At 38.3% G+C, this 144,179-nt stretch overlaps 1 pseudogene; it reads right to left on the bottom strand.

The window, feature by feature from the left end:
• Positions 1-32,835: 32,835 nt before the first annotated feature.
• LOC128661292 (zinc finger protein 850-like) lies at positions 32,836-98,603 on the bottom strand (annotated as a pseudogene).
• Positions 98,604-144,179: the final 45,576 nt, after the last annotated feature.

Here is a 144,179-nt window from a genome sequence, read left to right as displayed (position 1 = left end):
GCTGCACAGTGTGTATTAACCCTTCACTAGCACAGAGAGCTGCACAGTGTGTATTAACCCTTCACTAACACAGAGAGCAGCACAGTGTGTATTAACCCTTCACTAGCACAGAGAGCAGCACAGTGTCTATTAACCCTTCACTAGCACAGAGAGCAGCACAGTGTGTCTTAACCCTTCACTAGCACAGAGAGCAGTACAGTGTGTATTAACCCTTCACTGGCACAGAGAGCTGTACATTGTGTATTAACCCTTCACTAGCACAGAGAGCAGCACAGTGTGTATTAACCCTTCAATAGCACAGAGAGCAGCACAGTTTGTCTAAACCCTTCACTAGCATAGAGAGCAGCACAGTGTGTATTAACCCTTCACTAGCACAGAGAGCTGCAAAGTATGTATTAACCCTTCACTAGCACAGAATTGAACAGCACTTACTATCCCATTGCCTGTGTATTATTTTTAACAAGAGATAAATGTGTGCAGGCACCAATCAGCAGCTAGCTCTCACTAGTGTAGGATATGTGCGTATTCTTTTTAACAAGAGATAAATGTGTGCAGGCACCAATCAGCTGCTAGCTCTCACTAGTGTAGGATATGTGCATATTCTTTTTAACAAGAGATAAATGTGTGCAGGCACCAATCAGCTGCTAGCTCTCACTAGTGTAGGATATGTGCGTATTCTTCTTAACAAGAGATAAATGTGTGCAGGCACCAATCAGTAGCTAGCTCTCACTAGTGTAGGATATGTGCGAATTCTTTTTAACAAGAGATAAATGTGCGCAGGCACCAATCAGCAGCAGCTCTCACTAGTGTAGGATATGTGCGTATTCTTTTTAACAAGAGATAAATGTGTGCAGGCACCAATCAGCAGCTAGCTCTCACTAGTGTAGGATATGTGCGTATTCTTTTTAACAAGAGATAAATGTGTGCAGGCACCAATCAGCAGCTAGCTCTCACTAGTGTAGGATATGTGCGTATTCTTTTTAACAAGAGATAAATGAGTGCAGGCACCAATCAGCAGTAGCTCTCACTAGTGTAGGATATGTGCATATTCTTTTTAACAAGAGATAAATGTGTGCAGGCACCAATCAGCAGCTAGCTCTCACTAGTGTAGGATATGTGCGTATTCTTTTTAACAAGAGATAAATGTGCGCAGGCACCAATCAGCAGCTAGCTCTCACTAGTGTAGGATATGTGCGTATTCTTTTTAACAAGAGATAAATATGTGCAGGCACCAATCAGCAGCAGCTCTCACTAGTGTAGGATATGTGCGTATTCTTTTTAACAAGAGATAAATGTGCGCAGGCACCAATCAGCAGCTAGCTCTCACTAGTGTAGGATATGTGCGTATTCTTTTTAACAAGAGATAAATGTGTGCAGGCACCAATCAGCAGCTAGCGCTCACTAGTGTAGGATATGTGCGTATTCTTTTTAACAAGAGATAAATGTGTGCAGGCACCAATCAGCAGCTAGCGCTCACTAGTGTAGGATATGTGCGTATTCTTTTTAACAAGAGATAAATGTGTGCAGCACCAATCAGCAGCAGCTCTCACTAGCGTAGGATATGTGCGTATTCTTTTTAACAAGAGATAAATGTGCGCAGGCACCAATCAGCAGCTAGCTCTCACTAGTGTAGGATATGTGCGTATTCTTTTTAACAAGAGATAAATGTGTGCAGGCACCAATCAGCAGCTAGCTCTCACTAGTGTAGGATATGTGCGTATTCTTTTTAACAAGAGATAAATGTGTGCAGCACCAATCAGCAGCAGCTCTCACTAGCGTAGGATATGTGCGTATTCTTTTTAACAAGAGATAAATGTGCGCAGGCACCAATCAGCAGCTAGCTCTCACTAGTGTAGGATATGTGCGTATTCTTTTTAACAAGAGATAAATGTGTGCAGGCACCAATCAGCAGCTAGCGCTCACTAGTGTAGGATATGTGCGTATTCTTTTTAACAAGAGATAAATGTGTGCAGGCACCAATCAGCTGCTAGCTCTCACTAGTGTAGGATATGTGCGTATTCTTTTTAACAAGAGATAAATGTGTGCAGGCACCAATCAGCAGCTAGCTCTCACTTGTGTAGGTTATGTGCGTATTCTTTTTAACAAGAGATAAATGTGTGCAGGCACCAATCAGCTGCTAGCTCTCACTAGCAAATACAGCAGCACAGTGTGTATTAACCCTTCACTAGCACAGAGCAGCACAGTGTGTATTAACCCTTCACTAGCACAGAGAGCAGCACAGTGTGTATTAACCCTTCACTAGCACAGGGAGCAGCACAGTGTGTATTAACCCTTCACTAAGACAAAGAGCAGGACACTGTATTAACCCCTCACTAGCACAGAGAGCAGCACAGTGTGTATTAACCCTTCACTAGCACAGAGAGCTACACAGTGTGTATTAACCCTTCACTAGCACAGAGAGCTGCACAGGGTGTATTAACCCTTCACTAGCACAGAGAGCAGCACAGTGTCTATTAACCCTTCACTAGCACAGAGAGCAGCACAGTGTGTATTAACCCTTCACTAGCACAGAGAGCAGCACAGTGTGTATTAACCCTTCACTAGCACAGAGAGCTGCACAGTGTGTATTAACCCTTCACTAGCACAGAGAGCTGCACAGTGTGTATTAACCCTTCACTAACACAGAGAGCAGCACAGTGTGTATTAACCCTTCACTAGCACAGAGAGCAGCACAGTGTCTATTAACCCTTCACTAGCACAGAGAGCAGCACAGTGTGTCTTAACCCTTCACTAGCACAGAGAGCAGTACAGTGTGTATTAACCCTTCACTGGCACAGAGAGCTGTACATTGTGTATTAACCCTTCACTAGCACAGAGAGCAGCACAGTGTGTATTAACCCTTCAATAGCACAGAGAGCAGCACAGTTTGTCTAAACCCTTCACTAGCATAGAGAGCAGCACAGTGTGTATTAACCCTTCACTAGCACAGAGAGCTGCAAAGTATGTATTAACCCTTCACTAGCACAGAATTGAACAGCACTTACTATCCCATTGCCTGTGTATTATTTTTAACAAGAGATAAATGTGTGCAGGCACCAATCAGCAGCTAGCTCTCACTAGTGTAGGATATGTGCGTATTCTTTTTAACAAGAGATAAATGTGTGCAGGCACCAATCAGCTGCTAGCTCTCACTAGTGTAGGATATGTGCATATTCTTTTTAACAAGAGATAAATGTGTGCAGGCACCAATCAGCTGCTAGCTCTCACTAGTGTAGGATATGTGCGTATTCTTCTTAACAAGAGATAAATGTGTGCAGGCACCAATCAGTAGCTAGCTCTCACTAGTGTAGGATATGTGCGAATTCTTTTTAACAAGAGATAAATGTGCGCAGGCACCAATCAGCAGCAGCTATCACTAGTGTAGGATATGTGCGTATTCTTTTTAACAAGAGATAAATGTGTGCAGGCACCAATCAGCAGCTAGCTCTCACTAGTGTAGGATATGTGCGTATTCTTTTTAACAAGAGATAAATGTGTGCAGGCACCAATCAGCAGCTAGCTCTCACTAGTGTAGGATATGTGCGTATTCTTTTTAACAAGAGATAAATGTGTGCAGGCACCAATCAGCAGCTAGCTCTCACTAGTGTAGGATATGTGCGTATTCTTTTTAACAAGAGATAAATGTGCGCAGGCACCAATCAGCAGCTAGCTCTCACTAGTGTAGGATATGTGCGTATTCTTTTTAACAAGAGATAAATGTGCGCAGGCACCAATCAGCAGCTAGCTCTCACTAGTGTAGGATATGTGCGTATTCTTTTTAACAAGAGATAAATATGTGCAGGCACCAATCAGCAGCAGCTCTCACTAGTGTAGGATATGTGCGTATTCTTTTTAACAAGAGATAAATGTGCGCAGGCACCAATCAGCAGCTAGCTCTCACTAGTGTAGGATATGTGCGTATTCTTTTTAACAAGAGATAAATGTGTGCAGGCACCAATCAGCAGCTAGCGCTCACTAGTGTAGGATATGTGCGTATTCTTTTTAACAAGAGATAAATGTGTGCAGGCACCAATCAGCAGCTAGCGCTCACTAGTGTAGGATATGTGCGTATTCTTTTTAACAAGAGATAAATGTGTGCAGCACCAATCAGCAGCAGCTCTCACTAGCGTAGGATATGTGCGTATTCTTTTTAACAAGAGATAAATGTGCGCAGGCACCAATCAGCAGCTAGCTCTCACTAGTGTAGGATATGTGCGTATTCTTTTTAACAAGAGATAAATGTGTGCAGGCACCAATCAGCAGCTAGCGCTCACTAGTGTAGGATATGTGCGTATTCTTTTTAACAAGAGATAAATGTGTGCAGCACCAATCAGCAGCAGCTCTCACTAGCGTAGGATATGTGCGTATTCTTTTTAACAAGAGATAAATGTGTGCAGGCACCAATCAGCAGCTAGCTCTCACTAGTGTAGGATATGTGCGTATTCTTTTTAACAAGAGATAAATGTGTGCAGGCACCAATCAGCTGCTAGCTCTCACTAGTGTAGGATATGTGCGTATTCTTTTTAACAAGAGATAAATGTGTGCAGGCACCAATCAGCTGCTAGCTCTCACTAGTGTAGGATATGTGCGTATTCTTTTTAACAAGAGATAAATGTGTGCAGGCACCAATCAGCTGCTAGCTCTCACTAGTGTAGGATATGTGCGTATTCTTTTTAACAAGAGATAAATGTGTGCAGGCACCAATCAGCTGCTAGCTCTCACTAGTGTAGGATATGTGCGTATTCTTTTTAACAAGAGATAAATGTGTGCAGGCTCTCACTAGCAAATACAGCAGCACAGTGTGTATTAACCCTTCACTAGCACAGAGAGCAGCACAGTGTGTATTAACCCTTCACTGGCACAGAGAGCAGCACAGTGTGTATTAACCCTTCACTAGCACAGAGAGCAGCACAGTGTGTATTAACCCTTCACTAGCACAGAGAGCAGCACAGTGTGTATTAACCCTTCACTAGCACAGAGAGCAGCACAGTGTATATTAACCCTTCACTAGCACAGAGAGCAGCACAGTGTGTATTAATCCTTCACTAGCACAGACAGCAGCACAGTGTGTATTACTCTTTCACTAGCACAGAGAACAGCACAGTGTGTATTAACCCTTCACTAGCACAGAGAGTTGCACAGTGTGTATTAACCCTTCACTAGCACAGTGAGCAGGACAGTGTGTATTAACCCTTCACTAAGACAAAGAGCAGGACACTGTATTAACCCCTCACTAGCACAGAGAGCAGCACAGTGTGTATTAACCCTTCACTAGCACAGAGAGCTACACAGTGTGTATTAACCCTTCACTAGCACAGAGAGCTGCACAGGGTGTATTAACCCTTCACTAGCACAGAGAGCAGCACAGTGTGTATTAACCTTTCACTAGCACAGAGAGCAGCACAGTGTGTATTAACCCTTCACTAGCACAGAGAGCAGCACAGTGTGTATTAACCCTTCACTGGCACAGAGAGCAGCACAGTGTGTATTAACCCTTCACTAGCACAGGGAGCTGCACAGTGTGTATTAACCCTTCACTAGCACAGGGAGCTGCACAGTGTGTATTAACCCTTCACTAACACAGAGAGCAGCACAGTGTGTATTAACCCTTCACTAACACAGAGAGCAGGACACAGTGTATTAACCCTTCACTAAGACAAAGAGCAGGACACAGTATTAACCCCTCACTAGCACAGAGAGCAGCACAGTGTGTATTAACCCTTCACTAGCACAGAGAGCAGCACAGTGTGTATTAACCCCTTCACTAGCACAGAGAGCTACACAGTGTGTATTAACCCCTTCACTAGCACAGAGAGCTACACAGTGTGTATTAACCCTTCACTAGCACACAGAGCAGCACAGTGTGTATTAACCCTTCACTAGCACACAGAGCAGCACAGTGTGTATTAACCCTTCACTAGCACACAGAGCAGCACAGTGTGTATTAACCCTTCACTAGCACAGAGAGCAGCACAGTGTGTATTAACCCTTCACTAGCACAGAGAGCAGCACAGTGTGTATTAACCCTTCACTAGCACAGAGAGCAGCACAGGGTGTATTAACCCTTCACTAGCACAGAGAGCAGCACAGTGTGTATTAACCCTTCACTAGCACAGAGAGCAGCACAGTGTGTATTAACCCTTCACTAGCACAGAGAGCAGCACAGTTTGTATTAACCCTTCACTAGCACAGAGAGCAGCACAGTGTATATTAACCCTTCACTAGCACAGAGAGCAGCACAGTATGTATTAACCCTTCACTAGCACAGAGAGCAGCACAGTGTGTATTAAGCCTTCACTAGCACAGAGAGCAGCACAGTGTGTATTAAGCCTTCACTAGCACAGAGCAGCACAGTGTGTATTAACCCTTCACTAGCACAGAGAGCAGCACAGTGTGTATTAACCCTTCACTAGCACACAGAGCAGCACAGTGTGTATTAACCCTTCACTAGCACAGAGAGCAGCACAGTGTGTATTAACCCTTCACTAGCACAGAGAGCAGCACAGTGTGTATTAACCCTTCACTAGCACACAGAGCAGCACAGTGTGTATTAACCCTTCACTAGCACACAGAGCAGCACAGTGTGTATTAACCCTTCACTAGCACACAGAGCAGCACAGTGTGTATTAACCCTTCACTAGCACAGAGAGCAGCACAGTGTGTATTAACCCTTCACTAGCACAGAGAGCAGCACAGGGTGTATTAACCCTTCACTAGCACAGAGAGCAGCACAGTGTGTATTAACCCTTCACTAGCACAGAGAGCAGCACAGTGTGTATTAACCCTTCACTAGCACAGAGAGCAGCACAGTTTGTATTAACCCTTCACTAGCACAGAGAGCAGCACAGTGTATATTAACCCTTCACTAGCACAGAGAGCAGCACAGTGTATATTAGCCCTTCACTAGCACAGGGAGCAGCACAGTGTATATTAACCCTTCACTAGCACAGAGAGCAGCACAGTGTATATTAGCCCTTCACTAGCACAGAGAGCAGCACAGTGTGTATTAAGCCTTCACTAGCACAGAGAGCAGCACAGTGTGTATTAAGCCTTCACTAGCACAGAGCAGCACAGTGTGTATTAACCCTTCACTGGCACAGAGAGCAGCACAGTGTGTATTAACCCTTCACTAGCACAGAGAGCAGCACAGTGTGTATTAACCCTTCACTAGCACAGAGAGCAGAACAGTGTGTATTAACCCTTCACTAGCACAGAGAGCAGAACAGTGTGTATTAACCCTTCACTAGCACAGTGAGCTGCACAGTGTGTATTAACCCTTCACTAGCACAGAGAACAGCACAGTGTGTATTAACCCTTCACTAGCACACAGAGCAGCACAGTGTGTATTAACCCTTCACTAGCACAGAGAGCAGCACAGTGTGTATTAACCCTTCACTAGCACAGAGAGCAGCACAGTGTGTATTAACCCTTCACTAGCACAGAGAGCAGCACAGTATGTATTAACCCTTCACTAGCACAGAATTGAACAGCACTTAGTATCCCATTGCCTGGCACAAGCAGATGAATAACAAGCATTAACAGAACAACATTTATAACAATTATAAACTTCTTATGAAGACTAGAAAGTGACTAAAACGTTTTATCACACAATACACACAGCCTGACTCACTCACCCAGCAGCAGCTGCACAGGAAGTAAATGGGAGGGGAACAACAAAATAGAAAGTAGTTTAGCTGCAGACTGGAGCTCCACTCTAGACAGGAAACATGTGACCTCCACTCAAAGGTTTTTTTTTTTTGTTTGCTTTTTTTTTTTTTTTAAATCAACTTTAATGTAACAAACAACCTATAGACAATAATTCTGAAAACAAAACATTTTGCAGCTTTCTTGTTCTTAACCATTCACAGTGTTTTATGCTGATTGTCATTTATAAGGTAACCACTGTGACTGTCATTTATAAGGTAACCACTGTGACTGTCATTTATAAAGTAACCACTGTGACTGTCATTTATAAAGTAACCACTGTGACTGTCATTTATAAAGTAACCACTGTGACTGTCATTTATAAAGTAACCACTGTGACATACCTCCCAACATTTCAAAATTCAAAAGAGGGACATCCCCCCCCCTGCGGAAAAAAATTGACATGTGGTGGGCGGGGCTTTAAAAATCATAAGACCAAAGTAATATAAATAAAATTCTAAATAAAGTCATAGATTTTAATACACTTAGGCAGCAAATCAAACACAAGCTCAAACCACTGGTATGACTATGTGAGCGCTGTATTTAATCAGCCTTTGCAAAGACAGTGCTAAATATTTTTATCTTAATTGGACATTTAATAATCAATTCTTTAAAACTGCTCTCTGCATTCCCCATTTATATTCTAAATTCTGGCCTTTAAAGTCAGCAAATCTGCACAGTAACACACTACATAGCATACACTTACACATGCAGATACACACACTACATAGCATACACTTATACAGGCAGATACACACACATACTACATAGCATACACTTACACATACAGATACACACACACTACATAGCATACACTTACACATGCAGATACACACACACTACATAGCATACACTTATACAGGCAGATACACACACACTACATAGCATACACACACTACATAGCATACACTTATACATGCAGATACACACACACTACATAGCATACACTTATACATGCAGATACACACACACTACATAGCATACACTTATACATGCAGATACACACACACTACATAGCATACACTTATACATGCAGATACACACACACTACATAGCATACACTTACACATACAGATACACACACATACTACATAGCATACACTTATACATGCAGATATACACACACACTACATAGCATACATTTATACATGCAGATACACACACTACATAGCATACACTTATACAGGCATATACACACACACTACATAGCATACACTTACACATGCAGATGCACACACACTACATAGCATACACTTACACATGCAGATACACACACACACTACATAGCATACACTTATACATGCAGATACACATACACACTACATAGCATACACTTACACATGCAGATACACACACACACTACATAGCATACACTTACACATGCAGATACACACACACTACATAGTATACACTTATACATGCAGATACACACACACTACATAGCATACACTTACACATGCAGATACACACACACACACACACACTACATAGCATACACTTATACATGCAGATACACACACACTACATAGCATACACTTATACATGCAGATACACACACACTACATAGCATACACTTATACATGCAGATACACACACACTACATAGCATACACTTACACATGCAGATACACACACACACTACATAGCATACACTTATACATGCAGATACACACACACTACATAGCTTACACCTATACAGGCAGATACACACACACTACATAGCATACACTTATACATGCAGATACACACACACACACTACATAGCATACACTTACACATGCAGATACACACACACTACATAGCATACACTTATACATGCAGATACACACACACTACATAGCATACACTTATACATGCAGATACACACACACTACATAGCATACACTTACACATGCAGATACACACACACTACATAGCATACACTTATACATGCAGATACACACACACACACTACATAGCATACACTTACACATGCAGATACACACACACTACATAGCATACACTTATACATGCAGATACACACACACTACATAGCATACACTTATACATGCAGATACACACACACTACATAGTATACACTTATACATGCAGATACACACACACTACATAGCATACACTTACACATGCAGATACACACACACTACATAGCATACACTTATACATGCAGATGCACACACACATTACATAGCATACACTTATACGGGCAGCATACACTTATACATGCAGATACACACACACTACATAGCATACACTTACACATGCAGATACACACACACTACATAGCATACACTTACACATGCAGATACACACACTACATGGCATACACTTATACATGCAGATACACACACATTACATAGCATACACTTATACATGCAGATACACACACACTACATAGCATACACTTACACATGCAGATACACACACACTACATAGCATATACTTATACATGCAGATGCACACACACATTACATAGCATACACTTATACGGGCAGCATACACTTATACATGCAGATACACAGACACTACATTGTATACACTTACACATGCAGATACACAGACACTACATTGTATACACTTATACATGCAGATACACACACACTACATAGCATAAACTTATACATACAGATACACACACACAGTTATGGATACAGATAGACACACGCACTACATTCATTGTATGGGTCCTGGGTTGGCAAGCACATTAGCTGGCAGTCTGCGGCTTCCACTGTTCGTTACCCTGGTATTAGCACTGCTCATTGTATAAAACTGAAGGCATGCTAGTATTATCCCCAGGGGTTAGACATCATCACTACCAGAGGTAGGTTAGAGAGGTCACCTTTACCCGTGGTCAGAGTGTATACAGCCTTCTTACTCCTGCTTAACCCACACACCATTCATTTTCCACAGGGAAACAGGTATCTAACCCTGTGAAAGCAAAGCCAGCTGCTTCTTAGTATGGGCCCAACAGAATTTAAAAAAAAAAAAAAAAAAAAAAAATTTTTTTTTTTTTTTTTTTAATGCCTGGGGCAAATCGGGACAGATGGCTAGCAACTCGGGACAGAGGGACAGACCCCTAAAATCGGGACTGTCCCGCGAAAATCGGGACATTTGGGGGGTATGCTGTGACTGTCATTTATAAAGTAACCACTGTGACTGTCATTTATAAAGTAACCACTGTGACTGACATTTATAAGGTAACCACTGTGACTGTCATTTATAAGGTAATCACTGTGACTGTCATTTATAAAGTAACCACTGTGACTGACATTTATAACGTAACCACTGTGACTGTCATTTATAAAGTAATCACTGTGACTGTCATTTATAAGGTAACCACTGTGACTGTCATTTATAAGGTAATCACTGTGATTGTCATTTATAAGGTAACCACTGTGACTGTCATTTATAAGGTAATCACTGTGATTGTCATTTATAAGGTAATCACTGTGACTGTAATTTATAAGGTAACCACTGTGAGTGTCATTTATAAGGTAACCACTGTGACTGTCATTTATAAGGTAACCACTGTGACTGTCATTTATAAGGTAATCACTGTGATTGTCATTTATAAGGTAATCACTGTGACTGTAATTTATAAGGTAACCACTGTGAGTGTCATTTATAAGGTAACCACTGTGACTGTCATTTATAAGGTAACCACTGTGACTGTCATTTATAAAGTAACCACTGTGACTGACATTTATAAGGTAACCACTGTGACTGTCATTTATAAGGTAATCACTGTGACTGTCATTTATAAAGTAACCACTGTGACTGACATTTATAAGGTAACCACTGTGACTGACATTTATAAGGTAACCACTGTGACTGTTATTTATAAAGTAATCACTGTGACTGTCATTTATAAGGTAACCACTGTGACTGTCATTTATAAAGTAATCACTGTGACTGACATTTATAAGGTAATCACTGTGACTGTCATTTATAAGGTAACCACTGTGACTGTCATTTATAAGGTAATCACTGTGATTGTCATTTATAAGGTAATCACTGTGACTGTCATTTATAAGGTAATCACTGTGACTGTAATTTATAAGGTAACCACTGTGAGTGTCATTTATAAGGTAACCACTGTGACTGACATTTATAACGTAATCACTGTGACTGACATTTATAAAGTAATCTCTGTGACTGACATTTATAAAGTAACCACTGTGACTGTCATTTATAAGGTAACTACTGTGACTGTCATTTATAAAGTAATCTCTGTGACTGTTATTTATAAAGTAATCACTGTGACTGTCATTTATAAAGTAACCACTGTGATTGTCATTTATAAGGTAACCACTGTGACTGTCATTTATAAGGTAATCACTGTGATTGTTATTTATAAGGTAATCACTGTGATTGTCATTTATAAGGTAACCACTGTGACTGTCATTTATAAGGTAATCACTGTGACTGTCATTTATAAGGTAACTACTGTGAATGAGCATTAAAGGGACATTAAACACTTTGAGATGGTAATATAAAATGATAAAATGTATATAATAAAACAACTCTGCAATATACTTTCATTATTTATTTTGTCCTCTTTGCCTGTAATTCCATTCTGAAATTGTGAGCTTTTCAGTTCCTGTTAGAAATGGAAGTGCAGAACACTGTTAAATCCAGCACAACCATTGGCTGCACACTCTAATGACCTATATATAACTGTCCCTAATTGGCCACAGCAGAGAAGGTAACACAAGTTACAACATGGCAGCTCCCAGTGTTTTATAGACACTAAAACTTTACACTTATTTTGTCAGTTTTTAAACAACTAATGAAACTTTAAAAAATACATCTACATGTTAGTCATGGACTAATCTTTTCTTTGAATGCATCATTCTATCTAGCATTTATTTAGTGTTTAATGTCCCTTTAAGTACAAGAAAGCTGCAAAATGTACAAGGCTGAAGTTGTCTTCTTTATCAGTCAGCTTCTTATTCTGCAATTTGTAAAATACAATGGACGTACCTGGTACGTCAGTTGTCTAAGAGAGTGCTGGAAGCAATCGCAATTGCTTTCAGCAGCTCTCAGGGTATTGCAGTGATGCTCGATATTGAGGCATCCTGCAATACCCTTTAAAAAGCATCCGATGCAGAGAGAGCCGCTCTGTGGCCCTCTCTGCACCGGTAGCGATGGTGCCGTTCGTTGGTGGGTGGGAGCTTACAAGGGAGGAGGGTGGGCGGCCTATCGCTACCTGGCATCTGGTTCCTGCAAGTGCATTGTGCACGCCGGATGCTGGGAGCGTGCGGAGGGGGGGCCTGCGTGTGCATGCGTGCGCAGCAACCACTGCCACCAATGATTACTGTTAAGAGGGAGGGGGGGGCAGAAAACTTTTTAAAAAAAAATAAATTAATAGGATCTGGTAGGGTTAGGGGGGTGGGGGTATTGGGGGGGGGCAGCTACACTACAGAAAAAAACGGTAATATTTTTCAGGGTAAACTGGGTACTGGCAGACATCCCATAGAATCATTTACAACCATTTGTGCCATAATTGCACAAGCTGTTTGTAAAAAATTTCAGTGAGAAACCTAAAATTGTGAAAAATTTAACTTTTATTTTATTTGATCGCATTTGGCGGTGAAATGGTGGCATGAAATATACCAAAATGGGCCTAGATCAATACTTTGGGTTGTCTACTACACTAAAGCTAAAATTAACCCTTCAAGGTCCCTACAAGCTCCCTAATTAACCCCTTCACTGCTGGGCATAATACACGTGTGGTGCACAGCGGCATTTAGTGGCCTTCTAATTACTAAAAAGCAACGCCAAAGCCATATATGTCTGCTATTTCTGAACAAAGGGGATCCCAGAGAAGTTTTTACAACCATTTGTGCCATAATTGCACAAACTGTTTGTAATTAATTTCAGTGATAAACCTAAAGTTTGTGACAAAATTTGTGAAAAAGTGAACGATTTTTTTTATTTGCTCGCATTTGGCGGTGAAATGGTGGCATGAAATATACCAAAATGGGCATAAATCAATACTTTGGGTTGTCTTCTAAAAAAAAATATATACATGTCAAGGGATATTCAGGTATTCCTGACAGATATCAGTGTTCCAATGTAACTAGCGCTCATTTTGAAAAAAAGTGGTTTGGAAATAGCAAAGTGCTACTTGTACTTATTGCCCTATAACTTGCAAAAAAGCAAAGAACATGTAAACATTGGGTATTTCTAAACTCAGGACCAAATTTAGAAACTATTTAGCATAAGTGTTTTTTGGTGGTTGTAGATGTGTAACAGATTTTGGAGGTCAAAGTTAGAAAAAGTGTGTTTTTTCCATTTGTTTTATAGTAAATTAGAAGATATGATGACAATAATGGTATCTTTAGAAAGTCCATTTAATGGCGAGAAAAACGGTATATAATATGTGTGGGTACAGTAAATGAGTAAGAGGAAAATTACAGCTAAACACAAACACAGCGGAAATGTAAAAATAGCCCTTGTCCTTAAAGGGACAGTCTACCATAGAATTGTTGTTGTTTTAAAAAATAGATAATCCCTTTATTACCCATTACCCAGTTTTGCATAACCAACACTGTTATATTAATGTACTTTTTACCTCTGTGATTACCTTGTATCTAGGAATTATGACTGTGACTGTTTATTATCTATTGTCTTGCATTTAGCATTGTTTTGTGCTAAATCTTAAATAACTCCATGTGCCTGAACACAGTGTTATCTATATGGCCCACGTGTACTTTTTGTCTCTTTGTGTTGAAAAGAGATTTAAAAAGCCTGTGATAAGAGGCAGCCCTCAAAGGCTTAGAAATTAGCATATGAGTCTGCCTAGGTTTAGTTTAAACTAAGAATACCAAGAGAAAAAAGCAAATTTGATGATAAAAGTAAATTGGAAAGTTTATTAAAATTAAAAGTCCTAGCTCAATAATGAAAGTTTAATTTATACTAGACTGTCCCTTTAAGGGTAAGAAAATTGAAAAATGGTCCGTCATTAAGGGGTTAAATAAAATAATACACTTTCAAAAAACCTAAACAAAATTACATTTTGTACAAAAAAATCATCTTATATTGCAATAAACAGATGACAAACATGGAACAATTTTGAGTAACTGATATTTTAAATGGGTTAAAATCCACTCATTTATAAGTGGATATGTACAGGGTGTGAACCCCATCATACAACAGACGTTATCAGCCTGGCCCAAGGCTCTTTATGGCAAACAAGTTGGTGACAACCTTGTCACTTCATATATTTTGTAATCGCCCCAAAAAAGAAACAAGAAAACCCCTATTTGGCACACACTTAAACACATAGGTAGATATGCAGAAAGGGAGCAAATAAATAAATAAAAATTAACTTTTACTATCAAATCGTTGAGGCTCTAAAAAAGCCCAGGTGAAACGTGCATTAGGCGTTCGCCTGTCTGTGAGTAATCTGGACATGGTTATACTTTATTTGTGTGCTCTCTGTGATTGATATACAGGTAATTCTGGCCATTCCTTAGTCACTGCAAGCCGTACCTTTATCACAATAATTGTAAGCAGCTGCCTACCAAGAGATCGTCTGATAAGCCCCACCCTTCACCCACCTATGTAGGTAGCACCAAATCATAGTCAGTAGTTTTTTAGGGATCTTTTTCTATCTCTGGGGACATCTTACAATGGGCTCTGACAGTGTTGGAATCTGCTTAACTTTGCAAACTTAGAGCCTCAACGATTATTGTCTTATTTTGAAATAGACAACTGTAGTGTGTTTAATCCAGATGCTCCAAGATTTGTAGTTTAATATTTGACAGTAAAAGTTGGTTTATTTTTTTGGTTCCCTTTCTGCGGATCTACCTATGTGTTTAAGTGTGTGCCAAATAGTGTTTTTCTTTTTCTTTGGGATTACACTGTATACCAACCACTAGGGCACACCCTGCACTCTCCTAAGGAATATGAGTGTATGGGTTATAGATGGAACCATCATTTTGATGAATAAGGCAGTTCTATACCTAACTCATTGAAATACACTTCATATATTTTACCTTTTCTGAATAAGTAACTGGTATTTTAAAAGGATTAAAATCCTTTGCACCATTAATTTCTGTGTGGATATATAGACAACGTGAAGCCCTACATAGGATAAATATGTTTTCAGCCTGGCCCAATGGTTTCTATCTTGTGTGTGGCTACAGAAGTGGGCGTCTCTCACTCTTAATTATCTTACCAATCAGGTACTGTGTTACCTGTTTTAAACTTTTTCAGAGTATGGTATAGCATGCTATGACTACGGCCACCATGGCCGAAACATGTTAGCAGCTTCACGTTGCTCATTTCTGTCTTGGGATGCCTCCCATTTTTAATCTTTTGGAATAAAGTTTTTTGGATTTTACCTTACAGCGGCTCACTCCTTCATTCACCAAAAAAAAAACTATTGCCAAACTTGCCACTTCATTTGACCTTTTCTAAATAAATAACTGGTATTTCAAATGGCTTAAAATCCTTTGTGCCACTCTTTACTGTGTGGATATATACCAGGAGTGAGCCCCTTCATAGGATAATATGTTCTTAGCCTGGCCCAATGCTTTTTGTAGCAAACAAACTGGTGTCAACATTGCCAACTCATATATTTTTACATTTCTGAATAAGTAACTAGTATTTTAAAAGGGTTAAAATCCTTTGGACCACTCACTTTTTTGTGGATATATACAGGGCGTGAACCTCTCCATACAATAAACATGTTCTCACCCTGGCCCAATGCTTTTTGAAGCAAACAAACTGGTGACAACCTTGTCACCCCATATATTTTACCTTTTTCTAAAAAGGAATCAGATATTTTAAAAGGGTTAAAATCCTTTGGGCCCTCATTACTGTGTGGATATATACAAGGAGTGAGCCCCTTCATATACAAGGAGTGAGCCCCTTCATAGAATAAACATGTTTTCAGCCTGGGCCAAAGCTTTTTGTAGCAAACAAACTTGTGCCAATTTGGTCATCTCATACATTTACCATTTCTGAATAAGTAACTGGTATTTTGAAAGGATAAAATACTTTTGGCCACTAATTTCTGTGTGGATATATACAGAATGTGAGCCCCATCATAGGAGAGACATGTTCTCAGCCTGGCCCAATGCTATTTATGGCAAATAAACTGGTGCCAACCTGGCCACTTTATATATTTTACCTTTCCTAAGTAAGTAAATAGTATTTTAAAATGGTTAAAATCCTTTGGGCCGGGGGGCGGAGCCTGACCATGTAGGGAAATGGTGGCATGCTAGAGTGGCTCCGTTGCTAGAAAGCCTGCAGGTTCATAATATGAGCACTCATTCTATAATTTATGTAGTATAAACTTGTACAAACAGCCTTGAATATCTAAAGACCAATTTGGAAGCACTGCAGTTCCGTATCAGAGCACACCAGATGGGGAATACGACGCTCTTATTGCCTGAGGCCTTTCACTGGGCGCAACACTGATACCGAGCCCGCTCTGCAGCTGCACCGTCTTGCCCCCCGGGTGAATCCCACATATTATTACAAAGCTGCCAGAGAGGAACTACTGTACCGCTTACCTTCGGTCAGCCTCTACAACCTAACCGGATGACTGCTGGTGTGTGCGGAGAACCCAGTGAGTGACAAGAGGAGCTGGAGCACATGGCGGACTGATACAGAGCCCATACGCCATCTTGTTACGCCATGCGGTGGTGGGATTGCCGCTTCTGAAGCATTCCCCGGCACTTTGAGAGAGATCTGCACATGGGTGAGTTGGCTGACAGGGTCTTGCTGTGTGATCCGCATTGACACCATTTACTTAATCGCTCCAGGAGCACTATCACAGGCACAGCTTTAAGACCCATTTCATACAACTGCTGCATAGTTGGGGGAGCCTGACATTGCAATCTGGCTGGCTACATACCAATTTATTAAATGAAGTGCAACAGAGGTTTTTCTATCATATAACTTCTACAAACACTGAAAGCATAACATCTAGCCTGCTCGACAGTTGTTTTTTTTTACACTGGGCCTCATCACAGGCATTTGGGAGATACCCCTATAAAGCAAACACGGTAATCCCTTGGAAATACAGCCTCCTTATTTTTTGTTTGTGCACCGCCATGGCCCTAAAAAAGCCTGCTAAATCTGATAAATTACATAGATCTGCAACTATGACACATTATCTTAAAGTGCAGGGCGCTGCCCTGGAGGATCACACAGGCAATATTGATAAGGACACTTCTGCACATTCTACTGATGCCCAAATTAATCAGGACTCTAATATCACCAAAGAGGACCTGCTTACACTCTCATCTAAGGAGGATATTAAAGAAGTAATAAAAGAAGTGAAAAATATTTTTGGGGAACTGCATAAGGACATTAATAAAGTTACTAATCACGTGACCTCTTTGGAGGAGGCTCACGGCACGTTATATAATGATGTACAGGACATTAATAAACAGGTCAATCAACAGGATGATTTGATATACCACTTATCTGAAAAAGTTGAGGACTTAGACAACCGCAACAGGCGGAATAACCTGAGAATTAGGGGGGTGCCTGAGACAGTAGGTCCAGCAGCACTAAACGGATACTTGCAGGATCTTTTTCGTACCATAAAAAGCGCGCCTGCCTCCTCAGATGTCATCTTGGAAAGAGCGCACAGGGCCCTTAGGCCGAAGCCCACGGGTAAGGCACCTCCAAGGGACATAATAGCAAAGGTCCTCAATTTTGCTGAGAAGGATGAAATAATGCGTCATGCCAGGGCAAAGGCCCTCCTTACACATGCAGGGATTAACATCTCCATCTTTTCGGACATTAGCCCTGCCACCCTACAGAAACGCAGGGACCTTAAATTTATTACAGATGTGCTGAGGTCCAAACAAATAGCTTACAGGTGTGGATTCCCCGTGAGCATTATAGTCCCGAAAAATGGCGGACAGATTATTTTGCGCCACATGGATGACCTCCCCAGCTTCTGTGAATCACTGGGAGTGGAGGTTACTGAACCTACACCTCAACCCAGTCGTAGAAACACAATGGAGAACACTGGTCCTAGTGAACAGAAGGACTAAATAAAACAGGTGGCTTGGCACCCTAGTATACTTTGAATGTTATAGACTAGAGACTATCACTGGGACACTCTTCCTGATTGGCGATCATACCCTGGTGGATGAGTATCAATATTAGCTGAAATATGTTACACAATGTTATATAAATGTTTATTATTACTATTATTAGGCTGTTGTTTCCCCCATTCCTGATGTTGTGCCCCCGGCGGCACTGCCGTGTTTAGGTTTGCCAGTTTATTCAGGTCACACAACAAGTTTGTTCCACAGGTTACATATGACAAGTACATCTAGCCCCTGAACACACTACTCTGAGCGGGCTTAGCTGCCTCTGAACTCATCTACTACACACTGACAGCGAGTTGTGTCCGGTAGCATAGGGAACGCATACGTCAATTAATTCACTGGTTAGATGCTCATCAAGTGCCATGGGGCTTTGATTTCCCTTTTACACATGTAGGAGTGGTTAATAAATATACGCCCCATAGGTAATATATTATTAGGATATTAATAGGTAGCACTCTGGAGATACCAGATGGACGCTTGTTTCCTATCTAGAGAAGATTGTTCAAAGATTAATTATAAAAAAGGCAACCTAGTCATAGGACGGACTGTTCCGTAATATATGTTTGTACTTTTTACAACTGCAAATGTTTATTTTGTATTGTATGATTGCTCTAAGAGATGTTTAATATTAAGACTGATTACCTTTTCTATCTCCCCTGCAGGCTTTTAGCTCGACCCCCTTTTCTTTACCTCTTGCTCCTTAACTTCTTACCTCCCATTACGTAACTCCCTTCTCACTGATCTTGGTTTCCTTCCCCCTTCCTTCTCTCCCCCCTTTCTATTCATAGCTCTCATCAAAGATAAGGGCAGAGCATCTTAGTAGACTGGAAATCTCATTGTGCTATCTTCCCTTGTATCCCACCTAATACTTGCCCCCACCCTTTCCTTTTCTCCACCCCCCCTTTTTTCCCTCTCTCTATCTTCTTTTCTTCCTTTCTATCTCATCCCGGTGCGTGACCTTGAAACAGCATGCCTTCTCTAACACGGTCCATCAATTTTTTAACTTTAAACGCCAAAGGCCTTAACCAACCAGAAAAGAGAACAATAGCACTTAGGGAGTTTTCTAGACTTAAGGGGGAGATTGTATTAGTACAAGAAACCCATTTTAAGAGGGGAAAAGAACCCAAATTGTATTCTCAAACCTACACAACAATGTTTTTCTCTTCAGGGCCCCAAAAGAAGTGTGGAGTAGGCATACTCATACATAAGAATATTCCGTTCCAATTGTTACAAATTGAAAAAGACCAGGAGGGCAGGCAGTTGATAGTCATTGGCCTGACTATCACTATAGTTAACTTATACGTACCTAATCAGACACAACACGCATTTATTAGGGGCATAGCAAACACTATACTTGACTGTAGAAAAGGCTCTCTTATTTTGGGGGGCGACCTTAATGTTCCCTTAGACCCTGCCATGGATACGTCAGGAGGCACCTCCTCCCTATCTGGTAAGCATATCAAAATTATAGGTAATAGTCTTCGGAGCATTGCTGTCCACGATGTATGGCGTACTTTCCACCCTGGGACTAGGGATTTTACCTTTTTTTCACATCCTCACCAAACGTACTCCCGTCTGGATTACTTTTTGTCTGACTCCCTTAGCCTTTCATTTGTACGATCAATAGATATTTTACCTATCACATGGTCAGACCACTCTCCGGTATTTTGTAGACTGGACTGGCCTGAAACACCAATGGCTCCATTTCAATGGAGGCTAGATGACTCCCTTCTAAATGACCCACTAATTAAAACCGAGATTGATAAATCACTGACTGAATATTTTCAGTTAAACAATGGTGACAATTTACCACATACAACATTTTGGGAAGCACATACGTGCGTATTGAGGGGCAGCTTCATTAAACACAGGGCAGACATGCAAAAGAAACTTAGAATTAGATATCAGCAGTTACTAGAAGAGGTCAGCTCGGAGGAACACTTACATAAGCGGGACCCAACAAATACCCTCCTCACAGAACACCTAACACAAAAGAGAGCGGCTTTAATGCTTTATCTACAACAAGAACAGCAACACAATGCTTTTTCTTTAAAACAACATTACCAAAAACATGGTAATAAGGCGGGGCGCCTGCTGGCGAGAGCACTCCGCCGCAAGCAATTTAAGTCCTTTGTACATTCACTACAGGACCGTTCAGGCCACACACGAGGACAGCATACAAATAGCGGATACATTTAAAGATTATTACTCCACATTATACAATTTGCAGACAGAGCAAAATCCCACATCAAATGTGGAAGCTACCGCACATGATATAGACATGGAGAGCTATCTCTCGATCCCTGAGCTCCCCAAACTTGATGACAGTGATTCTACCGCACTGGATAGCCCTTTCACGGTGGAAGAGATAGTAACCGCCATTAAGGATCTACCCATAGGTAAAAGCCCAGGCCCGATGGGTTTGGTAACAAATATTATAAGACATATACCCATATACTAGCACCCCAACTCACCAACTTATTTAATTCATTACAAGGTGATGCCGGCTTTACTCAGAACATGCTGGATGCCCATATTGCAGTGCTCCCCAAGCCAGGGAAACCACCCACCAGACCGGAAAACTATCGTCCCATTTCACTCCTGAATTCTGACGTGAAAATATACGCTAAGGTCTTGGCCAATAGATTAAACCCTTTACTTACACAGCTGGTACATACGGACCAAGTTGACTTTATCCCAGGGAGGGAGGCTAGGGATAATACCCTTAAAGTCACCCAATTGATTTCATATTCCCGAAACAACCAAATACCATTAGGTATAATATCCACTGATGCCAAGAAGGCGTTTGATAGGGTGGACTGGAGATTTCTCAGACCACCCTATCCACCATGAACTTCGGAGACAAATTTATTAAGAGTTTTTGCCCTAGATTCATCCCCTATAGCCAGAGTTAAGGTCAATGGCTATCTTTCTGACCCACTGAAGATAAGCAACGGAACACGTCAGGGCTGCCCCTTATCCCCACTATTATTTGCCCTCTCTATCGAAATATTAGCACACAAAATTAGACACAACCATCAGATTAGAGGCATCACTATAAACAACACAGAATATAAAGCGGTGCTTTATGCCGATGATGTTCTGCTGACGTTGACCGATGTAGGCACATCGATCCCAGCGTTACTTAAAGAATTTCAGACATATGGCAGATTTTTAAATTTTCACCTTAATCTCACTAAGTCTGAAATGCTCAACGTTAATATATCTAGCGGCGACATGGAGAAGATCGCTACGTGTTGCCCTCTTAAAATCCAGCGCCAAAAATGAAAGTACTTAGGTATTTACCTTACAGCTGATCCCGCAGATATGATAGAGCCTAACTACATCCTTATTCAAAATGAAATTGTAAATGATCTTTCCAGATGGGGTGGTAAACCTTTCTCCTGGTTTGGTAGGATACAAATTCTAAAGATGAATGTCCTACCCCGTATACTTTACCTCCTTCAGACGGTACCCTTACCACTGCCCAACCATTTTCTTGCCAAGCTTCAAACAAAATTGGAGAGTTTTATATGGAATAAAAATAAGCCTAGAGTACAGAAAAAGACCCTATATCTAGCCAGGGACAGGGGGGGATTGAGTGTACCGGATCTGGTAAATTACAGAACAGCTACCTTATTACAGAGAATACCGGAATGGTGCTCTCGGTCGGTTCAAAAACAGTGGATCCGTTTGGATTCCGATATCTTGAATGTGGGTAATGTGGGAGCACTGGCGTGGCTCACCCCACAAAATAGACCACCACTGATCAGACAATATCCTCTCTTGGCTGAACTGTTCGCCCAATGGGATAAATTGATGAACATTTCATCACATATCTCTTCTAGTCCCTCTCCCCTAACACCTTTTCGGGGGAATCCAGAAATTCCTTTATCCCACAACTCCAATCCAGAAGGAGCGGCTCTGCACATTCGTGCTAGAGCCATCGGATCTCTGATCCGAGACGGCACTTTGATACCGCAAAACGAGCTGGTAGGAATGGAGGACTCCGTGTTCTCCTCCTGGTTCTCATATGCCCAAGTTGCCCAATTCTTACATAGGCACCCTAAGAAATTTTCATTAACTAGAGGACTCACTCACTTTGAGAGCCTCTGTATGCTGGAGAACACAGCGTGACACATGCTTTCCAAAATATATAAATTATTAACACCACCTGATTTACTACCTGCCTATGTTCACAGATGGCATTCAGACCTAAATAAGGATATAGCCCTGGAGGACTGGGGAAAAATCTTTCTTATGCACAAAAAGTGCTCAATCTCCACTAATACGCAAGAGATGAACTTTAAATTTCTTTCTCGCTGGTATTTGACCCCCACCAGATTGAAACAAATCTATAAAAGCGTTGACAATAAATGTTGGAGGGGATGTGGTGAGGAAGCCGACCTCTTGCACATTTGGTGGAGGTGCGATAGAATCGCCCCCTTCTGGACCGAGGTTATCACATACATCAGGGATACATTTTCAGTGAAGTTGCCTCTCAGACCAGACATATTATTATTTCATTCTCTACCTAGGGTGGAGGATACTGCCACACAATTGCTCCTAATGACATTCTTGAATAGTGCTAAGTCTCTCATCCCCCAGAGGTGGAAATCAACTTTAATACCCACGCTAGATCATTTGAAGTCCCAGGTGACCTTTTCTTTAAAACTAGATAGAAGACATTATTGGGAATCGGGCAGAGTAGTGACACATGAACTAATGATGATTAGATGGAAGGAGGCCATGGGGGGAGACGGTGTGTAGACTTTGTAGCTCTCACTTACCGCGCCTCTCAGATTGTGGGCTACCGTCAGTCTGCATCGGGATATGTTCTCAACTTCTCACCTTTTTCGCCCTTCTTTCAATACTGATTACCTGTTTTAGTTTACTTACTGCTATCTCCTCTCTTCTCCCCTTCTATATCCCCCCTCTCCACCCCTTTTTTTTCTCCTTTCCTCTTTCCTCCCCCTTTTCTCCCTTTATTTACCCATCCAATACTTATTTGAATATCAGACTATTATAGAGGACCCTAGAAAATACCATAAGATAACACCTTGAATTCTAAGTCATTGATTTCCTTTCTGATTTTAATTTTCGTTACCACATGACATTATTTTATGTGGTTTGGTTTTCTTTATGTTCCAAGACATTGTTATAAACAAAAGAAAGAGAAAAGAGAAAGAAAAAAAAGAGAAAGAATACAGAGAAAGAGAAAGAGAGAAAAGAAGATACTGATTGATATCTGGTGCAAATAATACATATATGTTTTGTTTATTGTAAAATTAGCCGAGATGTAACTATGTAACATCTATTTGTTTTTGCTTTGTTGTATCTTTCTCTCTTCAGTTTTATTTTAATAAAGCTCTTTTGAAATAAAAAAAAATAAAAAAAATCATTTGGGCCACTGATTTCTGTGTGGTTATATAGGGCGTGAGTCCCTTTGTACAATCCAAGTGTTTTCAGACTGTGCCAAAGATTTATATGGCAAAGAAACCCTTTAAATAGCAGTAACTTATTTAGAAAAGGTAAAATATGTGATTTGACAAGGTCGGCACCAGTTTGTTTGTCATAAAAAGCGTTGGGCCAGGCTAAGAACATGTCTGTGCTATAAAGGGGCTCATGCCCTGTATATATCCACACAGAAATGAGTGGCCCACAGGATGTTAACCCTTTTAAAATACCACTTATTCATAAAAGGTAAAATATATGAAGTGGTAAGGTTGTCACCAATTTGTTTGCCATAAAGAGCGTTGGGCCGGGCTGACAACATGTCTGTCCTATGAAGGGTTCTTGCCTTGTATATTCCACACATAAAGGAGTGGCCCAAAATATTTTAACCTTTTCAAATGACCAGTTATTCAGAAAAGGTAAAATATATAAAGTGGCAAGGTTGGCACCAATTTGTTTGCCATAAAGAGCGTTGGACAAGGCTGATAACGTCTGTCCCATGAAGAGGCTCACGTATTGTATATTCCACACATGAAGAGTTAAGTGATGAGGGAAATATTATAAGTATCCCAAAAGACCCTTTATATCTAGTCTCTATTGATATATTATCTAATATACTGTTGTGTGCAAGCACACAAATACATTACAATAAATATAAAGACCATTGAAGTAAAAAAAGGGGGGTGCTGACTGTCAGGAATAAATATGAGCAAACAGGAAAAACGGTTGACAGTCAGCACTCAAAAGAAGTACCTATAATAATGCAAATACTATGTGAGGACAAGGGAGATCACCTGTAATCAGGGATCCAATTAAAACTTTACTATGAATAAATTAAAATATAATATGAGACAAACAGTGTGTGTATTAAAACTTGGATTAAAATGATATATACATAGGGTGATAGTCTCCACCAATTGTATATTATGCACCAAAGGATCAATTAATACATATCAGGCACACAGCCCAGTGCAAACCAATATAGTAGGCTGGGCTCACAGATTGCAAAAGATTTTAGCTAAAAAAGAGGATTGACCTCATCACAAATTACTCTGATTAATGCAATACTGGAGCCAAGGTAAGCACTGTTCTGTGGGACTAAGAATAAACTATGAGGACATTGCCTCCATCGAATTTAATAGTAAGGGCTAATATAAAGCGAATATAGTGGTGGAAAACTAACACCCAATACGCCTGATGCGCATTTCGCCGTTAACACGGCTTTCTCAAAGGCTAACCCGATTTGGGCTAGCCCCCCTGTCTTTATATTTCATGTAGCCAATTGTCAGGGAGTGTGATTACACACCCACCAATCTCATCCTATCACTGATAACTTATTCTTATTGGACCTGAGACCATCACATGTATCCACATGACTGGCTGACGTCATGTTCGTAAACAAGCCAGGCACGTCTAATGCATTACTGTACTCAGCAGCTAAGGATAGAAAAAGAGATCAATATGTTTGTTTTTGTCTGGTTAAGCTTTAAAGGAGTTTACAAATGTAGCTACAAGAACTGCATAGCCTGTGAATATGCCAGAGTAGGCAGTGGCTTTAAAAGCACACATACAGGAGAGACCTTTGAACACAAAGCCTGCTTCAATTGCAGGTCCACTTATGCGGTATACCTGTTAAACTGTGATTTAGGTGACATTCAGTACATAGGCTTAACTACACACAGGTAAGGTCCAGGATTCAAGAGCAAGTCAATAATATCAAACAGGGAGAGCTCACTACACCCCAAGTGAGCCATTTCAGAGAACAACACGCTAAAGATCCAAAATCTCTTACCTGGACCATTATTGAAGTGGTTAAGACAGACAGGAGGGGAGGCGATAGAGAAGTGATTCTTTCAAAAAGGGAGGTATTCTGGATACACAGACTTAATACCAGGGTCCCCAATGGTTTCAATTCCGAATTTGACGTTATAAGTCATTGGTATTAGCCTGTGTATCCGGAATATTTAAAAGCAATAAAATATAATATACAGTACAGGATAAGTAACAAAAAAGACACAATTTTGAATCACCTGCAAAAGTATGATATAATATATTATACTGTAACCCAGATATATTTTGTGACCAATTTAACAGTTATAATACACACAATAAACAGGAGATAATAGAAGGGGTTAAAAAGGACATCGCTGTATAAGGGAAGAGAGGACCTCCCCCTATTTATCTTCCTATGACAATATCAGGGCACTAATAATGTATCAGTGACTAGCAACATATTTATCATAGCAGGTTTATTCAAGTTTCTCATATTATTTTCAGGCAAAAATCACGATCCATAACTCCCAATAAATACATGAAGCCATTAGGCAGGAGTGATATTAGAATAATGGAGAAAGCAGAATTTCCATTAGGGAGGTCATGTGTGCAGGCTATCTGATAAAGAGTTAATAATTTAGAGCCCTCCTTATGGGCATATTTTTAATACATAGGTGTAGGTGTGTGTTTATTCACATGTTTTTGTTTTAACCAATAAGAAAGTGTTTTAGCATTTAAAAAGGTGTAAGCACAAGTACCCGATAGCTACGACTATGGCATAAGCCGAAACGCGCCAGCCACAGGGTACGTGGATACCCGAACCTACCACTTTGCTCCGAGGTTATCAGCTATAACCTGTTTTTCATGTGTGTTTTTAAGAAATAAAGAGTATCTGTTTTTTCCTATCTGGTGCTCTCTCTTTGATGGTTATTAGAGTACAACTTTACTCACCTTTCTCTAATTCACTCTCCCAATCTGCAGGCAGCAGAGCAGGATGTCACATGATCACATAGGAATGTGGGTGTGTAGCTGCCCCATAGAGAGGGGATCGCTTCAAGAGGTCCTTTAATTTGTTTAAGTAGTGGCAGCTCATTCCTTTCCTAGCTAAGTTCCATATAGTAAAGCAGCTTTAGTGACACCTTGCTCCCCAAAACCTCCACTCCAAACACAATATGCTTACGCAAGTAGGCAGGGCTATTATTTGTCCAGCTCCCTGCATGATATGGCTGTCAGCACAAGAAGACACTTGTGACTTACAGCTGCTCTAATTCTGCTTCTCTGCAATCCCTATGCAGTTCACTGAATGGCTAGTTGTTCCAGCCTAGCAGCACACGCTATCCTTCCTGCCTACTGCCGCCTCACAGTTTAGTATCTGTGCACCGTGCCTTGGTGGGTGGAGCTAAAGCCTGTGTGGAGCTGGAGTGAAAAATATGTGGACCGGACTCATCCACACCTGGTCCACATATTGCAGGAGCTGGGCTGTATGCTGCCCGTCAGCCAAGCCAGGACTTACCTCCTTCCACTTCACCACAATCTGACTAAAGTCACTTCACTGACTCTGCATGAGCCGACAGAGCGTTCTCAACCCCCAGACCTCCACTGCACAAATGTGAGCGCCCCTCCCCAGAAAATTCCTTCCAGTTCCAGGCAAATATAAACAGTATAAATCTAAATGTTAAAATGATAAATTAAAAACAATTAAAAAAAAATCCTTAATTAGTGTTTGCAAGGTGTACAGCCAAGGTGAGGTAAAAATACATTTTTGAAAAGGCACATGAAGCACTATAGCGGAGTAATATAAAAACCTTTATTAAAGTCATTTAAAAACACAGCAGTTGAGTACAATGTAGTGACCAGGAGATGTAGGTGCCACGGGTCAAATGATGTCATCCTCTGTTAACGCCTACATCTCCTGGTCACTGCATTGTACTCAACTGCTGTGTTTTTAAACGACTTTAATAAAGGTTTTTATCTTACTCCGCTATAGTGCTTCATGTGGCTTTTCAAAGATTTATTTTTACCTCACCTTGGCTGTACACCTAAAGGGGACTTTATCTTCTTTATATAAAGACTGCAAACACTTAGTTTGGCTAGTCGATCCTCGCTCCAGGAGAGGCGCAGAAGCAGCCCCTGGTTAAAGCAAGATTTTCCGCTTTTTTCATCTGTGCACTCACTTCTTGCATATTAAATATATAAATTTATATATGTGTTACTATTTGCTCTTTAGGAAACGCTTATAGAAACACACACTGCCATTAGCAGCAGCTCAGCCCTACACAATAACCATAAGATTACAAATAGCTCACATTAGTTTCTGTTAGCCCAATAGTATCTGAGTATATAGCAGTTTCAGTACCCCCCCCCCTCCCAGCGCGCGGGTAGGGGGTGATACTGAAACTGCTATATACTAAGGAACTATTGTGCTCTGCAAAGCAAAGGCACCAGTCAACTAAATTTATATTTTTGTTGTTTCTGGTGCTGTCTCGGCACTGGCTGAGTTTGTGCTCTCTTCCTGGGCCTTGCCTTAATGAAAGCTCTGGCAGTGCTCTTTACCTGCCTGAACGCTGCTCCCAAAGATGCTGCATTTTTTCTCTTGAGTTGTCACGCATAGCAGGGGGGAGGCAACCCGGGGGTCCAAGGAATAATCTAGGGGTGTCAATTGCCGCCCTATAGCAACGCCTATGACCCTTTCAAAATACCAGTTACTTGTTCAGAAAAGGTAAAATATATTAAGTGGCAGTACATCTAAAGAACATCATATTAGATGCACACACAACATTACTTCATAAAATACTTTGTATAATATCACTTTAAATATCACACCTGCCCAAGAATACAATTTACCTTTCATACACCTAGATTATGAGTTTTGCATTATAGAGGGTGCAAAACGAACGCAACAAAAGTTGCGTTATTTCACCCTCCATATCGCTGCCTTTACGAGTTTCTGAAAAGCCTCCTTGTGCGTGCGATATGGTTGCGTTTAGCTCCATACCGCACAAAATCCAAGGGCTGCTTTGACGTGCTCATGCATGCTTTCCCCATAGACATCAATGGGAAGAGAGTGTTAGAAAAAACCTAACACCTGAAATGCAAAATGGCGATCGCCGTAACGCAACCACATTGATGTCTGTAGGGAAAAAAAGCTACGTTTAAACGTAATACCCTAACATAAACCCCTAGTTTAAACACCCCTAATCTGCCGCCCCGACATCGCCAACAACTAACTAAAGTTATTAACCCCTAATCTGCCGCCCCTGACATCGCCGCCACTAATAAAATATAATAACCCCTTTTCTGCCACTCCCTGACATCGCCGCCACTATAATAAAATTTGTAACCCCTATTCCGTTGCTCCCCGACATTGCCGACACTATAATAAATTTATTAACCCCTAAACCTTTAACCTCCCACATCACCGCCACTAAATAAACCTATTAACCCCTAAACCGCAAGTCCCCCACATAACAAAAAACTAAATTAAACCATTAACCCATAAACCTAACAACCCCCTAACTTTATATTAAAATTACAATAAACCTATCTTAAAATAAACAAAAACTTACCTGTAAAATTAAAAAAAACTAAGTTTAAACTATAAATTAACCTAACATAACTATTATACTAAACTATTATACTAAAATTAAAATAACTACCAATTAAAACAACTAAATTACACATTAAAAAAAATAATAACTCTACTAAAATAATTTAAGTCTAAAATTACAAAAAACAAAAAATAATAAATTACGAAAAATAACAAACAAAATTATCAAAAATAAAAACCATTACACCTAATCTAATAGCCCTATCAAAATAAAAAACCTCTATCCTACAATAAACTACCAATAGCCCTTAAAAGGGTCTTTTGTAGGGCATTGCCCTGAAAAAAAATCAGCTCTTTTACCTGGCAAAAAATACAGACCCATCCAATAGGATGAGAGCTACTGAAATCCTTTTGGCTGATTTGAATAGCCAATAGAATTTCATTAGCCCTCATCCTACTGGCTTTTTTGAACAGCCAACAGGATTTTATTAGCTCTCATCCTATTGGCTGATTTGAATTTCAAGAATTAAATCAGCCAATAAGAATGCAAGGGATGCCATTTTGAAAAGGCTCCCTTGCATTGAAGATCCAGTGTACGGCGATGACCGTATGAAAAGGACGCTCCGCGTCAGATGTCTTCAAGGATGGATCTGCTCCACGCCACCTGGATGAGGATGGATGTCCAGACTTCAGAAACTGTGAGTGGATCTTCGGGGGTTAGTGTTAGGTATTTTTAAAAACATTTTGGGTGGGATTTTTTTTAGATTAGGGTTTTGGGCTTTAGGTAAAGGAGCTGGATGCCCTTTTCAGGGCAATATAAAAGAGTTGGATGCCCTTTAAGGTCAATGCCCATACAAATGCCCTTTTCAGGGCAATGGGGAGCTTAGGTTTAGGTTAGAATTAGTTTTTTTTATTTGGGTGGTTGGTTGGGTGGTGGGTTTTTGTATTTTGGGGGGGTCTTTGTATTTTTTGCTAGGTAAAAGAGATGATTTTTTCAGAGCAATGCCCTACAAATGGCCCTTTTAAGGGCATTGGTAGCTTATTGTAGGCTAGGTTTTTTTTTTAATTTGAGAGGGGCTTTTTTATTTTGATAGGGCTATTAGATTAGGTGTAATGGTTTTTATTTTTGATAATTTTGTTTATTATTTTTGTAAGCTTAGTGTTTTTATTTTTCGTAAGACTTTTAAAAATTATTCGCAGTTAGGTTTTTTTAGATGTGTAATTTAGTTTTTTTAATTGGTAGTTTGTTTAATTTTAGTATAATAGTTAGGTTAATATATAGTTTAAACTTAGTTTTTATTATTTCACAGGTAAGTTTTTATTTATTTTAAGATAGTTATTTTGTAATTTTAATTTAAAGTTAGGGGGTGTTAGGTTTAGGGGTAAATAGTTTGATTTAATGTTTTGCGATGTGGGGGGTGGCGGTTTAGGGGTTAATAACTTTAGTTGCGGCAAGGTCGGGGAGCGGCGGAATATGGGTTAATATATTTAAATAGTGATTTAAATAGTGATGGCGATGTGGGTGGGAGGCAGATTAGGGGTTAATAACTTTATTGAATAGTTGAGATACGGGTGGGCGGCAGATTAGGGGTTAATAGGTTTATTGAATTGAAAACCTGCTGTCCATGTTTCAGCGTTGTCAGTGTCTTCTTTCAGTTGTTCTGGGATTGCAGGTGTATTTGTGGTTGTGCTGTGGTTCTCAAGGGTTGACTCATGTTGCGGTTCTTTAGTTTCCATTAGGTGTCGTCGGTTGCGACAGAGAACTTGATCATCACTGGGGCGGATAAGGTAAGATCTTTGTGTGTCTGCAGGCTGCAGAATAGTGGCAGGCATCCATTGACCACTCTTCAATTCAATGTGATATGTGGAATTATCTCTAAACATTTGCCGATTGTTACGGCAGAGGACAACCTTAAAGATTATGCAGGCAAAGGGTGTAACTTTATCTCTAGGAGAGTTTGTACAATCGGTAATATGGTATCTCCTTGTGCACTCAGACAGCCTAAGGGAAGGTTGAGCAGTTGGCTAACAGTCAAGGGACACTTCAAGTGTCATTTTTCAAACTGTATAGCTTGTTCATATACCAAAATTGGTTCTCAATTTCAAAACTGTATAGCTTGTTCATATACCAAAATTGGTTCTCAATTTCAATCAAAACATACACAGAAGGTGTACAACCTGGACTGTTGTTATAACTGCCAAACCTCATACGTGGTCTATCTAATAGAGTGCACGTGTTGAGAACTACAATATACAGGCTGTTCCACCCACAAAGTGAGGGTGAGAATAAGAAAACACCTCAATGACATTAGCAATGGCAGAGAGGTTTCTGACCTGGCAAGACATTTTATATATAGTCATGCACGAAATGTATCCACCTTTAGTTGGCAGGTCATTGATTTTATTCACCCTAAATTGAGAGGGGGGAACAGAATTAACAGACTCCTCCACAGGGAGGCTTTCTGGATTTTCCTCCTGCAAACTAGAAGACCTAAGGGACTAAATATAGATGGGGATATCATTAATCTGTGGCAACACTCCAACTAATATCATAGTGGTCGCTCACATTTAAATTTAAATTAATTTAAATTTTACAAAGTGTACATAACATGATTTATTGGTCTGTTTCCATTGCTATAATTCATATCCAACAATATATTACCTGTACCTTTGTGTATATATTTATAATTACCAAGTACAAACACACAGGGTCTTGAACATAAATATAAATGTACTTCATATACAATAATGGGTTTTTCAAATTAATGCCTTTCTGATGCACTACTGTAATTAATTTTGGATTCCCTGCCTGTTTTCTAAATGTCACAGCCATTTTGGGGTTAATTACAAGTTCAGAAATTACACTCAGTATATGTTCTCCTCTTTCTTTTCCCTTGTTCATATTTCCCTATTTATGATATTTAATTAAAGGGATTTGTAGTGTTAGTTGGTGATATACATGCTATGTATTAATTGGTGACATACGCTATGTAGTACTTGTCCCTTTAAAAATTACAGGTGTTATTTGCCTTCAATCATGCAGCAGCCAATCAATTTGTTTTTAATGGTTTAAAGGTTTTTCACATTATGATGTTATTTATGTCTATGAATAAGGCCTGATGGCCGAAACGCGTAAGATAGCCCGCTTACGTTTTGCTAAATTGATATTATCAATAAAGGATTCTTTTTACATTTTACTCTGGTGCTTTGCATGACTTGCTGGTTTTTCGTTTTGGATCCATTGACCACTGGCTTGCTGAAAATGAATAGTATTTTCTTATGTCAATGTGGACAAAAGATGTGCAGTGCGATTATAGTAATGTCTTTGTTTAGCTTGTTTATGTTTTCTTTTGGCACGCACACATTTTTGATCAACTACCAGAGGCTGTAGTTGTTCCCCAGTTGTAGGCAGGATAGAACCTAGATGTCTACTCATGAGCAATTGTGAGGGAGACTTGAATCCATCCACAGGGGTATTCCTGTGTTCCAGCAGGCTGAGGTATGGGTTCTTTCCTTCAGCTTTTGCTTTGTTTAGTATGGTCTTTGCTGTTTGCACTGTCTTTTCTGCAAGACCATTGCTTTGTGGATGGTGGGGACTGGATGTTTCATGTGCAAAGTCCCAATGAACTGCAAAGTTTTCAAAGTCACCTGATTTAGATTGCGGACCATTATCTGAAATTACCTTTTCAGGTATACCATGTCTTGCAAATATAGCCTTTAGCTTGCGGATTATGGTTGCTGATGTGGTTGATTGGAGTCTTTCCAATTAAAAAAATCTGCTGTAGTAATCAACAGCGATTAAGTAGCCCTGACCATTCCACATAAAAAGATCTGTTGCAATGATTTGCCATGGACGCTCTGGAATCTGATGAGAGATCATGGGCTCTTTAGGGTTAGATGTTCAGCGTTCTAGGCAGGTAGGGCATTTTTCTACCATATTCTCAATTTGTTTGCTCATTCCGGGCCAAAATAATATGTCTCTGGCCCTTTGCTTACTCCTCTCAATTCCCATATGCCCAGTGTGTTTACGCTCTAGCATGTTTGGCCTCAGCACACCTGGGACAATGATTTTTTTGCCTTTGAATAGGATCCCTTCAATCTCTGAAATTTCATCTCTGTGATTCCAGAATTCAACAAGGCTGGAAGAACATCTTTTCCTTACGTTAGGCCACCCAGATTTGATTATGTTTTTCAGCATAATGAGTTGAGGATCCTGTTCTGTAGCTGTTCGAATGTCAGTCAGTTTCCTGTCACTAATAGGGAGATTGGTTATGACTGTGTGAATCTGTGCATCCATTCCTTCATTCAGTGATTCGAGTCTGTATCGTATTGATCTCCTAGACAGGATGTCGGCTATTGGAATATCTTTTCCTGAATGATGTACTATTTCAATGTCATACCTCTGTAGCTGCAAGATCATTCTCTGAAGGCGTAGCGGTGCAGCTGCAAGGGGTTTCTTCATTATGGGTATTAAAGGTTTGTGGTCAGATTCAACAACAATCTTTCTGCCATAGACATATGTGTGAAAACGTTTGCATCCAAATACCACCGCATATAACTCCTTCTCAATTTGAGCACAGTTATCTTCTGTTGGTGTGAGAGATTTAGAAGCATAGGCAATTGGCTTACCTTCTTGGAGCAATACAGCACCTAGGCCACTCTTTGACGCATCAAACTGCAGGCAGAGCTCTTTGTTAACTGCATCAATAAACAATTCATCCAGCTCTTCAATATTTGTGTTTTGAAGTGTATGTACAGTTTTACGTGTATCTGGCGGCCTTGACTTACATGCCTTTGCAAAGTGGTTACATTTATTGCATATTTTGCACTGACGTCTTTTTGCAGGGCATGTGTCTTCCTGGCTGTGTTGAAGAGCACAACGTCTGCATAGCCTGTCTTTAGTGATGCTCCTGTCACTTCCTTTCACAGTTGTCCAATGCTTTTGCTGGTTTGATGCTTTTTTTTTTTTACTAAACACTGCATGAGCTGACTGGCTCTGGATTGCCATTGCACGTGAGTTTATTGTCTTAAGCTGCTCTTGTGCAATTTCGTGCGACCGCGATATATCAACGACTTTTTCAAGTGTCAGATCAGCACTCTGATTAAGTATTTTCTCTCTGACTTTTGGAGAAATAGTGGCAAAAACAATGCGGTCTCGTACCATCTCATCACTGTTAACATATCCACAGTCTTTTACAAGCAATTTAAGTTCTGTTACAAAATGTTCAAATGTCTCCTGTTCCCCCTGCATTTTTTCATGAAACTTGTATCTTGCAAAGATTGGATTAGCTTTGGGCATAACGTATTCCTCAAATTTGTCATAATAAGACTTCAACTTTTTAGACTCCTCAAATGTTAATGTCCAAGTATTATAAACATCTTTCCCTTTTTCACCTACCCAGAGAAGCAAGTAGCTGCACAAGGTTTCCTCAGGCTTGCCACAGAGAGGCACAGGAAGATAGAAGAGGCAGCGGATCCCAGTGAAGATAGATAAAAATATTCTTTATTTAACAAAAAAGTTTAAAAGTTGCGTTCAGGGGCAACAGTGAACAGTGCAAAAAGTAAGACAAACGAGACACCAAATGACTTACATGTTTCGGCACTCAGCCTATCCTGTTGTAACCCCGGGTGAAGATAGCCCCGCCCCCATCAACTCACGCACACGCTAAACGCTGGAGAGGAAAAACTTGAAACACAGCCTGTCCCTATGGATCTATTACCGCCTGTCTAAAGATTTCGCTTTTCAGCAGGGAAGCAAGCGTATCTGTTTACGCCGAAGATAAGTACCGGCTGGCACGCTTCTGGAGTCTTCCCGCTGCTGAAACTGTATCTACACAGGCGGACGGCTGAGCCCCCGGTTTGGTGAAGTTTCCTTGGTAAGGGGTGAGTGGGGTTTCTGGACGGAAGTCCCGGGACCAACAAAAAAATTCTATCAAGAGTGCTTATATTATTGATACATATTGTGAGTGTTACCAACTCTCCCCTTATCTTTGCCACAGAGAGGGCCAGAGAATATGAGCTGTACATGCTGGCAAAATCTCCTCCATGCATCTGGTAAATCCATCTGTGGCACAGGCACACCTGATAAATCCATTTTGCAGAAATAAACCAGCTTCTGACACCATGTATTGTTCTTGTGTAGTCACTCAAATTAGTGTCTTACCAAGGAATAACTCAGAGAACACAGAGCTGCATCTATTCACTAACTGTTCATTATCCTAAGTGAACTTGTTAGCATATATGGTAGAAACACCAACAGTCAATCAACATTATGTATGCAAATTGACAAACACATCACATGACATGTTAATAACATTACACCCACAACTTCCCCTATTGTTTGTGTCCTATGCCCTGTGTTGTCCACTTCCCCTTTGTGGGAATCTTTATCCATCTCTGTCACCCCAACTCCCACCACTTCCATCTGCTCCCCCTGTTGTATGTGTGTGTGTGCGTGTGTCTGGCCATGCTGTGTCCTCTTTCTTCTGTCCCCTCCATCTCTCTTCCTTCTGACCCATCCACCTTTCCTTCATCTGTCCCATCCACCTCTATTTCTTCTGATCCCTCCACATTTTTATATCTGTCCCATCCACCATTCCTTCATCTGTCCCATCCACCTGTTTCTTCTGTCCCCTCCACCTCTATTTCTTTTGAACCCTCCACCTCTCTCTTTCTTCTGCCCCCCTATACCGTTCTTTCTTCTGTCCCCTCCAACTCTCTTTCTTCTGTCCCATCTACCTCTCTTTCTTCTGTTCCATCCACCTTTCTTTCTTCTGACCCCTCCACCTTTCTTTCATTTGTCCCATCCACCTCTCATTCATCTGTCCCCTCTACCACTCTCTTCTTTCGAATCATCCTCTATTTCCTCTGCTGTTCCTACTTTTCCTGTGGTGCCTTTGCCTTCCTCCTCATGTGTCTGTTGTTTTCATTCTCCCGCTGTGTGTGTTTATGATGTCCCTACCCCTAATATGTCCATGCCCCTGCCACAATTTCCCTTTGCCCAACCCTCCCTCTCCCATCACCCTGTGTCTCCCTTTCTTCACCCCATCTTTTCCGGCTCAATGCCAATGTCTTGGGCAATTTTGTAACGTAATTTAATATTTTTTGTATTGTTAATAGGTATGTGCATGTATTAATGGATTGCCTTTTTTTCTTCTCTTCCACAAAGGTGGACCCATATTGGTATGATAATATATAAGAAACCCTACAAAGGATTGACAATACTATGCTGAATTTCCACGTGCAACTTGGCCTCATAATGGATAATTTGTGTTTCCAGAGCAGAATCAATAGATTCTTGAAATTTTAATAACTCGTCTTCCTGCTCCTGAAGCACAACAGGGGCGTGAATAAAGGGAGGTTGTAGACCCTAGTGAAGGAGCTTCCAAAGAGTGAAGAGGGGCAGTATTTCCTCCTGGTTCTTATTGGTTATAAGTGGACACTGCCTCTTAAAATGGTGCTCTGGTTGGGCTTGAACTGCAAAGGACTATCCCTGGACTGATGAGTGGACATTAGCCTTCTTTAGCACTACCTTTTGAAATGGTGCATTGGTACTGTTTGAACTGCAAAGGACTATCTCTAGTCTCATGAATGGATATTGGCCATGTACCACTATTTTGGTTTTATTTATGAAGTTCCTTACACGTGTAATAAATTACTTTATTTAACTAACATGTGTGTGTATATATCTACTAATGAAATTATTATTATTATCAGTTATTTGTAGAGGCCAAACAGATTCTGGAGCACTATAAATATAGGTGGTAAGGTATCATTCATAGGGATCAAATGGGTAGAGGGCACTGCTTAGAGTTGCACTGTTGTAGTCAGCTCTTATGAGGGTGGGCTCATAGGTTTACATGCTAAGGGGATTCAATGGGATAGCAATGAAGTTAGGAAAGGTTATAGTAGGTTGTATGCATCCCTGAACAGTAGTTTTTTTAGGGAGCACTTGAAGCTTTCAAAACTAGCGGAGAGTCTTGTGGAGCAAGGCACATAGTTACTCAAGATGGGAGCCAGTCTGGAGAAGTCCTGTAAACAGAAATGTGAGGAGTAACAAGAGAGAAGGAGAGTAGGAGGTTGTGAGCAGAGTGATGGGGACGGGAGGGAGAGTATCTAGATAAAAGGTCTGAGATATAGGGGGGAGCAGTGCAGTTGAGTGCTTTGTATGTCAGAGTCAGAATTTTGTGTTTTTTTGTGGAGGCAAGAGGATGCCAGTGAAGGGATTGGCAGAGAGGTGCAGCAGATAAAGTGTGACATGTAAGGAAGACCAGACTGGTTGAGGCATTTTTTTATGGATTGTAAATGAGCTAGGCTGCAGCTAGGGAGACCAGAGAGGATGGAGTTGCAGTAGTCGAAGCGGGAAAAGATGAAAGAGTGGATTAAAATCTTAGTTGTTGAAATAAAAATAAACACCTCAAGCTAATAAAAGGAACAGTATATTTTGAAAGTAGTATATCCTTCATGTGCCAGCAATAGCTGTTTCAAACAATAGCAGATTTTAATTTTATGATAAAATATTTTAGGTTAAAATGTATAGTTTGCTTATTGTTTTTTCAAACAGTAAACAAAACATATTTCATTTACAATGGTAAGCATGGAACATGTTATTTAATGTAAAATCAAATGATAAAATCACAGCTACAGTATCTTATCTATGACTCAAAGGACAATATTTATAGAGCAAAATTGAAAGGCTATTTTTCAGAATGTCAAGCTCACAACAATGGTTTTAAATGTTGTTACAACATATTTGAAATGTGTTAAGATATTCAATAATGTTAAAAAATGTACACATGAGCAACGAACAAGAGCAGTCGCTCATAAATGGAGCCCCGGGTGGATTCAGGGCAATTTGTTATTTTAACACCTAATTTTACAAAAGAAGTTGTGCAAAACTTCAGAGGAGGTTGATATTTAGAGGTATCTTCCCTGCATCACAGAATCGCTACAGTGGAGCACTCTACATAATGGAAGGTGGCGCTAGTGCAAACCGGAGGACCTATTCACGGCACATAGTGTAAAAGCATCACCGGAATACAGGCACTATACCTCTACAGGAGAACCGATACAGGCAGCGGAGCTGATTAGTGCTGGACATAGCATATAGTGTCCAAGAAGACATCTTAGCTGCATATAAAAGATTAATCACACAAGTGACCTTGAGGAGTCAATGACACTAAAGGCATTCAAGGCACTCCCCCTCTTTCCTGCTGAACTCAATGTCAGCAGGTCATATTCACAGTTCCTTTTACCATCATTGTCCAGTGAGGACACATACCTTGGGGAGTAGTGCCATGCCTACTATCTTACAAATGCCCTAAACTAACAGCTTGCTCCAACTGAACTGTTAATTCAATATAGCCTTATATATTTATGAAACCTCCCAAGACTATGAATTATTCCTAAACCACCCTGAGGGGGGGTAGAGGGGGATTTTGTCACTGCCTATTTTCATGCAGAACTCATATGTGAAACGGGACATTAAGAGTCTAAGTTGACTACAGTAAATAAAACAGGATATCTTTGCTCAATAACCACAGCAAGAGACGCCCAAATTTCCAGCAAAGCTCCTCCACTAGTGCTGTCCCATACAAGAATGGCACACTCTATTAGAAAAAAAGCATCAACAAAGACAACTTGAAGGACCTAAACCTACAGTCGATGATCACTTTAATAGTAAGATACAGCTAGACAGAGACGGCTCTGACAACGATTCTAGAGACTCACACCTTTCTTTTAAAGGCACGCCAGATCTAGAATCCTCTATAATGATGAGATCATTGCATGTAGATTCACATGTTCTAGAATCCATAAAGGCCTTATCCACAAAATTAGATAATCATTATTCTTCACTTAAAAATGAGATAAGAAGCTCAGTTGAGGAACTAAGAAGAGACTTAAACGCCCTTGGAGAGAGAACCAAGACCATAGAAAGGAAACAAGAGGATCTAACTGTAGATCAAGCAAACCTACTATCATATGCTCAAACACTTGGAAAAAAAACATTGAGGACCTAGAATCTAAAATGGCAGACCTAGAAGATAGATAGAAGATAGATGTCAGGATAAGAGGTATACCTGAGGAAATTAGTACGGCTGAACTACCTACTTATCTATTGGGCCTAGTCAAGGAACTCTTAGACTCACTTCAAGATTCTGACACCTTAATAGACAGAGCCCATAGAGCTCTAAGACCCAGATCAGCGACTACAGATCTACCAATGGACGTCATCATTAGACTCCATTATTATACGTTCAAAGAGCGTATACTGAGAGCAGCATTCACCAATAAGTCCTTAATGGACAAATACAAAGACATTCAGTTGTTCCCTGATTTATCTTCTCATACCCTCGCAAAAAGAAGTTCATTCACACCAATTACCCAGAATCTAAGAAGAAATGGGATTAAATACAGATGCGGTTTCCCGATGAAGTTATATTTTCAACATGAGGGCAAGAGTTATGTTATTTCAACTCTGGATCAAGGCCTGAAGCTGATGACATCGTAAGGCATCAGCAAACAGATACCACACCATGGCACATCCTCAGAAGAACCAAAGGGCCTCAGATCTTCAGCACCGGAGTGGCAACCATTACCTAAAAGGCCGAACATGCAACTTGGAAGAGTGGATTCAGACGCCACTGGAAATTGAATTGACATCTTCTACATCACTTGTACTTTTTCCAGAAATAGTTTCAACATCTCTTGAGATTGAGAATCATTACATACAGGACCACCAAAGGAATAGTGGTAATGTTAAACCTCAAATAGAGCTCAGGAACTTGTTGTTCAAATATGTGTGTAACAATAATGTGCATATATAACTCTTTAATAGAACTAGAGTTCTCTCATATTGCTATTCTCCAAGAAAGGCTTACACATAGCTTCTAAAATGGTTGTTAGAATCATACAGGTTACAACTAATAATATTGCTGTTTATAGACATTATGGTTTGCCAGGATTATTAGTTTACCTGATTCTTGCCAGCTATGCTGAGAATTTAAATAACAAATGTTTCTGTTTCTCTATTATACATGCAAGCTACTGCAAATAAAATTATTTAGTGATTGTTTCTTCTGTTAAGTGTGATCAGTCCACGGGTCATCATTACTTCTGGGATATTACTCCTCCCCAACAGGAAGTGCAAGAGGATTCACCCAGCAGAGCTGCATATAGCTCCTCCCCTCTACGTCACTCCCAGTCATTCTCTTGCACCCAACGACTAGATAGGATGTGTGAGAGGACTATGGTGATTATACTTAGTTTTATATCTTCAATCAAAAGTTTGTTATTTTAAAATAGCACCGGAGTGTGTTATTATCTCTCTGGCAGAGTTTGAAGAAGAATCTACCAGAGTTTTTGTTATGATTTTAGCCGGAGTAGTTAAGATCATATTGCTGTTTCTCGGCCATCTGAGGAGAGGTAAACTTCAGATCAGGGGACAGCGGGCAGATGAATCTGCATAGAGGTATGTAGCAGTTTTTATTTTCTGACAATGGAATTGATGAGAAAATCCTGCCATACCGATATAATGTCATGTATGTATACTTTACACTTCAGTATTCTGGGGAATGGTACTTCACTAGAATTACAGAACAGGCTTAGAGTCCTTAAACTAGCTAATTCATTCATTTCGGAGGCCGTAGTACATCTTACTAAACTTACGGCGAAGAATTCAGGATTCGCCATTCAGGCACGCAGGGCGCTGTGGCTAAAATCCTGGTCAGCTGATGTTACTTCTAAGTCTAAATTGCTTAATATACCTTTCAAAGGGCAGACCTTATTCGGGCCCGGGTTGAAAGAGATTATCGCTGACATTACAGGAGGTAAAGGCCATGCCCTGCCTCAGGACAAAGCCAAAGCCAAGACTAGACAGTCTAATTTTCGTTCCTTTCGTAATTTCAAAGCAGGAGCAGCATCAACTTCCTCTGCACCAAAACAGGAAGGAGCTGTTGCTCGCTACAGACAAGGCTGGAAACCTAACCAGTCCTGGAACAAGGGCAAGCAGACTAGGAAACCTGCTGCTGCCCCTAAAACAGCATGAATTGAGGGCCCCCGATCCGGGATCAAAAGATCTAGTGGGGGGCAGACTTTCTCTCTTCGCCCAGGCTTGGGCAAGAGATGTTCAGGATCCCTGGGCGCTAGAGATAATATCTCAGGGATACCTTCTGGACTTCAAATACTCTCCTCCAAGAGAGAGATTTCATCTGTCAAGATTGTCAACAATCCAGACAAAGAAAGAGGCGTTTCTACGCTGCGTACAAGAGCTCTTGTTAATGGGAGTAATCCATCCAGTTCCACGATCGGAACAGGGACAGGGGTTTTACTCAAATCTGTTTGTGGTTCCCAAAAAAGAGGGAACTTTCAGACCAATCCTGGACTTAAAGATCCTAAACAAATTCCTAAGAGTTCCATCGTTCAAGATGGAGACTATTCGGACAATTTTACCTATGATCCAAGAGGGTCAGTACATGACCACTGTAGATTTAAAAGATGCTTACCTTCACATACCGATTCACAAAGATCATTATCGGTACCTAAGGTTTGCCTTCCTAGACAGGCATTACCAGTTTGTGGCTCTTCCATTCGGATTGGCTACAGCTCCAAGAATCTTCACAAAGGTTCTGGGTGCTCTTCTGGCGGTACTAAGACCGCGGGGAATCTCGGTAGCTCCATACCTAGACGACATTCTGATACAAGCTTCAAGCTTTCAAACTGCCAAGTCTCATACAGAGTTAGTGCTGGCATTTCTAAGGTCACATGGATGGAAGGTGAACGAAAAGAAAAGTTCACTCGTTCCACTCACAAGAGTTCCCTTCCTGGGGACTCTTATAGATTCTGTAGAAATGAAGATTTACCTGACAGAGGACAGGCTAACAAGACTTCAAAGTGCTTGCCGCACCCTTCATTCCATTCAACACCCGTCAGTGGCTCAATGCATGGAGGTAATCGGCTTAATGGTAGCGGCAATGGACATAGTACCCTTTGCACGCTTACACCTCAGACCACTGCAACTGTGCATGCTAAGTCAGTGGAATGGGGATTACTCAGACTTATCCCCTTCTCTGAATCTGGATCAAGAGACCAGAAATTCTCTTCTATGGTGGCTTTCTCGGCCACATCTGTCCAGGGGGATGCCATTCAGCAGACCAGACTGGACAATTGTAACAACAGACGCCAGCCTTCTAGGTTGGGGTGCCGTCTGGAATTCTCTGAAGGCTCAGGGACAATGGAGTCAGGAGGAGAGTCTCCTGCCAATAAACATTCTGGAATTGAGAGCAGTTCTCAATGCCCTCCTGGCTTGGCCCCAGTTGACAACTCGGGGGTTCATCAGGTTTCAGTCGGACAACATCACGACTGTAGCTTACATCAACCATCAGGGAGGGACAAGAAGCTCCCTAGCTATGATGGAAGTATCAAAGATAATTCGCTGGGCAGAGTCTCACTCTTGCCACCTGTCAGCAATCCACATCCCGGGAGTGGAGAACTGGGAGGCGGATTTCTTAAGTCGTCAGACTTTTCATCCGGGGGAGTGGGAACTTCATCCGGAGGTCTTTGCCCAAATACTTCGACGTTGGGGCAAACCAGAGATAGATCTCATGGCGTCTCGACAGAACGCCAAGCTTCCTCGTTACGGGTCCAGATCCAGGGATCCAGGAGCAGTCCTGATAGATGCTCTGACAGCACCTTGGGACTTCAGGATGGCTTACGTGTTTCCACCCTTCCCGTTGCTTCCTCGATTGATTGCCAGAATCAAACAAGAGAGAGCATCAGTGATTCTAATAGCACCTGCGTGGCCACGCAGGACTTGGTATGCAGACCTGGTGGACATGTCATCCTGTCCACCTTGGTCTCTACCTCTGAAACAGGACCTTCTGATACAGGGTCCCTTCAAACATCAAAATCTAACTTCTCTGAAGCTGACTGCTTGGAAATTGAACGCTTGATTTTATCAAGACGTGGGTTTTCTGAGTCAGTTATTGATACCTTAATACAGGCTAGGAAACCTGTTACCAGAAAGATTTACCATAAGATATGGCGTAAATACCTATATTGGTGTGAATCCAAAGGTTACTCTTGGAGTAAGGTTAGGATTCCTAGGATATTGTCTTTTCTACAAGAAGGTTTAGAAAAGGGTTTATCTGCTAGTTCATTAAAGGGACAGATCTCAGCTCTGTCCATTCTGTTACACAAACGTCTGTCAGAAGTTCCTGACGTCCAGGCTTTTTGTCAGGCTTTGGCCAGGATTAAGCCTGTGTTTAAAAATGTTGCTCCACCATGGAGTTTAAACCTTGTTCTTAATGTTTTACAGGGCGTTCCGTTTGAACCCCTTCATTCCATTGATATAAAGTTTTTATCTTGGAAAGTTCTATTTTTAATGGCTATTTCCTCGGCTCGAAGAGTCTCTGAATTATCAGCCTTACATTGTGATTCTCCTTATTTGATTTTTCATTCGGATAAGGTAGTCCTGCGTACTAAACCTGGGTTCTTACCTAAGGTAGTTACTAACAGGAATATCAATCAAGAGATTGTTGTTCCTTCTTTATGCCCAAATCCTTCTTCAAAGAAGGAACGTCTACTGCACAACCTGGATGTAGTCCGTGCTCTAAAATTTTACTTACAGGCAACTAAGGAATTTCGACAAACGTCTTCTCTGTTTGTCATTTACTCTGGGCAGAGGAGAGGTCAAAAAGCTTCCGCTACCTCTCTTTCTTTTTGGCTTCGTAGCATAATTCGTTTAGCTTATGAGACTGCTGGACAGCAGCCTCCTGAAAGAATTACAGCTCATTCTACTAGAGCTGTGGCTTCCACTTGGGCCTTCAAGAATGAGGCCTCTGTTGAACAGATTTGCAAGGCTGCAACTTGGTCTTCGCTTCATACTTTTTCCAAATTTTACAAATTTGACACTTTTGCTTCATCGGAGGCTATTTTTGGGAGAAAGGTTCTTCAGGCAGTGGTTCCTTCTGTATAAAGAGCCTGCCTATCCCTCCCGTCATCCGTGTACTTTTGCTTTGGTATTGGTATCCCAGAAGTAATGATGACCCGTGGACTGATCACACTTAACAGAAGAAAACATAATTTATGCTTACCTGATAAATTCCTTTCTTCTGTAGTGTGATCAGTCCACGGCCCGCCCTGTTTTTAAGGCAGGTAAATATTTTTTAATTTATACTCCAGTCACCACTTCACCCTTGGCTTTTCCTTTCTCGTTGGTCCTTGGTCGAATGACTGGGAGTGACGTAGAGGGGAGGAGCTATATGCAGCTCTGCTGGGTGAATCCTCTTGCACTTCCTGTTGGGGAGGAGTAATATCCCAGAAGTAATGATGACCCATGGACTGATCACACTACAGAAGAAAGGAATTTATCAGGTAAGCATAAATTATGTTTTTCACTAGTTCTAACCTGATAATCATTAAATCAGTGTAATGATGTATGCTTATTGATTTGCTGTATTCAAATATTGCTTATTATTTCCAATAATTCTTTCAATAAACTAAGGCTAGATTACTAGTTTTGTCGGTAAAGATTTGCGTTGCTAACGAGCCTTTTTTTTCCAGCGCTCACTTTAAACAACGCTGGTATTACAAGTTTTCTGAATGGCTGCGTTAGCCTCAGAAAAGTGAGCGTTTAGCAAATTTAGCTCCACATCTCACTGTAATACCAGCATTGCTTACAGTAGCTGTAAGCTGGCTAAAACGTGCTCGTGCACGATTTCCCCATAGGAAACAATGGGGCTGAGACGGTTGAAAAAAAACCTAACACCTGCAGAAAAGCAGCGTCCAGCTTCTAACGCAGCCTCATTGTTTCTTATGGGAAAATACTTTCTAAGTCTACACCTAACACCCTAACATGAACCCCGAGTCTAAACACCCCTAATCTTACACTTATTAACCTCTAATCTGCCGCCCCCGACATTGTCGCCACCTACATTATATTATTAACCCCTGATCTGCCGCTCCGGACACCGCCGCAACCTACATTATAACTATGAACCCCTAATCTGCTGCCCCTAACATCGCCGACACCTACATTATATTTATTAACCCCTAATCTGCCGCCCCCAACGTCGCCGCCACCTACCTACAATTATTAACCCCTAATCTGCCGCCCCCAACGTCGCCGCAACTATACTAAATGTATTAACCCCTAAACCTAAGTCTAACCCTAACACCCGCTAAGTTAAATCTATTTTAAATAAATATAAATAAAATTACTATAATTAAATAAATGATTCCTATTTAAAACTAAATACTTACCTATAAAATAAACCCTAATATAGCTACAATATAACTAATAGTTACATTATAGCTATTTTAGGATTTATTTTACAGGCAACTTTGTATTTATTTTAACTAGGTACAATAGTTATTAAATAATTATTAACTATTTAATAACTACCTAGCTAAAATAAATACAAATTTACCTGTAAAATAAACCCTAACCTAAGTTACAATTATACCTACGACTACTCTATAATTAAATTAATTACCTAAACTACCTACAATTAAATACAATTAATAAAATAAACTAAATTACGGAAAAAAACAAACACTAAATTACAGAAAATAAAAAAGAAATTACAATATTTTAAAAACTAATTACACCTAATCTAATCCCCCATATAAAATAAAAAGCCCCCCCAAAATAATAAAATTCCCTACCCTATACTAAATTACAAATAGCCCTTAAAAGGGCCTTTTGCAGGGCATTGCCCCAAAGTAATCAGCTCTTTTACCTGTAAAAAAAATACAATACCCGCCAACATTAAAACCCACCACCCACACACCCCTACTCTAAAACCCACCCAATCCCCCTTAAAGAAAACCTAACACAGGGGGGCGGAGCTAACTGCCATACAGGAAAGCTGCACTTTGTCAGAGCTCCTCTGCAAACTCTGCTAAAAACCTTATTAAAACCTCAAATCAGCCTATATCAACTGAGGTAAACAACAGATCACTCTAGCAGGACAAGGAATCAATCGATCTGGGACCAAAATTGGGCTTTTACAGCAAAAACGAAACCATCCGGTTCAGACTTCCAGGGCCCATTCAGGAAAGTCCCCGGCTGCGGCCTACACTGGATCCAGAGGTAGGAGTTAAACTACACAAAATAACCTCATTAGCTTGGGGAAAATAGAGAAACATACCCCAGATACTAAACTACCTAAAATAAAAGGGTTTTTTTCATGCTACAAGTGGAAATAGCTTAACCCTGAGGAGAAAGGGAGGTGGGAAAATCGCCATTTTTAGCAACATTCTGCAAAGTTTATTGGCCCCTCTGCACCCCACAACTGTGTCCTTTTAAGAAGTACCAAGACCCCCGACCCTAGTCAGGAAAGTCAGAGAGACACTGAAGGGACAAAGGTTGGGAAAGCTTATAAAGGACACTTGATTATAAATATCTCCCTTTATTTAAACAGAAAGGGTTTTATTTTTACAGTAAAGAATACACATCAATACAGAGTTGGAATTTCACTCCTGAACATTATACTGCAGCATAAAATAGCACCTTGCACTGCATATGAGTAGTATGGGCTAACTAAAGAAGCAGCTGCACAGTGACAGAGCTACATGCAACATAATCTCACATCTTAATGATTTCTTAATACATCCATGCTAAATATAAGCTAACAAAGCATCTTTAGAGGACGTCATACAGTAGCTGACACCTTTGCATTGCCTGTACATAACAGCCAGAGCCGCAAACATACCATTGCAACATGAAAAACAAATCACAAACGGTCAAAGATTGTCTATCACAAGCACAATTAAAGCAAAGAAATCTGGAAAATTCTCTAACACCAACAATAAGCAATTCGCCCTCATCACAATCAGACATGACGGAACCAGCCCCCCGTCAGTGCCCACAAATAAAGAGTTACTAAGTCAAATAAAGGTGCTATTTCAGGAAGAATTGAAAACGGCCATATCTGAACTTAGACAAGACATACGAGAAATTGGAGGGCGTACAGCGGAGCTGGAGGAGAAACTTGATGAAGTAGTTGTTGAAATACCACAAATACACAATGCCATTCAGGAGCAGTCATCACATATCAAAAGGCTGGAAGATCAAATAGAAGACCTTGAAAACAGGTCGAGAAGGTTGAATCTCAGGATCCGAAATCTCCCAGAAAACTACACTAATCTTCCAGACACAGTCACAAAGATATTCCGCCAACTTTTACCAGAAATGGACACCGCCATACTACTCATGGATAGAGTGCATAGGGCTCTCTCCAGACCACCACAGTCCTCCATGGCCAGAGACATTATCTTAAAAATGCATTACTTCCATATCAAAGATGAAATACTTGCGGCAGCCAGGAATGCACAAACACTCTCGTATGAAGGACACTCTTTGCAAATCTTTGCAGATTTAGCTCCGATCACCCTACGCAGAAGGCGAGAGCTCAAGCCTATTTTATCCATATTAAATAACATGCAAATAAGATATAGATGGAACTTTCCGTTCAAACTATCATTTACCTATCAAAACAACCCCTACTCCTGTACGACAGTTGAAGAGGGACAGGAAATTCTTAGGAAGCTACATCCTCTAACAGACATACAAAGCAAGGATCAGCCACCTAAACCTCAGAGACAAACCTTTCAAAGGGAATGGACACCTGCAAGGAAACAGAAAACCCCCCGAGAAGGGCTCAAAAACTCAAAGACCCCAAGCAGGACTGATCAGAGTTCAGAATCCGAGGATGAAGAAACCTGAACTTACAAACAAACTCTTCAGGCCTGTTATCTATCGCTGTTTAACTACCTGAATAGGCAATCCACTGTTCTGTAAAGGTATTATGGTTACTTAAAAAACGCATATTAATTTTTAGTACCTATTCCAATAACAAAAAAAAGGTAAGGTTGTGAGTTGGATAGATCAGCATTTTACTGACCCTACATAATGTCCATATGTCCATATTTCCGGACATTACACTCTTGTCTAAACCGTTGAGACGTTCCTCATAATTCATACCCTATCCCTTTCAAACCCACACCCATATCCTTGTTTACCCAGCACCCTCCCACCCCCTACCAGATTACCCACTTATCTTTCCCTCCCTTCCTTCCCTCCCCATGCCCCCCCCCCCAGTTATAGTATGGTTCTCATATTCTAAACATTAAGATACATGTTGCATTTTTTTTTTGCACTATTGTGAAAATGAATAATGTCACTGTTTAATTGCTCTACTCATTTGACTTGAAATGTTTATGTTTGTTATAATTATAATGTTCTTAATAGTTGACGACTCATTGTACATTACAATGCACACTTTATCACAGATAGTATCACTCCTAAAGTTCACAAGGAAAGCTAGAAAACCTATAATACAAGCTCCTACCACCATAGGCAATTCTCTACTTCTAACCTATCACATAAGATATATCAAACAAAAGATTTCATCTCCACTATTGATATCTGCAGTGCTCCACTTGAATACAAAAATTAGACGAGCCAACAGAAATATACATATCAGCACATACACAACTCCTACCCAAATATGGCTCCAATCACGGTAATCACACACAACGTTAGAGGTTTGTACTCTAACGTCAAACGAAAAAAGGCACTTCAGGAATATAAAAATCTGCAAGCACATATAGTGTTACTACAAGAAACACATTTCACAAAAGCAAGCACACCCAAATACTGGGATAAAGCATATTCACAACAATACCATACAACTACACATAAGAAGCATAGAGGAGTGTCAATTCTATTACACAGTTCCTTAAACTTTAAAGAGGAAGAAATCATAACCGACAAAGAGGGAAGATACCTGATAATTAGGGGATACATACACAATACCCCTATCATGATAGGCAATATCTATGCCCCAAACGACCACCAAGCTCAATTCCTAACTAAAGTTAGCAAACTACTAACCATGTGGAATAAATATAAAATAATCGTGGGAGGAGATTTTAATCTCACATTAGATAATCTAATAGACAGATCCCAACATATAACCCGTACGCAACAGAAAAGAGAACCTAAACATAAAATCCTGGGTGATTTCCTGCTTGATCACAATTTTATTGATGGGTGGAGGACCTTAAACAAAGATGTGAGAGAGTACACATATTACTCACCAGTTCACGACTCTCATTCGAGAATCGACTACATTTTATTGAGCCAGATTCTGGTTCCATTACTCATGCAGGCGAAAATACATAATTGCACATGGTCAGATCACTCTATAGTTGAGATCACACTACAGGGGATAACAAATCATAATAGAACCAAAGCATGGGCATTTAACCCTAAAATAATAGGGGACCCACTTGTTAAACAAAAATTATTAGATGAACTTACCCACTTTATAGCCGCAAATAATGGATCTACACTTAACCCATTACACCAATGGGGAGCACTCAAGGCTTTCGTTAGAGGTTACCTGATGACTGAATCAGCAAGGCAGCATAGACTCCACCAATCACATATAGGAAAACTGAGAACAGACATTTCAAACCTGAAAAGGGAAGTGATAGCACACCCAAGCAATGCTAATAACAAACAACTGAAACAGAAAAACAAAGAACTAGACAATCTCCTCTCAGATGAAGCTAACAAATCCATAAAACTACTAGATACACACTATTTTATCCACTCCAACAAACCGGATAGAATGTTAGCAAACAAATTAAAGGAAATCACTAGAGCTACAGCGGTACCACAGATACATACACCGACAGGAAAGGTAACAAATGACCCCTTAGAAATTGCAAACTTCTTTGCTGACTATTATAATGCACTCTATAATCTCCCGACTCCCAAAGTGAATCAAGAAGCGGCTGAAACACTAAATAAGTTCCTAGCAGACAGTACAATGCCTCAATTGTCTCAATCTTACGTTACAATGCTAAACAACCCCATTTCAGTAACAGAGGTTTTGCTTGCCATAAAAGATCTTAAGCCAAACAAAGCTCCAGGACCAGATGGTTATTCCGGAATATTTTATAAAACCTTCAAAAATATATTAGCCCCATAATTAGTCACTATCTTTAATTCTATAATGAAAGGAAATGAAATCCCAAAAGAAATGCTCCTGGCCAGAATATCAGTTATCCCTAAACCGGGGAAAAATAAGCAGTTATGCCAAAATTATAGGCCCATCTCCCTTATAAACCAAGACATAAAACTGTTCACGAAAATCCTGGCAAATAGACTAAACAATCCCCTAACTAAATTGATACATTCAGATCAAGTCGGTTTCATTAAATCCAGGGAAGCGCCAGACAATACCCGTAAAGTCATCAATTTTATAAATTATGCTGCGGTACAAGGTGTGCCTTCTCTGCTCCTTTCGTTGGATGCAGAGAAGGCATTCGATAGAGTAAACTGGAGCTGCATGACCGCCTTATTGACTAAAGTAGGAATACGAGGAGAATTCTTAAATGCTATCTCATTACTGTACTCAACTCCTGAAGCATATATTAGACTAGCAGGATATAACTCTAAATCAATAACAATCTGAAATGGAACAAGACAAGGATACCCCTTCTCCCCACTGTTGTTCGCCTTGTGCATAGAACCCCTAGCACTTAAAATTAGGGAATGTACAGATATCTCAGGAATTAAAGTAACTAATACAATATATAAACTTGCATTATTTGCAGATGATGTCATTTTAACCCTTACAAAACCCACACTTTCTTTACCACCCTTATATAATATCCTACAACAGTTTGGAGCGGTGTCAGGATATAAAATAAATGAAGATAAATGCGAAGCCATTGGAATCCATCTACCATCGCATACTAAAAAATTGTTAGAGGCTAATTTCTCCTTTAAATGGGCAAGCAAAACTATAAAATACTTGGGAATTCACATTACGACTGATGTCTATGCACTTTTTAAATATAATTACAAACCTCTATTCGCACAAATACGGCAACTTATGTCCAAATGGACAAAATACAAAATATCATTCCTGGGAAGGATTATAGTATCTAAAATGACAATCCTACCAAAACTTATTTACCTGTTCAGATCTTTACCTATATCCATCCCAATAAGGGAATTACATAGTTTACAAAACGATATTCTCTCTTTTATTTGGCAAAATAAAAAAGCGAGGATTAACAAGCATATTATGACCAGACATAGAGACGGGGGAGGAATGGGTATACCCCATCTGATATCATATTACAACGCCGCCAGAATGGCACAAACAGCTTCATGGTGTACAAGAGATAAAAACATACAATGGGTGCAATTAGAAGCTAACATAATAGGAGTTAATAATATAGCCAAACTTCGATGGTCCACAAAACAAAGCAGGCCCCAGCAGGGGAAGCGATTCATATCCATTACACACACATTATATATCTGGGACAAATTAACACATTGTTATCAAATCACAAACACCAAATCCCCGATAACCCCTCTAATTAATCTCAACTCCTCCATAGATAAGATAGTACAGGATAAATGACAGAGGACTGTACAGGATAGCAGATACCCTCATTAATGGGACATTCATGACACATAACCAATACAATGAACTAGACCTTTAGACACACATACGTGGTACCACTACTTCCAGTTACGCTCTAGAGTACATGAAATTATGGGTACATCAACCACATGCATTACCACCCCCTTTGAATCCATATGTCTTTCTAAAACTAGGCCAAAAGGCTCCATAACTAAATTATACCTAATATTCAATATAAATAATAACACGAACAAAACATCAACAATGGACAAATGGGAAGCTGATTTAGGAAAGGAATGGGCAATTACAGACTGGATTCAGACACTCAGACAGGGTACAAAGTTCACGATTAACTCCGCATTACAGGAAAATTACCTAAAATTAGCCTATAGATGGTATTTCTACCCCACTAGACTACATAAGATAGGAAACCAAAATAGTAATTTATGTTTCAGAGGATGCAGAGAGATTGGCATCTATATGCATATGTGGTGGCACTGTGAAAAAATACAACACTTATGGCAAGAAACAAACAAATTATTGCAAGACATATATGACAGAGAAGTAACATTATTACCGGAACATGCTTTGCTACACCACCTATATGAGAGGATTCCTACCAAAACAAAATATATTTATTGCTCAATTGTGTACAGCCACGAGATTATGCCTTGCTAGATACTGGAAAAATGAACCACCAGGGTTCTACATAATTCAACAAAAAATAGAGTATTTATACAAAATGTCTAGTTCAGTAGCGGATTTAATGGCAACTAAAGACACATTTATAGAAATATGGGAACCTAGGATAATGTACACAGAAGCAAAACACAGAGAGCAAGCCAACTTCATAAAAACTGTCAGGCCTCATATCAATCCTGGTGTACAAGCTAAATAGCCAAAGAAAAGCTAATAGTATACCAACACAGACCATATCAGGAGAGTTACTGATTTAGGAGAGATGTTGAAGTTTTGAATGTACAAGTCAACTATTCTTAGTTTATATCTATTTGTTGTCCTTTTATATCTGATAATAATTCATACAAAGTTTTCAGGAAAACAAGAATGGACCACACATTTTACTGTTTAAATTTATTATTTTTAGTTTTAGGTTTTTTTTTGCATTGTATAATTTATCTTTCTGTTATGATGTGCAAAATATGCAAGCACAATATGTTATATGTTACATATGATAATAAAAGCAATTTCTGGAAAAAAAAAACTAACACTAACCCCCTGAAGATCACCCTACCTTGAGCTGTCTTCACCCAGCCGGGCCGAAGTCTTCATCCAATCCGGCAAGAAGAGGTCCTCCAGAGGGTCCGAAGTCTTCATCCTATGAGGGTCAGAAGAGGACATCCAGACCGGAAGAAGTCTTCATCCAAGCGGCATCTTCTTTCTTCATCCTTCTGGAGCAGAGCGACACCATCTTGAAGACCTCCGACGCGAAACATCCTCCTTGACCGACGACTAGACGATGAATGACGGTTCCTTTAAATTAGGTCATCTGGATGTCCTCTTCTGCCCGGATAGGATGAAGACTTCAGACCCTCTGGAGGACCTCTTCTTGCCGGATTCGATGAAGACTTCAGCCCAGCTGGGTGAAGACAGCTCAAGGTAGGGTGATCTTCAGGGGGTTAGTGTTAGGTTTTTTTAAGGAGGGATTGGGTGGGTTTTAATGTTGGAGGGTATTGTATTTTTTTTTACAGGTAAAAGAGCTGATTACTTTGGGGCAATGCCCTGCAAAAAGCCCTTTTAAGGGCTGGTAAAAGAGCTGATTACTTTGGGGCAATGCCCTGCAAAAGGCCCTTTTAAGGGCTATTTGTAATTTAGTATAGGGTAGGGAATTTTATTATTTTGGGGGGCTTTTTTATTTTGACATGACATTTCAAACAAATTTCCGATTTACTTATATTATAATTTGTGCTTAGTTCTCTTAGTATCCTTTGTTAAAGAGTAATCCTAGGTGAACTCAGGAGCGTGCACATATCTTCAGACAGCAGAGGAGTTTGCAAGAACAATTATAGCAGTTATACATAGTTACAAACACTGCTGCACAGACTGCTAAATACATGTGCATGCCCCTAAGCTCATATAATATCAGACTCCAAGGTTTACTCTATAACAAAGGATACCAAAAGAACAAAGTAAATTAGATAATAGAAGTAAGTAGGAAAGTTGGGTAAAATTGCTGCTCTATCTGAATTATCAGCGTTTAACTTTTACTGTCAGATTTGGCTTCTGTCATTGATGATGTTTTCCTAAGTATTCTGTTTTTAATAATACAAAAAAACACAAAATACTGGTCTGGATTACAATCACTTTTTATTTGCATGAAAAAAACATTGTATATCATTATATAGTAAAAAGCAGCATTACATGATATATGCACACATGGCATAAATATACCTAACACTTGTGCTCTTGATACAAAGGGATTTATCAGATATATGTTCCCTTTATATATACAGTATGTGCTATTATCAGTTCTTGTGGCTTCTAACTAACATGAAAACATCTAACAGACATAATATCAAGTTACAGAACATGACACACATATTACATACCCAGTATACATGTAGGTTATAGTAGCCATTTAAATTAAACTGATTATGATCACGTATGTACCGGTTACTGATATTGTGTCTCATTAAATAAAATCAGTTTCCCCTCAGTAATTCCTTAAATATATCTCCCAGATGTCAATCATTTGAGACTGATGGTCTTGTTTATATAATTATCTAACACTCAATTCATATAAAGACTCCTTTATTCTGTAAATGTAATTATTTTCTCCCCTTTGCAAATCAAACGTACAACTCCTAACACTGGCATATTAATAAACAACACTGGGGGTGATTTGGTGGTGAATTGTTGTATAAACTGGTCACTATGAGGATAGATTTGTATATTCCTGTGAAATATTGGTATTCTATCACATTTATATGAGAGAAACTGAGGTGCACATATATAGAGGAACAAAGGACAGCAGGAGAGCATTTCCAATCTGGGGCTTTTATAACTGGGATTTAGTAAGTATTATTTACAATATCATCTCTTTTGATGCTTCTATTTAGAGAGTTTGTCCTATTTAGGATAATTTTAAAAAGGTTTGTACACTGTGTATATAAAGTTTATTTGTGTGTAAAAATGTGGTGTTTTTTATACTTGATTTCAGTAAAAACCTTTTTTCCACTTTATAAACATGTAAAAGGTTTCTTCCCTTGTGAATCCTTTCATGAGTTTTCAGACTTTTTGTATGTGTAAAACTTTTTCCACACTCTGTACATGTGAAAGGCTTTTCCCCTGTGTGACTCCTTTCATGAGTTTTCAGACTACTTATTTGTGTAAAACTTTTTCCACACTCTGTACATGTGAAAGGCTTTTCCCCTGTGTGACTCCTTTCATGAGTTTTCAGGTGACCCATTTGTGTAAAACTTTTTCCACACTCTGTACATGTGAAAAGATTTTCCCCTGTGTGACTCCTTTCATGAGTTTTCAGACTCCTTATTTGTGTAAAACTTTTTCCACACTCTGTACATGTGAAAGGCTTTTCCCCTGTGTGACTCCTTTCATGAGTTTTCAGATGATCCATTTGTGTAAAACTTTTTCCACACTCTGTACATGTGAAAAGATTTTCTACTGTGTGAATCCTTTCATGATTTTTCATATCACTCATTTGTCTAAAACTTTTTCCACACTCTGTACATGTGAAAGGCTTTTCTCCTATGTGAATCTTTTCATGAGTTTTCAGACTACTTATTTGTGTAAAACTTTTTCCACACTCTGTACATGTGAAAGGCTTTTCCCCGTGTGACTCCTTTCATGAGTTTTCAGACTCCTTATTTGTGTAAAACTTTTTCCACACTCTGTACATGTGAAAGGCTTTTCTCCTATGTGAATCTTTTCATGAGTTTTCAGACTACTTATTTGTGTAAAACTTTTTCCACACTCTGTACATATGAAAGGCTTTTCCCCTGTGTGATTCCTTTCATGAGTTTTCAGATGATCCATTTGTGTAAAACTTTTTCCACACTTTGTACATGTGAAAGGCTTTTCTCCTGTGTGAATCCTTTCATGAATTTTCAGACTACCTATGTGTGCAAAACTTTTTCCACACTCTGTACATGTGAAAGGCTTTTCCCCCGTGTGACTCCTTTCATGAGTTTTCAGATGATCCATTTGTGTAAAACTTTTTCCACACTCTGTACATGTGAACAGCTTTTCTCCTGTGTGAATCCTTTCATGAGTTTTCACATGATATATTCGTGTAAAACGTTTTCCACACTCTGTACATGTGAAAGGCTTTTCCCCTGTGTGACTCCATTCATGAGTTTTCAGATGATCCATATGTGTAAAACTTTTTCCACACTCTGTACATGTAAAAGGCTTTTCCCCTGTGTGAATCCTTTCATGAATTTTCAGACTACTCTCTTGTGTAAAACATTTTCCACACTCTGTACATGTGAAAGGCTTTTCTCCTGTGTGAATCTTTTCATGAGTTTGCAGACTATTTTTTTTTGTAAAACTTTTTCCACACTCTGTACATGTAAAAGGCTTTTCCCCTGTGTGAATCCTTTCATGAGTTTTCAGATTACTCTTTTGTATAAAACATTTTCCACACTATGTACATGTGAAAGGCTTTTCCCCTGTGTGAATCCTTTCATGAGTTTTCAGATAATCCATTCGTGTAAAACGTTTTCCACACTCTGTACATGTGAAAGGCTTTTCTCCTGTGTGAATCTTTTCATGAGTTTTCAGACTATTTTTTTTTGTAAAACTTTTTCCACACTCTGTACATGTGAAAGGCTTTTCCCCTGTGTGACTCGATTCATGAGTTTTCAGATAATCCATTCGTGCAATACTTGTTCCACACTCTAAACATGTGAATGGTTTTTCCCCTGTGTGAATCCTTTCATGATTTTTCAGAACACACTTTTGCGTAAAACGTTTTCCACACTCTGTACATGTGAAAGGATTTTCTACTGTGTGACTCCTTTCATGAGTTTTCAGACTATTTATTTGTGTAAAACGTTTCCCACACCCTGTGCATGTGAAAGGCTTTTCTCCTGTGTGACTCCTTTTATGAGTTTTCAGATGATCCATTTGTGTAAAACATTTGCCGGACTCAGTACATGTGTGTGGTTTCTCACCTGTGTGAATTTTGTGGTGTTCTAGTAGAGGAGACTTCCATTTAAAGCTTTTCTCACATTTTGTAGATTTGAAAGGTTTCTCCTTTGTATGAATCAGTTGGCTAGACTGTAGACTTCTTCCTTCTTTAATATGTTTTGAAAACTCAGTAAGTGCCAATTCACAATCTTCTTTAAATATCTTCTGTGATATCCCCAATGTTTATAAATAGTCATTGGTGTCTAGGACTTTTGTAGTTTGCGGTATCATTCTGATGCTTCCTATAGTGAAGGATGGATATGAACTATTCATGTGTTTGTCTACATAAAAAGAAATGGAATAAAGAAAAATAAGAATATTATAATATATATAATATAATATATATCTTTTTAATATAATCCATCTCAATTAAAAAAAAAATCATACTAAAAAAATGTCTTCCGTTTTGTATTTTTAAATGTATTTACCTGTAAATCACAAATTAAAAAAGTATGACATAGAATGTAAACATTACTACATCATAGTAAACTAAATTACTGATTACTGATGAAAACAAGTTATAGGGCCGCATCAAACAAGGTGCGTGTGAATAATTTTCTCAGTCAGGGAACAAGTACATCTGTATTCAAGGCAAGAGAGGTGGCATCCACCATCCTCATTTAATATTGCTTAAGCAAATCCACATACAGCCCTGCACGGCTCATGCTCACCCAGTCTTAATCATCACAGACTAATAATCAGTGTGAGATGTTTTGAGAGGGTAAGAAGCAGTGACCGTATGATAATCTTTAGCTTTCAGCTGTGGTTCTATTTATATAAACAGCCAAAAACTTTATTAGTTTAATAATACTCACTGTAAAATTAAGCACACAAATCAGTGGTGGTTCTGGGGTGGGGAACACTGGGGCAGTTGTGGGTGTTCCATGAGCGAGATCAGTGCAGGGGAATGTGGAGTTGCAGGTGTTCTGAGTAATGAACCAGGTCAGGGGGTGAGGTTAGGCAGTTGTTAGACATGATCTGTCTAAAAGCACAGAGGGGGAGTAGTATTTTTTACCCTACTCCTCAGCCCAATGGGGGTTGCTCCTTCTTTATAATGTCACTGACATAAATGTTCTTAAAGACGCAGATATAAATATAATAGTTTATATTAGTTTAATAAGTGATCTATTCTATTTTCCCAGTAAATAAAGTCAGCATAATGTCTATTTTACTCACCTAACACATGAGTTCATGCTGATAACAGGCTCCAATGTTTGTGCTCAGGAAGAAGGTTCCCTTATTCACTCCAGTTACATCAATACCTGATATCTCTCAGTGCTCTGGCCGTGTCTGTAAAAAGTATATTAAATGGTTTAGACAGATAATAATAAATAATGGTTTATTCTTTATAATTAAAGGCACACATAACAATTCATGTGATACAGATCAGCTATTTAGGTTATTACATATGTGCTATTGATTCAGCACAAGCATTTAGTACAGTTAGCTCTGTGAGTGTTAAAATTGCCCCTTAAATATGAATCTTTCCAGATCTATACAACATAATGGTAGAAAATCTATTTAAGTGGGGCCATATCATAACTTTACAAATATATTATAATCTTTGTTTTTATCATTTATTTGAAACAATATTTTCTCCTGAAAGAAATGTTGAATATAATTTGTTTAAATATAAGTTAAATTGGATACTGCAGTATTGGTATTGTACTTCCTACTAATTCTCACTGTCAGACATTTTGTATCTGTCATCTGCTCCACCCCCAGTCCTTTAACTTCTCTTGGTTAATACTGAGTTGTCTTAAATCACACTGCAAAGGGGTGTGGGAGAGATAGGCACTAAAATGTTCATTTCAATTGTTATCTTGGATAGAGTTAAGAAAAGAAAGATTATTTTGTTTACATAGAGTGATAATATAATGAGATATTTTGGCAAATTCAGTCCATTTAAAAGGACCATAAAATATAAAATTACAAAACCACAAATGCATAATAAAAATACAATGCAATAAAACTTACTATGAATTTAAAAAGAGCAATAGATTGTTTTCTGATAAATGTAGTTCTGCAGCTGTACCATGTGACAGCTATCAGCCAATAACAGACTCCTGTACCATGTGACAGCTATCAGCCAATAACAGACTCAAATGTTTATATAATGTGATCTCCTGCATATGCTAAGTAGGAGCCGGAGCCTCAGGTCATTTAGAAGGCTGTGTACAATTTAATAATGAAAATAAATTACAAACAGCAGTTATTTTACATAAAAATAAAGCTAAAGGAGAAATTTCCCATACACTTTAAACTATTTTATACACCTGTAAAACAAGTCATTAGAAACACATTAAAGGGACAGCAAAGTCACAATTAAACTTTCATGATTCAAATTTAAACAACTTTCTAATTTCCTTCTATTACCAAATCTGCTTTATTCCCTTGGGGACCTTTTATGACAAAGCATATAATGCACTATGGTGCGCTAGCTGCTGATTAGTGGCACATACATGCCTCTTGTCATTGACTCACCTTATGTACTCAGCTAGCTCCCAGTAGTGCATTGCAGCTGCTTCAATAAAGGATATATAGAGAATGAAGAAAATATAATAGAAGTCAGCTGGAAAGTTGTTGAAAATCATATGTTCTATTTAAATGATGAGAAACATTTGGGTTTCTTGTTATTTTTTTGCTGAAATTGCTTTTATTGTCACACGGTATAACATACATTTTGCAGTTTACATTTTTCTCTTAGTAAAATAATATTTCACATAGTAAATAAAACCGTTTCCAACAGACTGCAGTTTAAAACTTGTCACAGCATTTAAGACCGGCAACAAGTAAAAATCAGCAAATGTAAATGACATTTCTCTGGATATTTGTTCATAACCAGCTAAAGTGTAGTCGTACATTGCTAAGTACATTACCCGTTAGTGTGAGTTCTAAGTGCGTCTACCTCTAGCTTATGTGTGCATAATCCATGACTCCCATATGATGTGGAATTGGTCCTTAGTCGCTAGTAGGTCAGCTGCTAGACTAGACATCTTATAGAAGTGCTCTATTTCCCGCTCTATGAGGAAGACTCCTGGGGGTTCTGTATTCCAGTATTTGGTGCGGCACATTCTGGTAGCTGTGCAAAGTATAGGTATCAGCTTATTTTAGTTAGAGGTAAGTCCTGTAACTGGAAAATGCAGTAGTGCGTGCTCAGGGAGTAATTCTATCTCTTTGTCAAAAATTTTGCCTAATAAATTAGCTGTGCCATTCCAGAAGGGTTGTATTTTACTACAGTGCCACCATGTATGTCCCCTCCTCCCCGCAACCTCTAAAGTAAAGATTATTATCCTTTCCTCCTGTCTTGATTAATCTGGTGGGGTATAGATACCATCTAAACGCAGACTTTATGTAATTTTCCTGTAGTGGGGGAAGTAATAGTGAATGAGGTACCTCTTCATAATGTTTCAACCCATACCCGGGCTGGCCTTTCTTTACCTAGTTCTTTTTCCCATTTGTGCATAAATGCTGTTTTAGTGATGAAGTCTGACATTAAAATGTGGGATACAGTTTGGCTATTGATCTCTCTGGTCTTTGTTTTGACAGAGAATTTCAAAAGATGTAGAGCTATGTGTGAGAGCTTTTCCCAGCACCTCTGCTACTCTAGATCTCATTTGGAAATAATGAAACCAGGTGTTGCTATCGGTTGGGTCTAATTCATTGTAATGTTGTATCGTGAAGAACTTACCATTAACAAGAGTATCAGCTATCCCGTACAAGCTTCTGTTTATCCATTTACCTTGTACTATATTATCTAAGGAGGAGTTTAAATCTATCAGTGGGGTGACTGACGAGTTAGGATTTAGTAACGGAAAAAGTTTGGTGGTTCTATCCCACATGAACAAGGAGTGTGCAATAGCTATGTAACTTCTCCCCTTCTGAGGTCTATTTATCTTAGCCATCCACAGTATTTTGGCTATATCCTCTATTCCCATTATGTCAGCTTCTAATTGTATCCATTGGATGTCGCCCTATCTATTATGCCACAGGGCAGTTAGGGCCATTCTGGCAGCATTATAAAATGAGACAAGGTGTGGTAGGCCCAACCCACCCCCTGATCTATGTTTAGTTAATATTTGTTTATTGATCCTTGCTATTTTATTATTCTAAATGAAGGCCTGGATGTCCCTTTGTAGGTTATTAAGGTCTGTGTGGAACTGAGATGGGCAGAAATCTTAAAAGATAGAGCAATCTAGGCAGGGTCGTCATTTTAGTCACCACAATTTGTCCCAGAAGTAAGATTTTGTATTAGGACCATTTAGTCATACATTGTTTTATATGATTCGTTAGGGTTTTGTAATTATATTGATATAGATTATGGACATCTGCTGTAATGTATATTCCTAGATACTTAATGTGCTTGTTTGCCCATTTAAAAGAGAAGTTGATCTCGAGAAATTTTTTTGTTGGTGTTTGGTATGTGAATGCCTATTGCCTTGCACTTATCGTCATTTATTTTATAGCCTGATAAGGCACCAAATCACTGTAACGTGGAGTATAAGGGGGGCAGTGACAGTAGGGGCTTCGTCAAAGTCAGTATCACATCATCCACGAATAGGGTAAAAAAATAAAGAACATAGATAAAGAAACCTTTGTGGGATAGATGTATATTAATTACGACCAAAGCACGCAATAGAACAATGACAAAAATGAATGTAAAATCCTGTAATCATATTGCCAAACATATAGAATCACAAAGATGTAATTATCGTCATTACAAATGAAACACAATTAATGTAAAATAAAACTATAATCTCTGCTTCATTCAAAGTCCAGCAAAATTGCAAAATTGTTACAAATCACTCAATGTCAATAAATAATGATCTCAGATGGGTCCCCGATTCATAATAAAGTCCATTAATGAACACCATGCCAATCAAACCTAGGATGGTTTTGATTGGACTCAGATTGAGGTATGAGTGGAGCTAAGGCAATATACCCCCGCAGACGCCGGCGTGTCACCTTTTGAAAAAGCCGTAATGTAAAACGGCGAAACATGTTAAGGGAGGGTCGTTGATCTTTTCTCAACTCCTTACATTTAAAAAATTTTTAGCAAACAGATGGGACACAATAATTACTTAATAACTTTATAATACGTAGTACACATTGGGTTTTGAATAATTACCTATACTTTAATATCTAATGGTATTCTCAAGCTATAAGCAATCACGTTGTTTAGAGACACGCTGAACGAATACAGCCCTAGAAAGCATTCACGTAATGACTAGATTCAAATTCTCCTAAACCGCCTGTAATTTGATCTAGAAACAAGTTGCAATAGATATATAGACCACTGTTAAACTGTTCTTTAACTAACTGCTAAAAACCTTACTATTATATATCTTAAATCTAAACCCGCTTTGACTGTGTACTATTCTAATGCAAACGGCTCAGTACTGATAGCTACAAAGCGATATTTAAGTTGTTGCTCTCTAAATTGATTATATACGTTAACTCCAAGTCACATTACTATTTAATTTGAAAGCTATACAATAATAGCCTATGGATTAACCTCATAGAATTAATAGTATCCTAAATATATGAACACTAGTATTGATACTATAAGTGACACAAAGGGTGGAACAATCATCCAATAAGAGCAAGTCAGGGGTGTATAGATACATGGGAATAAAGCATATTGAGACAGAGGAAACGTCATATAACATAAAATTGTTACCTGCTTAATTGAATAACCCTTTATTTAAAATATTGCAGTAAATATCTAGCGGTTAGTTACATAGCAAAATATTGTAACAAATTTAGAATATTAATTCATCTATATATTCACTTACAGTATTTACAACTATGATAATTTCATCTTAATAAAGAGACACTTAGTCTCAACCAAAACTTCTTTTGACCAACACACATGTGATGAATATTTTGTAATGTTAAACCTATTAAAGGGACACTATGCAAGATAAAAGATTTATAACTTCAACAGTGCAAATCATTCTATCCTACAGTATATTGCAACTCAGTAACACACAAATACTAATTACTTTTTACTAGTAAAGTTGATTATAGACTTAACTAAGGGTGTCTTTATTTTGTCAGCTAAGTATAACCTAGTGAACCACACTTCAGCTGTTTAATTATTCAGGATAGATTATACAAGATACAAAAGGTGAATTTAAACAATCTATCCTGTTTATCTCAGCGAACTTATTCAATTATAAGCCCTTACTTTCTATTACTTTATAGCAAGAGAAATATTTGATTCCCAGAATACCCAAGTACTATTTGTGAATGCCCTTGTTCTGTTTGTGTTTTTAAATGTTGATCTGTGACATATTTTAAAGTGTTGTAATAAAAGTTAAATTATAATATTATCTCCTAATTTCCATTCCATATCAATAAGATGCTTCAACAATTATATGGGGAGAGGGAAGTGCTAGGTAATATTAAATGCTAATGGTTTATCTGGGCTCTACAGTTAATTATAAACCTATAGGGAAATACAGGATTCTAGTTGGCCGATACATAAGAATCTATTGCTCATTGAATAACAGGAACAACCCCCACAAATGTATTATTGGACAGACCTCCTAAAGCTTCAAAATATTGTTTGGTTCTGCTACAAACATTCATTTTACAAACTGCTATAAATCATTATGTATTAAATTGGGCTTTTTAAATGAAATAACTTAATATTAAATTCATTAAAACAGCATGAAAAATATAGAAAACAAATTAAATAAGTAAAGTTGATTTTTTTTTTATTTAAACTCAGTTTCTTATATGAAGTGAAATATTTAATCTTTATCATAACAAAATACAGAACAATATTTTCTCATCATTACATAAAACACAACAGTGTGAGGCTGTTAATAAAGATTTATGTCAGGTTTTGCACATTACCGTTTAGCAGAAGCTCTGTAAGTATGAAGTCTCTCTGGTTCCTCCTGTGATATCACTGAGTGTTACACAGATATTTATACTAATGTGGGAGTGTCACCTTTCTCTTTGTGACTCACATGAGTACAACTTGTCAGTTGGGAGACAATGAGAAGGTCACACCTGGACTTCTGTTCTCATATAGATGTCTATTGTCCCCTCTGGTGTCACATGAATACAGAGTCCCTGCCTCCCCCTCAGGGTGTGATTATCATATGGATAAGTAATGAGGAAACAAACTGTCTATTTAAATGTGCGAGATTTTTCTGTTGTGGGAATTATTTTAACATAATTTAGTTGCAAACAGATGTATAATATTAAAATGTTATTAGATACATGTGAGATACAAAGCTGAGCATTTCAGTACTAATAATTTGACCCTTTTATTGTTGGTTCACTGACTGTATTATCTAATGTTTCTTTTTCTGAACTTTCTAGCATGCATTATCATATATATATATATATATATATATATATAAATATATATATATATATATATATATATATATATATATATATATATATATATATAAACATACACACACAGTATCCCACAAAAGTTAGCACACCCCTCACATTTTTGTAAATATTTTATTATATATTTTCATGTGACAACACTGAAGAAATGACACTTTGCTACAATGTAAAGTAGTGAGTGTACAGCCTGTATAACAGTGTAAATGTGCAGTCCCCTCAAAATAACTCACCACACAGCCATTAATGTCTAAACCATTGGCAACAAAAGGGAGTACACCCCTAATAGGAAATGTCCAAATTGGGCACAATTAGACATTTTCCCTCCCCGGTGTCATATGACTCGTTAGTGTTACAAGGTCTCAGGGGTGAATGGGGAGCAGGTGTATTAAATTTGGTGTTATCACTCTCACACTCTCTCATACAGGTCACTGGAAGTTCAACATGGCAAACAACTCGCTGAGGATCTGAAAAAAAGAATTGTTGCTCTACATAAAGACGGCCTAGACTATAAGAAGATTGCCAAGACCCTGAAACTGAGCTGCAGCACAGTGGGCAAGACCATACAGCGGTTTCACAGGACAGGTTCCACTCACAACAGGCATTGCCATGGTTGACCAAAGAAGTTGAGTGCACATGCTCAGCGTCATATCCAGAGGTTGTCTTTGGGAAATAGACATATAAGTGTTGCAGAGGTTGAAGTTATGGGGGGTAAGCCGATCAGTGCTCAGGCCGTATGCTGCACGCTGCATCAAATTGGTCTGCATATGGCTGTCATCCCAGAAAAAAAGCCTCTTCTAAAGATGATGCACAAGAAAGCCCGCAAATCGTTTGCTAAAGACAAGCAGACTAAGGACATGGATTACTGGAACCATGGCCTGTGGTCTGATGAGATAAAGATAAACTTATTTGGTTCAGATGGTCTCAAGTGTGTGTGGCAGCAACCAGGTGAGGAGTACAAAGACAAGTGTGTTTTGCCTACAGTCAAGCATGGTGGTGGGAGTGTCATGGTCTGAACCTGCATGAGTGCTGCCTTGCTAAAGAAGCTGACGGTAAAGGTGATGGAGTGGACAAGCATGTCTCCAGACCTAAACCCTATTGAGCATCTGTGGGGGAACGCAAGGTCTCTAACATCCACCAGCTCTGTGATGTCATCATGGGGGAGTGGAAGAGGACTCCAGTGGCAACCTGTGAAGCTCTGGTGAACTCCATGCTCAAGAAGGATAAGGCAGTGCTGGAAAATAATGGTGGCCACACAAAATATTGACACTTTGGGCCCAATTTGGACATTTCCACTTAGGGGCGTACTCACTTTTGTTGCTAACAGTTTAGACATTAATGGCTGTGTGACAAAGTCAAAAAGAGATTTGACTAAAAAGTCTGCACTTTTACAGCACTTTCATCTCCCCTAGTCTGTATGACATCATTTTCTAGGAAGTGGAAACTTATTCAAAATTAAAACATAACATATTACAAAAATAACGCTTAAAACCAATAAATTTAAAATTTAAAATTACAAAGAGAATTTAAAGATGCATTATCATGATGTGGTTGACCCCCGGTTATTCTTGAACAATCACTGAGATTTCATACCATATGAAGCGTGTCAGACTCCAATGTGTTATAGAATAAAAGTATACCGTTTCTTATAAAGTACAACATTAGCCGCTGAAATATTGTTTATAAGCCGTGATGTTTCTGTTATATATATATATATATATATATATATATATATATATACACCTGATGAAATGGTCGATGGACTGGGAAACGCGTTGTGTTACTCTGTCAACAATAAATGTCAGTTGATTTTACTATTTGGCCATCACAAGCTTTTTTTTATCTGTATTGACTTTGCTGAGCAACTGCAATACCATCTCAGTTACGAATGCATCTTTTTTCACCACTTGCTGGAAGCCACTTTGGAGGATAGCAGCGGTAAAAGCAATGCAGCTATTGCGACAGGATAGCTTGCTGAACAGCTATAAGAGTTCAGACCGCACCTGTGGCACTTTTCAAGTGCCTTGGATATCGTAAGTTTGCACTTGTCTTGTGCATGATTATCCTAACATCATTGTTTGTGCACTATTGTGGCGCCTTCTTCTTTTCTTTTCCAATACACTTATACAGGCAGATACACACACAGCATACACTTATACAGGCAGATACACATACAACATAGCATACACTTATACAGGCAGATACACACACACTACATAGCTTACACTGACACATGCAGATACACACACACTACATAGCATACACTTATGCATGCAGATACACACACACTACATAGCATACACTTATACATGCAGATACACACACACTACATAGCATACACTTATACATGCAGATACACACACACTACATAGCATACACTTATACAGGCAGATACACACACACTACATAGCATACACTTATACAGGCAGATACACATACACTACATAGCATACACTTATACATGCAGATACACACACACTACATAGCATACACTTATACATGCAGATACACACACACTACATAGCATACACTTATACATGCAGATACACACACACTACATAGTATACACTTATACATGCAGATACACACACACTACATAGTATACACTTACACAGGCAGATACACACACACACTACATAGCATACACTTATACAGGCAGATACACACACTACATAGCATACACTTATACATGCAGATACACACACACTACATAGCATACACTTATACAGGCAGATACACACACACACTACATAGAATACACTTATACATGCGCATATAGACTCACTACATAACATACACTTATACAGGCAGATACACACACACTACATAGCATACACTTATACATACAGATACACACACACACTACATCATATATGGGTATCTGTATTTCATTGTATGGGGTCCTGGGGTTGGCAAGCACATTAGCTCGCAGTCTGCGGCTGCCACTGTTCGTTACACTGTTCGTTACCCTGGTGTTAGCACTGCTCATCGTATAAAACTGAAGGCATGCTAGTATTATCACCAGGGGTTAGACGTCATCACTACCAGGGGGTTAGAGGTCACCATTACCTGAAGTCAGAGGGTATACAGCCTTCTTACTCCTGCTTAACCCACACACCATTCCTTTTCCACAGTGAATCTAACAGGTATCTAACCCTGGGAGAGAAAAGCCAGCTGCTTCTAAGTATGGGCACAATAGAATTTTTTTTTAATGCATGGGGCAATGCGGGACAGCAGAACAGACCCCTAAAATTGGGACTGTCCCGCAAAAATCAGGACAGCTGGGAGGTATGCAGTGTGTATTAATTCCATTAACCAGCATAGAGAGCTATATTGTGTATTAACCCTTCACTAGCACTGAGAGCAGCACAGCGAGTATTAACCCTTCACTAGCACATGTAACAGCACAGCGAGTATTAACCCTTGACTAGCACTGTGAGCAGCACAGTGTGTATTAACCCTTCACTAGCACTAAGAACAGCAGTGTGTATTAACCCTTCACTAGCACAGAATTGAACAGCACTTAGTATCCCATTGTCTGGCACAAGCAGATGAATAACAAGCACTACAAGAACAACATTTATAACAATTATAAACTATTTAGGCAGACTATAAAGTGACTAAAACGTTTTATCACACAACACACACAGCCTGACTCACTCACCAAGCGAGAACTGCAGAGCGGAGCTCCACTCTAGACAGGAGACATGTGACATCCACTCAAAGCATTTTTTGTTTGCTTTTTTGTTTTTTAAATCAACTTTAATGTAACAAACAACCTATAGACAATAATTCTGGAAACTAAATATTTTGCATCTTTCTTGTTCTTATTGTTCTCTCACAGTGGTTTATGCTGATTGTCATTTATAAAGGTAATCACTGTGAGTGTCATTTATAAAGTAACCACTGTGACAGTCATGTATAAGGTAATCTCTGTGACTGTCATTTATAAGGTAACCACTGTGACTGTCATTTATAAGGTAACCAGCATGACTGTCATTTATAAGGTAATCACTGTGATTGTAATTTATTAGGTAATCACTGTGACTGTCATTTATAAGGTAACCAGCATGACTGTCATTTATAAGGTAATCACTGTGATTGTCATTTATAAGGTAACTACTGTGACTGTCATTTATAAGGTAACCACTGTGACTGTTATTTATAAGGTAACCACTGTGATTGTCATTTATAAGGTAATCACTGTGATTGTCATTTATAAGGTAATCACTGTGAGTGTCATTTATAAAGTAACCACTGTGACTGTCATTTATAAGGTAACCACTGTGACTGTCATTTATAAGGTAATCACTGTGATTGTCATTTATAAGGTAACCACTGTGACTGTCATTTATAAGGTAATCACTGTGACTGCCATTTATAAGGTAATCACTGTGACTGTCATTTATAAAGTAATCACTGTGACTGACACTTATAAGGTAACCACTGTGACTGTCATTTATAAGGTAACCACTGTGATTGACACTTATAAGGTAACCACTGTGACTGACATTTTTAAGGTAACCACTGTGACTGTCATTTATAAGGTAACCACTGTGACTGACATTTATAAGGAATCACTGTGACTGTCATTTATAAGGTAACCACTGTAACTGACATTTATAAGGTAACCACTGTGATTGTCATTTATAAGGTAACTACTGTGACTGCCATTTATAAGGTAACCACTGTGATTGTCATTTATAAGGTAACCACTGTGACTGTCATTTATAAAGTAACCATTGTGACTGTCATTTATAAGGTAACTACTGTGACTGTAATTTATAAAGTAACCACTGTGATTGTCATTTATAAGGTAATCACTGTGACTGTCATTTATAAGGTAATCACTGTGACTGTCATTTATAAGGTAACTACTGTGACTGTCATTGATAAGGTAACCACTGTGACTGTCATTTATAAAGTAACCACTGTGACTGTCATTTATAAGGTACCTACTGTGACTGTCATTTATAAAGTAACCACTGTGATTGTCATTTATAAGGTAATCACTGTGACTGTCATTTATAAAGTAATCACTGTGACTGTCATTTATAAGGTAACCACTATGACTGTCATTGATAAGGTAACCACTGTGACTGTCATTTATAAGGTAACCACTGTGACTGTCATTTATAAGGTAATCACTCTGGCCTAGATTTGGAGTTCGGCGGTAGCCGTCAAAACCAGCGTTAGAGGCTCCTAACGCTGGTTTTGGCCGCCCGCTGGTATTTGGAGTCAGTGATTAAAGGGTCTAACGCTCACTTTACAGCCGCGACTTTTCCATACCGCAGATCCCCCTACGCCATTTGCGTAGCCTATCTTTTCAATGGGATCTTTCTAACGCCGGTATTTAGAGTCGTTTCTGAAGTGAGCGTTAGAGCTCTAACGACAAAATTCCAGCCGCCTGAAAATAGCAGGAGTTAAGAGCTTTCTGGCTAACGCCGGTTCATAAAGCTCTTAACTACTGTACCCTAAAGTACACTAACACCCATAAACTACCTATGTACCCCTAAACCGAGCTCCCCCCACATCGCCGCCACTCGATTAAAATTTTTAACCCCTAATCTGCCGACCGCCACCTACGTTATACTTATGTACCCCTAATCTGCTGCCCCTAACCCCGCCGACCCCTGTATTACATTTATTAACCCCTAATCTGCCCCCCACAACATCGCCGCCAGCTACTTAAAATAATTAACCCCTAATCTTCCGACCGCAAAGCGCCGCCACCTACGTTATCCCTATGTACCCCTAATCTGCTACCCCTATATTATATTTATTAACCCCTAATCTGCCCCCCTCAACGTCGCCGACACCTGCCTACACTTATTAACCCCTAATCTGCCGAGCGGACCTGAGCGCTACTATAATAAAGTTATTAACCCCTAATCCGCCTCACTAACCCTATCATAAATAGTATTAACCCCTAATCTGCCCTCCCTAACATCGCCGACACCTACCTTCAATTATTAACCCCTAAACTTCCGATCGGAGCTCACCGCTATTCTAATAAATGTATTAACCCCTAAAGCTAAGTCTAACCCTAACACTAACACCCCCCTAACTTAAATATAATTTACATCTAACGAAATAAATTAACTCTTATTAAATAAATTATTCCTATTTAAAGCTAAATACTTACCTGTAAAATAAACCCTAATATAGCTACAATATAAATTATAATTATATTATAGCTATTTTAGGATTAATATTTATTTTACAGGCAACTTTGTATTTATTTTAACCAGGTACAATAGCTATTAAATAGTTAAGAACTATTTAATAGTTACCTAGTTAAAATAATAACAAATTTACCTGTAAAATAAATCCTAACCTAAGATATAATTAAACCTAACACTACCCTATCAATAAAATAATTAAATAAACTACCTACAATTACCTACAATTAACCTAACACTACACTATCAATAAATTAATTAAACACAATTGCTACAAATAAATACAATTAAATAAACTAGCTAAAGTACAAAAAATAAAAAAGAACTAAGTTACAGAAAATAAAAAAATATTTACAAACATAAGAAAAATATTACAACAATTTTAAACTAATTACACCTACTCTAAGCCCCCTAATAAAATAACAAAGCCCCCCAAAATAAAAATTCCCTACCCTATTCTAAATTAAAAAACTTACAAGCTCTTTTACCTTACCAGCCCTGAACAGGGCCCTTTGCGGGGCATGCCCCAAGAAGTTCAGCTCTTTTGCCTGAAAAAAAAAACATACAATACCCCCCCCCAACATTACAACCCACCACCCACATACCCCTAATCTAACCCAAACCCCCCTTAAATAAACCTAACACTAATCCCCTGAAGATCTTCCTACCTTGTCTTCACCATCCAGGTATCACCGATCCGTCCTGGCTCCAAGATCTTCATCCAACCCAAGCGGGGGTTGGCGATCCATAATCCGGTGCTGAAGAGGTCCAGAAGAGGCTCCAAAGTCTTCCTCCTATCCGGCAAGAAGAGGACATCTGGACCGGCAAACATCTTCTCCAAGCGGCATCTTCGATCTTCTTCCATCCGGTGCGGAGCGGGTCTATCTTGAAGCAGGCGACGCGGATCCATCCTCTTCTTCCGATGTCTCCCGACTAATGACGGTTCCTTTAAGGGACGTCATCCAAGATGGCGTCCCTCGAATTCCGATTGGCTGATAGGATTCTATCAGCCAATCGGAATTAAGGTAGGAATTTTCTGATTGGCTGATGGAATCAGCCAATCAGAATCTAGTTCAATCCGATTGGCTGATCCAATCAGCCAATCAGATTGAGCTCGCATTCTATTGGCTGATCGGAAGATGTTTGCCGGTCCAGATGTCCTCTTCTTGCCGGATAGGAGGAAGACTTTGGAGCCTCTTCTGGACCTCTTCAGCACCGGATTATGGATCGCCAACCCCCGCTTGGGTTGGATGAAGATCTTGGAGCCAGGACGGATCGGTGATACCTGGATGGTGAAGACAAGGTAGGAAGATCTTCAGGGGATTAGTGTTAGGTTTATTTAAGGGGGGTTTGGGTTAGATTAGGGGTATGTGGGTGGTGGGTTGTAATGTTGGGGGGGGGTATTGTATGTTTTTTTTTTCAGGCAAAAGAGCTGAACTTCTTGGGGCATGCCCCGCAAAGGGCCCTGTTCAGGGCTGGTAAGGTAAAAGAGCTTGTAAGTTTTTTAATTTAGAATAGGGTAGGGAATTTTTATTTTGGGGGGCTTTGTTATTTTATTAGGGGGCTTAGAGTAGGTGTAATTAGTTTAAAATTGTTGTAATATTTTTCTTATGTTTGTAAATATTTTTTTATTTTCTGTAACTTAGTTCTTTTTTATTTTTTGTACTTTAGCTAGTTTATTTAATTGTATTTATTTGTAGCAATTGTGTTTAATTAATTTATTGATAGTGTAGTGTTAGGTTAATTGTAGGTAATTGTAGGTAGTTTATTTAATTATTTTATTGATAGGGTAGTGTTAGGTTTAATTATATCTTAGGTTAGGATTTATTTTACAGGTAAATTTGTTATTATTTTAACTAGGTAACTATTAAATAGTTCTTAACTATTTAATAGCTATTGTACCTGGTTAAAATAAATACAAAGTTGCCTGTAAAATAAATATTAATCCTAAAATAGCATAATATAATTATAATTTATATTGTAGCTATATTAGGGTTTATTTTACAGGTAAGTATTTAGCTTTAAATAGGAATAATTTATTTAATAAGAGTTAATTTATTTCGTTAGATGTAAATTATATTTAAGTTAGGGGGGTGTTAGTGTTAGGGTTAGACTTAGCTTTAGGGGTTAATACATTTATTAGAATAGCGGTGAGCTCCGATCGGAAGTTTAGGGGTTAATAATTGAAGGTAGGTGTCGGCGATGTTAGGGAGGGCAGATTAGGGGTTAATACTATTTATGATAGGGTTAGTGAGGCGGATTAGGGGTTAATAACTTTATTATAGTAGCGCTCAGGTCCGCTCGGCAGATTAGGGGTTAATAAGTGTAGGTAGGTGTCGGCGACGTTGTGGGGGGCAGATTAGGGGTTAATAAATATAACATAGGGGTCGGCGATGTTAGGGCAGCAGATTAGGGGTACATAGGGATAACGTAGGTTGCGGCGTTTTACGGAGCGGCAGATTAGGGGTTAAAAGTGTAATGCAGGGGTCAGCGATAGCGGGGGCGGCAGATTAGGGGTTAATAAGTGTAAGGGTAGGGGTGTTTAGACTCGGGGTACATGTTAGAGTGTTAGGTGCAGACGTAGGAAGTGTTTCCCCATAGGAAACAATGGGGCTGCGTTAGGAGCTGAACGCTGCTTTTTTGCAGGTGTTAGGTTTTTTTTCAGCTCAAACAGTCCCATTGTTTCCTATGGGAGAATCGTGCACGAGCACGTTTTTGAGGCCGGCCGCGTCCGTAAGCAACTCTGGTATCGAGAGTTGCATTTGCGGTAAAAATGCTCTACGCTCCTTTTTTTGGAGCCTAACGCAGCATTTGTTTTAACTCTCGATACCAGAGTTAAATTTATGGTGCGGACAGAAAAAAGCCCGCGGAGCGTTAACAGCCCTTTTACCGCCAAACTCCAAATCTAGGCCAGAGATTCTCATTTATAAGATAACCACTGTGACTGTTATTTATAAGGTAATCACTGTGACTGTCATTTATAAGGTAATCACTGTGATTGTCATTTATAAGGTAACCACTGTGACTGTCACTTATAAGGTAATCACTGTGATTGTCATTTATAAGGTAACCACTGTGACTGTCATTTATAAAGTAACCACTGTGACTGTCATTTTTAAGGTAACCACTGTTACTGTCATTTATAAAGTAACCACTATGACTGTCATTTATAAGGTAACCACTGTGACTGTCATTTATAAGGTAATCACTGTGACTGTCATTTATAAAGTAACCACTATAACTGTCATTTATAAGGTAACCACTGTGATTGTAATTTATAAAGTAACCACTCTGACTGTCGTTTATAAGGTAATCACTGTGACTGTCATTTATAAGGTAACCAGCATGACTGTAATTTATAAGGTAATCACTGTGATTGTAATTTATTAGGTAATCACTGTGACTGTCATTTATAAGGTAACCAGCATGACTGTCATTTATAAGGTAATCACTGTGACTGTCATTTATAAGGTAACCAGCATGACTGTCATTTATAAGGAAATCACTGTGACTGTCATTTATAAGGTAACCAGCATGACTGTCATTTATAAGGTAATCACTGTGATTGTAATTTATAAGATAACCACTGTGACTGTCACTTATAAGGTAATCACTGTGACTGTCATTTATAAGGTAACCACTGTGACCGTCATTTATAAGGTAACCACTGTGACTGTCATTTTTAAGGTAACCACTATGACTTTTACTTATAAGGTAACCACTGTGACTGTCATTTATAAGGTAACCACTGTGACTGTTATTTATAAGGTAATCACTGTGACTGTCATTTATAAGGTAACCACTGTGATTGTCATTTATAAAGTAACCACTCTGACTGTCATTTATAAGGTAATCACTGTGACTGTCATTTATAAGGTAACCACTGTGACTGTCATTTATAAGGTAATCACTGTGACTGTCATTTATAAGGTAATCACTGTGATTGTCATTTATAAGGTAACCATTGTGACTGTCATTTATAAGGTAATCACTGTGACTGTCATTTATAAGGTAACCACTGTGACTGTCATTTATAAGGAAACCACTGTGATTGTAATTTATAAGGTAACCACTGTGACTGAACATTAATTGCAAGAAAGCAAAATGTACAAGGCTCAGGCTTCCTATTCAGTCAGCTTCTTATTCTGCAACTGATTGCAATTTGCAAAATAAAGCTTTATAAACAAAATATCTAGCATTATTTTAAATAAAATATTTTAAATAAAATAATACACTTTCCAAAAATCTAAACAAACTGCAATCTGTTTATTGCAATATAAGATGATGTAAAACATGACATAATTGTGATTATGTTTTGAATAAGTAACTGGTATTTTAAAAGTCTTAAAATCCTTTGGGCCACTCATTTATGTAGATATATACAGGGCGTGAACTAGGGTTGCCACCTGCCCTGGTTTCACCGGGACAGTCTCGGTCTGAGGCTCTGTATCCCGGAACTAGCCTCAAATGCCGGGGCTAAGCGCTCCCTTGGCGCAGCAGTAAGCACAGATTTTTTAAAAAATAAGCTGGCCAGAGGAGCGCTTAGCTTGGGGTTACTAACCGGGTAGGTGGAGTCTGCAGGAGAGACGGAGGATGATGTCGGAGTGGGACAGTGGGAGGGGGCAACAGGGTCCAGGAGGGGAGTCGTCACATCCTGTGGCAGAGAGACAGGACATCACACGCGCCCGCCTGCCCGTTACACCAGTTACCCGCCCACCAATTACCCAAGTCCGGTCACACAGGTTCACAATGCCCCCAAGCAATGCACAGTCTCATCTCCATCTTTCTCATCTCCAAACACTGCTCCAATAATTTTGTAACGTTGTCACTCAAAAGTTAGTGTCAATTTTATTTTCTCTAGAACTTGTTCATTTGAGTTTAGCTTTTCTAAATAATTTTCTCCCCTATACTTACAGCACTATTTTACTTGGTATTGGTGTGTGTGTGTGTGTGTGTGTGTGTGTGTGTGTGTATGTATATAGTATCAAATAGCCGGTAGCCCACCAGCACTCTAACCTTTGTTGACATACAGTGACCTTGGTGCAGTCCTCAATATGCAATAATATAGATACATGAAGAAGGAAGGCACTCACAGGATTTAAATACTTGAATTATTTAATATGAACAAAGTGCATGAATAATTGTTGTTGACATTTCGGCTCTATCCTTGATCCTTCTTCAAGACAAATTATGCACCTTATTACGGCAAACCTGCCATATTCCCAAAGGAGAGAAATAGCTCTTTCTCTCCTTCTTCATATATATATATATTCAGGTGTGCTCATTACAGTGTTAAAGAGTTGTGAATAAAAAGCCAGGGAGTCTCATTCTATTATGAAGAGTAAAAGCAGGAATGTTTCAGCCCTCTGTGGCAAAAGGATTTAGAGCAGGACCAGTCGAATTGGGGCACCTTGTAAGCGGTGACTGGCTAAGCAAAATATGGCCATATTGTGTGACTAAGTTCCCAATATTTTTTAAAAAAAGATAGTTGTCTCTTGATGTATATGCAGGCAATTTTTTGCAGCAGTAAAAAATATGTTGTGCTTTTGAAAATGGATGTGCGCTGATACCTCTTTGTTTGTGTAATTACTGGGTCATATTGGCAGCACTCCCAGATGTTGATTTAAACTTTTTGTAAGGTGTGCTAAAAAACCAAATTTTGTATTTGTATTTAAAATTACCAGGGAGACTGACCATCTCCCATTGGTTTAAGCACCCCACCCAAGTTCAGGTGTGCTCATTACAGTGTTAAAGAGTTGTGAATAAAAAGCCAAGGAGTCTCATTCTATTATGAAGAGTAAAAGCAGGAATGTTTCAGCCCTCTGTGGCAAAAGGATTTAGAGTAGGACCAGTCGAATTGGGGCACCTTGTAAGCGGTGACTGGCTAAGCAAAATATGGCCATATTGTGTGACTAAGTTCCCAATATTTTTTAAAAAAAGATAGTTGTCTCTTGATGTATATGCAGGCAATTTTTTGCAGCAGTAAAAAATATGTTGTGCTTTTGAAAATGGATGTGCGCTGATACCTCTTTGTTTGTGTAATTACTGGGTCATATTGGCAGCACTCCCAGATGTTGATTTAAACTTTTTGTAAGGTGTGCTAAAAAAACAAATTTTGTATTTGTATATATATATATATATATATATATATATATATATATATATATATATATATATACAGGGAGTGCAGAATTATTAGGCAAATGAGTATTTTGACCACATCATCCTCTTTATGCATGTTGTCTTACTCCAAGCTGTATAGGCTCGAAAGCCTACTACCAATTAAGCATATTAGGTGATGTGCATCTCTGTAATGAGAAGGGGTGTGGTCTAATGACATCAACACCCTATATCAGGTGTGCATAATTATTAGGCAACTTCCTTTCCTTTGGCAAAATGGGTCAAAAGAAGGACTTGACAGGCTCAGAAAAGTAAAAAATAGTGAGATATCTTGCAGAGGGATGCAGCACTCTTAAAATTGCAAAGCTTCTGAAGCGTGATCATCGAACAATCAAGCGTTTCATTCAAAATAGTCAACAGGGTCGCAAGAAGCGTGTGGAAAAACCAAGGCGCAAAATAACTGCCCATGAACTGAGAAAAGTCAAGCGTGCAGCTGCCAAGATGCCACTTTCCACCAGTTTGGCCATATTTCAGAGCTGCAACATCACTGGAGTGCCCAAAAGCACAAGGTGTGCAATACTCAGAGACATGGCCAAGGTAAGAAAGGCTGAAAGACGACCACCACTGAACAAGACACACAAGCTGAAACGTCAAGACTGGGCCAAGAAATATCTCAAGACTGATTTTTCTAAGGTTTTATGGACTGATGAAATGAGAGTGAGTCTTGATGGGCCAGATGGATGGGCCCGTGGCTGGATTGGTAAAGGGCAGAGAGCTCCAGTCCGACTCAGACGCCAGCAAGGTGGAGGTGGAGTACTGGTTTGGGCTGGTATCATCAAAGATGAGCTTGTGGGGCCTTTTCGGGTTGAGGATGGAGTCAAGCTCAACTCCCAGTCCTACTGCCAGTTTCTGGAAGACACCTTATTCAAGCAGTGGTACAGGAAGAAGTCTGCATCCTTCAAGAAAAACAGGATTTTCATGCAGGACAATGCTCCATCACACGCGTCCAAGTACTCCACAGCGTGGCTGGCAAGAAAGGGTATAAAAGAAGAAAATCTAATGACATGGCCTCCTTGTTCACCTGATCTGAACCCCATTGAGAACCTGTGGTCCATCATCAAATGTGAGATTTACAAGGAGGGAAAACAGTACACCTCTCTGAACAGTGTCTGGGAGGCTGTGGTTGCTGCTGCACGCAATGTTGATGGTGAACAGATCAAAACACTGACAGAATCCATGGATGGCAGGCTTTTGAGTGTCCTTGCAAAGAAAGGTGGCTATATTGGTCACTGATTTGTTTTTGTTTTGTTTTTGAATGTCAGAAATGTATATTTGTGAATGTTGAGATGTTATATTGGTTTCACTGGTAAAAATAAATAATTGAAATGGGTATATATTTGTTTTTTGTTAAGTTGCCTAATAATTATGCACAGTAATAGTCACCTGCACACACAGATATCCCCCTAAAATAGCTATAACTAAAAACAAACTAAAAACTACTTCCAAAACTATTCAGCTTTGATATTAATGAGTTTTTTGGGTTCATTGAGAACATGGTTGTTGTTCAATAATAAAATTAATCCTCAAAAATACAACTGTGTATATATATATATATATATATATATATATATATATATATATATATATATATATATATAGTGCAATAGGTCCAGCACAAGTAACAGTTCAGAGTTAGTTAGCAAAGTGCACGGTAGCCAGAGGGTCCTGCTCACCTCTCATATGTAAATCCAAAAGGAAAAAAGTGAATGGCTCCAGCACTGTTTCTTTTAAAAGTGAAAAAACCTTTATTAAGGTGACAAAATGAACAGACAGCAACGTTTCGGGTAACGCAGACCCTTAATCATGCTATGGATTGCTCTGCAGCACAGCTTTAAATAGGCCAGATGGCTTAATTACAAACATATTAACTCCATATTGGCTGAACTTTTTTTGCCCATTGATAGAAATTACTACTGCCATCTATTGGGCCAATTCATGAATTACACATGTAGAAAAACAGAATTATTTTTTTTTAAAGTCTAAACAAAAATGTTAAATACATAGGTAAAGTTAAACACATGAGTAGTGATGCAAAGTTTAATCATGACATCCAAAATTAAAAATGCATATATATATATGAAGAAAGATAAAATTTATAAAAACAAATGGAGATCATAATCTCTATTCAGACCTACTGGATGTAGAGTTAACTTAAAACTCTACATCCAGTAGGTCTGAATAGAGATTATGATCTCCATTTGTTTTTATAAATTTTATCTTTCTTCATATATATATGCATTTTTAATTTTGGATGTCATGATTAAACTTTGCATCACTGCTCATGTGTTTAACTTTACCTATGTATTTAACATTTTTGTTTAGACTTTAAAAAAAAATTCTGTTTTTCTACATGTGTAATTCATGAATTGGCCCAATAGATGGCAGTAATAATTTCTATCAATGGTCAAAAAAAGTTCAGCCAATATGGAGTTAATATGTTTGTAATTAAGCCATCTGGCCTATTTAAAGCTGTGCTGCAGAGCAATCCATAGCATGATTAAGGGTCTGCGTTACCCGAAACGTTGCTGTCTGTTCATTTTGTCATTTACATATGAGAGGTGAGCAGGACCCTCTGGCTACCGTGCACTTTGCTAACTCACTCTGAACTGTTACTTGTGCTGGACCTATTGCACTCTTTGTATGTTACCTTCCTGTGGAGGTCTCGAGCACAATATACACTTGATGGAGGTGCAAAATGAAGGTTTGGATGTTTTTTCATACTCGGATGTAGATGCCTCTAGGATAACAGCCCTTGCAAGAGGATCAAGAGAATTCCTTAGAGACACAGCAAACACCAATATGTCAAAGAATTGGGAAAAAGCACACACAAATTGTTATCCTATGAGCTACATACTACCACTTTGGCTGAATACTACAGTGTAAGGCGGATTCCAAGAGGCCTGAGAATCAATCTAAGACCTACCATTATGGCCAATAATGAAAAGTATCGCAAAAGATTTGAGTGCATTTTAAATAAGTGTTCTTTCGACATTATTGTGTGGACAGTTGAATGCCTCGAGGATAAAATGGACAAACAAAAAGTGTTGGTTATAGAATGCGAACAAGCATTGAATATCCATTTCTCCACGGAAGAATTACAAAATATCAAAGCAGAGGTGAACAAACTGTTAGATGATTACCAAAAGGAACTTAAAGAAATTAAAAGACAAAAGTTTACAAGAGACGAAGAAGATTACCAGCAAGATCGTGTATACAGGTGGTCACATGATAGTCGCGGCCATGACGTGATGTGGAAGCGACAAGGCAGAGGCGGAGGTGCATGGAGAGGAGCGAGACACGCTCCGAAAACAACCGCAATGGGCAACTCACCTTCCAGTTCCTCTGAAGATTTTTTCAGCTCCGGTACAGAAAACGATACCGGAGGGGAGGAAAGAAACACCGGTCCCAGTGGAGACACCCGCTCACAGCGGAGCAGCGTGAGGAGCAAACAGCCGCAAAGGGGAAAGAAAAAAGTGACTCACTAAATTCAAGGTACCAACAAAACCTCCCTGATCAAAATCCCTTTGAACTGTCTATATACACTCCGGCTGGACTGATCCAACAGGAGAATGGTAATCCTGATATACCTAATGAAGTTCATAATAGTAATATTGTTGTGAACATTTCTAAATATGTTTTATCTAAAGATGAATATTCTGTGTTAGGCAAGGGGTTATCATTTTGTCCTACAAGTCATGTAAATGAATTTACTGTTGAAAAAGATTTATACAGATTCTTTCGCACTTTAAAATTAAAGGCACACTTTGGCAATGAAAATGATGGTATGGTTTGTGATACATCTATTGATAGTGATAATGCCATGTTTAATCTAAAGTCTTTCAAACTTAAGAATAAGTCTACCTTTGTCCCCAGTTCAACTAACCCAGGTGTTGAAACATTTATTAAGTTTGTTCAAAATGATGTGAAGAATTTACTATCACAGAAAAAGTTTAAACAAAAAGGTAACATTTCTTATGGAGAAAGGCAGGCATTAAAAAATCTTGCAAAAAATAAAAACATCACCATTAAAAATGCAGATAAGGGTGGGGCGGTTGTTGTATTAGATACTGAGTTTTATGTACAAGAAATTTTAGGCCAGTTATCTGATGGTGGCATCTACCAGATCTTAGAGGGAGACCCTTTATTGGATATTAAGAAGGAAATTAAAACAACAGTAGACACAGCTCTAAAAAACAATATAATTTCAAAAGATCTTGCAAAATTCCTCACAAAAACTGATCCTATCACTCCTGTGTTTTATACACTACCTAAACTTCATAAAAATTACAATGCCCCCCCTGGCAGACCTATCGTCGCCAGTACAGATTCTGTATTTTCACATATCGCTATTTTTATAGATAAGATTCTTAATCCTATTGCATCCAAACAAACCTCTTTTCTTAAAGATACAGGTGATTTGTTGAAAAAACTTTCTAATATTTCGGATGTGGATAATGATATCCTTTTCTCATTAGATGTTGTGAGCCTTTACACATGTATCCCCCATGAAGCAGGCATTCAGGCTACCCTTGAATCTATTAAACAAGAAAATAACTTCTCTTTGCAACAAAGTAATTTCATTGAGGATTTACTCAATATATTGTTATATCTCAATTATTTTCTTTTTCAGGACACATTCTATTTACAAAAACGTGGAACCGCGATGGGTTCGAATATGGCCCCTTCATACGCCAACATCTTTGTTAGCCAATTTGAGGAGAAAAATGTTTATACCAATCAAGACTTTAAAACTAAATGTAGGCTATGGCTTCGCTATATAGATGATGTCTTTGGCGTATGGAGGGGCCCTATTTCATCCTTAATAGACTTTGTTGATGAGCTTAATAAGTGCACTGATAGTTTGAGATTTACTTTAAATTTTTCTGACACCTCTATAAATTACCTTGACACGATCATATACAAAAAAGATTCAGTTCTTAAAACAGATCTTTATGTTAAGCCAACTGATCGTAATACATTACTACAATATAATAGTTACCACCCTAAGAGAGTTTTTTCTTCCATTCCAAAAAGCCAATTCATAAGAACTATTAGAAATGTACAGGACAAGGATATGCAAGAAATTAGACTTGAGGAAATGGCTAACAAATTTAAAGAGAGAGGATATCCCCCATCTATGATCACTAGATGTAAAAATGAAGCTCTACATGAGAAAAGTGTTAAACCAAAGAAGAACAATAAACGTATATTTTTTTCTTCAGAATTTAATACACATAGTGATCATATTGCTAATATCATTAAAAAAACACTGGTATCTTTTGGGTAAGTTTAACCCTCATATATCTGAATTTCAAGCCCCCCCTATACACTCATACAGACGAGTTAAAAATATTAGGGATACCTTAGTTAAGGCTGACATTGGCAGTACAAACACCAGTAGGATTACCTATCTTACTACCCCCAAAAAGGGCTCATACCCCTGTCTCCATTGTGCACAATGTAATGCTATGATAAAAGGTAAACACATAGCACAAACCAATGACCGAAAAATTCGGGAAATTAATGGGTACTATACCTGTGACACAGACTTTGTAGTCTACCTATTAAAATGTCCGTGTGGGAGGGGCTATGTAGGGGAAACTACACGCCCCATTAGAGATAGGATTAGTGGGCATAAATCTTCAATTAGATGCCAAGATAAAACCCTTCCAGTTTCTTCCCATTTTCTTGAAATGGGACACACTGTCAGCCAACTAAGGTACCAAATAATAGATCATATCCCTAAACTTAGGAGAGGAGGGAATAGGGAACTTGAACTCAAAAAGAGAGAGGTAAGGTGGATTCAACAACTTAAAACTCTACATCCAGTAGGTCTGAATAGAGATTATGATCTCCATTTGTTTTTATAAATTTTATCTTTCTTCATATATATATGCATTTTTAATTTTGGATGTCATGATTAAACTTTGCATCACTGCTCATGTGTTTAACTTTACCTATGTATTTAACATTTTTGTTTAGACTTTAAAAAAAAAAATTCTGTTTTTCTACACGTGTAATTCATGAATTGGCCCAATAGATGGCAGTAGTAATTTCTATCAATGGGCAAAAAAAGTTCAGCCAATAAGGAGTTAATATGTTTGTAATTAAGCCATCTGGCCTATTTAAAGCTGTGCTGCAGAGCAATCCATAGCATGATTAAGGGTCTGTGTTACCCGAAACGTTGCTGTCTGTTCATTTTGTCACCTTAATAAAGGTTTTTTAACTTTTAAAAGAAACAGTGCTGAGCCATTCACTTTTTTCCTTTTGGATATATATATATATATATATATATATATATATATATATATATATATATATATATATATATATATATATATATATATATATATATATATATATATATATATATATATATATATATATATAACAAAACAACATGAACATGTGAAACTGCAAAGCAAGATGAAAAATGTTTGTTATCAGCTAGAAATGTATTTAGAAGGTCCTTGGAAAGTTCCAACGGCACTAGAATGTGCCGAATTATACAAGGATCCAAAGTTAGTGAGTCAGTTCACTTAAGTAAGTGCAATACGTAGATATCCAACGAACTTAGGGATCTTGTTAGAAAAAGTCCACAACACTGGGACCCGAACCAATCAAATGAGTATAAAGTTCCAGAATAGTGAAAAGATTAGCCAAGTTGTGGTACAAGTAAAATAATAATAGTTGGAAACAAGGAAATGAAGGAATCCGGCACTTCTTGAAATCTTTAAGAGCACACAGTTTTTATTGGCAGGTAAAAAGAAAAGCAAAAGTAATACATAGCAGCCCCAGCAATTTAGTCATTGCGGCACAGCAAACAAAGAGTTAGCATGGATGGTGGTCACTAAAGCTGACGCGTTTCGGCATCCCCCGCCGTAGTCATAGCATAGATAGTGACCATCATCCTCAAGTTTAAAAAGGGCACTCTTTCACCTCATTGGTTTAAAAGTTAAACACACCTCCAATGTATACTAATAACAATGTTTCTTAATTATTACATTTCAATACCTAATGTGTGGCAATGCGCTAAATAGAGACTTTGTGTGGAGTATTAATTAATTGTTAGAATGTGGACTTGGGCAATAATGAGATTAAGTTATGTTAATAATTGTAATTTGACAATGTTCTGCTGAATAATATGTTATATATTTGTCTGCTTTTAAATAAGACTGTTTAACTTTTGAAAGAATTTTTATTTTTCTATTAATGTTAAGTTAATTTATTTTATATAACGTGTAAGCCTCTGTATTCTTTTAAACCATGGAACATCTGTTTGTTCCTTAAGTTATAGTATTTTATTAAGAATCAGAATAGAGATAAATGTATATATGTTCTCTATCGTGCTTAAACAGGCTTAGACTTGGCATGATTGTCACACATCACAAAAGTCTCAAAAATCACAAAAAGAGACAAACCTAAGTGAGTACATTATGTATACATGTGCATCCTTTTAGGTGCACACATATGCATATGGAACATAAGTCAGTGGGTATAGATTACTAAGACCCTCTCTCCACTGTAAGTTTAAAGCCAGAAATTGATTAGATCAAATTCACTGTTGAGACCTAATGGTCTTCTGGTCTTAAGTTTTAGGATCCAGAAGACCTCTTCTCTGGCCAACAAAAGATCCCTGTTCCCTCCTCTCTGGGGTCGTGGGACATATTTAATTATGGTCCAGCTCAGTGTTGCTGGACTCTTGTTGTGAGACCACAGAAAATGTGTGATCAGAGGAGCAGTAAGGGTACCAAGTTTTATGTTATTTACATGCTCACGCACTCTGGCTCTGACCTCTCTTGAGGTCATGCCAACATATTGTAAATTGTATGTAGTGCACGTCAACAAGTAAACAACATAAGTAGCCCTGCAATTAAAACATCTTTCATGTTCGAAGGATTCACCTGTTACTGTGCTCCTAAAACCATTTCCTACAGTAAGATGGTTACAAGCTATACAATCTGTGTAATGGCATCTGTAGACTCCTTTGGTATCTAGCCACGAGCTGGATGAATTTTCGGTTTTGGCTTTAGGCATTGTCGGTGCTACCCTATTGCCTATGGTGATTCCTCTTCTGAAAGCGAAGCGACAGCATTTCCTGGACAAATCAGCTAAGCCCTCATCTGCTGAAAGCAGGGGAAAATGCTTAGAAATTATTTTGCAGATGTCTGAGTATTGGTCACTGTATGTGGTCAGAAAGGTAATGTTTTCTTTTGATTGATTTTGAATTGACTTATCATCTTTGTTCTTATCAAGTAAATCATTTCTATCCTTTTTACTTATTTCTTTCTTGATACCCAGTAACATTTTCTTGGGATAGCCTCTAGAAACTAACCTATTGGTTAGTTCATTGGCCTGTGTTTCAAACATATTTTTATCTGAGCAATTCCTAAGAGTTCTAACATATTGGCCCTTGGCAATGGCTTTAAAGACTCTGTTAGGATGGTTGCTCTTGGCATGTAAGATTGTGTTTTTCGCTGTGGGTTTGCGAAAAATACTCGTGGAGATGAAACCTTTGGTTTCTGAAATGTTACCTTTTAGATTAACATCTAGGTAATTGGTTGTATTAGGGTCGGTTTCAAACGTGAAACTGAGGCCTATATTGTTACTATTCAAGTACTGAATGAATCTGGGGATCAAATTTGTATCACCTTGCCAGATTAGAATAAGGTCGTCTATGAACCTCTTGTAAAAAGTGATGTATTGTTTGTATTCATTTCTATCTCCATAGATGTGGGACTGCTCCCACCACCCCATATAGAGGTTGGCGTAAGAGGGGGCAAATTTGGCCCCCATAGCAGTCCCACATCTCTGGAGGTAGAAATTATTGTCAAAGCAAAAGTAGTTATGTGTTAAAAGAAAATTAGTTACCCGCAAAATAAAACTGCACTGTTCCTCCTCAAAATGTCCTGAATTTGTTAGAAAATGCCTAATAGCTTTTAGACCTTCTTTGTGGGGGATTGATGAATATAGTGCTTTTACATCTATTGTGACCCAAGTGTTCGTTGTTTTCCAACCCACATCTCTCAAAAGGCCCAATAGATGTTTTGTGTCTGATAAATGGCTTGGTAAGGTCAACACATAGGGCTGCAATATTGCATCCAGCCATTGTGAAAGTTTCTCTGTCAGAGAACCAATGCCACTGATGATAGGTCTCCCATGGACTTCTGTCCCAGGTTTGTGGATTTTGGGCAAGTGGTTGAAAATTGGTCTGACTGGGAATTTAACTTGTAGATATTTGTATGTTTCTTCATCATACATTCCTATTTCCCTTCCTTCATCTAGTAAGTCTAAAAGTTCAGACTCAAAGACATCAGTGGGGTCTTTGTTTAGCAAAATATATTGTTCAGTGTCCATTAGCTGTCGCCTTGCTTCAGTTTGGAATTGATTTTTGCTCATAACCACTATAGAGCCGCCTTTATCCGCGGCTCTAATCACTATGTCATTGTTATTTTGGAGCCTTGTAAGGGCTTCCTTTTCTTTTAATGAAAGATTGGATCTGCCCGAGTTAGAACTGCATTTGTTTGAGAGAGTGGTGAGATCATTCTCCACCCTCTTTTGGAAAATTTCCAAAATTTGACCCCTGTTCTGAATAGGGTAAAAGGAGGAGTTACCTTTAAATTTGGGTAAACTTGGGGTGTTTATAGGCCCCACTGCTCCCAAAGAATGCAATTCTTCTAAGGCTATTACGTCACAGTCTTCCTCAAATGTAAGGTGTGATGTGGTGGTTGTTGTAGTGGTCCTATTTATACCTGTGTCAGACTCATCAGTTTGTTTGTAAAATTTTCTTAGTGTCAAATTTCTAATCAACTTGTTCACATCTAGAAGAGTTGCAAACAAATTGAAATTAGAAGTAGGAACAAAACTAAGGCCTTTATTTAAGACCTTAATTTCAAGGTCAGTTAAGATGTAGTCAGAGATGTTAATAACATTATTCATTACTGGTATTTCGTGTAATGTCCCCTCTTTTGACTCCTCTGTGGATATCTGTTGGACCTGGTCTGTTCTATTTTGTCTTGTTCCAAAGTTGGTGTCTGGGGGTACTGGTTCTTTGTTGCCTTTTGGCCCCCCCCGTTTATACCAACTGGGCCTAGACAAAAAACCTTCTCAAATTCATCCACATTGCCAGATTTGGGAGTTGGCACATATTTACTTGCAGTGCCTATATTTTGTGTGGATTTATGTGAAGGTTGGGGTGGTAGTTGTGGTGGGGGTGGCTGTGTAGCTGAAGTTTGGACCAAGATCGATTTAATTTTAGGTTTAACTGCAGCTTCTGGTGTGTCATACGTGGGTTCTAGGGAAGGTGGTGCAGACTGAGTTTTTTCTAGGTGTGACTGTTCTTCCTCACCTGAGCTTTGGAACTCATCTGTTGATTCTGCTTCACTTTCGCTGAACCTCACTCTTCTATTATCATACTGGTAGTAATTTCTGCCTCTTCTCCCCCTCCCTCTACCCCTTCTACCTCTATTACCTCTGGGGTATGGTTGGTAACTTCTAGATAAAGACTTGTCCCTCCTATGCCACACATACACTCTGTTCAAGTCATAGTCATTCTGGTCCCTGATGTACTTCCTATGTTTAATCTCTAATAATAGCTTTTTAGCTTCAGATATACTTTCTGATAAAATTTTATCAAATTTAAGATAATCTTCAAAATCTCTTCTTTTGTTCAATTCTGACTGTGTTAAACCTATCTGGACTAATATTTCCTTTAGTAAAATCGATTTAAATTCAACAATTAGTAATATTAATTTCAAAGAACAGTCCGACAGGGTCTGATTCCAGCGTGTAATAAACTCCTTGTCTTCTGTAATGAAGGTCGGGAATTTGTTTAAACGAAGCCCTCTGGGTATCATTTCCATTTCATGATATTTCATGAGTATTTGTATGTCACATTTTGTCTTTAGTTCCCTTTTGAGGAGTAGCTCCATGTCGTCAAATAAAGTGCTTAATGTCAGTTGTGATTTATATGTGGTAAATATTTTGTCCAGTTCAATATCAGTTCCCTTCCTTTCTGTCGATGGTTTGAGTGAAAATAATTCACATATTTCTTCTAAGTCAGTCATGTTGAAGAGATGAATATCACACAAACTAACAAAGTCTCTTTCTTATTAATTATATTTATATTGTGCTTAATACGTGCAATACTTGTGCACAGCTTGGGGTGCTAATGTTTGACAGTTGCTTGAGACACGCTCTGATTCTTTGTTGTGTCTTATATTTATGTATATGTAGCCAAAACAGTTCAGAAATCAAGTTACTCTCGGGAGGTAAAACACTTGTAATCAAGTGCTGTTCACTTAAAGTCCCTGTTGTCTCATATCGAGGAGTTTAGGGGAAGCCAAAACCCCTTGGTAACAAACGTTAAAATACAGTAGGTTCTCCTGTTCATATGAGGTACAAGGGATGACACCTTTAAAGTTCGTATACACTCAGTCAATAGAAAGCGGTTATGCTACAGGACTAGACAAACAGTTCACAATTCACAATTAAAGCTTATTCATTCAAGCTCATATTTACGTCGTACTCACAAATTGGATACTTCAGCGTTCGGTCCTGGGGGAACAAGTCTCACTCGTCCACTGCAGTGTCTCCGGTCATGACCGTTTGTTCCCCTGTTCGAACACGCTGGAAACTTCTCTGCGTGTGAGTATGCGAGTGCGTCCTGGCTTCCCGCGGCGTCTGACGTCACTGAGTGATTCCGTCTCTGGAAGTCTGTACGATAGGCAAAAGGTGTCAATTCCCGGAGTGTAGGCCAGATATCCCGGTAGGCTTATGGAACTTGGAAACAAGGAAATGAAGGAATCCGGCACTTCTTGAAATCTTTAAGAGCACACAGTTTTTATTGGCAGGTAAAAAGAAAAGCAAAAGTAATACATAGCAGCCCCAGCAATTTAGTCATTGCGGCACAGCAAACAAAGAGTTAGCATGGATGGTGGTCACTAAAGCTGACGCGTTTCGGCATCCCCCGCCGTAGTCATAGCATAGATAGTGACCATCATCCTCAAGTTTAAAAAGGGCACTCTTTCACCTCATTGGTTTAAAAGTTAAACACACCTCCAATGTATACTAATAACAATGTTTCTTAATTATTACATTTCAATACCTAATGTGTGGCAATGCGCTAAATAGAGACTTTGTGTGGAGTATTAATTAATTGTTAGAATGTGGACTTGGGCAATAATGAGATTAAGTTATGTTAATAATTGTAATTTGACAATGTTCTGCTGAATAATATGTTATATATTTGTCTGCTTTTAAATAAGACTGTTTAACTTTTGAAAGAATTTTTATTTTTCTATTAATGTTAAGTTAATTTATTTTATATAACGTGTAAGCCTCTGTATTCTTTTAAACCATGGAACATCTGTTTGTTCCTTAAGTTATAGTATTTTATTAAGAATCAGAATAGAGATAAATGTATATATGTTCTCTATCGTGCTTAAACAGGCTTAGACTTGGCATGATTGTCACACATCACAACGAACTTAGGGATCTTGTTAGAAAAAGTCCACAACACTGGGACCCGAACCAATCAAATGAGTATAAAGTTCCAGAATAGTGAAAAGATTAGCCAAGTTGTGGTACAAGTAAAATAATAATACTTAGCTGAGTCCCGCTTGAATAATGTGGTACAGTTCCTGTAGTACCTGGTGGTCTGAGTGAAAGCCAGGCACATCCAACATCCACCGGCGCGTCCTGATAGGTAGATACCCCCGGTCCCGTCGGCAGGTCCCCTCCTGTATCAGCCGCCGTCACGTGGTACTGGAACACTCTGACGTCAGAGCGACAGCGCTATTGGTAGACGCTGGGTGATGAAGTCAGCAGGAGAGCCCGTAGGCAGCAGTAGAAGCGGGTAAAAGGGCAAAAGTCCCCAGTGAGCCAAAAAAGCGGTATAAAATCCGCTATATGCAGAAAACTTGCAAAAAAAGCAAAGAAGATGTAAACATTGGGTATTTCTAAACTCAGGACAAAATTTAGAAACTATTTAGCATGGGTGTTTTTTAGTGGTTGTAGATATGTAACAGATTTTGGGGTTCAAAGTTAGAAAAAGTGTGGGTTTTTTTCCATTTTTCCTCATATTTTATATTTTTTTTATAGTAAATGATAAGATATGATGAAAATAATGGTATTTTTAGAAAGTCCATTTAATGGCGAGAAAAACGGTATATAATATCTGTGGGTACAGTAAATGAGTAAGAGGAAAATTTCAGCTAAACCCAAACACTGCAGAAATGTAAAAATAGCCTTGGTCCCAAACGGACAGAAAATGGAAAAGTGCTCTGGTCACTAAGGGGTTAATGTTTATGATTATATGTATTTTTTATCATATAGGTTTTTTTATTATTTTTTATACATGGGATGTCCTTTATTTTTACTCTTTATTTTTTACACTTTGTTAATTAATTTTCTTACGACACAGGAGTTCTCTTTTTTCTCCCTTGTCTGCTATGTATGATAAGCTTGTATATTCTTTTGCCCTGTACAAATATCTTTATGACCAGTACCACTGGTCTTGTTTAGTTTCAGCTTACCTTATTGGCCTGTAATGAGGGATCTCATTATGAGCCCATTGGCTGCCTATTTGTATATAGGGCATAGCATTACCTGTGATCCTTAGCCTCTGATGAAGCGCATGTGCGCATGCGTGAAACGCGTCAGGTAATCTTTGAGTTACTCACCTATGCATCAGGCAACTGTTGCTGAATAAATACCTGTTTTCCAAGCCTCAAGTCTCCGGTTCTCCTTACGGAACCTGGTTTTATATATATATATTATAAATATATATATATACATATATATATATATATATATATATATATATATATATACACTGTATATATATTAATTTAATAATGAATTGGAGGCCACGACAAGCCACGCCCCAAGTCAAGCCCATTTAAAAAGTGTCCAGGATTTTTTTGGGCAAAAGGTGGCAACCCTAGCATGAACCCATCATAGAACAGACATTATCAGCATGGCCCAACAGTCTTTATGGCAAACAAATTGGTGCCAACCTTGCCACTTCATATATTTTACCTTTTCTAAATAAGTAATTAGTATTTAAAAAGGGTTAAAATTCTTTGGGCCACTCATTTATGTGGATACTAGTCCTAAATCCCAATCACACGGGCCATTCTTTGCTGTACAGCGGTCCACCCCTTGCTCTCTCTCCCCCTCTCTTTTGCTTTCTCTCTCCCCCTCTCTTTTGCTTTCTCTCCCCCCTCTCTTTTGCTCTCTTTCTCCCCCCTCTCTTTTGATCTCTCCTACCCTCTCTTTCGCTCTCGCTCCCCCTCTCCTTTGCACTCCCTCTCCCCCCTCTCTTTTGCTCTCTCTCTCCCCTCTCTTTTGCTCTCTCTCTCTCCCCCCTCTCTTTTGTACTCTCTCTTCCCCTCTTTTTTGCTCTCCCCTCCCTCATTTGCTCTCTCTCCCCCTCTCTTTTGCACTCTCTCTCTTTTGCGCTCTCGCTCCCCCTCTCTTTTGTGCTCTCTTTCTCCCCCTCTTCTTTGCACTCTCTCTCCCTCTCTTTTGCTCTCTCTTCCCTCTCTTTTGCTCTTTCTCTCTTCCCCCTTTATTTTGCTCTCTCTCCCCCTTTCTTTTGTTCTCTCTCTCTCTCGCTCTCTCTCTCCCCCTTTCTTTTGTTATCTCTCTCTTCCCCTCTCTATTTTACTCTCTCCCCCTCTCTTTTTCTCTATCTTCTCTCTTTTGCTCTTTCCCCCCCCCCTTTTGTTCTCTCTCTCCACCTATCCTTTGCGCTCTCTCCCCCCCCCCTCTTTTGCTCTCTCTCTCCCCCCTTTATTTTGCTCTCTCTCCCCCTTTCTTTTGTTCTCTCTCTCTCCCCCTTTCTTTTGTTATCTCTCTCTTCCCCTCTCTATTTTACTCTCTCTCCCTCTCTTTTTCTCTATCTTCTCTCTTTTGCTCTTTCCCCTCCCCTCTTTTGCTCTCTCTCTCTCCCCCTCTCTTTTGCTCTCTCCCCCCCTCTCTTTTGCTCTCTCTCCCCCTCTCTTTTGCGCTCTCTCTCTACCCCTCTTTTGCACTCTCTCCCCCCTCTGTTTTGCGCTCTCTCCCCCTCTTTTGCACTCTCTCTCCCCCTCTCTTTTGCTCTCTCTCTCTCCCCCATTTTTTGCTCTCTCCCCCTCTTTTTTTCTTTCTCTCCCTCTCTTTTGCTTGCTCTCTCTCTCCCACTCTCTTTTGCGCTCTCTCCCCCTCTTTTGCACTCTCTCTCCCCCTCTGTTTTGCGCTCTCTCTCTCCCCCTCTTTTGCACTCTCTCTCCCCCTCTCTTTTGCTCTGTCTCTTCCCCCTCTCTTTTGCTCTCTCTCTCTCCCCCCGTTTTTTGCTCTCTCCCTCTTTTTTTCTTTCTCTCCCTCTTTTTTGCTCTCTCTCTCCCCCTTTCTTTTGTTATCTCTCTCTCCCCCTCTCTTTTGCTCTCTCCCCCCCCTCTATTTTACTCTCTCCCCCTCTCTTTTTCTCTCTCTTCCCTCTTTTGCTCTATCTTCCCTCTCTTTTGCTCTCTCCCCCCTCTATTTTGATCTCTCTCTCTCTGGACAGTGCCCGGGCTCGGTACCAGCCACGTCCACTCCCGTCTGGCCATGCCCACTCCCGCCCACCGTTGTCAAGCCATGGACAGCAGATCAGGTATACTCTAAGGCCAGGTGTGTTTGTCCTTGCGCTGTCTCTACTGCGCATGACAGCTTCGGACAAACACACTTGGCCTTTTATATTATAGGACATACAGGGCGTGAACCCATCATAGAAAATACGTTATCAGCCTGGCCCAACGTTCTTTATGGCAAACAAATTGGTGCCAACCTTGCCACTTCATAAGTAATTGGTATTAAAAAAAGAGTTAAAATCCTTTGAGCCACTAATTTATGTGTGGTTTTTATGGCAGAAAAACTGGTGCCAACCTTGCCACTTCATATATTTTAAATATTCTGAAATAAGTAACTGGTTCAAATCTTGGGCCAATAATTTCTCTGTGGCTGTATATAGGCCATGAACCCCTTCATAGGATAGACATGTTCTCAATAAATAACTGGTATTTTGAAAGAGTTAAAATACTTTGGGCCTATCATTTCTGCGTGGATATATACAGGGCGTGAACCCCTTCATAAAATCCACATATTCTCAGACTGGCCTAACGGTTTATATGGCAAAAAAACTAATGCCAACCTTGCCACTTCATATATTTGACCTTTTCTAAATAAATAACTGGTATTTCAAATGGGTTAAATCCTTTGGGCCACTTATTTCTGTGTGGATCAATACAGGGAGTGATTCCCTTCATAGGATAAACATCTTCCCAGCCTGGCCCAATGCTTTTTGTAGCAAACAAACTGGTGCCAGTGTTGCCATCTTATATATTTAAGATTTCTGAAGAAGTAACTGGTATTTTAAAAGGGTAAAAATCCTTTGGGCCACTCATTTATGTGTGGATATATACAGAATGTGAGCCCCAGTGGTGGACTATTGTAGGTGGTTTACCCCCCTGGATGTTTTAATTGTACATGCAGGTGGTAATCACTTGGGGCTCATGCCCCAGAGGGAACTAGTGAGAATAATAAAACGGGACTTAGGTAGATTGCAGGATTTGCTCCCCCAATTAACAATTGGCTGGTCCGATATTGTTCCTAGAATGGTGTGGCAGGCATCATAGGACCCAAAACTGGATAGCAGTAGGAAAAAAGTGAATAAATTGATTGGGACCTTTATTAGGAGGATTGGAGGGGTGGTTGTCCATCATAGGGATTTGGAAGAGGTTGGTCAAGGGGAACTCTACTTGAAGAATGGTGACCATTTAAATAATTTTGGCTTGCAGCTATATATTTTGGATTTTAAGGAGGTTATGAAGGTTATTTAAGGTGGTGGCAGGACTGGGCTGATAAATCAGGCCAGTCTTTGGCGGTGGTGCTAGTTCGGGTTTAAATGTAGTATATGGCCATAAGGATAATGGTAATTTTTGCCTCCCCATGGGGTGGGAGTGCAGGGGTATACTTATAGGGGCAAGGGGTCCTCTATAGGTGAATTATTAGATGTGAAGTGAATGGACTCAACCGGGAAAGGTTGTGTCCAGAGGAAGGACGGCCAGGATACGAATAGGGGAACTAGCACCGCTTACTGGTTTCAGTTAAATAAGGTTTGCATTAAGAACAGTGTTTTATGTATATTGTTGCTATATCGTTATTTATATGGTTATAAAAGAGTTTTATTTATTTAATAAAGTTGGCTGCGGCCAAAAGATTTTATACCAAGAAAAGTCTGGCGTTTTTCTTCAAGCAATTGTTAAAATGGAGAATTGGTTATAAATGCAGACATCCCAACCTGCAAAAACTCATTTCAGGGAGGTGGCTTCACCCGCTACTGCGCCACCACCCCCCCAGTTATATATTTGACACCTTGAAATCCTACATAAGATAGAGACTTATCATTAAAGTAGCTTCCCACTAAAGTCACATTAAAAAAAGTAGCTTTATTGCACAACCACATACAACAAACCTATTTTCCAGTGATCGTACGCTTGTTGAATGCTTAAATATTTTAGAATACAAAGTTTAATTACATGCAGTAAATAAGGTAGTATTTGTGTTTTTTTTTATTAAAATCAGTGGGGTGGGTTTGTTACTGATGCATGCTTTGAAGGTTCTATAACATCCCAGGAACTAAAGGCATTCCTTAAAGAAACACTTTTCCGGATTTGGGCCACATTGGATCATGGTACTTGGAGTTTCAGGGAGATTGCATTCCATTTGCTGTCATCAGGGAGCCGCTATTACAATCAGGGAGAATCCCTGAACTTCAGGAAGAGCTGGGATGTCTGTAAATGTGTGGTGGTTAAGGAAGGGTCGGAACTCGACGACTCATTAGGTCATGAGTTTTCAGATTATACATTTGTGTAAAACTTCTTCCACACTCTGTACATGTGAAAGGCTTTTCTCCTGTGTGAAACCTTTCATGAGTTTTCATATTACTCTTTTGTGTAAAACTTTTTCCACACTCTGTACAAGTGAAAGGCTTTTCTCCTGTGTGAATCATTTCATGAGTTTTCAGATTATCCATTTGTGTAAAACTTTTTCCACACTCTGTACATGTGAAAGGCTTTTCTCCTGTGTGAAACCTTTCATGAGTTTTCAGATTACTCTTTTGTGTAAAACTTTTTCCACACTCTGTACAAGTGAAAGGCTTTTCTCCTGTGTGAATCCTTTCATGAGTTTTCAGATTACTCTTTTGTGTAAAACATTTTCCACACTCTGTACATGTGAAAGGCTTTTCTCTTGTGTGAATCCTTTCATGCTTTTTCAGACTACTCTTTTCTGTAAAACATTTTCCACACTCTGTACAAGTGAAAGGCTTTTCTCCTGTGTGAATCCTTTCATGAGTTTTCAGATCACTCTTTTGTGTAAAACTTTTTCCACACTCTGTACATGTGAAAGGCCTTTCCCCTGTGTGAATCTTTTCATGAGTTTTCAGATTATTTATTTGTGTAAAACCTTTTCCACACTCTGTACATGTGAACAACTTTTCTCCTGTGTGAATCCTTTCATGAGTTTTCAGACAATCCATTCGTGTAAAACTTTTTCCACACTCTGTACATGTGAACGGCTTTTCTCCTGTGTGAATCCTTTCATGAGTTTTCAGATCACTCTTTTGTTTAAAACTTTTTCCACACTCTGTACATGTGAACGGCTTTTCCCCTGTGTGAATCCTTTCATGATATTTCAGCTCACTCTTTTCTGTAAAACTTTTTCCACACTCGGCACATGTGAAAGGCTTTTCTCCTGTGTGAATCCTTTCATGAGTTTTCAGACAATCCATTCTTGTAAAACTTTTTCCACACTCTGTACATGTGAACGGCTTTTCTCCTGAGTGACTCCTTTCATGAGTTTTCAGATTACACTTTTGTGTAAAAAAAATTCCACACACTGTACATGTGAAAGGCTTTTCTCCTGTGTGAATCTTTTTATGACTATTCAGATGATGCATTTGTGTAAAACATTTGCCGCACTCAGTACATGTGTGTGGTTTCTCACCTGTGTGAATTTTGTAGTGTTCTAGTAGATGAGACTTCCATCTAAAGCTTTTCTCACATTCTGTACATTTGAAAGGTTTCTCCTTTGTATGAATCATTTGGCTAGATTGTAGACTTTTCCCTTCTTTAATAGGTTTTGAAAACTCAGTAAATATGTGTGGTTTATCCTCAGGGATAATAATTTCACTAGATAACTCATAAATGTTGTCCTCTTGTTTGATAACTAAATTAATCTCTGTACATAATGATTGCTTCACATTTCCTGCCAATTCACCATCTTCTCTAAATATCTGTTGTGATATCCCCAATGTTTGTGAATAGTCATTTGTGTCTAAGACTTTCAGAGTTTGCGGTATCATTCTGATGCTTCCTGTAGTGAAGGATGGATATGAACTATTCACGTGTTTGTCTACATAAAAAGAAATGGAATAAAGAAAAATAAGAATGTTTATTCTTTATGATATAATCTATCTCAATAAAAAACATTATTTTTTACTCAAAAAATGTCCTAAAAAAGGATGACTAGAATGTAAACATTACTACATCATAGTAAACTAAATTACTGATTACTGATGAAAACAAGTTATAGGGCCGCATCAAACAAGGTGCGTGTGGATAAAGTTCTCAGCCAGGGAACAAGTACATCTGTATTCAGGGCAAGAGAGGTGGCATCCACCATCCTCATTTAACATTGCACAAGCAACTGCACATACAGCCCTACCCGGCTTATGCTCAACCAGTTGGGTGAGAACATAATGTCTTAATCATCACAGACTAATCATCAGTGTGAGATGTTTTGAGAGGGTAAGAAGCAGTGACCTTATGATAATCTTTAGCTTTCGGCTGTGGTTCTATTTATATAAACAGCTAAAAACTTTATTAGTTTAATAATAATCACTGGGAAATTAAGCACATAAATCAGTGGTGGTTCTGGGGTGTGGAACACTGGGGAGTTGTGGGTGTTCCACACATGGGAACAAGGTAGTCATAAGTGTAGTTATGGGTGTTCCATGGGCGAGGTCAGGGCAGGGGAAGATGGAGTTGCCAGTGTTCTGAGTAATGAACCAGGTCAGGGGGTGAGGTTAGGAAGTTGTTGGACATGATCTGTCTAAAAGGACATAGGGGGGAGTTGTATTTTGTATTTTTTACCCTTCTTCTCAGCCCAATGGGGGTTGCTCCTTCTTATTTAATTGTCACTGACACAAATGTTCTTAAAGATGCAGATATAAATATAATAGTTTATATTTGTTTAATGAGCGATCTATTCTATTCTCCCAGTAATTAAAGTCAGCATAATATCTATTTTACTCACCTAACACATATGAGTTCATGCTGATTACAGGCTCCAATGTCTGTGCTCAGGAAGAAGGTTCCCTTATTCACTCCAGTTACATCAATACCTGATATCTCTCAGTGCTCTGGTTGTGTCTGTAAAAAGTATATTAAATGGTTTAGACAGATAATAATAAATAATGGTTCTGATTAACTGTACGTATGGTATAATTACATTACATGTGAAACAGATCAGCTGATTAGGTTATTACATATGTGATATTGATTCAGCACAAGCATTTAGTACAGTTAGCTCTGTGAGCGCTATAATTGCCCCTTAAATATGAATCTTCCCAGATCTATACAACATAACAGTAGAAAATCTATTTAAGTGGGGCCATATCACAACTTTACAAATATATTATAATCTTTGGTTTTATCATTTATTTGAAACAATATATTCTCCTGAAATCAGTTGTTTAAATACAAGTTATAATTGGATACTGCAGTATTGGTATTGTACTTCCTACTAATTCTCACTGTCAGACATTTTGTTATGTGCTCCACCCCCAGTCCTTTAACTTCTCTTGGTCAATACTGATTTGTGTTAAATCACACTGCAAGGGGGGACACTAAAATGTTTATTTAAATTGTTATCTTGGATAGAGTTTAAAAAAAAAAGATTTATTTTTGTTTACATAGAGTGATAATATAATGAGATCTGTTCTTTTGGCAAATTCAGTCTATTTTAAAAAGGACCATAAAATATAGAATTACAAAACCACAAATGCATAATACAATTACAATGCAATAAAACTTACTATGAATTTAAAAGAGCAGCAGATTGTTTTCTGATAAACTGAGTTCTGCACCTGTACCATGTGACAGCTATCAGCCAATAACAGACTCCTGTACCATGTGACAGCTATCAGCCAATAACAGACTCATATGTTTATATAATGTGATCTCCTGCATATGCTAAGTAGGAGCCGGAGCCTCAGGTCATTAAAAGGCTGTGTACAATTTAATAATGAAAATAAATTACAGACAGCAAACAGTTATTTTACATAAAAATAAAGCTAAAGGTGAAATTTCCCATACACTTTATACTATTTTATACACCGGTAAAACAAGTCATTAGAAACACATTAAAGGGACAGCAAAGTCACAATTACACTTTTATGATTCAAATTTAAACAACTTTCCAATTTCCTTCTATTATCAAATCTGCTTTATTCCCTTGGGGACCTTTGTGACAAAGCATATAATGCCCTATGGTGCGCTAGCTGCTGATTAGTGGCACATACATGCCTCTTGTCATTGGCTCACCTTATGTGCTCAGCTAGCTCTCAGTAGTGCATTGCTGCTGCTTCAATAAAGGATACCTAGAAAATGAAGAAAATATCATAATAGAAGTCCACTGGAAAGTTTTTGAAAATTATTTGTTCTATTTAAATGATGAAAAACATTTGGGGTTTCTTGTTATTTTAAGGGGAAACCAAATGTACAGGAAACTGTCCCTTTAAGCCTGTGATCATGTGACACAAACAGCAGCAGCTGAAGGTGCAGAATACACTTACTAAGGTCTTTACTAACAACAAGAATCAGTCACAGATCAGTGGGATAAACGTTCTGATGATAAACAGGTGCAGCTAATAGAAATAAGAAATGTATTATAAAATAACCTCATTAGAAATAAAATAATATGCAGATCACAAGATATTTATCATTAGATCAGTATATGTGATGAGACTGATACATCAGGGCCATAAGCTGAGTGATATTTATTACTGGAGCAAATAGCAGCTTCACACTAATATTAAATGAAAATGGTTTATCTGGGCTCTACAGTTAATTATAAACCTATAGGGAAATACAGGATTCTAGTTGGCTGATGCTTAAAAAACATAATTTATCTAAGAACTTACCTGATAAATTATTTTTTTTCACAATGGCAAAAGTCCATGAGTTAGTGACGTATGGGATATACATTCCTACCAGGAGGGGGCAAAGTTTCCCAAACCTCAAAATGCCTATAAATACACCTCCCACCTCACTCATACCTTAGTGTAATGTATAGCCAAGTAGTGAGGTGTAAAAAGGAGAAAAAAAGCAAACAAAAGAGAGGTACTGGAAAATAATATTGTACAAAAAAATATAACCACCAAAAACAGGGTGGGCCTTATGGACTCTTGCCATTATGAAAGAAATGAATTTATCAGTTAATTTCTTACATAAATTATATTTTCTTTCATGTAAATGGCAAGAGTCCATGAGCTAGTGACATATGGGATATAATACCCAAGATGTGGAAATCCACAAAAGAGTCACTAGAGAGGGAGGGATAAAATTAAATCCAAACAAAAAATAAGTTTTTCTTATAAATTTCAAGAAAAAAAAACTTAAACTATAAGCAGAAGAATCAAACTGAAACAGCTGCCTGAAGAACTTTTCTACAAAAGACTGCTTCAGAAGAAGCAAATACATCAGAATGATAAAATTTTGTAAATGTATGCAAAGAAGACCAAGTTGCTGCTTTGCAAATCTGATCAACTGAAGCGTCATTCTTGAAAGCCCACAAAGTGGCAACTGATCTAGTAGAATGAGCTGTAATTCTTTGAGGCAGAGACTGCCCTGCCTCCAAATAAGCCTGATGAATCAGAAGCTTTAACCAAGATGCTAAAGAAATGGCAGAGGCTTTCTGACCTTTCCTAGAACCAGAAAAGACAACAAATAGACTTGAAGTCTTTCTGAAATCTTTAGTAGTCTCAACATAGTATTCCAAAGCTCTTACCACATCCAAAGAATGTAACAATTTCTCAAGAGAATTCTTAGGATTTGGACACAAGGAAGGAACAATTTCCCTACTAATGTTATTAGAATTAACAACCTTAGGAAGAAATTTAAACAAAGTCGGCAAAACAGCTTTATCCTGATGGAAAAATCAGAAAAGGAGACTCACAAGATAGATCAGACAATTCAGAAACTCTTCTAGCAGAAAAGATAACCAAAAGGAACAACACTTTCCAAGAAAGTAGTTTAACCCCTTGAGTGCTAATGACAGCACTAAGCCATCACAGAGTTTCCCACTCTGGTGCTAATGACAGCTCAGAGCCGTCACTAGCACTCTCCCACCTTGAGGGAGATCTGGGGGCTCTCACCCGCTCCTACCCAGGCGATCGTGCCTGCATAGTGACAGGCATCGCCGGGGCTTCATGTTATGTGCGGTGACATCACGCGCAATGACGTGATGACGTCACCGCGCAACTTTATTTAACATTAACAATGTTAAATATAGGAGCAGGGGGCATGCTGCTTAGAAGCCTGTATCTCAGTCATCTAAGCAGCTACAGACCCCCAAGCCCCACCGTTGGAAAGGTAATTGCCTAACCTTTCCAACAGTATAAGTTTTGGGAATCTGAAATAAAAAAAAAAAAGTTAAAAAAATATTTTTAAAAATATAAAATAAAAAAACTTTAAAAAAGCCTTAGCACCCAGGGAAAGTGCTTAGCACTCAAAGGGTTAATATCCAAAGAATCCATAAGTTCAAAAGGAGGAGCCTGCAAAACCTTCAAAAGCAAATTAAGACTCCATGGAAGAGAAATAGACTTAATAACAGGCTTGATATGGCCTGAACAAAACAGTGAATATCAGGAAGTTTAGCAATCTTTCTATGAAATAAAACAGAAAGAGCAGAGATTTGTCCCTTCAAAGAACTTGCAGACAAACCTTTTATCTAATTTATGAAAAGAACACCATGAAATAAAGGTTTTTCAAACCTGATAATAAATCTTCCTTGAAACAAAAACTTACGAACCTGCAACATAGTATTAATCACTGAATCAGAGAAACCTCTATGACTAAGCACTTAACGTTCAATTTCCATACCTTCAAATGTAGAGATTTGAGATCCTGATGGAAAAACGTCCCGTGAGACAGAAGGTCTGGCCTTAAAGGAAGTGACCAAGGTTGGCAACTGTACATACAGACAAGATCCACAAACCAAAACCTAGCATCACTTTATCTTGTCTCATTTATAGTAATAAAGGGACGGTGTAAAGCTGCACAATATACAGGGCACTACACAACAGGCTGAATGCTGCTGTAAACACAATATAGTAACACATTTTTACATAATAAATGATTAGCAAGAGATCTGCTAAACTAGATTATTCCATCAGTTCAGTAGCCCAGAGAGCTGAGTGTGCCAGGGTGTATATATCTATAGTAACACACTTATATCAGGGCATTATAGTGACAAAGTGACAGGATCTTATTCATTAGAGCATGCAGTATTATCACTATACACCCTGCAAATTCATCGACTAGATTACGAGATTACTGTTCCAATCAGCCAATAGAATGCAAGCTCAATCCTATTGGCTGATTAATTCCGATCAGCCAATGGAAATCTAAGGGACGCCATCTTGGATGACATCATTTAAAGGAACCTTCATTGTAGAAGAAGCTGTCGATTGAAGAGGATGCTCTGCGCCGGATGTCTTGAAGATGGAGCCGCTCCACATCGGAAGGATGAAGATAGAAGATGCCGTCTGGGTTAAGACTTCTGCCCATCTGGAGGACCACTTCTGCCAGCTTGGATGAAGACTTCCCCGGCTTCGTTGAGGACTTCTTGCCGCTTGGATGAAGACTTCTCACGGCTTCATTGAGGATGGATGTCCGGTCTTCAAAACTGTAAGTGGATCTTCGGGGGTTAGTGTTAGGATTTTTTAAGGGTATATTGGGTGGGTTTTATTTTTAGATTAGGGGTTTGGGCTGCAATAGAGCTAAATGCCCTTATAAGGGCAATGCCCATCCAAATGCCCTTTTCAGGGCAATGGGGAGCTTAGGTTTTTTTATTTAGGCTTTTATTTGGGGGGTTGGTTGTGTGGCTGGTGGGTTTTACTGTTGGGGTGGTTGTTTGTATTATTTTTTAAAGGTAAAAGAGCTGATTTCTTTGGGGCAATGCCCCGCAAAAGGCCCTTTTAAGGGCTATTGGTAGTTTAGGCTAGGGTTTTATTTTGATAGGGCTATTAGATTAGGTGTAATTAGTTTAAAGATCTTGTAATTTGTTTTTTATTTTCTGTAGTTTAGTGGGGGGTTTTGTAATTTAGCTAATTGTATTGAATTTTGTTAATTGTATTTAATTTAGGGAATTTATTTAATTGTAGGATTAGGTTAGGTTTTAGAGTAAGACAGGTTAGGTTTTATTTTACAGGTCAATTTGTATTTATTTTAGCTATGTAATTATTAAACAGTTAATAACTATTTAGTAACTATTCTACCTTGTTAAAATAAATACAAACTTGCCTGTAAAATAAAAATAAACCCAAAGCTAGATACAATGTAACTATTAGTTATAATGTAGCTAGCTTAGGGTTTATTTTACTGGTAAGTATTTAGTTTTAAATAGGAATTATTTAGTTATTAATAGTAAGTTTTATTTAGATTTATTTTAATTATATTTAAGTTAGGGGGTTAGGGTTAGACTTAGGGTTAGGGGTTAATAACTTTAGTATAGTGGCGGCGACGTTGGGGGCGGCAGATTAGGGGTTAATAAATGTAGGTAGGTGGCGGCGATGTTAGGGGCAGCAGATTAGGGGTTAATAATATTTAACTAGTGTTTGCAATGCGGGAGTGCAGCGGTTTAGGGGTTAATATGTTTATTATAGTGGCGGCAATGTCCGGAGTGGCAGATTAGGGCTTAATAAGTATAATGTAGGTGTCGGCGGCGGCAGATTAGGGGTTAATAAGTGTAAGATTAGAATTTTTTAAACTCAGGGTTCATGTTAGGGTGTTAGGTGTAAACATAAAATGTATTTCCCCATAGGAATCAATGGGGCTGTGTTACGGAGCTTTACGCTGCTTTTTTGCAGGTGTTAGACTTTTTTCAGCCGGCTCTCCCCATTGATGTCTATGGGGAAATTGTGCACGAGCACGTACAACCAGCTCACCGCTGACTTAAGCAGCGCTGGTATTGGAGTGCGGTATATGGAGCACAATTTTGCTCTACGCTGTAGGAAAGTGAGCGGTGACAATAACCCACCCCTCATAATGCAAAACTCGTAATCTAGCCGCATGTGTTTAAACCTTGCAAAAGGGTTAAACCCACAGGTAAAGTATGAATTGGGAGCAACATTTAAAATGAACATTTAGTACACATTACACTCCTAGAGGTTAGTAGGACTAATGTCTTCTTTTGGCCCTTGTTTACATAGCTTTTCAATATCCAATACTTAAGTATTAAATTTTGAGTGTAGGTAGTATATTCAATAGACCAAATCAGCAAATGTATTATATTCCTCTATATCTCCCTGATATAAATGATGGTGCATTATATACATTTATACAAACAAATGTTATTGTCATAAAGGACTTTGTCAGCTGTAAAACACAAAGACCTAAATCCCATTGAGGTGGTAAATTGTGAAAACTAAGTGATAAAAACATTTATCGCCATTAAAGTCTATGGAGAATTTTTATGATACCAGCAGTTTCCAAATTTTACCACCGCAATGAAAACACGGCCAAAGTATGATCTATTGGAATCAAATTAAAAAAAGCACTTAAATCTATGCTTAAAGGGACACTGTAGTCAATCACACCGTAGTATACATATAAATAAAGCATTTTCTAATGTGGATTCTGTATTAAATATACCATTTTTAAATATGTATGTTTAAAATAAATACATTTTTCCAAACCCACTCCTTTGTCAGCCGTTACGGATTTCAAATCCGTACTGACAACTGCCGTTGTAAGATGGCAACATTTAGACGCATTGCGCATGCGAGAGTTAGCACAACGTCACAGGATACGTCACCATCTTATGTTGAAGCAGACAAGCACATGATGTCGGCTTGATTGCCGCAATATGCGCATGCGATAGGCATTAGATGACATTGCGCATGCGTTGAATACAGAGAATACATTTAAATGAAATGCAAAAAGAAGTGATACAATTGGCGGCTTTGTTAGCCCTTAGACGGCCCACATTTGTGGGCTGGATGACGTGATGTCATCGAAATAAAATAAAATCTAATTTTATGGCAAAATGGAGCTTCGTTTTAAACAGTCTTAAGGTAAATTACATTGCTTTTATACTTTATATGCAAACTGTTTGTTATGTTTAACATAAAAAAAAAAGTTAGTAATCCTTTAAAGGGACAGTCTTCTCCATAATTTTTATATTTTAAAATATAGATAATCCCTTTATTACCCATTCCCCAGTTTTGCATAACCAACACGATTATATTAATATACTTTTTTACCTCTGTGAGTACCTCGTATCTAAGCCTCTGCAGACTGTCCCCTTATCTCAGTGCTTTTGACACTTGTATTTTAGCCAATCAGTGCTAACTCATAAATAACTCCATGTGAGTGAGTACAATGTTATCTATATGGCCAACATGAACTAGCACTGTCTAGCTTTTAAAATTTGTCAACATGCACCAAATTAAGAGGCAGCTTTTAAGAGATTAGAAATTAGCATATGAGCCTACCTATGTTTAGCTTTCAACAAAGAATTCAGAAAGAACAAAGCAAATTTGATGATTAAAAAATCAATTGGAAAGGTTTTTTTTTTAAATTGCCTGTCCTATCTGAATCATGAAAGTTTAATGTTGGCTTTACTGTCCCTTTAAATTACAGAGAGATAGTTAAGGAAATACAAACTAGGTTACAAAGATGGGCTTCATTTCTGATCATTGTATCTAAAAAGATCATCTTAATGAAAATAGTTATTCTCCCACTGAGTATAAACCTATTAATATACTTTTTACCTCTGTGATTACCTTGTATCTAAGCCTCTGCACACTGCCCCTTATCTCAGTTCTTTTCACAGACTTGCATTTTAGCCAATCAGTGATGACTCAAATAACTCCATGGGAGTGAGCACAATGGTATCTACTGTATATGGCATGCATGAACTAGCACTGTCTAGCTGTGTAAAACTCTCAAATGCACTGAGATAAGACGCTGCCATCAAGGGCTTAGAAATAAACATATGAGCCAACCTAGGTTTAGCTTTCAATAAAGAATACCAAGAGAACAAGGCAAATTTGATGATAAACCCAAATAGGAAAGTTGTTTAAAATGACACACCCTATGTGAATCATTAAAGGGACAGTAAACACAACATTTATAATGACTTATTCCTATGTAGTAGTTAATGTTAATTTAACCCCCCTGTAGCCCATGTTTAATGCATATATGTTTTTTTTTCAAAATCACTTACTTTTCATCCTGCGACTGATTTGTAATGGCCGCCAGACCCCTCCTTTCCCAGACGTCATCCTAAATGAACACTCTGTTGAAAATAACTGTTCCGTGTCGAGCAAGCTCGTGTACGTCTTTTGTGCATGCGCATTGTATTTAATTAGTCTCACAGCGCCAAGTGCAAGCTCCTCTGAATTCTCCCTTGACTTCTAACTTGACTTTCACTGCATAATCCCCCCTCACAATTACTGTGCCATACGGTTCCTCCCTACAAAGCAGCCATGTCACGTAACACACAATACTTGCAGCTATACAAATGGCCTGAGCCAAACACCATGGGGGGGAGCTTTATAATATTGCCAGTAATTAATGCAAACGTCAGAATTCACACACTGGTAGCGCCAAGTGCAAACACCTTGCACATCAATAGAAAATAAAATGCAATGCCTGTACTGGTGTCTTTAGTACAATCTACACGTCATCACTAGGTTCCCTAATAAAGTCCCACGGTTTACAATATTATTTGTATGCCGACGACAGCCAAATCTACTTCTCTGCACCAGACCTTTCTCCTTCCTTGCTAACCGTGTCACTAACTGTCTTTCTCACATCTCTAACTGGATGTCCTCTCACTACCTCAAGCTAAATCTCTCCAAAACTGAGCTCCTTATTTCCCCCCCTTCTTCAAAACTCTCCAACCCCAATCGCTCTATAACTGTCGACAACTCCATCATTACCCCTACCCCGCATGCCCGATGTCTCGGGGTCACATTTGACTCAGATCTTTCTTTCACTCCTCACATTCAGTCATTGGCTAAAGCCTACCGCTTCCACCTTAAAAACATCTCTAAAATTAGACACTTCCTTACACAAGACACAACTAAGATTTTAATCCACTCTCTCATCCTTTCCCGCCTCGATTACTGCAACTCTGTCCTCTCTGGTCTCCCCACCTGCCGCCCAGCTCCTTTACAATCCATAATGAATGCCTCTGCCAGACTCATCTTCCTTACACGTCGCTCTTCATCTGCTGCACCTCTCTGCCAATCCCTTCACTGGCTTCCTCTTGCCTCTAGGATCAAACACAAAACTCTCACTCTTACATACAAAGCCCTCAACTGCACTGCTCCCCCTACATCTCAGACCTTGTCTCCAGATACTCTCCCTCCCGTCCCCTTCGCTCTGCTCATGACCTCCTACTCTCCTCCTCTCTGGTTACCTCATTGCACTCCCATTTACAGGACTTCTCCAGACTGGCTCCCATCTTGTGGAACTCTCTGCCTCGCCCCACAAGACTCTCTCCTAGTATTAATAGCTTCAAGTGCTCCCTAAAGACTCTACTGTTCAGGGATGCATACAACCTATGCTAACCTTTTTTTATACCAGTTCCTCTCCTCCATTGATATCCCCTGAACCCCCCTAGCATGTAAGCCTAAGAGTCCAGCTTTTTGTTGATCACCTTCTCAAGAGCTGACTACAACAGTGCAACTCTTGGCAGGGCCCTCTACCCATTTTATCCCTATAATTGTTTTGTTGTACTCTGCATTTGTTTATAGCGCTGCAGAATCTGTTGGCGCTCAACAAATAACCGATAATAATAATAATAATACAGAACTGCACAATGTCAGACCACACACAGCCCAACCACTATAGTGTAATGTTACACCGAGATATTTCTGTCACAGCCTCAGTCCCCATACATAATACTATAAGTGACATTGTGCAGTTCTGTATCTAGTGTAACACTGAATAATGAAAGAAATATATTAGGTTTAATGTCCCTTTAAAACTAACCCTGCTACACATCTGCCCCTAGTTAGTCTGAGCAGCGGTGATAAGATCATGTAAAACAATACAAGTGTTGCTAACAAACTAACATAACAACCCTTTGTCTACTCTGTAACAAGGCTCCTACAAATAAGGCAAACTATGTGGGGTTATTAGTTACTGGGCACCCCTCTGCGCTATTTACTGTGCTCCCCTCTGCGCTAGTTACTGGGCGCCCCTCTGCGCTAGTTACTGGGCGCCCCTCTGCGCTAGTTACTGGGCGCCCCTCTGCGCTAGTTACTGGGCGCCCCTAGATAAAGCAGGGCTGATAATGTGCGCTTTAGGGGCACAGTGTGTATTAACCCTTCACTGGAACAGAGAGCAGCACAATGTGTATTAACCCTTTACTAGCACAGACAGCCAGACAGCAGCACAGTGTGTATTAACCCTTCATTGGCACACACAGCAGGACAGTGTGTATTAACCCTTCACTGGAACAGAGAGCCACACAGTATGTATTAACTCTTCACTAGCACAGAGAGCTGCACAGGGTGTATTAACCCTTCACTAGCACAGAGAGCTGCACAGGGTGTATTAACCTCTTCACTAGCACAGAGAGCTGCACAGGGTGTATTAACCTCTTCACTAGCACAGAGAACAGCACAGTGTGTATTATCCCTTCACTAGCACAGAGAGCTACACAGTGTGTATTAACCCTTCACTAGCACAGAGAGCAGCACAGTGTGTATTAACCCTTCACTAGCACAGAGAACAGCACAGTGTGTATTATCCCTTCACTAGCACAGAGAGCTGGACAGTGTGTATTAACCCTTCACTAGCACAGAGAGCTGCACAGTGTGTATTAACCCTTCACTAGCACAGAGAGCAGCAGTGTGTATTAACCCTTCACTAGCACAGAGAGCAGCACAGTGTGTATTAACCCTTCACTAGCACAGAGAGCAGCACAGTGTGTATTAACCCTTCACTAGCACAGAGAGCAGCAGTGTGTATTAACCCTTCACTAGCACAGAGAGCAGCAGTGTGTATTAACCCTTCACTAGCACAGAGAGCTGGACAGTGTGTATTAACCCTTCACTAGCACAGAGAGCTGCACAGTGTGTATTAACCCTTCACTAGCACAGAGAGCAGCACTGTGTGTATTAACCCTTCACTGGCACAGAGAGCAGCACAATGTGTATTAACCCTTCACTAGCACAGAGAGCAGCACAGTGTGTATTAACCTTTCACTAGCACAGAGAGCAGCACAGTGTGTATTAACCTCTTCACAAGCACAGAGAGCAGCACAGTGTGTATTAACCTCTTCACAAGCACAGAGAGCAGCACAGTGTGTATTAACCCTTCACTAGCACAGAGAGCAGCACAGTGTGTATTAACCCTTCACTAGCACAGAGAGCAGTAGTGTGTAATAACCCCTTCACTATTATTATTAACCCCTTAACTAGCAGAGAGGTGTGCAGCTTGTATTAACCCTTTTGCTAGCACAGAAATCTGCAGTGTAAAACCCCTTCACTAAGAATGAGCTGCACAGTGTGTATTAACCCTCTACTAGCACAGAGAGCAGCACAGTATGTATTAACTCTTCACTAGCACAGAGAGCCGCACAGTGTGTATTAACCCTTTACTAGCACAGAGAGTAGCACAGTGTGTATTAACCCTCCACTAGCACAGAGAGCTGCACAGTGTGTATTAACCCTCCACTAGCACAGAGAGCTGCACAGTGTGTATTAACTCTTCACTAGCACAGAGAGCAACACAGTGTGTATTAACTCTTCACTAGCACAGAGAGTAGCACAGTCTGTATTAACCGTCCACTAGCACAGAGAGCTGCACAGTGTGTATTAACCCTTCACTAGCACAGAGAGCAGCACAGTGTGTATTAACCCTTCACTAGCACAGAGAGCTGCACAGTGTGTATTAACCCTTCACTACCACAGAGAGCAGCACAGTGTGTATTAACCCTTCACTAGCACAGAGAGCAGCACAGTGTGTATTAAGCCTTCACTAGCACAGAGAGCAGCACAGTGTGTATTAAGCCTTCACTAGCACAGAGAGCAGCACAGTGTGTATTAACCCTTCACTAGCACAGAGAGCAGCACAGTGTGTATTAACCCTTCACTGGCACAGAGAGCAGCACAGTGTGTATTAACCCTTCACTAGCACAGAGAGCAGCACAGTGTGTATTAACCCTTCACTAGCACAGAGAGCAGCACAGTGTGTATTAACCCTTCACTGGCACAGAGAGCAGCACAGTGTGTATTAACCCTTCACTAGCACAGAGAGCAGCACAGTGTGTATTAAACCTTCACTAGCACAGAGAGCAGTGTGTATTAACCCTTCACTAGCACAGAGAGCAGCACAGTGTGTATTAAACCTTCACTAGCACAGAGAGCAGTGTGTATTAACCCTTCACTAGCACAGAGAGCAGTGTGTATTAACCCTTCACTAGCACAGAGAGCAGTGTGTATTAACCCTTCACTAGCACAGAGAGCTGCACAGTGTATTAACCCTTCACTAGCACAGAGAGCAGCACAGTGTGTATTAACCCTTCACTAGCACACAGACCAGCACAGTGTGTATTAACTCTTCACTAGCACAGAGAGCAGCACAGTGTGTATTAACCCTTCACTAGCACAGAGAGTAGCACAGTGTGTATTAACCCTTCACTAGCACAGAGTGTATTAACCCTTCACTAGCACAGAGAGCAGCACAGTGTGTATTAACCCTCCACTAGCACAGAGAGCAGCACTGTGTGTATTAACCCTTCACTAGCACAGAGAGCAGCACAGTGTGTATTAACCCTTCACTAGCACAGAGAGCTGCACAGTGTGTATTAACCCTTCACTAGTACAGAGAGCAGCACAGTGTGTATTAACCCTCCACTAGCACAGAGAGCTGCACAGTGTGTATTAACCCTTCATTAGCACAGAGAGCAGCACAGTGTGTATTAACCCTTCACTAGCACAGAGAGCTGTACAGTGTGTATTAACCCTTCACTACCAGAGTGTGTATTAACCCTTCATTAGCACAGAGAGCAGCACAGTGTGTATTAACCCTTCACTATCACAGAGTGCTACACCGTGTGTATTAACCCTTCACTAACACAAAGAGTTAAACAGCACTTTCTATCCCATTGCCTGGCACAAGCAGGTAAATAACATGCGCTAAAAGGACAACATTTATAACAATAATAAACTTTTTATGACACAATACAGACAGCCTGACTCACTCACCCAGCTACGGCAGCACAGGAAGTAAATGGGAGGGGAACAAAGAGCAGTTCAATACTGAACTACATCTCCCAGAATACACGCAGAGAAGTCACATGTTAAGCAGCAGCCAATCAGACAAAATAAAAACATGCAAACATTGCAAAAACAAATCGGATGCTTTTTAACATGAGTAACTGAGCACATTGTCATATCCTCTACTGGTGCATTACAGCTACACTATATACATAAAGCTGCACTATATATATTAGCACTTTCACTAGCACTGAGCCCATTGTCACTGTCATATCCTCTACTGGTGCATTACAGCTACACTATATACATAAAGCTACACTATATACATAAAGCTACACTATATACATAAAGCTACACTATATACATAAAGCTGCACTATATACATAAAGCTACACTATATACATAAAGCTGCACTATATACATAAAGCTGCACTATATACATAAAGCTGCACTATATACATAAAGCTACACTATATACATAAAGCTACACTATATACATAAAGCTACACTATATACATAAAGCTACACAATATATATTAGCACTTTCACTAGCACTGAGCACATTGTCACTGTCATATCCTCTACTAGTGCATTACAGCTACACTATATACATAAAGCTACACAATATATATTAGCACTTTCACTAGCACTGAGCCCATTGTCACTGTCATATCCTCTACTAGTGCATTACAGCTACACTATATACATAAAGCTACACTATATATATTAGCACTTTCACTAGCACTGAGCCCATTGTCACTGTCATATCCTCTACTAGTGCATTACAGCTACACCATATACATAAAGCTACACTATATACATTACAGCTACACTATATACATAAAGCTACACTATATACATTACAGCTACACTATATACATAAAGCTACACTATATACATTACAGCTACACTATATACATAAAGCTACACAATATAGATTAGCACTTTCACTAGCACTGAGCCCATTGTCACTGTCATATCCTCTACTGGTGCATTACAGCTACACTATATACATAAAGCTGCACTATATATATTAGCACTTTCACTAGCACTGAGCCCATTGTCACTGTCATATCCTCTACTGGTGCATTACAGCTACACTATATACATAAAGCTACACTATATACATAAAGCTACACTATATACATAAAGCTACACTATATACATAAAGCTGCACTATATACATAAAGCTACACTATATACATAAAGCTGCACTATATACATAAAGCTGCACTATATACATAAAGCTGCACTATATACATAAAGCTACACTATATACATAAAGCTACACTATATACATAAAGCTACACTATATACATAAAGCTACACAATATATATTAGCACTTTCACTAGCACTGAGCACATTGTCACTGTCATATCCTCTACTAGTGCATTACAGCTACACTATATACATAAAGCTACACAATATATATTAGCACTTTCACTAGCACTGAGCCCATTGTCACTGTCATATCCTCTACTAGTGCATTACAGCTACACTATATACATAAAGCTACACTATATATATTAGCACTTTCACTAGCACTGAGCCCATTGTCACTGTCATATCCTCTACTAGTGCATTACAGCTACACCATATACATAAAGCTACACTATATACATTACAGCTACACTATATACATAAAGCTACACTATATACATTACAGCTACACTATATACATAAAGCTACACTATATACATTACAGCTACACTATATACATAAAGCTACACAATATAGATTAGCACTTTCACTAGCACTGAGCCCATTGTCACTGTCATATCCTCTACTAGTGCATTACAGCTACACCATATACATAAAGCTACACTATATACATTACAGCTACACTATATACATAAAGCTACACAATATATATTAGCACTTTCACTAGCACTGAGCCCATTGTCACTGTCATATCCCCTACTAGTGCATTACAGCTGCACTATATACATAAAGCTACACAATATATATTAGCACTTTCACTAGCACTGAGCACATTGTCACTGTCATATCCTCTACTAGTGCATTACAGCTACACTATATACATAAAGCTACACAATATATATTAGCACTTTCACTAGCACTGAGCACATTGTCACTGTCATATCCTCTACTAGTGCATTACAGCTACACTATACACATAAAGCTACACAATATATATTAGCACTTTCACTAGCACTGAGCACATTGTCACTGTCATATCCTCTACTAGTGCATTACAGCTACACTATATACATAAAGCTACACAATATATATTAGCACTTTCACTAGCACTGAGCATATTGTCACTGTCATATCCTCTACTAGTGCATTACAGCTACACTATATACATAAAGCTACACAATATATATTAGCACTTTCACTAGCACTGAGCACATTGTCACTGTCATATCCTCTACTAGTACATTACAGCTACACTATATACATAAAGCTACACAATATATATTAGCACTTTCACTAGCACTGAGCCCATTGTCACTGTCATATCCTCTACTAGTGCATTACAGCTACACTATATACATAAAGCTACACAATATATATTAGCACTTTCACTAGCACTGAGCACATTGTCACTGTCATATCCTCTACTAGTGCATTACAGCTACGCTATATACATAAAGCTACACAATATATATTAGCACTTTCACTAGCACTGAGCCCATTGTCACTGTCATATCCTCTACTAGTGCATTACAGCTACACTATATACATAAAGCTACACAATATATATTAGCACTTTCACTAGCACTGAGCACATTGTCACTGTCATATCCTCTACTAGTGCATTACAACTACACTATATACATAAAGCTACACTATATACATAAAGCTACACAATATGTATTAGCACTTTCACTAGCACTGAGCACATTGTCACTGTCATATCCTCTACTAGTGCATTACAGCTACACTATATACATAAAGCTACACAATATATAGTAGCACTTTCACTAGAACTGAGCCCATTGTCACTGTCATATCCTCTACTGGTGCATTACAGCTACACTATATACATAAAGCTACACTATATACATAAAGCTACACAATATGTATTAGCACTTTCACTAGCACTGAGCACATTGTCACTGTCATATCCTCTACTAGTGCATTACAGCTACACTATATACATTACAGCTACACTATATACATAAAGCTACACAATATATATTAGCACTTTCACTAGCACTGAGCATATTGTCACTGTCATATCCTCTACTAGTGCATTACAGCTACACTATATACATAAAGCTACACAATATATAGTAGCACTTTCACTAGAACTGAGCCCATTGTCACTGTCATATCCTCTACTGGTGCATTACAGCTACACTATATACATAAAGCTACACTATATACATAAAGCTACACAATATATATTAGCACTTTCACTAGCACTGAGCACATTGTCACTGTCATATCCTCTACTAGTACATTACAGCTACACTATATACATAAAGCTACACAATATATATTAGCACTTTCACTAGCACTGAGCCCATTGTCACTGTCATATCCTCTACTAGTGCATTACAGCTACACTATATACATAAAGCTACACAATATATATATTAGCACTTTCACTAGCACTGAGCACATTGTCACTGTCATATCCTCTACTAGTGCATTACAGCTACACTATATACATAAAGCTACACAATATATATTAGCACTTTCACTAGCACTGAGCCCATTGTCACTGTCATATCCTCTACTAGTGCATTACAGCTACACTATATACATAAAGCTACACAATATATATTAGCACTTTCACTAGCACTGAGCACATTGTCACTGTCATATCCTCTACTAGTGCATTACAGCTACACTATATACATAAAGCTACACAATATATAGTAGCACTTTCACTAGAACTGAGCCCATTGTCACTGTCATATCCTCTACTGGTGCATTACAGCTACACTATATACATAAAGCTACACTATATACATAAAGCTACACAATATATATTAGCACTTTCACTAGCACTGAGCACATTGTCACTGTCATATCCTCTACTAGTACATTACAGCTACACTATATACATAAAGCTACACAATATATATTAGCACTTTCACTAGCACTGAGCCCATTGTCACTGTCATATCCTCTACTAGTGCATTACAGCTACACTATATACATAAAGCTACACAATATATATTAGCACTTTCACTAGCACTGAGCACATTGTCACTGTCATATCCTCTACTAGTGCATTACAGCTACGCTATATACATAAAGCTACACAATATATATTAGCACTTTCACTAGCACTGAGCCCATTGTCACTGTCATATCCTCTACTAGTGCATTACAGCTACACTATATACATAAAGCTACACAATATATATTAGCACTTTCACTAGCACTGAGCACATTGTCACTGTCCTATCCTCTACTAGTGCATTACAACTACACTATACACATAAAGCTACACTATATATATTAGCACTTTCACTAGCACTGAGCACATTGTCACTGTCATATCCTCTACTAGTGCATTACAGCTACACTATATACATAAAGCTACACAATATATATTAGCACTTTCACTAGCACTGAGCCCATTGTCACTGTCATATCCTCTACTAGTGCATTACAGCTACACTATATACATAAAGCTACACACTATATATTAGCACTTTCACTAGCACTGAGCACATTGTCACTGTCATATCCTCTACTAGTGCATTACAGCTACACTATATACATAAAGCTACACTATATATATTATCACTTTCACTAGCACTGAGCACATTGTCACTGTCATATCCTCTACTAGTACATTACAGCTACACTATATACATAAAGCTACACAATATATATTAGCACTTTCACTAGCACTGAGCATATTGTCACTGTCATATCCTCTACTAGTGCATTACAGCTACACTATATACATAAAGCTACACAATATATAGTAGCACTTTCACTAGAACTGAGCCCATTGTCACTGTCATATCCTCTACTGGTGCATTACAGCTACACTATATACATAAAGCTACACTATATACATAAAGCTACACAATATATATTAGCACTTTCACTAGCACTGAGCACATTGTCACTGTCATATCCTCTACTAGTACATTACAGCTACACTATATACATAAAGCTACACAATATATATTAGCACTTTCACTAGCACTGAGCCCATTGTCACTGTCATATCCTCTACTAGTGCATTACAGCTACACTATATACATAAAGCTACACAATATATATATTAGCACTTTCACTAGCACTGAGCACATTGTCACTGTCATATCCTCTACTAGTGCATTACAGCTACACTATATACATAAAGCTACACAATATATATTAGCACTTTCACCAGCACTGAGCCCATTGTCACTGTCATATCCTCTACTAGTGCATTACAGCTACACTATATACATAAAGCTACACAATATATATTAGCACTTTCACTAGCACTGAGCACATTGTCACTGTCATATCCTCTACTAGTGCATTACAGCTACACTATATACATAAAGCTACACAATATATAGTAGCACTTTCACTAGAACTGAGCCCATTGTCACTGTCATATCCTCTACTGGTGCATTACAGCTACACTATATACATAAAGCTACACTATATACATAAAGCTACACAATATATATTAGCACTTTCACTAGCACTGAGCACATTGTCACTGTCATATCCTCTACTAGTACATTACAGCTACACTATATACATAAAGCTACACAATATATATTAGCACTTTCACTAGCACTGAGCCCATTGTCACTGTCATATCCTCTACTAGTGCATTACAGCTACACTATATACATAAAGCTACACAATATATATTAGCACTTTCACTAGCACTGAGCACATTGTCACTGTCATATCCTCTACTAGTGCATTACAGCTACGCTATATACATAAAGCTACACAATATATATTAGCACTTTCACTAGCACTGAGCCCATTGTCACTGTCATATCCTCTACTAGTGCATTACAGCTACACTATATACATAAAGCTACACAATATATATTAGCACTTTCACTAGCACTGAGCACATTGTCACTGTCCTATCCTCTACTAGTGCATTACAACTACACTATACACATAAAGCTACACTATATATATTAGCACTTTCACTAGCACTGAGCACATTGTCACTGTCATATCCTCTACTAGTGCATTACAGCTACACTATATACATAAAGCTACACAATATATATTAGCACTTTCACTAGCACTGAGCCCATTGTCACTGTCATATCCTCTACTAGTGCATTACAGCTACACTATATACATAAAGCTACACACTATATATTAGCACTTTCACTAGCACTGAGCACATTGTCACTGTCATATCCTCTACTAGTGCATTACAGCTACACTATATACATAAAGCTACACTATATATATTATCACTTTCACTAGCACTGAGCACATTGTCACTGTCATATCCTCTACTAGTACATTACAGCTACACTATATACATAAAGCTACACTATATACATAAAGCTACACTATATACATTAGCACTTTCACTAGCACTGAGCACATTGTCACTGTCATATCCTCTACTAGTACATTACAGCTACACTAAAAACATAAAGCTACACAATATATATTAGCACTTTCACTAGCACTGAGCACATTGTCACAGTCATATCCTCTACTAGTGCATTACAGCTACACTATATACATAAAGCTACACAATATATATTAGCACTTTCACTAGCACTGAGCACATTGTCACTGTCATATCCTCTACTAGTGCATTACAGCTACACTATACACATAAAGCTACACAATATATATTAGCACTTTCACTAGCACTGAGCACATTGTCACTGTCATATCCTCTACTAGTGCATTACAGCTACACTATATACATAAAGCTACACAATATATATTAGCACTTTCACTAGCACTGAGCCCATTGTCACTGTCATATCCTCTACTAGTGCATTACAGCTACACTATATACATAAAGCTACACAATATAGATTAGCACTTTCACTAGCACTGAGCCCATTGTCACTGTCATATCCTCTACTAGTGCATTACAGCTACACTATATACATAAAGCTACACAATATATATTAGCACTTTCACTAGCACTGAGCACATTGGCACTGTCATATCCTCTACTAGTGCATTACAGCTACACTATATACATAAAGCTACACTATATATATTAGCACTTTCACTAGCACTGAGCCCATTGTCACTGTCATATCCTCTACTAGTGCATTACAGCTACACTATATACATAAAGCTACACAATATATATTAGCACTTTCACTAGCACTGAGCCCATTGTCACTGTCATATCCCCTACTAGTGCATTACAGCTGCACTATATACATAAAGCTACACAATATATATTAGCACTTTCACTAGCACTGAGCACATTGTCACTGTCATATCCTCTACTAGTGCATTACAGCTACACTATATACATAAAGCTACACAATATATATTAGCACTTTCACTAGCACTGAGCACATTGTCACTGTCATATCCTCTACTAGTGCATTACAGCTACACTATACACATAAAGCTACACAATATATATTAGCACTTTCACTAGCACTGAGCACATTGTCACTGTCATATCCTCTACTAGTGCATTACAACTACACTATATACATAAAGCTACACAATATATATTAGCACTTTCACTAGCACTGAGCATATTGTCACTGTCATATCCTCTACTAGTGCATTACAGCTACACTATATACATAAAGCTACACAATATATATTAGCACTTTCACTAGCACTGAGCCCATTGTCACTGTCATATCCTCTACTAGTGCATTAAAGCTACACTATATACATAAAGCTACACAATATATATTAGCACTTTCACTAGCACTGAGCACATTGTCACTGTCATATCCTCTACTAGTACATTACAGCTACACTATATACATAAAGCTACACAATATATATTAGCACTTTCACTAGCACTGAGCCCATTGTCACTGTCATATCCTCTACTAGTGCATTACAGCTACACTATATACATAAAGCTACACAATATATATTAGCACTTTCACTAGCACTGAGCACATTGTCACTGTCATATCCTCTACTAGTGCATTACAGCTACGCTATATACATAAAGCTACACAATATATATTAGCACTTTCACTAGCACTGAGCCCATTGTCACTGTCATATCCTCTACTAGTGCATTACAGCTACACTATATACATAAAGCTACACAATATATATTAGCACTTTCACTAGCACTGAGCACATTGTCACTGTCATATCCTCTACTAGTGCATTACAACTACACTATATACATAAGGCTACACTATATACATAAAGCTACACAATATGTATTAGCACTTTCCCTAGCACTGAGCACATTGTCACTGTCATATCCTCTACTAGTGCATTACAGCTACACTATATACATAAAGCTACACAATATATATTAGCACTTTCACTAGCACTGAGCACATTGTCACTGTCATATCCTCTACTAGTGCATTACAACTACACTATATACATAAAGCTACACTATATACATTACAGCTACACTATATACATAAAGCTACACAATATATATTAGCACTTTCACTAGCACTGAGCATATTGTCACTGTCATATCCTCTACTAGTGCATTACAGCTACACTATATACATAAAGCTACACAATATATAGTAGCACTTTCACTAGAACTGAGCCCATTGTCACTGTCATATCCTCTACTGGTGCATTACAGCTACACTATATACATAAAGCTACACTATATACATAAAGCTACACAATATATATTAGCACTTTCACTAGCACTGAGCACATTGTCACTGTCATATCCTCTACTAGTACATTACAGCTACACTATATACATAAAGCTACACAATATATATTAGCACTTTCACTAGCACTGAGCACATTGTCACTGTCATATCCTCTACTAGTGCATTACAGCTATGCTATATACATAAAGCTACACAATATATATTAGCACTTTCACTAGCACTGAGCCCATTGTCACTGTCATATCCTCTACTAGTGCATTACAGCTACACTATATACATAAAGCTACACAATATATATTAGCACTTTCACTAGCACTGAGCACATTGTCACTGTCATATCCTCTACTAGTGCATTACAGCTACACTATATACATAAAGCTACACAATATATAGTAGCACTTTCACTAGAACTGAGCCCATTGTCACTGTCATATCCTCTACTGGTGCATTACAGCTACACTATATACATAAAGCTACACTATATACATAAAGCTACACAATATATATTAGCACTTTCACTAGCACTGAGCACATTGTCACTGTCATATCCTCTACTAGTACATTACAGCTACACTATATACATAAAGCTACACAATATATATTAGCACTTTCACTAGCACTGAGCCCATTGTCACTGTCATATCCTCTACTAGTGCATTACAGCTACACTATATACATAAAGCTACACAATATATATTAGCACTTTCACTAGCACTGAGCACATTGTCACTGTCATATCCTCTACTAGTGCATTACAGCTACGCTATATACATAAAGCTACACAATATATATTAGCACTTTCACTAGCACTGAGCCCATTGTCACTGTCATATCCTCTACTAGTGCATTACAGCTACACTATATACATAAAGCTACACAATATATATTAGCACTTTCACTAGCACTGAGCACATTGTCACTGTCCTATCCTCTACTAGTGCATTACAACTACACTATACACATAAAGCTACACTATATATATTAGCACTTTCACTAGCACTGAGCACATTGTCACTGTCATATCCTCTACTAGTGCATTACAGCTACACTATATACATAAAGCTACACAATATATATTAGCACTTTCACTAGCACTGAGCACATTGTCACTGTCCTATCCTCTACTAGTGCATTACAACTACACTATACACATAAAGCTACACTATATATATTAGCACTTTCACTAGCACTGAGCACATTGTCACTGTCATATCCTCTACTAGTGCATTACAGCTACACTATATACATAAAGCTACACAATATATATTAGCACTTTCACTAGCACTGAGCACATTGTCACTGTCATATCCTCTACTAGTGCATTACAGCTACACTATATACATAAAGCTAAACAATATATATTAGCACTTTCACTAGCACTGAGCCCATTGTCACTGTCATATCCTCTACTAGTGCATTACAGCTACACTATATACATAAAGCTACACACTATATATTAGCACTTTCACTAGCACTGAGCACATTGTCACTGTCATATCCTCTACTAGTGCATTACAGCTACACTATATACATAAAGCTACACTATATATATTATCACTTTCACTAGCACTGAGCACATTGTCACTGTCATATCCTCTACTAGTACATTACAGCTACACTATATACATAAAGCTACACTATATACATAAAGCTACACTATATACATTAGCACTTTCACTAGCACTGAGCACATTGTCACTGTCATATCCTCTACTAGTACATTACAGCTACACTATATACATAAAGCTACACAATATATATTAGCACTTTCACTAGCACTGAGCACATTGTCACAGTCATATCCTCTACTAGTGCATTACAGCTACACTATATACATAAAGCTACACAATATATATTAGCACTTTCACTAGCACTGAGCACATTGTCACTGTCATATCCTCTACTAGTGCATTACAGCTACACTATACACATAAAGCTACACAATATATATTAGCACTTTCACTAGCACTGAGCACATTGTCACTGTCATATCCTCTACTAGTGCATTACAGCTACACTATATACATAAAGCTACACAATATATATTAGCACTTTCACTAGCACTGAGCCCATTGTCACTGTCATATCCTCTACTAGTGCATTACAGCTACACTATATACATAAAGCTACACAATATAGATTAGCACTTTCACTAGCACTGAGCCCATTGTCACTGTCATATCCTCTACTAGTGCATTACAGCTACACTATATACATAAAGCTACACAATATATATTAGCACTTTCACTAGCACTGAGCACATTGTCACTGTCATATCCTCTACTAGTGCATTACAGCTACACTATATACATAAAGCTACACTATATATATTAGCACTTTCACTAGCACTGAGCCCATTGTCACTGTCATATCCTCTACTAGTGCATTACAGCTACACTATATACATAAAGCTACACAATATATATTAGCACTTTCACTAGCACTGAGCCCATTGTCACTGTCATATCCCCTACTAGTGCATTACAGCTGCACTATATACATAAAGCTACACAATATATATTAGCACTTTCACTAGCACTGAGCACATTGTCACTGTCATATCCTCTACTAGTGCATTACAGCTACACTATATACATAAAGCTACACAATATATATTAGCACTTTCACTAGCACTGAGCACATTGTCACTGTCATATCCTCTACTAGTGCATTACAGCTACACTATACACATAAAGCTACACAATATATATTAGCACTTTCACTAGCACTGAGCACATTGTCACTGTCATATCCTCTACTAGTGCATTACAGCTACACTATATACATAAAGCTACACAATATATATTAGCACTTTCACTAGCACTGAGCATATTGTCACTGTCATATCCTCTACTAGTGCATTACAGCTACACTATATACATAAAGCTACACAATATATATTAGCACTTTCACTAGCACTGAGCACATTGTCACTGTCATATCCTCTACTAGTGCATTACAGCTACGCTATATACATAAAGCTACACAATATATATTAGCACTTTCACTAGCACTGAGCCCATTGTCACTGTCATATCCTCTACTAGTGCATTACAGCTACACTATATACATAAAGCTACACAATATATATTAGCACTTTCACTAGCACTGAGCACATTGTCACTGTCATATCCTCTACTAGTGCATTACAACTACACTATATACATAAAGCTACACTATATACATAAAGCTACACAATATATATTAGCACTTTCACTAGCACTGAGCCCATTGTCACTGTCATATCCTCTACTAGTGCATTACAGCTACACTATATACATAAAGCTACACAATATATATTAGCACTTTCACTAGCACTGAGCCCATTGTCACTGTCATATCCTCTACTAGTGCATTACAGCTACACTATATACATAAAGCTACACACTATATATTAGCACTTTCACTAGCACTGAGCACATTGTCACTGTCATATCCTCTACTAGTGCATTACAGCTACACTATATACATAAAGCTACACTATATATATTATCACTTTCACTAGCACTGAGCACATTGTCACTGTCATATCCTCTACTAGTGCATTACAGCTACACTATATACATAAAGCTACACAATATATATTAGCACTTTCACTAGCACTGAGCACATTGTCACTGTCATATCCTCTACTAGTGCATTACAGCTACACTATATACATAAAGCTACACAATATATAGTAGCACTTTCACTAGAACTGAGCCCATTGTCACTGTCATATCCTCTACTGGTGCATTACAGCTACACTATATACATAAAGCTACACTATATACATAAAGCTACACAATATATATTAGCACTTTCACTAGCACTGAGCACATTGTCACTGTCATATCCTCTACTAGTACATTACAGCTACACTATATACATAAAGCTACACAATATATATTAGCACTTTCACTAGCACTGAGCCCATTGTCACTGTCATATCCTCTACTAGTGCATTACAGCTACACTATATACATAAAGCTACACAATATATATTAGCACTTTCACTAGCACTGAGCACATTGTCACTGTCATATCCTCTACTAGTGCATTACAGCTACGCTATATACATAAAGCTACACAATATATATTAGCACTTTCACTAGCACTGAGCACATTGTCACTGTCATATCCTCTACTAGTGCATTACAGCTACACTATATACATAAAGCTACACAATATATAGTAGCACTTTCACTAGAACTGAGCCCATTGTCACTGTCATATCCTCTACTGGTGCATTACAGCTACACTATATACATAAAGCTACACTATATACATAAAGCTACACAATATATATTAGCACTTTCACTAGCACTGAGCACATTGTCACTGTCATATCCTCTACTAGTGCATTACAGCTACACTATATACATAAAGCTACACAATATATATTAGCACTTTCACTAGCACTGAGCCCATTGTCACTGTCATATCCTCTACTAGTGCATTACAGCTACACTATATACATAAAGCTACACACTATATATTAGCACTTTCACTAGCACTGAGCACATTGTCACTGTCATATCCTCTACTAGTGCATTACAGCTACACTATATACATAAAGCTACACTATATATATTATCACTTTCACTAGCACTGAGCACATTGTCACTGTCATATCCTCTACTAGTACATTACAGCTACACTATATACATAAAGCTACACTATATACATAAAGCTACACTATATACATTAGCACTTTCACTAGCACTGAGCACATTGTCACTGTCATATCCTCTACTAGTACATTACAGCTACACTATATACATAAAGCTACACAATATATATTAGCACTTTCACTAGCACTGAGCACATTGTCACAGTCATATCCTCTACTAGTGCATTACAGCTACACTATATACATAAAGCTACACAATATATATTAGCACTTTCACTAGCACTGAGCACATTGTCACTGTCATATCCTCTACTAGTGCATTACAGCTACACTATACACATAAAGCTACACAATATATATTAGCACTTTCACTAGCACTGAGCACATTGTCACTGTCATATCCTCTACTAGTGCATTACAGCTACACTATATACATAAAGCTACACAATATATATTAGCACTTTCACTAGCACTGAGCCCATTGTCACTGTCATATCCTCTACTAGTGCATTACAGCTACACTATATACATAAAGCTACACAATATAGATTAGCACTTTCACTAGCACTGAGCCCATTGTCACTGTCATATCCTCTACTAGTGCATTACAGCTACACTATATACATAAAGCTACACAATATATATTAGCACTTTCACTAGCACTGAGCACATTGTCACTGTCATATCCTCTACTAGTGCATTACAGCTACACTATATACATAAAGCTACACTATATATATTAGCACTTTCACTAGCACTGAGCCCATTGTCACTGTCATATCCTCTACTAGTGCATTACAGCTACACTATATACATAAAGCTACACAATATATATTAGCACTTTCACTAGCACTGAGCCCATTGTCACTGTCATATCCCCTACTAGTGCATTACAGCTGCACTATATACATAAAGCTACACAATATATATTAGCACTTTCACTAGCACTGAGCACATTGTCACTGTCATATCCTCTACTAGTGCATTACAGCTACACTATATACATAAAGCTACACAATATATATTAGCACTTTCACTAGCACTGAGCACATTGTCACTGTCATATCCTCTACTAGTGCATTACAGCTACACTATACACATAAAGCTACACAATATATATTAGCACTTTCACTAGCACTGAGCACATTGTCACTGTCATATCCTCTACTAGTGCATTACAGCTACACTATATACATAAAGCTACACAATATATATTAGCACTTTCACTAGCACTGAGCATATTGTCACTGTCATATCCTCTACTAGTGCATTACAGCTACACTATATACATAAAGCTACACAATATATATTAGCACTTTCACTAGCACTGAGCCCATTGTCACTGTCATATCCTCTACTAGTGCATTACAGCTACACTATATACATAAAGCTACACAATATATATTAGCACTTTCACTAGCACTGAACACATTGTCACTGTCATATCCTCTACTAGTACATTACAGCTACACTATATACATAAAGCTACACAATATATATTAGCACTTTCACTAGCACTGAGCCCATTGTCACTGTCATATCCTCTACTAGTGCATTACAGCTACACTATATACATAAAGCTTCACAATATATATTAGCACTTTCACTAGCACTGAGCACATTGTCACTGTCATATCCTCTTCTAGTGCATTACAGCTACGCTATATACATAAAGCTACACAATATATATTAGCACTTTCACTAGCACTGAGCCCATTGTCACTGTCATATCCTCTACTAGTGCATTACAGCTACACTATATACATAAAGCTACACAATATATATTAGCACTTTCACTAGCACTGAGCACATTGTCACTGTCATATCCTCTACTAGTGCATTACAACTACACTATATACATAAAGCTACACTATATACATAAAGCTACACAATATGTATTAGCACTTTCACTAGCACTGAGCACATTGTCACTGTCATATCCTCTACTAGTGCATTACAGCTACACTATATACATAAAGCTACACAATATATATTAGCACTTTCACTAGCACTGAGCACATTGTCACTGTCATATCCTCTACTAGTGCATTACAACTACACTATATACATAAAGCTACACTATATACATAAAGCTACACAATATGTATTAGCACTTTCACTAGCACTGAGCACATTGTCACTGTCATATCCTCTACTAGTGCATTACAGCTACACTATATACATAAAGCTACACAATATATATTAGCACTTTCACTAGCACTGAGCACATTGTCACTGTCCTATCCTCTACTAGTGCATTACAACTACACTATCCACATAAAGCTACACTATATATATTAGCACTTTCACTAGCACTGAGCACATTGTCACTGTCATATCCTCTACTAGTGCATTACAGCTACACTATATACATAAAGCTACACAATATATATTAGCACTTTCACTAGCACTGAGCACATTGTCACTGTCATATCCTCTACTAGTGCATTACAGCTACACTATATACATAAAGCTACACAATATATATTAGCACTTTCACTAGCACTGAGCCCATTGTCACTGTCATATCCTCTACTAGTGCATTACAGCTACACTATATACATAAAGCTACACACTATATATTAGCACTTTCACTAGCACTGAGCACATTGTCACTGTCATATCCTCTACTAGTGCATTACAGCTACACTATATACATAAAGCTACACTATATATATTATCACTTTCACTAGCACTGAGCACATTGTCACTGTCATATCCTCTACTAGTACATTACAGCTACACTATATACATAAAGCTACACTATATACATAAAGCTACACTATATACATTAGCACTTTCACTAGCACTGAGCACATTGTCACTGTCATATCCTCTACTAGTACATTACAGCTACACTATATACATAAAGCTACACAATATATATTAGCACTTTCACTAGCACTGAGCACATTGTCACAGTCATATCCTCTACTAGTGCATTACAGCTACACTATATACATAAAGCTACACAATATATATTAGCACTTTCACTAGCACTGAGCACATTGTCACTGTCATATCCTCTACTAGTACATTACAGCTACACTATATACATAAAGCTACACAATATATATTAGCACTTTCACTAGCACTGAGCACATTGTCACAGTCATATCCTCTACTAGTGCATTACAGCTACACTATATACATAAAGCTACACTATATATATTATCACTTTCACTAGCACTGAGCACATTGTCACTGTCATATCCTCTACTAGTACATTACAGCTACACTATATACATAAAGCTACACTATATACATAAAGCTACACAATATATATTAGCACTTTCACTAGCACTGAGCCCATTGTCACTGTCATATCCTCTACTAGTGCATTACAGCTACACTATATACATAAAGCTACACAATATATATTAGCACTTTCACTAGCACTGAGCACATTGTCACTGTCATATCCTCTACTAGTGCATTACAGCTACGCTATATACATAAAGCTACACAATATATATTAGCACTTTCACTAGCACTGAGCCCATTGTCACTGTCATATCCTCTACTAGTGCATTACAGCTACACTATATACATAAAGCTACACAATATATATTAGCACTTTCACTAGCACTGAGCACATTGTCACTGTCCTATCCTCTACTAGTGCATTACAACTACACTATCCACATAAAGCTACACTATATATATTAGCACTTTCACTAGCACTGAGCACATTGTCACTGTCATATCCTCTACTAGTGCATTACAGCTACACTATATACATAAAGCTACACAATATATATTAGCACTTTCACTAGCACTGAGCACATTGTCACTGTCATATCCTCTACTAGTGCATTACAGCTACACTATATACATAAAGCTACACACTATATATTAGCACTTTCACTAGCACTGAGCACATTGTCACTGTCATATCCTCTACTAGTGCATTACAGCTACACTATATACATAAAGCTACACTATATATATTATCACTTTCACTAGCACTGAGCACATTGTCACTGTCATATCCTCTACTAGTACATTACAGCTACACTATATACATAAAGCTACACTATATACATAAAGCTACACTATATACATTAGCACTTTCACTAGCACTGAGCACATTGTCACTGTCATATCCTCTACTAGTACATTACAGCTACACTATATACATAAAGCTACACAATATATATTAGCACTTTCACTAGCACTGAGCACATTGTCACAGTCATATCCTCTACTAGTGCATTACAGCTACACTATATACATAAAGCTACACAATATATATTAGCACTTTCACTAGCACTGAGCACATTGTCACTAACATATCCTCTACTAGTGCATTACAGCTACACTATACACATAAAGCTACACAATATATATTAGCACTTTCAATAGCACTGAGCACATTGTCACTGTCATATCCTCTACTAGTGCATTACAGCTACACTATATACATAAAGCTACACAATATATATTAGCACTTTCACTAGCACTGAGCCCATTGTCACTGTCATATCCTCTACTAGTGCATTACAGCTACACTATATACATAAAGCTACACAATATAGATTAGCACTTTCACTAGCACTGAGCCCATTGTCACTGTCATATCCTCTACTAGTGCATTACAGCTACACTATATACATAAAGCTACACAATATATATTAGCACTTTCACTAGCACTGAGCACATTGTCACTGTCATATCCTCTACTAGTGTATTAGAGCTACACTATATACATAAAGCTACACTATATATATTAGCACTTTCACTAGCACTGAGCCCATTGTCACTGTCATATCCTCTACTAGTGCATTACAGCTACACTATATACATAAAGCTACACAATATATATTAGCACTTTCACTAGCACTGAGCCCATTGTCACTGTCATATCCTCTACTAGTGCATTACAGCTACACTATACACATAAAGCTACACAATATATATTAGCACTTTCACTAGCACTGAGCACATTGTCACTGTCATATCCTCTACTAGTGCATTACAGCTACACTATATACATAAAGCTACACAATATATATTAGCACTTTCACTAGCACTGAGCATATTGTCACTGTCATATCCTCTACTAGTGCATTACAGCTACACTATATACATAAAGCTACACAATATATATTAGCACTTTCACTAGCACTGAGCCCATTGTCACTGTCATATCCTCTACTAGTGCATTACAGCTACACTATATACATAAAGCTACACAATATATATTAGCACTTTCACTAGCACTGAGAACATTGTCACTGTCATATCCTCTACTAGTACATTACAGCTACACTATATACATAAAGCTACACAATATATATTAGCACTTTCACTAGCACTGAGCCCATTGTCACTGTCATATCCTCTACTAGTGCATTACAGCTACACTATATACATAAAGCTACACAATATATATTAGCACTTTCACTAGCACTGAGCACATTGTCACTGTCATATCCTCTACTAGTGCATTACAGCTACGCTATATACATAAAGCTACACAATATATATTAGCACTTTCACTAGCACTGAGCCCATTGTCACTGTCATATCCTCTACTAGTGCATTACAGCTACACTATATACATAAAGCTACACAATATATATTAGCACTTTCACTAGCACTGAGCACATTGTCACTGTCATATCCTCTACTAATGCATTACAACTACACTATATACATAAAGCTACACTATATACATAAAGCTACACAATATGTATTAGCACTTTCACTAGCACTGAGCACATTGTCACTGTCATATCCTCTACTAGTGCATTACAGCTACACTATATACATAAAGCTACACAATATATATTAGCACTTTCACTAGCACTGAGCACATTGTCACTGTCATATCCTCTACTAGTGCATTACAACTACACTATATACATAAAGCTACACTATATACATTACAGCTACACTATATACATAAAGCTACACAATATATATTAGCACTTTCACTAGCACTGAGCATATTGTCACTGTCATATCCTCTACTAGTGCATTACAGCTACACTATATACATAAAGCTACACAATATATAGTAGCACTTTCACTAGAACTGAGCCCATTGTCACTGTCATATCCTCTACTGGTGCATTACAGCTACACTATATACATAAAGCTACACTATATACATAAAGCTACACAATATATATTAGCACTTTCACTAGCACTGAGCACATTGTCACTGTCATATCCTCTACTACTACATTACAGCTACACTATATAAATAAAGCTACACAATATATATTAGCACTTTCACTAGCACTGAGCCCATTGTCACTGTCATATCCTCTACTAGTGCATTACAGCTATGCTATATACATAAAGCTACACAATATATATTAGCACTTTCACTAGCACTGAGCCCATTGTCACTGTCATATCCTCTACTAGTGCATTACAGCTACACTATATACATAAAGCTACACAATATATATTAGCACTTTCACTAGCACTGAGCACATTGTCACTGTCATATCCTCTACTAGTGCATTACAGCTACACTATATACATAAAGCTACACAATATATAGTAGCACTTTCACTAGAACTGAGCCCATTGTCACTGTCATATCCTCTACTGGTGCATTACAGCTACACTATATACATAAAGCTACACTATATACATAAAGCTACACAATATATATTAGCACTTTCACTAGCACTGAGCACATTGTCACTGTCATATCCTCTACTAGTACATTACAGCTACACTATATACATATAGCTACACAATATATATTAGCACTTTCACTAGCACTGAGCCCATTGTCACTGTCATATCCTCTACTAGTGCATTACAGCTACACTATATACATAAAGCTACACAATATATATTAGCACTTTCACTAGCACTGAGCACATTGTTACTGTCATATCCTCTACTAGTGCATTACAGCTACGCTATATACATAAAGCTACACAATATATATTAGCACTTTCACTAGCACTGAGCCCATTGTCACTGTCATATCCTCTACTAGTGCATTACAGCTACACTATATACATAAAGCTACACAATATATATTAGCACTTTCACTAGCACTGAGCACATTGTCACTGTCCTATCCTCTACTAGTGCATTACAACTACACTATACACATAAAGCTACACTATATATATTAGCACTTTCACTAGCACTGAGCACATTGTCACTGTCATATCCTCTACTAGTGCATTACAGCTACACTATATACATAAAGCTACACAATATATATTAGCACTTTCACTAGCACTGAGCACATTGTCACTGTCATATCCTCTACTAGTGCATTACAGCTACACTATATACATAAAGCTACACAATATATATTAGCACTTTCACTAGCACTGAGCCCATTGTCACTGTCATATCCTCTACTAGTGCATTACAGCTACACTATATACATAAAGCTACACACTATATATTAGCACTTTCACTAGCACTGAGCACATTGTCACTGTCATATCCTCTACTAGTGCATTACAGCTACACTATATACATAAAGCTACACTATATATATTATCACTTTCACTAGCACTGAGCACATTGTCACTGTCATATCCTCTACTAGTACATTACAGCTACACTATATACATAAAGCTACACTATATACATAAAGCTACACTATATACATTAGCACTTTCACTAGCACTGAGCACATTGTCACTGTCATATCCTCTACTAGTACATTACAGCTACACTATATACATAAAGCTACACAATATATATTAGCACTTTCACTAGCACTGAGCACATTGTCACAGTCATATCCTCTACTAGTGCATTACAGCTACACTATATACATAAAGCTACACAATATATATTAGCACTTTCACTAGCACTGAGCACATTGTCACTGTCATATCCTCTACTAGTGCATTACAGCTACACTATATACATAAAGCTACACAATATATATTAGCACTTTCACTAGCAATGAGCCCATTGTCACTGTCATATCCTCTACTGGCGCATTACAGCTACACTATATACATTAAAGCTACACAATATATAGTAGCACTTTCACTAGCACTGAGCACATTGTCACTGTCATATCCTCTACTGGTGCATTACAGCTACACTATATACATAAAGCTACACTATATACATTACAGCTACACTATATACATAAAGCTACACAATATACAGTAGCACTTTCACTAGAACTGAGCCCATTGTCACTGTCATATCCTCTACTAGTGCATTACAGCTACACTATATACATAAAGCTACACTATATACATTACAGCTACACTATATACATAAAGCTACACAATATATAGTAGCACTTTCACTAGAACTGAGCCCATTGTCACTGTCTTATCCTCTACTGGTGCATTACAGCTACACTATATACATAAAGCTACACTATATACATTACAGCTACACTATATACATAAAGCTACACAATATATAGTAGCACTTTCACTAGAACTGAGCCCATTGTCACTGTCATATCCTCTACTAGTGCATTACAGCTACACTATATACATAAAGCTACACAATATATATTAGCACTTTCACTAGCACTGAGCACATTGTCACTGTCATATCCTCTACTAGTACATTACAGCTACACTATATACATAAAGCTACACAATATATATTAGCACTTTCACTAGCACTGAGCCCATTGTCACTGTCATATCCTCTACTAGTGCATTACAGCTACACTATATACATAAAGCTACACAATATATATTAGCACTTTCACTAGCACTGAGCACATTGTCACTGTCATATCCTCTACTAGTGCATTACAGCTACGCTATATACATAAAGCTACACAATATATATTAGCACTTTCACTAGCACTGAGCCATTGTCACTGTCATATCCTCTACTAGTGCATTACAGCTACACTATATACATAAAGCTACACAATATATATTAGCACTTTCACTAGCACTGAGCACATTGTCACTGTCATATCCTCTACTAGTGCATTACAGCTACACTATATACATAAAGCTACACTATATATATTAGCACTTTCATTAGCACTGAGCATATTGTCACTATCATATCCTCTACTAGTACATTACAGCTACACTATATACATAAAGCTACACTATATACATAAAGCTACACTATATACATTAGCACTTTCACTAGCACTGAGCACATTGTCACTGTCATATCCTCTACTAGTACATTACAGCTACACTATATACATAAAGCTACACAATATATATTAGCACTTTCACTAGCACTGAGCACATTGTCACAGTCATATCCTCTACTAGTGCATTACAGCTACACTATATACATAAAGCTACACAATATATATTAGCACTTTCACTAGCACTGAGCACATTGTCACTGTCATATCCTCTACTAGTGCATTACAGCTACACTATATACATAAAGCTACACAATATATATTAGCACTTTCACTAGCACTGAGCCCATTGTCACTGTCATATCCTCTACTGGTGCATTACAGCTACACTATATACATTAAAGCTACACAATATATAGTAGCACTTTCACTAGCACTGAGCACATTGTCACTGTCATATCCTCTACTAGTGCATTACAGTTACGCTATATACATAAAGCTACACTATATATATTAGCACTTTCACTAGCACTGAGCACATTGTCACTGTCATATCCTCTACTAGTGCATTACAGCTACGCTATATACATAAAGCTACACAATATATATTAGCACTTTCACTAGCACTGAGCACATTGTCACTGTCATATCCTCTACTGGTGCATTACAGCTACACTATATACATAAAGCTACACTATATACATTACAGCTACACTATATACATAAAGCTACACAATATATAGTAGCACTTTCACTAGAACTGAGCCCATTGTCACTGTCATATCCTCTACTAGTGCATTACAGCTACACTATATACATAAAGCTACACTATATACATTACAGCTACACTATATACATAAAGCTACACAATATATAGTAGCACTTTCACTAGAACTGAGCCCATTGTCACTGTCATATCCTCTACTGGTGCATTACAGCTACACTATATACATAAAGCTACACTATATACATTACAGCTACACTATATACATAAAGCTACACAATATATAGTAGCACTTTCACTAGAACTGAGCCCATTGTCACTGTCATATCCTCTACTAGTGCATTACAGCTACACTATATACATAAAGCTACACAATATATATTAGCACTTTCACTAGCACTGAGCACATTGTCACTGTCATATCCTCTACTAGTACATTACAGCTACACTATATACATAAAGCTACACAATATATATTAGCACTTTCACTAGCACTGAGCCCATTGTCACTGTCATATCCTCTACTAGTGCATTACAGCTACACTATATACATAAAGCTACACAAAATATAATAGCACTTTCACTAGCACTGAGCACATTGTCACTGTCATATCCTCTACTAGTGCATTACAGCTACGCTATATACATAAAGCTACACAATATATATTAGCACTTTCACTAGCACTGAGCCCATTGTCACTGTCATATCCTCTACTAGTGCATTACAGCTACACTATATACATAAAGCTACACAATATATATTAGCACTTTCACTAGCACTGAGCACATTGTCACTGTCCTATCCTCTACTAGTGCATTACAACTACACTATACACATAAAGCTACACTATATATATTAGCACTTTCACTAGCACTGAGCACATTGTCACTGTCATATCCTCTACTAGTGCATTACAGCTACACTATATACATAAAGCTACACAATATATATTAGCACTTTCACTAGCACTGAGCACATTGTCACTGTCATATCCTCTACTAGTGCATTACAGCTACACTATATACATAAAGCTACACAATATATATTAGCACTTTCACTAGCACTGAGCCCATTGTCACTGTCATATCCTCTACTAGAGCATTACAGCTACACTATATACATAAAGCTACACACTATATATTAGCACTTTCACTAGCACTGAGCACATTGTCACTGTCATATCCTCTACTAGTGCATTACAGCTACACTATATACATAAAGCTACACTATATATATTAGCACTTTCATTAGCACTGAGCATATTGTCACTGTCATATCCTCTACTAGTACATTACAGCTACACTATATACATAAAGCTACACTATATACATAAAGCTACACTATATACATTAGCACTTTCACTAGCACTGAGCACATTGTCACTGTCATATCCTCTACTAGTACATTACAGCTACACTATATACATAAAGCTACACAATATATATTAGCACTTTCACTAGCACTGAGCACATTGTCACAGTCATATCCTCTACTAGTGCATTACAGCTACACTATATACATAAAGTACACAATATATATTAGTTCTTTCACTAGCACTGAGCACATTGTCACTGTCATATCCTCTACTAGTGCATTACAGCTACACTATATACATAAAGCTACACAATATATATTAGCACTTTCACTAGCACTGAGCCCATTGTCACTGTCATATCCTCTACTGGTGCATTACAGCTACACTATATACATTAAAGCTACACAATATATAGTAGCACTTTCACTAGCACATTGTCACTGTCATATCCTCTACTAATGCATTACAGTTACGCTATATACATAAAGCTACACTATATATATTAGCACTTTCACTAGCACTGAGCACATTGTCACTGTCATATCCTCTACTAGTGCATTACAGCTACGCTATATACATAAAGCTACACAATATATATTAGCACTTTCACTAGCACTGAGCACATTGTCACTGTCATATCCTCTACTGGTGCATTACAGCTACACTATATACATAAAGCTACACTATATACATTACAGCTACACTATATACATAAAGCTACACAATATATAGTAGCACTTTCACTAGAACTGAGCCCATTGTCACTGTCATATCCTCTACTAGTGCATTACAGCTACACTATATACATAAAGCTACAGTATATACATTACAGCTAAACTATATACATAAAGCTACACAATATATAGTAGCACTTTCACTAGAACTGAGCCCATTGTCACTGTCATATCCTCTACTGGTGCATTACAGCTACACTATATACATAAAGCTACACTATATACATTACAGCTACACTATATACATAAAGCTACACAATATATAGTAGCACTTTCACTAGAACTGAGCCCATTGTCACTGTCATATCCTCTACTAGTGCATTACAGCTACACTATATACATAAAGCTACACAATATATATTAGCACTTTCACTAGCACTGAGCACATTGTCACTGTCATATCCTCTACTAGTACATTACAGCTACACTATATACATAAAGCTACACAATATATATTAGCACTTTCACTAGCACTGAGCCCATTGTCACTGTCATATCCTCTACTAGTGCATTACAGCTACACTATATACATAAAGCTACACAATATAGATTAGCACTTTCACTAGCACTGAGCACATTGTCACTGTCATATCCTCTACTAGTGCATTACAGCTACGCTATATACATAAAGCTACACAATATATATTAGCACTTTCACTAGCACTGAGCCCATTGTCACTGTCATATCCTCTACTAGTGCATTACAGCTGCACTATATACATAAAGCTACACAATATATATTAGCACTTTCACTAGCACTGAGCACATTGTCACTGTCCTATCCTCTACTAGTGCATTACAACTACACTATACACATAAAGCTACACTATATATATTAGCACTTTCACTAGCACTGAGCACATTGTCACTGTCATATCCTCTACTAGTGCATTACAGCTACACTATATACATAAAGCTACACAATATATATTAGCACTTTCACTAGCACTGAGCACATTGTCACTGTCATATCCTCTACTAGTGCATTACAGCTACACTATATACATAAAGCTACACAATATATATTAGCACTTTCACTAGCACTGAGCCCATTGTCACTGTCATATCCTCTACTAGTGCATTACAGCTACACTATATACATAAAGCTACACACTATATATTAGCACTTTCACTAGCACTGAGCACATTGTCACTGTCATATCCTCTACTAGTGCATTACAGCTACACTATATACATAAAGCTACACTATATATATTAGCACTTTCACTAGCACTGAGCACATTGTCACTGTCATATCCTCTACTAGTACATTACAGCTACACTATATACATAAAGCTACACTATATACATAAAGCTACACTATATACATTAGCACTTTCACTAGCACTGAGCACATTGTCACTGTCATATCCTCTACTAGTACATTACAGCTACACTATATACATAAAGCTACACAATATATATTAGCACTTTCACTAGCACTGAGCACATTGTCACAGTCATATCCTCTACTAGTGCATTACAGCTACACTATATACATAAAGCTACACAATATATATTAGCACTTTCACTAGCACTGAGCACATTGTCACTGTCATATCCTCTACTAGTGCATTACAGCTACACTATATACATAAAGCTACACAATATATATTAGCACTTTCACTAGCACTGAGCCCATTGTCACTGTCATATCCTCTACTGGTGCATTACAGCTACACTATATACATTAAAGCTACACAATATATAGTAGCACTTTCACTAGCACTGAACACATTGTCACTGTCATATCCTCTACTAGTGCATTACAGTTACGCTATATACATAAAGCTACACTATATATATTAGCACTTTCACTAGCACTGAGCACATTGTCACTGTCATATCCTCTACTAGTGCATTACAGCTACGCTATATACATAAAGCTACACAATATATATTAGCACTTTCACTAGCACTGAGCACATTGTCACTGTCATATCCTCTACTGGTGCATTACAGCTACACTATATACATAAAGCTACACTATATACATTACAGCTACACTATATACATAAAGCTACACAATATATAGTAGCACTTTCACTAGAACTGAGCCCATTGTCACTGTCATATCCTCTACTAGTGCATTACAGCTACACTATATACATAAAGCTACACTATATACATTACAGCTACACTATATACATAAAGCTACACAATATATAGTAGCACTTTCACTAGAACTGAGCCCATTGTCACTGTCATATCCTCTACTGGTGCATTACAGCTACACTATATACATAAAGCTACACTATATACATTACAGCTACACTATATACATAAAGCTACACAATATATAGTAGCACTTTCACTAGAACTTAGCCCATTGTCACTGTCATATCCTCTACTAGTGCATTACAGCTACACTATATACATAAAGCTACACAATATATATTAGCACTTTCACTAGCACTGAGCACATTGTCACTGTCATATCCTCTACTAGTACATTACAGCTACACTATATACATAAAGCTACACAATATATATTAGCACTTTCACTAGCACTGAGCCCATTGTCACTGTCATATCCTCTACTAGTGCATTACAGCTACACTATATACATAAAGCTACACAATATATATTAGCACTTTCACTAGCACTGAGCACATTGTCACTGTCATATCCTCTACTAGTGCATTACAGCTACGCTATATACATACAGCTACACAATATATATTAGCACTTTCACTAGCACTGAGCCCATTGTCACTGTCATATCCTCTACTAGTGCATTACAGCTACACTATATACATAAAGCTACACAATATATATTAGCACTTTCACTAGCACTGAGCACATTGTCACTGTCCTATCCTCTACTAGTGCATTACAACTACACTATACACATAAAGCTACACTATATATATTAGCACTTTCCCTAGCACTGAGCACATTGTCACTGTCATATCCTCTACTAGTGCATTACAGCTACACTATATACATAAAGCTACACAATATATATTAGCACTTTCACTAGCACTGAGCACATTGTCACTGTCATATCCTCTACTAGTGCATTACAGCTACACTATATACATAAAGCTACACAATATATATTAGCACTTTCACTAGCACTGAGCCCATTGTCACTGTCATATCCTCTACTAGAGCATTACAGCTACACTATATACATAAAGCTACACACTATATATTAGCACTTTCACTAGCACTGAGCACATTGTCACTGTCATATCCTCTACTAGTGCATTACAGCTACACTATATACATAAAGCTACACTATATATATTAGCACTTTCATTAGCACTGAGCATATTGTCACTGTCATATCCTCTACTAGTACATTACAGCTACACTATATACATAAAGCTACACTATATACATAAAGCTACACTATATACATTAGCACTTTCACTAGCACTGAGCACATTGTCACTGTCATATCCTCTACTAGTACATTACAGCTACACTATATACATAAAGCTACACAATATATATTAGCACTTTCACTAGCACTGAGCACATTGTCACAGTCATATCCTCTACTAGTGCATTACAGCTACACTATATACATAAAGCTACACAATATATATTAGCACTTTCACTAGCACTGAGCACATTGTCACTGTCATATCCTCTACTAGTGCATTACAGCTACACTATATACATAAAGCTACACAATATATATTAGCACTTTCACTAGCACTGAGCCCATTGTCACTGTCATATCCTCTACTGGTGCATTACAGCTACACTATATACATTAAAGCTACACAATATATAGTAGCACTTTCACTAGCACATTGTCACTGTCATATCCTCTACTAATGCATTACAGTTACGCTATATACATAAAGCTACACTATATATATTAGCACTTTCACTAGCACTGAGCACATTGTCACTGTCATATCCTCTACTAGTGCATTACAGCTACGCTATATACATAAAGCTACACAATATATATTAGCACTTTCACTAGCACTGAGCACATTGTCACTGTCATATCCTCTACTGGTGCATTACAGCTACACTATATACATAAAGCTACACTATATACATTACAGCTACACTATATACATAAAGCTACACAATATATAGTAGCACTTTCACTAGAACTGAGCCCATTGTCACTGTCATATCCTCTACTAGTGCATTACAGCTACACTATATACATAAAGCTACACTATATACATTACAGCTACACTATATACATAAAGCTACACAATATATAGTAGCACTTTCACTAGAACTGAGCCCATTGTCACTGTCATATCCTCTACTGGTGCATTACAGCTACACTATATACATAAAGCTACACTATATACATTACAGCTACACTATATACATAAAGCTACACAATATATAGTAGCACTTTCACTAGAACTGAGCCCATTGTCACTGTCATATCCTCTACTAGTGCATTACAGCTACACTATATACATAAAGCTACACAATATATATTAGCACTTTCACTAGCACTGAGCACATTGTCACTGTCATATCCTCTACTAGTACATTACAGCTACACTATATACATAAAGCTACACAATATATATTAGCACTTTCACTAGCACTGAGCCCATTGTCACTGTCATATCCTCTACTAGTGCATTACAGCTACACTATATACATAAAGCTACACAATATATATTAGCACTTTCACTAGCACTGAGCACATTGTCACTGTCATATCCTCTACTAGTGCATTACAGCTACGCTATATACATAAAGCTACACAATATATATTAGCACTTTCACTAGCACTGAGCCCATTGTCACTGTCATATCCTCTACTAGTGCATTACAGCTACACTATATACATAAAGCTACACAATATATATTAGCACTTTCACTAGCACTGAGCACATTGTCACTGTCCTATCCTCTACTAGTGCATTACAACTACACTATACACATAAAGCTACACTATATATATTAGCACTTTCACTAGCACTGAGCACATTGTCACTGTCATATCCTCTACTAGTGCATTACAGCTACACTATATACATAAAGCTACACAATATATATTAGCACTTTCACTAGCACTGAGCACATTGTCACTGTCATATCCTCTACTAGTGCATTACAGCTACACTATATACATAAAGCTACACAATATATATTAGCACTTTCACTAGCACTGAGCCCATTGTCACTGTCATATCCTCTACTAGTGCATTACAGCTACACTATATACATAAAGCTACACACTATATATTAGCACTTTCACTAGCACTGAGCACATTGTCACTGTCATATCCTCTACTAGTGCATTACAGCTACACTATATACATAAAGCTACACTATATATATTAGCACTTTCACTAGCACTGAGCACATTGTCACTGTCATATCCTCTACTAGTACATTACAGCTACACTATATACATAAAGCTACACTATATACATAAAGCTACACTATATACATTAGCACTTTCACTAGCACTGAGCACATTGTCACTGTCATATCCTCTACTAGTACATTACAGCTACACTATATACATAAAGCTACACAATATATATTAGCACTTTCACTAGCACTGAGCACATTGTCACAGTCATATCCTCTACTAGTGCATTACAGCTACACTATATACATAAAGCTACACAATATATATTAGCACTTTCACTAGCACTGAGCACATTGTCACTGTCATATCCTCTACTAGTGCATTACAGCTACACTATATACATAAAGCTACACAATATATATTAGCACTTTCACTAGCACTGAGCCCATTGTCACTGTCATATCCTCTACTGGTGCATTACAGCTACACTATATACATTAAAGCTACACAATATATAGTAGCACTTTCACTAGCACTGAACACATTGTCACTGTCATATCCTCTACTAGTGCATTACAGTTACGCTATATACATAAAGCTACACTATATATATTAGCACTTTCACTAGCACTGAGCACATTGTCACTGTCATATCCTCTACTAGTGCATTACAGCTACGCTATATACATAAAGCTACACAATATATATTAGCACTTTCACTAGCACTGAGCACATTGTCACTGTCATATCCTCTACTGGTGCATTACAGCTACACTATATACATAAAGCTACACTATATACATTACAGCTACACTATATACATAAAGCTACACAATATATAGTAGCACTTTCACTAGAACTGAGCCCATTGTCACTGTCATATCCTCTACTAGTGCATTACAGCTACACTATATACATAAAGCTACACTATATACATTACAGCTACACTATATACATAAAGCTACACAATATATAGTAGCACTTTCACTAGAACTGAGCCCATTGTCACTGTCATATCCTCTACTGGTGCATTACAGCTACACTATATACATAAAGCTACACTATATACATTACAGCTACACTATATACATAAAGCTACACAATATATAGTAGCACTTTCACTAGAACTGAGCCCATTGTCACTGTCATATCCTCTACTAGTGCATTACAGCTACACTATATACATAAAGCTACACAATATATATTAGCACTTTCACTAGCACTGAGCACATTGTCACTGTCATATCCTCTACTAGTACATTACAGCTACACTATATACATAAAGCTACACAATATATATTAGCACTTTCACTAGCACTGAGCCCATTGTCACTGTCATATCCTCTACTAGTGCATTACAGCTACACTATATACATAAAGCTACACAATATATATTAGCACTTTCACTAGCACTGAGCACATTGTCACTGTCATATCCTCTACTAGTGCATTACAGCTACGCTATATACATAAAGCTACGCAATATATATTAGCACTTTCACTAGCACTGAGCCCATTGTCACTGTCATATCCTCTACTAGTGCATTACAGCTACACTATATACATAAAGCTACACAATATATATTAGCACTTTCACTAGCACTGAGCACATTGTCACTGTCCTATCCTCTACTAGTGCATTACAACTACACTATACAAATAAAGCTACACTATATATATTAGCACTTTCACTAGCACTGAGCACATTGTCACTGTCATATCCTCTACTAGTGCATTACAGCTACACTATATACATAAAGCTACACAATATATATTAGCACTTTCACTAGCACTGAGCACATTGTCACTGTCATATCCTCTACTAGTGCATTACAGCTACACTATATACATTAAGCTACACAATATATATTAGCACTTTCACTAGCACTGAGCCCATTGTCACTGTCATATCCTCTACTAGTGCATTACAGCTACACTATATACATAAAGCTACACACTATATATTAGCACTTTCACTAGCACTGAGCACATTGTCACTGTCATATCCTCTACTAGTACATTACAGCTACACTATATACATAAAGCTACACTATATACATAAAGCTACACTATATACATTAGCACTTTCACTAGCACTGAGCACATTGTCACTGTCATATCCTCTACTAGTACATTACAGCTACACTATATACATAAAGCTACACAATATATATTAGCACTTTCACTAGCACTGAGCACATTGTCACAGTCATATCCTCTACTAGTGCATTACAGCTACACTATATACATAAAGCTACACAATATATATTAGCACTTTCACTAGCACTGAGCACATTGTCACTGTCATATCCTCTACTAGTGCATTACAGCTACACTATATACATAAAGCTACACAATATATATTAGCACTTTCACTAGCACTGAGCCCATTGTCACTGTCATATCCTCTACTGGTGCATTACAGCTACACTATATACATTAAAGCTACACAATATATAGTAGCACTTTCACTAGCACTGAGCACATTGTCACTGTCATATCCTCTACTAGTGCATTACAGCTACGCTATATACATAAAGCTACACTATATATATTAGCACTTTCACTAGCACTGAGCACATTGTCACTGTCATATCCTTTACTAGTGCATTACAGCTACACTATATACATAAAGCTACACAATATATATTAGCACTTTCACTAGCACTGAGCACATTGTCACTGTCATATCCTCTACTAGTGCATTACAGCTACACTATATACATAAAGCTACACAATATATATTAGCACTTTCACTAGCACTGAGCCCATTGTCACTGTCATATCCTCTACTAGTGCATTACAGCTACACTATATACATAAAGCTACACAATATATATTAGCACTTTCACTAGCACTGAGCACATTGTCACTGTCATATCCTCTACTAGTGCATTACAGCTACACTATATACATAAAGCTACACAATATATATTAGCACTTTCACTAGCACTGAGCACATTGTCACTGTCATATCCTCTACTGGTGCATTACAGCTACACTATATACATAAAGCTATACAATATATATTAGCACTTTCACTAGCACTGAGCCCATTGTCACTGTCATATCCTCTACTAGTGCATTACAGCTACACTATATACATAAAGCTACACAATATATATTAGCACTTTCACTAGCACTGAGCCCATTGTCACTGTCATATCCTCTACTAGTGCATTACAGCTACACTATATACATAAAGCTACACAATATATATTAGCACTTTCACTAGCACTGAGCACATTGTCACTGTCATATCCTCTACTAGTGCATTACAGCTGCACTATATACATAAA

The sequence above is a fragment of the Bombina bombina genome, chromosome 5 (genome assembly GCF_027579735.1).
Source record: "Bombina bombina isolate aBomBom1 chromosome 5, aBomBom1.pri, whole genome shotgun sequence".
NCBI classification, from domain to species: Eukaryota; Metazoa; Chordata; class Amphibia; order Anura; family Bombinatoridae; genus Bombina; species Bombina bombina.
Note: the sequence above shows the minus strand (reverse complement) of the source record. Positions and strands in the feature narration are given on the sequence as shown.